This window comes from Adiantum capillus-veneris, chromosome 26, assembly GCF_014529385.1.
Source record: "Adiantum capillus-veneris isolate H3 chromosome 26, ASM1452938v2, whole genome shotgun sequence".
NCBI classification, from domain to species: domain Eukaryota; kingdom Viridiplantae; phylum Streptophyta; class Polypodiopsida; order Polypodiales; family Pteridaceae; genus Adiantum; species Adiantum capillus-veneris.
The window spans coordinates 32,039,830-32,184,008 of NC_140956.1; the positions used below are offsets into that span (position 1 = coordinate 32,039,830).

Here is a 144,179-nt window from a genome sequence, read left to right on the forward strand (position 1 = left end):
TTGCCTGGTGGGTTTGCGGATAGACCCCTTAGACTATTCCCGATGCTTGGCTTTGTAGTAGTAACCTCTCTTGTTTTGTTTTTTCGAATCCATTTTTTATTTGGTGTACGGAGGTTTTTTCCCCTTAACTTTTAAGTCCATTACCACTGGTATGTGGTTTGGCTCTACCACAAATAAACCACTTGATTTTCTTACACATGTTGAATTTTGACTCTATCAGATCTCCAATCAATATATACCTTGTACTTTTGGTTCCATTGTTGACCAAGTAATAATGGATGCTACATTTACTTATCTTCTAGCACATAAAACTTATGCAGATAGAGGTATTGATTAATATGCACATGTATCATCATCCAACCCAATGCCTTGATCGAGTTTTCTATATAACTTTGAATCTCCTATTGTGTTGATTGAAGTTGTTTCTCAAGTTTTAGTTGCTTGTATAGGCTCTGGGAAATAAGATTTCCTTGAGCTCCAAAATCTAGGATTTCCCTGGCCTCCAATTGATTACCTCCAAGATGGACTTTTATGGTTGGATCCATCGTATGCTGCTCTTCAAAATCTATCAATTTGATCACATTGATCTGTAGTGGTGGGCCTTGTTGCTGCTTTTGTCGTAGAAGCTTCTGGTTTGCCATGCCTCCCTGGCTTCTTCTTAAGCTTCTTTGATTACTCACTTCTTTTCTTGAGATGACACTTTTTAAGCCGACAGCCACTAATCCAGATGACACTTTTTAAGCCGACAGCCACTAATCCAGTTATGCATTTCTTCACCATGCAATGTAGCAAGCTTGACAGTTCCACTTGGTGATATATTGGTGATCATCAAGGGTCCCATTCCTCACTTTTTAAGTTTTTTAGCATGTTGTTTCAATGTATAAACCAGAACATAGTCTCCTGTTTCAAACTCTTTTGAGTATATATGCTTATCAAGAATTCCTTTTGTTGACTTTTTTGAGCATAGATAGAGGCTATGGCCTTCAGGAAAAGCTCATCTAGTTTTTCAAGGTCATCGACTCTAGAAGACAATTCATGGCTTGTCCATCTGAGTTGTATAGCCACTCTTAGTGGTGCGATCATGAACTCCAGCGGCAAGATCGCATGAAGTCCAAACACCATGTTGTATGGTGTTGTTCCAATACAAGTTTTGTAGGCTACCCTATAAGCACACAGTATGGTGTGTAATTGTTGTTCCCAATCTTCTCTTGAATCAACCAATATTTTGGTCAAGACAGTGCATAGACTCCTATTTGAAGCTTCAGCATGTCCATTAGCCTATGGATGGTATGGAGCATACATCTTATGAACTACCATGAATTCGTCCAAAAGATTTTCAATAACTTCATTAAGGAAATGTGTCCATGATTGCTAGTAATTTTTATGGATAGGCCTTATCTAACAAAGAATTTTTGTATAGAAATAATATAGTGGTCGTTGCATTTTCTTTCTATGTGGTCTTAGCTTTATCTCACTTTGTGAGATAATTCGTAGCCACAATGATATATTGGGCATGAGTTCTGTAAGCGAGGGGTGAAATTGGTTCCACAAAATCTATACCCCACTTAGAAAAAGTTCTGGCTTCCATCATTGGCCTTCTTTGGTACGCTGACATGCATCACATCTCTTAAAATATTTGTCAGATCCATATGTAGTGGAGGCCACCATATTCCAACAATTAAGATAATTCTTGTCGTCTTATCCCTTGAAAAATGGCCTCCAATGGGTCCATCATGTGTGTGCTCTAGGATTGGAAAATACATGCTTTTGGTCACACATATCTTGAGCTGATTGTCCTTTCCTCTCTTATACAATTGGTATTCAATTAGTAAAAAATATCAAACCTCTATTTCTATCGCCCTTTGTCGTGCCCTAGAGGTATTTTCAAGAAACGTCATCGTTGTCAGATAGTCAATTATGTATTGGCTCCATTTTGGTGCAGTTGCCACCTCAAACAGTGTAGCATGTTCTATCGATGGTTTAGACCTACAAGTTGCATAGTTAGTAATGTACTCATGAACATCAATGCACATATTCGGCCAATAAACTTCTCATTGTTGCAAGTGCTGATATGGTTTCTTTTGCAAGCAATGAAATGCTAAGTCCTAAACATGTGCTTCCAAAGTATAGCGATCGTACTCCTCCGGACTTATGCATAACCACTGTCGTGCCGTGGCACATTCATAATGGGAAATTTGAATATCTACCTCACTCTCAATGCTTTGGTTATGTGAGATTAAATGCTATGATGTACATAGTGTGATATATGCAAAAATGGATGCCATGGTTGCAGGCATGTACATACCTTGCCAGGTAGGCGAGGCCAGGGACATGGCACCGTTGCATGTTTTACCACATTAAAGAATTTATAATTTTCTTTAAGAATGTACAAATGTCAAGTGTTTCAAAGTGGCAAGCTCGTTTTGCCTAGAAAGTTCAATGCGGACAATCTCGGCCAAAAATAGCAAGTTTTATACGCGGGCATAAAAGACGGGTCCAAAGTGCTTACCAAGTGGAAAAATGAGGTTCAACATGAAATTTGAGCCCTATGGGATTTTTCCACAAATTTAGGGGTTTTTCCCAACTCGTTCGGGCTTTTTATGGACAAAAAGGTGTATTTTTGGGCTAAAAATGGCTAAAAATAGTCAAAAATAGCCTAAAAATAGCTCAAAATGCCACATCAATGATGGTTCCGTAGTTGTTCGAGTTGTGTAGGAAGTTTTAGATCCAATAATGAGCTCATTTGGGCATATGATCAAGGTGATACAACCATTCCTTCACTGGCTGCTAGTGCAGTCCCGTGTTGCTTCAACTACATGGTTGAGGCTGTGAGGCCTCCAATTACGGTTTCCCCTCCTCAAATAACTACTTGGGCTTCTCCAATGAAGTACTCAAGGTTTCATGAAATGGTCACAATGAAGAATCGAAGCGAAAATTAGGGGTTTTAACAGGTCGAATGAGCACTACATCTGTGCAATTGGGAGCGAGGCTATAGCTAATCATCAGACACACAAGAGTTTTGAGTTAATCTTGGTTCTTTTTCAAAGTGGATCTTTCATGGCTGGAGTTTTGTTCTTTTTTAGTGTGTTTTTATCTTCAAATCATCTATGCCTTGCTTGATTTTGCTATGAATCCTCACAGTCAGAGGCCCGACGCTTTCCTAGTCGCACTGCGCACTTCTTGACACATTTTTGGTGAACCCGATGCGAAGTAGGCTAGGATGAGGGTCCAAAAGCTTCATTTAAGGTCTCAAAACAAAGGTTTAAATCTAGGAGCAGCAAGAGCAACAGGGGGTTCAGTTTGATCCAATCACAATGCAAATGTTTCAAGCCTTTGCAGTGTTTATGCAGCAGCAGCAAGCTGCGGAAAGGAGGGAGCTTTCCTCAACCAAAGTGCTTCAATCTGTGGTGAAGAAAATGGACCAATTTAAAGTTAAAGATGTCACAAAGTATTTTTGTGGATATGTAAAGGAGATGGAGCTTCATCGAGTGCCTGAAGCAGAGATGGTGCCAAGTTTTGAACTAGCTGTGGTTCCCGAGATCAGAGAGCATGTAAGGGGCATTAGAAATGAGCATGGGGCAACTTGGGAAGCATTCAAATTATTCTTGAAGAAAGAGTATTTCATAGAGGACTCCGAAAGGGTAACAAAGAGGACTTTTTTTGAGTGGGTAGTTCGGCCAAAAGAGGGGCTTTCGCCTACCGAATTGCTAAGGGAATTTGAACGCCGATATGATCAATTGTCAAGGACTGAAAAGGCTACCTTAAACTCAAAGAAAACAGAGCTCTTTTTGCAAGCCACAGGTAAAGATATTCAAGAGAATTTAGAGCTACTACTTGAGGATAAGGATGCGGAACAAGGCTTCAAGACTAAATGGAATGAATTTGAAGACGCCATTTTGCTGCTAACTAAGCGACAACGATGAAGAGACAAGATAATAGTCAACCTTACTCAAGTCCCAAGTGTTCCCGAGAGTCCTATAAAGCCTGTTATTGTGGTTCCAAAGAGTGACGAGTCCATTCTAGATTATATTGTCAAGGGAATGCAAGAGCTCAAGTTAAAGCTTACAAGGCTAGAAGAAAAGGGGCAACCATCATGACAATCTAAATGGCAAAGACCTCAAAACAAAGAAGGCTTTGTAAATAGATGCATATGGTGTGATAGTACTGACCATGGAAGGAGGGATTGTGAAAGATATAAATATGCTTTGACAAAGGAGCTTGTTTTCTTTAAAGATGGAAAAATTCACTTAAGTGAAACAGGTAAGCTAGTTGGGGACGAACTTTGGAAAAGGCGGGATGAAGAAGCCAGTTGAGGACATGGCTACTAGCCATGCCATCTCAATGGTTGAGCCAGCCGCCTATGGGTTGAAGGTGGATCCTATTAAGAACAAAGGATTAGTCAAAGTTGGAGAAGAGGAATCTAGTGGTATTGGAGAGCTATGGCCATGTGCTATAGAGTCTGCTATGAAGGGTAAAATGACTACAAAGGTTTTACATGAAACTGGAGATTGCATTCGGCTTGAAACAGGTTGGAATGACCCTGTGGACTCTTTGTCAATGCATTCATACATTGCCAAATGTCAAGAAAATGAGTCCATTGTTGAAGAGAAATGTAGGCGCGATAATGGGGATGAAGGGCCTTCAAAGCGGGCCACGAGGAGTGGAGGTAGAAATGACACAGTGCCTCCTACATCACCTTCCCCGCAATAGATGCTTGTTCCCAAAGTGCCTATGCAAGAAGCCTCTAAAGAAAAGAAGAAGGATGCAACAAAATCCAAAGCAACGGGTCCGGCCTACAAACTCCAATCCAATATAGAGACATCAACGGATCTCAAAAAGGTTTGGAAGAGAGGATTCTAAACAGTAAGGTGGAATTTACCTTGGGTGAGGTCCTTGGTATAGCAAAGCGGGAATTCCACGAAGAAATAATTGATATCATAAAGAGGAAGCGGCAGTCTCTTACTGAATCTATCCATGTACAAGGTGAAGAAGAGACTTTAAATGCACAGGGTGTACAGGTCTATGGTGAGCGAGGTGAAGAAACTGTTGTTGGATGCTACAAATCTAGGGGAGGAGTAAAACACGTTCGCTTCTTGGATGATGAAGATGAAAAGGAGACCACTCATAAGAGGTACTACTTGAAGAGTCACTGGGCAAGAGAAACTACTGAGACCCTAGTAAAAGGGGGAGACTTAGAAGAGCCATACATTGCGTTGATAGATCATGGGTTGGAAATTAACCTCATGTCAAAGAGTCCTTATCAAAAAGGAAAATGGCCAATTGATATAAATCATGGATGGATGATTCGTGCAGCAAACAACTCATCAGTGGAGCTATATGGAGCTTGTCCAAATGTAAAGGTGACTATAGGGGATGTGAAAGATGACCAGAGTTTCTTTCTGCAGGAGATGTCTACATACCCTCTTATACTTGGGTAGCCATACATCACTGCTACTCGCATGGAAACCAAGGTGATGGATGATGGTTCAGCTTATGCAAGGATTAGGAGTAGGGATGGGAAGCGTGTAGTAAAATTCCTTACTGTTTGTGTGGACCATGAAAGGAACCATGAAAGTCTTAGAGAGCAACCATTGCCAAATACAGACAAAGAATTCAAGGACTACAGGGATATGAGGGGTTTTGACCATGTACCATTGTAGAGCGGGATTGCAGTGGTACAAGAAGAGAAAGGTTCTCACATGATGTATATGCAAAGGAGACAATTTCTACAGGTTTTGTAGGATTATGAGACTATGGATCTATTGCTTTTACAGAGTGTGAGGACTTAAAGCGGGGTGAACGACAACATGTAAATAGTGTACAAAGAGGTTTGAAGATGAATGTTTGCTAGAAGATGATGAATGCATTGCATGTGTGTTTGATGAGTGTTTGTTTGTGGATATTATGCAACATTTGGACTCTTTAGTGGATTGCAATTTTCATATGGGAAGTGAAGTCATGAAAGTATGCTCAATAGAAATGTGCAAGGTCATTGAGGATTTTAAAAATGCTCAAGGTGTTGATGTACGAGTGGAGACTAAGTATAAGTCCGTGGCAAAGAAGGTGAAACCAGTGGCATCACCTCTACCAAAAGATTGCACAAATAAGATGGAACAAGCTGCTTTGCAACCTAGCCTTCGTGACCCAAGCAAGATTGGACACAAGTTCACATAGGATTCTTTGAAGGAGTTAAAGGTTGGTTGCGAGGATAGCTTGACAAAAGCTGAAAAGATATGCTTGAAGACATGTTTTCCAAACACGAAAAAGCTTTTACATTTGATCCTTATGATATAGTGTCATAATAATCAATATCTAATTCTCCTAAATGCAGAGCTCCTTTTGATAAGACCATTGGAAAATTCTTGGAGAAGTTTTGGGTAAAAGATCCAATATCACAGATTCAAGAAGGGATTTGAGAACTAGAAAAACCTCAAATGAACACAAGACTTGTACCACTAAACAAGATAGGTGAGTATTGCAAGGGTGAAGATGGGAATACTACGCTTCCAGTGGAACTCCAAGGTGTAACAACCATGGCAATTCTTGATAGTGGAGCTGGCGTTTCTATCGCCACCAAGAAAATTTGGAAAAAATAGGGAAAACCTGTCCTGAGAATAATATTGCAACTAGCAGAGCAGATGGGTACATGGAGAAACCCCTGGGACTTCTAGAGAAAATGATTGCTACTTCTTGCGGCATTGAGTATGAGCATACCTTTGCTATAGTTGACTTTGACAAGAAGAAAAACTATGAAATCATACTTGGACGGCTATTTATGTGACAACTTAAGATGGTTCAAGACTGGGGATATGATAATATATACCTCAGATCCACATGGAAATCACGACGTGCATAAACCTTAAAGACCATAGCTACAAAGACATGAACCAAACCCGAGTGGAGGAGATTGATTCAGGTACAATAGCAGGATCATAGCTTCTAGCTTGGTTAGGCAAGCCCAAAGAGGTATAAATGTGTGGTGCATCACAGTGTGGGAGTTTGAAATGAGAAGAATGTATTCTGGAAAGGGTGCTTGAAGATAAGGAATATGTTCTTGACCTTTTTTTGAAGAGGCTCTTGAGCCATTAGAATGGACTAATATTATACCAAATGTGTGCTATTTCTTATGGCTCCACAACAAAATTTTGTGACAAGGAAGGTTATGACGTGGTTCCATACTATATGGTCAATATAGTAAATGCGAATGATGAGAAATTATCCCTAGAAGAACTCACAGATGATTGATTGGAAAATCCCAAAGGAGAGGAAGAAGAGTTTCATCATTGCCTAGAGCAATTTCGACGATAGGATGACGCGGATAATGAATGCTCTAACAACCTGAGTGAGTAGGAAGAAACGATAGCAGATGTCAGGTTTTATGAATTTTCAAATCAAAATCCTAGATTTCAAGAACGCTACAAGAAAAAGAGAGATGAAAACAAACCAAGAGAGAACCCTATGCCTAGAATAAGGGGAAAAGCACAATTTTTGATGCTTGTAAAGCTGAAGATTGTATTAAGTACAAGATATCTAGAAGGTTCTCTAAAGCTCAAGATTCAAAAACAAAAGAGAGCATAAAGGACTTGTGAAAACAAACCAAAAAGTTGGAATCTGAAACAAAACCCAAACAAACAAAAGAACCAGCAGTAAAAAAGTTTGGAGAAACTAAATGGACCAAGGTGGAGAGAAAGAAGAAGTACCACAAGCTTAAGAAGACCCTTAGGGAGGTATGGACAACGGAAGTAGAAAGTGGGGAGGGAAAAGACGATAAAGATGAGGAAAAAATGAGTGTGCCATCTCACTACAAAAAGTTCACTATCCACGATCGAAAGGTAGTGCTGACACAACCTCTACGAGAGCAAAAGGACAAGGAGTCCTACGATGGTCCTCAGGATGCAAAGAATATAAGACTTGGTAGGACCCGAAGAAGATCTAAATCCAGAAGAGGAGCACTACAAGACGTTGTGTGCACTTGTGATGCTTTTAGCGACGAAAATACATTGGGTTTTTATACTCCCCGACGTCGCTAAGACTGTCGCTAACAGCGTCAATACGGGAACGTCGCTATGGGCGTCTCTATAACGGTCGCTAAAAACATCACTGTAGCCGTCCCTATATAGCGATGCCTATAGTGACGATCATAGCGACGTTTACAGGCCACCTATAGCGATGTTTATAGCGACACTGCAGAGTCTTAAATAGCGACGGTAATAGTGACGCCTGAGAGAAAAAAGTTTGGTGGCAGGGCATTGAGTGCCCTGCCACCCATCAACCATTTTGAATGTTTCAATAATTGAGTAAACCTAAATGAATTCAAGATAAGCCCAGATTCACCTTTGAAAGAAAGTGCAAGCATAGAAATAGACCCAAAGTAGTCACCCACAAGACAATATAACCATTAACTCCATCATCCATAGTATTGTTTGCAGAATAAAGATAGAAAACTGACAAAAGTAAATTGATGAAAGTAAATCAATGACAATTGTACACATCATAGGCAAACTCACTTGATTGTTAAACTTTGCAAATGTAATAGTTACAACACCATTGTCATTATTGAAAAAATATACATGGTTTTCAAAAAGATGTATAAACGTCATCTCATGATACATATGCTCTGACAAAAGGAAACTAATGCTATCTAGCTATGACTAGACTAACATAGTCTAATCAGACGTCTCATCGCGTCCAAGCAGTGTATCTATCGAATTCTGCAAAAAAAACAATAAGACAGCTTTCTGTAAGCATAAATATATAATTTATAAAACAATACAACAAATAGAAAAGAGTAAACCCTAATACTAACCATGCCGCCGCAAGAACTCAGAATGTCCATCATGGCGTTTAATCCCTTCCTGCCTGCATACTTGAGCTCGTATGGTGTGGGGTCACATCCTGTCATCGACCACTGTCAAAACATACAAAGAATCCATTATGTTAGAATTTAAAAACCCCTAAACCCTAAACTATCAAACCTAAAGAGCAATGCGAAAACACTTACAAAATTGGCCTCAAATGATGTCCACCCGCCGCTCCCCAAGTGGTGCGAGCTCCCTATCTCTACTCGCACTCTGGCTGCCTCCTTTTGTTGCTTCCACTTGTCGGGATTCTCGCGTGGTGCTTTTTTCGCATTCTTCCAATCTTCTTTGGCCAGCCAATCTGGTCTGTTCCACCCATGCTTGATTTCTTTTTGAACTTCGGAACGCTTGTGCTTGCAGTATTCGCGCATTCGAACCTCATCAGGTCTTCATTGAAGCGGTCATCCTGTGTTGGAACGAGAAACTTGTCATGCAGCATGCTGATGACTCTGTCTTTTAAATCACTTGGTACTTCACTCCAGGTGTTTAGTATGTAGTGTCTAAACACCTGAGAGCAAACACCGCACATGCGCGAGATCACCTTCTTGTCTTCATCATCCAAGATGATGCCGTCGCTAAAGTCGATGGAGTAAGGCAAGCCCTCTCTCCGGTGACGCGTGAACCTGGGTGTCCTGGCAGGGGTCTCTAGCAGTGTGTCAATGGGGGTACGGACGTTAGGTGTCTCCACTGGATTCTAAGGCCCGAAGTGAGAAGTGTCGACTAGAGTGAGTCCTAGAGGAGTAGCTAGTGGTCTGTAGACACTAGGAACGGCCGTCAACCGCACAAAACCTGGTGTAGATGGTGATGACATGGATGGTGTGGGGGCAGGCAAAGAAGGGGAGGGTAAAGAGCCTCGTCGAACATGAGGCGGTGTCGAGGCATCGGTGGCAGCATTCCCACAACAACTGTCGCCGCCACCACAAGAGCACCGGTGCCTAGACGAGTGTGAAGATCATCTCGTCAACACTGAAGCTTCGGAGCGTGCTAAATGCTTCGAAACAGAGGGAGACGCTAAAGGATTAGGAATGTGTGATGGTGCGCTAGAGCGATGGTGATTAGGAATGTGTGATGGTGCGCTAGTGCGATGACGCTCCATGTACCACTATCTCTGCTCGGTTGACAAAGAAGAAAGAAACTGCTCATCATCTATACCTGCATTAAACACACAAACATTTAAACTTAATATTGAACGAATGGAGAAAAAAACATGGACAAGTAGAGAGAAAGAGAGAAAGAGAGAGAGGGGACTCATAAAGAGGGAGGGATTCCTATGTAGAGAGATTTTGTTGAATTTCTGTGAATTTGTAAAAGCACTATGCCCCGGGTGCGATGGAGACTGAAGTTGCATCGTGAAGGTCTACTCATAGAAGTCGTTTGCCCCACCACTAAATCTAATTGATCGGGTGAGAGAGACGCTGAGAAGCAGTAGTAGTGCTTCTTAGTGTTTCTTTCACCAGATCAACTAGATCTAGCGGTGGGACGAGCATCATCTATATTGAGCAGACCAACTTCGTGATTACACCTTCAGTCTCCATCCCACTCGGAGCGCAGTGCTCGTCATCCCTGCTTGTGAGAACATACCTAGAGCATATGTACCTGGAGTGGATGCAAAGACCATTAAATACAATGACACAATGACGCATATAGACAGAAATGGACAAAAAGCCACGTGAATACAATATACATTATAAAAGAGAGCTAAATTGTTCAAATACAATATTTATGGATTTAAGAGGTCTCTCTCTCATCCTCGCAAAGCTCATCATAACTTCCTATATCTATATAAAGCTCTCTGTTTAAACAGATGTACTCCGTTTCATTTTGTAGATCCTTTGCATGCACCCCATAGAGAGTAGCAGCTTGATGCTCGTCTGGCACCACCTTAGCGGCTTCTGACTGAGCATCTTCTCCGATCTCCTCCATTGATGCCGCTGTGATTGGCACATGGTAGCCTTCATACATCCGTGCACTACGAGGGGCTACCTCTATGACGTACCACCAGTTTGATGTAGAATTTGTAGGATGAAATATCACCTGCTAGAGCTACATAACTTACATGAGAGCTTCCAAGCACATAACTTCTAAAATTGAATGTTAACTATTTACATACTTACTTGTTCACAATGCTCGGGTAGTACGAAAGTGTCTCTTAGGTCAGTCCATTTCTTAGTTGAATCCACCATAAGAAAACCAGACTCTCCTCTACTTACAGTAGCATTGCGTCCCTCCATGATTATCTTGAACCATTGCACGTCAAACAAGTCGACAAAAAATCCTCTATAATCGAACCTCAAAATCTCTTGTAGCGTGCCGAAGTAAGTGAGTTCTGCCACCACAGGATTTGCATCAGAGGACCGTCGTCGACTAAACTGTTCTAATTTTTCCATGATTCCACAATCTTGAGTAAAACGATTTTTGTCGATTCGTTCCACCCTAAAATGTCGACCTTTACACCATGCTGCTGTGTATGACTTATACTACAACCAACAAAGATTATGAATGGCCGTTCAAACATCTAGAAAGTCACTAGTCGTACATTGCAAACTTACCTTGGTCATGCAACACCGAGAGTACTCCCACTCCTCCTCAGTCACTTCTTCACCGCACTGTTGTGCGCTTTTCAATTGGTTATGCAACCATCTTAATCTCATGAATGTTGGTAGGCTCTCCAGACCTGTCAGATAGTGCATTGGTGGTCATTTTCCCCGTCTCCACTCGATTCGTGCCCTTTGTCGCTCTTGCTTTTCATCCTCATATTGTGAAATCCACTTTTGCATTACTGGATTGTGAAGCATGCAAAATCGGTTGATTTTAGCCTCTATATCTTCCATCATCTTCTTCTCAACACCGAGATTGCACCTGACAATCCCACATATGCGCTCATCATCTATGGTTTTCCATAGCGTGTCCCAGGCTTTATCAAATCCTTCTAGCCACTCTTCAATGTACACTAGGGACTCTGATACCAGCCAACCTTCTGCCATGCTACCCTCCGGACGTGCCTTCTGACGCACATATCCCTTGAGCGTTTTCGTGAAACGTTCTAAAAAGAACATCCATCTGGAACGTCTTGTGCCAGCTATTTCCACCTCATCAACTATGTGAACAAGAAGATGCACCTGAATGGTTAGCATGGTAGTAGGAAAGTGTTTCTCAAACATGCACACAAAGCGCATGCGAACACGTCTATTGGGTTGTAAGATTGCTGCATGTTGGCCAGCGTCAAAGTCCAACGAGTTATAATTGGCAACAACTCGATCTATAATAGATGGATCGAACTCGCCAAATTCAAGAACATGATGCATGCTTGCATTGATTACAAGGACATAAGATCCTCGTTGAGAGATAGGTGTTTCGGTTGGCCGGCCCCACATCCTCGTCACTACTCATAATGAGGGTAAAAACCTTATACCCTGGACAAAAAATTTAATCTTCTATTGGCATTCTCCGTCTTTTATCTCTCTCTCTCTCTCTCTCTCTCTCTCTCTCTCTCTCTCTCTCTCTCTCTCTCTCTCTCTCTCTCTCTCTTTGTTCACACTGTAAACTACCTCACATTCTCTAGTCATGTCCAATCCCCGCACACCTCGGTCTAGAGGTGCACGGAGATCAGAACCACTCGGTTATAATCAAGTCTTTATTGGTCAATGCCTATATTTGTGGGTACAAAAAATCTACACATCCACATCTACATGATAGTGCATGTAGTGGACAAAACCCCTTTGCCTCTTCTCTAGCTGTAGCATTTCACAACATCTTAACATCTTTTCACAGTAGATCTTTGTTCAAGGGATTACTTAACACATTACATGTTGGCCTCCAATCTGAGTATCATGCCGTTGAAAGCTTTCCAGCTTAAGGTCGCATCTGTAGAGAGGAAGAGAGGGGTCACTGTTCATCTAACTCTAATTTTTTTAGCGTAATCTTGAAGGTAGACTCTAATATAAAGACTCAATCCAAAATCTAATCTTAAATCTAACCTAATTGAACATGTGGTGATTCGCTCCTTTGAAGGGTAAAAGACATACCAATGGGACTACTAGCTGCGTAGATGTGAATGGGCCTCACTTCATAACACGATTTTAAATTTCAAATTCGTCGTTTGCTCTCGCGTGCGCTCTCTCTCTCTCTCTCTCTCTCTCTCTCTCTCTCTCTCTCTCTCTCTCTCTCTCTCTCTCTCTCTCTCTCTCTCTCTCTACAGCAGCAGTCAAACATGCAGGCGGAATTGCTGGTCCGCATGGTCCATCGAACATAAATCTAGATCTAATTTAATCTTAAACTCAAAATAAACCTAAATTTAATATAATCTAACATAAATCTAAATTTAACGTGAATAAACCTAAATCTAATCTAACGTAAATCTAACTCAAAATAAACCTAAATCTAATCTAATCTAACCTAAATAAACCTAAATCTAATCTAACGTAAATCTAAATCTAACTTAATCTTACACTGAACATAAACATAAATTTAAATGTAATCTAACCTAAATGTAGATCTTTAAGGTCTCTTGGGATAGTTTTCTACGATGTTAAAACTTTCTTCTTCTCGGGTGTGTGTGTGTGTGGGTGTGTGTGTGCCAATAAAAAGAGGAAAATGGTACCTTTCTATCACCCAAGTGTGGTAGATTGGTTATGCCATTTCCCTCTTGAATAACAGGTCTTGAGTTCAACTCCTCGTCGGCTAGATCTTTAAGGTCTCTTGAGATAGTTTCCTATGACATTAAAACTCTCTTCTTCTCGGGTGTGTGTGTGTGTGTGGGTGTGTGTGTGTGCCAATAAAAAGAGGAAAATGGTATAACCTTTCTATCACCCAAGTGTGGTAGATTGGTTATGCCACTTTCCTCTTGAATAACAGGTCTTGAGTTCAACTCCTCGTCAGCTAGATCTTTAAGGTCTCTTGAGATAGTTTCCTAAGACGTTAAAACTCTCTTCTTCTCGGGTGTGTGTGTGTGAGGGTGTGTGTGTGCCAATAAAAAGAGGAAAATGGTATAACCTTTCTATCACCCAAGTGTGGTAGATTGGTTATTCCATTTCCCTCTTGAATAACAGGTCTTGAGTTCAACTCCTCGTCGGCTGGATCTTTAAGGCCTCTTGGGATAGTTTCCTACGACATTAAAACTCTCTTCTTCTTCTTCTTCTTCTCTCTCTCTCTCTCTCTCTCTCTCTCTCTCTCTCTCTCTCTCTCTCTTTTCCTCTCTCAATGTGTGTGTATGCATTCTTTGTTTATGCATGTGTGTGTGTGTGTGTGTGTGTGTGTGTGTGTTTTTGTTTATGCATATGCTCTCTCTCTCTCTCTCTCTCTCTCTCTCTCTCTCTCTCTCTCTCTCTCTCTCTCTCTCTCTCTCAAAAACACAATGTGTGTGTGTGTGAGAGAGTGAGAGAGAGAGAGAGGGAGAGAGAGAGAAAGAGGGGACGGGAACATGAGAGAGGAGAGGGAAGGAGTATACCTGGCTCTCCTTCCTCTCCTTGTGTGTGTGTGTGTGGAGAAGAAAGGAGAGGGAAGGAACATACCTGGCTCTCCTTGTGTGTGTGTGTGGAGAAGAAAGAGAGAGAGAGAGGGAGAGCGCGGGTTACCTTTGCTTGCTTGAGCGCCAAAAACTCAGATCTGAGATCTGAGTTTTTGGGCGCTCTCGGTTTATTTTTTACCCCTGTTGGCGTCGCTATGGGTGTCGCTATGTTACAAATAAACTAGCGACACCCATAGCGACGACCATAGCGATGCCTTGGATTTTCACTTTTGAGCGTCACACTGCGAGCGTCGCTAATGTGAAGTACCTCTTTTAGTGGAGGAGAAAGTCATAAGTTTTCTCAAGGAGTACAAGGATGTGCACTTGGTCATATAAAGACCTGAAGGGAGTACATCCTACGATATATCAGCACACAATCCCATTCAAACCCAATGCAAAGCCTAGCTGATAGAGACCTTACACATACAATGGTACATTTGCTAAGCGCATCAAGGAGGAGATTGATATATTAGAGGAGATTGATATACCAAAGGAGGTTGAGTTTATCTATGAGATTGAACACATAGAATGGGTATGTCCCATCATGGTAGTGCCTAAGAAGAATGGAAAACTACGAGTGTGTGTGATATGCCACCACAATAAGGGATAATTATCCCTTACCTATTACTGACCATGTCCTGGAATGAGTGGCAGGTAAGCAGGCATACTCCTTTTTAGATGGATTCTCGGGATATAACCAACTTGTCACCATTTCTCTTGAAGATCATACAAGACATCATTTGCCATAGAATGGGGTATATATGCATATAGAGTGATTCCTTTTGACTTGACCAATGCCACAACTACCTTCCAGAGATTGATGGCACATGCCTTTAAGGAATACTTGAGTATATTCTTGGAAATATACATGGATGACTTATGTGTGCACTCTCTCTTGAGAGATGAACATACAGAGTACCATAAGAAAGTATTTGCAAGAAGTGCAGGACTTATAAGATCTATTTTATCCCACAAAAGTGTATTTTTATGGTTAGACAAGGTAGAATCTTGGGACACATTGTCTCAAAGAACGACATATCTACCATTTTGGACAAGATAAAAGTAATTGTAGAGATTCCTAGACCAAACAACCCAAAGCAGGTACAATGTTTTATGGGACACTATGGTTACTACATGAGGTTTGTACACATGTATGTAGTCATTGTGCAACCCCTGTACAAACTTATAGTAGCCTTTGTGTGGACGAATGAGTGTGAAGAATCCTTTAAAAAATTGAAGAAAGCACTCATATCTGCTCCAGTATTGAAAGCACTGAATTGGAAAAATACCTTTCATGTTCATATCGATGCTTCGGTATTCGCTATTAGATGCATCTTGGCCCAACCAAGAGAAGGAAATATGGATTTTCCAAACTGCTATGCAAACATGCAACTTAATAGTGCTGAAAAGAACTACACAACCACAAAGATATATATATATATATAATGGGGATTATATATGCTGTCAAAAAATTCCGGCATTATCTCCTTGCAAACAAATTCGTTTTTTTCACCAACCATCAAGCCCTCTTATACCTCATAAACAAACCGTACAATATCAGAAGAATTGTATGATGGTTCATCATATTGCTAGAGTTTGATTTTATTGTTGTGGTCAAAAAAGAAAAGACGCATCTATGAGTAGATCACCTTTCTAGACTGCCAAACAAAGAAGCTCTCGAAGGGGCAGATGATGACATCCCTAATGCATATCTTTTCAACGTAGAAATGATATCAAAATGGTCTCAAGAGATAGTCAATTTCCTATCCTATGGAGGTGAGTTTGATAGAATGGGGCAAGAAAGTAAAAGATGAACGGTTCAAAAATCACGGTATTTCCAATTACTTGGCGGACGTTTGTACCATTTAAGCTCGCACAACATTTTGCGGTGTCAAGAAGTGCGCAGTGCGACTAGGAAAGCGCCGAAAATCTGACTGTGAGGATTCGTAGCAAAATCAAGCAAGGCGTAGATGATTTGAAGATAAACACACACTAAAAAAGAACAAAACTCCAGCCATGAAAGCTCCACTTTGAAAAAGAACCAAGATTAACTCAAAACTCTTGGGTGTGTGATGATTAAGTGTAGCCTCGCTCCCAATTGCACAGATGCAGTGCTCATTCGACCTGTTAAAACCCCTAAATATATGCTTCGATTCTTCGTCATGACCATTTCATGAAAGCTTCAGTACTTCATTGGAGAAGACCAAGTAGTTATTTGAGGAGGGGAAACCCTAATTGGAGGCCTCATAGCCTCAACCATGTAGTTGAAGCAGCACGGAACTACATTAGCACGTTGTAAAGAAATGGTTGTATCTCCTTGCTCATATGCCCAAATGAGCTCATTTCTTGGCTCTAAAACTTCCCACGCAACTTGAGCAACGACGGAACCGTCGTTGATGTGGAATTTTGAGCTATTTTGAGCTATTTTTGGCCATTTTTAGCCCAAAAATGCCCCCTTTTGTCCGTAAAAAACCCAAACGAGCTGGGAAAAACCCCTAATTTCTCTTTGGCTATCCATGTAACATTGGCCTCTTTCAGAGACTCTTCTTCTAGCTGGTATGGGGGAAGCTCTACCAGTTTTTCTTTCAAGGTCTTCTTCTTTGGAGCTCCCAATGTGGATGAGAGAGAACCTAACAGAAATTCATTAAACTTGGTAGTCAGACCAATTCTAGCAATTCCCAACAAGTAGCAAAGCTAACACAGATAAAAAGCATTAAAATCACAATTTCTGGCAAAGTCTATCTTAGGTGCACCTAAGATGTAGGGGTGTGTGTGTGTGTGTGTGTGTGTGTGTGTATGCGTGAAAATTGGTACCAGCGTGGATGCACAGGGTGTGTATATGTTGTAGGTGATATGCATGAAGTGTGATGGCTTTCTGCCATTTTTTATGAGAGCTATGGGCAACTTTGTGTCCGCTTTTTCCGCTTTCAGAGCTTGTGATGATTGTTGGAGTTGTGCTTTGCCAAACTTGATGAAAATTGTCACGGCACTTGAGATGAGCCATATAAACATTTCTATGTTGAAACTTGATGATCAGACCCCTCTGGTCATAGTTCTATCTTAGGTGCACCTAAGATAGAATTAGTTGATTTTTTATCACTTTGGGCTCTTGTTAGCTTGATTGGCTTCATAGAGTGGAGACTTAGTGTTTGGTGAACTTTGGACTCATTTGAAAAGCTAAACGTCAGTTATGTCCACTTTTAGTATCTTTTGGGTGGTAAAGTGATCATGGGCTTATGTATGCACAGGAAAAGTGCATCAGGGTGATGTATGCCATGTGACAGGTATGGGGATCATGCTCATGTGAAAAATGTGCAAAAAGTGTTTGAATCATGGCAGATCATCTTCGGCACACCTAAGATAAAAATTACATTCTAATTCTATTTATGTCCCTAACTTTCTCTATCTAGCTTCTGCTATGTTAGTTATGGTGGGTGATGGCCTTGATTGTGTTTTTGTACCTGGTGTTGCCCCCGATGAAGTTGATGGTCCTCTTTTGAGCCGAGCTGGACTTGGAGTCACTACTCAGTAGTCGTGTGCCCAGTGAAGGTTAGTAAGGGTCAAGTGTAGTGTTTAGAGTGCCCCCCTTGTGTTTAAGGTCAAATGGATCAATATTTTGCACTGAGGTGCAAAATATCTCTTTGTGGTGAAGATATGGTCATTTTGCTCTATCTTGATGATTTGGACTCTAATGCACCCCCACTTCTCCACAGTTCCCCAACATGATGGCATCAACACATGTGTCATATTGGTCCAGAATTGATATCTTTATCTTTGGCGCTCCGAAGATGTCGAAGATGCTAGGTCAACTTTTCTAGAATTTTTACATTTTTGAGCTTATCAATGTGTTTTCCCGCTTGAGATGAGCCTATGGTTCAAGTTTGTTGTGATTTGGAAATGGTGTGGCCGATGTATTTGTCTTTGTTCTCGAAAGTTCCCAGATTGCTATGTGTTGACGTGCTCCCTACAGCCCTTGTGGTCGACAAAGTGTTAATCAAAATGCTTCTTGGTATAGTTAGGAGCTTACCCCTTATGGTTAAAGCGACTAACAGCCGATAGACGGTGTGTATGAGCGCATGCAAGGTCACCAAAATCCACTAGCTAGAGCTCTCTTTCAAAGGACTAGAATGGAAATGAGAGGAAAAATGGCTTAAACGACTATACATACCTAGATTTTTTTGATACCCACTGTCCTATACCTGCCCATTGAGCCTATTGGGCTTCACAATGTACTCTTGGATCGCAAATTTCTGACAACCGACGTCCAAGGACCTTTTTGTTGCAATTTGTCCCAGATGGTTAGTAGGTCGGAGTGGCGGTCAAACTTCTTTATTGGAATTGCCTCAAATTTTATTTGGCTTTTTCATTGAGCTTCAAGATTTGGCGTTTAAAATCAAAATCCAATTTTGACATTCTTGCTTATTTATTTATTTATTTATTTATTTATTTATTTATTTATTTGGACTTGATGTAGCTTTTATTAGCAAAAACTGAAGGACATTAGCCAAACTACTCAGAAAAACTTTATTCCTCACTCACAAATACTAAAACACTTCTAATGTTATTATGTGATCATATTTTTGTGGATTGCTCCATTTTAATCATGATTTTGGTCTAAAAACACACAACTTGAGTAAAAATTGCATTATTTTTTACCTTTTGACATTTATGTACAACACATGCATTTTATGTCGATCTTTGGGATCAACATACAATTCAAAGCTTGAAGTTCCATAAATAACCGACAATAAGAAATTATACTATTCTTCCTTTTCAGGTAAAGAGTGTAGTCCCTGATAACCCCATTGTAACAAGCCAAATAGACCCATGGAAAACAAATTATCATTAAGAGACGCTCAAGCTTCATATTGAGCTCCAACTTTTTAGCCAATGTACTATGAACCATTTCATATAAGAGAATTTGATTAGCAAAGCCTCTAGATTGACACAAAAGAATTAATTATACCAAGGAAATAAAATCAAAGCCTAACAAAATTGAACAGGAACAAGTCAAGTTCTTTAGATAATATTAAGCTGTGTGAGAGAAAATAGGTAGGTTATAGTTAGAGAAACACCATCAGGTGTACATCTACATCCATCTCTCTCTCTCTCTCTCTCTCTCTCTCTCTCTCTCTCTCTCTCTCTCTCTCTCTCTCTCTCTCTCTCTCTCTCTCTCTCTCTCTATGTGTGTGTGTGTGTGTGTGTGTGTGTGTGTGTGTGCGCGCGCGCGCACGCTTGTTCAATATAACCTAAAAATACTCACAATTGAATAGAAAAAATGTTACAAATGAAAATCAACAATAGATGATGAAGGGGTTTATACTAAAATCTAGATAGTTTCCAAATTTTATACAAGACTGACAAAATGAACCTCACTAAAAGGAAAATATTTTTTATCTACAGTTGAAGATATTCGATCTTATTTTGAACAGCAAATGTTCAAAAAGAGAGAGAGAGAGAGAGAGAGAGAGAGAGAGAGAGAGAGAGAGAGAGAGAGAGAGAGAGAGAGATATCCTCACCTGCATCCATCAAGAGACAATTATTCCTTAGTCCTCAAAAGACTCCCTACTTGGTATTGATATCACCCACGTTCTTAAATTTAGATTGTTCAAAAAATTGAATGTGCTATTTGTAAAAACATGCAAAATACATTTAGTTATTTACCATTTTCTTTTAAAATTCAATGTAGAGTTCCAAAAGAAAAAACAAGAAGATTTCAAGAGTAATTTTCTCTAATTAGCATTGTTTTTACCTTCTTCCTTTAAAACAACACATTCTCTCTGTATGGTCATATGACTTTTTGGACCAAAGAGACATCAAGGTCTAATACTTCGTACAAGACAAGTGGTTAGTACTAACTTTTAATCGAGCCAAGTTCCAATACAACAGTCTCATCGCTCCTCCTTCTAAGTAAAGATTAGAATAATGTCCCATATGGTACACCCACAAAGTATTCTTAATTTAGAGGACATTTTTTGGGTTTGGGGCACTTCCAGTAAGTTCCCATTAATGTTAACAGACTAACAGTCACCAAGCATAGGGTAAGGATCAATCCAAAGCAATTATCCATTGCTATGTAGGGCTCATATAGCTCAACAACATAAAAATAATCATAACTTCTATGAATTTCTATCAAACAAATCTTACTTCAAAAGCAGGAGCAGAACAATAGGTGTGCCAAGAGATCAAGTATAAAGTATCTTGCTTCTGAGAGCAATTGTAACCTCATCAGTGTTTGTAATACAGGCGAGCCTTATATGGCATAAATAGCCCTAGTTTGTCCATAATATTTTAATTTGTAGAGATACAAACAAGGAGGGCATTGTAAAATTGATTTTCTGTATAAATGTATCAAAACGGATCACTATGCCACCCAAAAATGCCTTGCTTACTCTGCAAGTTCTAAAATTTATAGAACTACTATATGTGCAGGCTCTATGCAAATCCCTTACATGGGCCAGTTTCTAGCAATATCAGAGATTATGACACCCTATTGGGGCATCTAGAAACCCATAACATGGGTAACCACAAAATATTCGAGACAGTGTATAAACACAATCCCTCAAACAAAGATAATTAAAACCCGATACTCAATCAAAGGTACAAACACAACTTGGGTATATGCCTAGATCCCTAGCCAAGGTTCCTTCATTAGTATTCAAGAAAATATGTGCATCAATGGAAACCCCCAAAAAGAGAATCAAACCCAAGTTCATGGGTACATAATGATTACAAATATTTTCTTGAAAAAAAGCATTTGAGAGGACCTATGAAGTAGTCGTCTCCTCTTCCACCTTTTTCTTAGAGGCTTTAGCCGTGGCAAATAGCACATAAAGACAAGCATTGACAAAGCACATAGATTTGCAACAATATTACCTAAGAAAGATGAATACAACATTGCGAGCGAGAGAGAGAGAGAGAGAGAGAGAGAGAGAGAGAGAGAGAGAGAGAGGGGAAAATGCTAAAGAGAACTGAGAAAAAAACATTAAACGAAAAATGAAAGAGCAAAGAAACACCTATTTATATGGACACAAAAGGTCTTTTGATTTTCCATCTTCATTTGTCTTTTGACTTTCCACCTTCATTCGTCTTTTTACTTTCCACCTTCATCTGTCTTTTCATTTCCTAAACCCGCCCTTCACTTATACACTTAATATGTTTTGAAAAAAAAAAATGAAATTGGGGAGACCTAATCAAAGGCATGAAAATTTCCTTGGGTGCCCAAGTCCTTTCCCATGCTAAAAACAACATGCATTTTTTATTGCCAAGAGCTCCCAGTAAGGTCCCAAATTTGGGTTTAAAAAATTCTAGTGCATACAATGACACACACGTACACGTGTGTGTGTGTGTGTGTGTGTGTGTGTGTGTGTGTGTGTGTGTGTGTGTGTGTGTGTGTGTGTGTGTGTGTGTGCACGCGCGCGCGTGCAGGCATGCGTGTGTATCCATGCATCATACTCAATATTTGGCAGAAGGCCTATACTCATTGGGTCTATTGCCTCATTAGTTTGATAAGAGAATTATAATTGGGCATGATACCATGCCATTTGTTATTCAATGGTAGAAATGATAGCCTAACAAAAGTCATGTCGTTTAGAGCTTGTATAAGGACTTATTTCTAAGCTTCTCCAAAAATATTGGGCATGATACCATGCCATTTGTTATTCAATGGTAGAAATGATAGCCTGACAAAGGTCATGTCTTTTAGAGCTTGTATAAGAACTTGTTTCTTAATTTCTTAGATTGTATAAGAACCACATCTAGGTTCTTTCTTAATCTATGTCAACCTTTGCAAGAATTAATGATAGAGTGTTTGTTCAAAAAACAGAAAAGTATACTCTAGACCCTGTCCTAACCCACCCAATTGCTTAGGAGGACCTTGTGTTTGGGTTGTGTTTGTTGCCACTTTAAATAGATTACTTAGACACAAAAGAACAGCATGTTCAAAAGAAAATTGGTTGTAAACAATAGGAGAATGTTTCTACAAAGACATTTCTAGAATAGGACTACTTTTGTACGTTTTAGTCAGAATGAAGAAGCATTCCAATTATCCTATACATCAAGATTAGAAGTTTCTGTAGATGAGCTAGGTTTTCATCTTCAAGGTCAGACTACAATAACCTAAACATTTTTAAGAAAGGATAGAACTTTCACCTACATCCATGTAAACAACGCAATAGATTTTTTTTGCCTTGGATATGGTTTACATGTATTAAAGAGCCTATTAGTTGTTCTCTATTTCAAAGTTTTATTCAAAACAATGTTTCTGAACCGAAAATAAAATCAAAGAGGGAGTAGCATCCTCAAAGATTCTAGACATTGTCTTTTCTCATAATCTAAGCTCTTTATATTCCTTATTTTTAAAATTTAGTATTAGTTCCATCAGAATGCCATTACCCCTTTTGATGGGCATGGCTATGAGTGGTAGGGTTCAAAAGAAAGTTTATTTTTAAATTAGTTGGTTTTGAAAACTATTTGTAATATTCAAAATCTATGTGAATACTGTTACCATATACATGTGGTAGTGATGTGAACACACTAGGACCGTCGGGGCATTTTTTCCCTCTTTAGGAGGTTTTTTCCGCCGTGCATTGTATATATGCCCATCACTCTAGGGCTATCTATCTTTCCATTGCACACTAAGTAAAACACTCTCTATTGTGTGCCTTGAGCTTCCTTCGTCTTCTCCAAGCTGTGTGTGTTTCTCTACAACCCTAATTCCACAATCGGTATCAGAGCAGGTTGCGTCCTCCCGGGCTTAGTCGCCAACTGCTCCAACACACATCTGCTCACTTTCTCCGATTTCAGTGAGCTTTGGCAAGCGTGCTCAGATTTTTGATTCGGGCTCATTTCGGCCTTCGTTTCCACTACAGGCAGTACTGCACAGGCTATTTCATCATTTTGTGCAGAATTTCTATCAGTGCCATTTTCTACATAACAGGTGCCTCATAGTCTTCTACGGTTTGTGCTATATAGCACGTGTTGTTCTCGATCCGTTTCTCCTTTTTTCGAGCAGTTTTCACATCAGGTGCAGCATTTACCATGGCTGACAACAACACAGATGTGTTCCCTGAGGACATGTTGGATGGGGACAACTACCCTATGTGGGCTTATATGATGCAACATGTTCTTGTGTCAAAGGGCGTCTGGAACATTGTGCAGGGCATTGATGTACGTCCTGGTTTTGAGGATGTAGGTGATGTTGAGGATGTTGCAGGTCTTGCTGCAAGGATTGCTGCTATTATAGTTGTTTTGCCTACGGCAGAACAATCTCATTGGGATGTAAAGGATGCACAGGCTCATGCATTGATTGCGTTGTCTGTGAAGCGCACCATTGTTCCTCACATTCGTTTAGCAAAATCTGGAAAACAGGCTTGGGATATATTGGCTGATCTTTATGCAAGTCGCAATGAGGCTAAAATTCCTTTGCTGCGTAAAGAGCTGGAGTCGAAGATTATGCATGAGGAAGATGATATGAACACTTTCCTTGCTAGTGTCAAGGATATCAATGAGCAACTTATTTCTGTAGGTGAAGTCATTTCAGATAGTTCCCTTGTGCAGACTGTTCTTGATGCCTTACCAGATTCTTACCAGACTTTTGCTAGTACTTGGAGACTCATGACCTAAGGAAATCCAGAAGTTGTCAAGTTTGATGCATTATACACATTGCTCTTGCAAGAGTCACTTTCCAGAAAAAACAGAATAGACAGCGTGCAATTGAACAGGATTTTATTGCTTCTCAAAGAAAGGGTGGTAACAGCAATGCAGCCACTTCTTATGGTTCTGCTACGCATGGCAAAACTTTTGTTCCCAATGCTTCTACTGACAGCACTTCATCTGGCAATTCTGGTGATAAGGACAAAAGAAAGAGGGTGGTTCCACTGCAAATGCTAATTCCACTACAAATGCAGCCATTGTTGAGTCTTCTGTGAAAGGAGATTGTGATGTTGATGTCAATGCAAAATGGGCTTTTAGCGCAGAGTGCACTTACAATCCTGTTGTCCATGATGCATGCTTGTGAGTTGTTGCTGCAGATTCACATGTGTGGTATTTTGACAGTGGTGCTACAAAGCACATTACCTCACATCGTGAATTGTTTACCTCTCTCAAATCTGTCCCTCATGGGAATTCAGTCACTTGTGCCAACAATGCCTCTTATCCGATTCAGGGATATGGAAAGATTGTGCTTACTGCTACAAATGACAGTTCCTTCACACTTGTTGATGCACTTTATGTACCTGGGATCAAGAAGAATCTCTTGTCTATATCTGAACTTGCTAGACTTGGACTTGTAGTCAAATTTGTGGATGACAGATGTACAGTTCATGATCTCAGTTTTGGTGATGAAATTGTTGCATCTGGCCTTTTGTTCCATGGGCTGTAAAAGCTCACTTTGTATGACAAGTGTGGACAAAATTCTGCAAATGGTCATCTGAATTTTTCCAGTTTGTTGCATTTGCAAAAATCTGATATGGTTCCTTCTTTGCCACCTCTTGAAGCACCTCTCAAACATGTTTGTGAAGGCTATATTTTGGGTAAGATGCAGCGTTCTAAGTTTCCAAAGGATGGTTCAGTTCGAGCCACATGCAGGTTGCAGCTTGTGCATAGTGATGTTTGTGGGCCCATGCAAACTCCTTCCTTGGGCAATTACCTGTACTTCGTGACTTTATTGATGATTACTCCAGGCATGCATGGGTATTTCCACTTAAAGCAAATTCAGAAGTTTTTATGTGCTTCAAACAATTTATGGCTATGGTTGAAAATGTCTCAAAATGTACTATGGGCACCCTCCATTCCGATCGAGGGGGGGAGTATATGTCTCATGAATTTAATGCATTTCTGGCTAGTAATGGGATAAAACACCAATGTACAGTGCCTTATACACCTCAACAAAATGGTGTTGCTGAGAGGAAAAATAGGTCACTAACGGAAATGGCACGATGTATGGTCAAAAGTCAAGCTTTGCCACATTCTTTTCGGCTTGAGTCCATCATGTGTGCCACTTATGTACTTAACACATGTCCTACAAAAGCTTTTCAGTCTATTACTCCATATAAAGCATGGCATGATAGAAAGCCTTCTATTGAGCACATGCGTGTTTTTGTTGTTTGGCATATGCTTTGGTGCCACAAACACAGCGCAGAAAATTGGATGATAAGGTTGTCAAATGTATTTTTGTTGGTTATAGTGCTCAAAGAAAAGGTTACAGGTTATATCATCCGCAAACAAAGCGTATTCTGGTTTCACGGGATGTAGTGTTTGTGGAAGATCCTGTTTAGCCCTTGCTGCATGTACTAGAGATAGTAATGTAAGCTCAGAGGACATTTATGACACTTTGTTGCCTCGTTTCCGTGGTGGAAATACGAATGTAAGTTCCAATGAGGCAAATGTACAGCCTATTGGGGTTTCTGAAAATGTTACAAATCAGCCTATTACTGATGCAGATGTACATGATGTACTTAATAAGGAAAGGGCTGAGAATGAGCAGGCTAGAGGAATGCCAAAATGGCTGGTTCGCACTTTGCGTGACAGTAAATTGGATGCACTTTTGTCTAGTCGTACTCGTTCAGGCTCTCGCCATGCATCTTATGCATCAGATTGTTATGCTTTGGCTGTGTCTAGCTTACATGGTGTTGAGGAGCCTCTGTCTTTTGATGAAGCACAGAATTCAAAAAATTGGATGGCTACCATGCAATCAGAATATTATGCACTTATAGAAAATGACACATGGACTTTATGTGATTTGCCTCCTGGCAAAAAGGCCATTGGTACGAAGTGCGTTTACAAGTTGAAATGCAAGCCGGATGGTGAGATCGATCGCCATAAGGCTCGACTTGTTGCAAAGGGTTATGCACAACAAAAAGGCATAGATTATGAAGAGACCTTTTCTCCCACTTGTCGTATGACTACTGTGTGTTTTCTATGTGCATTGGCAGCTCATTTTGGTTGGGATGTACATCAATCAGACATTGTTACTGCTTTCTTGAATGGTGACATATTGGAGGAAGTTTATGTAACGCAGCCTCGCGGTTTTGTCATAAAAGGACAAGAAGACAAAGTGTGCAGATGTAAGAAGGCTTTGTATAGGTTGAAGCAATCTCCTCGTGCTTGGTATGAGAAAGCTGACACTCATTTGGTTAAACGAGGCTTTCGTGATAGTCTAACAGAAATCACATTGTATGTAAATCATGAGGGTGATGTACTTCTCATTGTGGTTCTTTATGTCGATGATTTGCTCATCACTGGACCAAATGAAAGACATATTGCTGAATTTATGGCTGATTTGAATGCCACTTTCAAGATGAAAGATTTGGGGCTGTTGCATCATTACTTGGTAATACAGTTTAAGCAGTGTGATGGTGGTATTGCCTTGTGTTAGAAAAGTTACATAGAGACATTGCTATGTAAGTTTGGACTTGAGGATTGTAAACCTATTGCCACTCCCATGGAAACACGTTTGAAGTTGAGTCTACATGATGCTGGCGATCCTGCTGATGTCATTCTTTACCAAACTGTTGTTGGCTGCCTCATTTATGTATGCAACACGAGGCCAGATATTCAGTTTCCAGTCTCACAAGTCAGCAGATTTATGCATAGCCCAGGGTCTAAGCATTGGCAGGCTGTCAAGAGGATTTTTCGCTACCTTAGTGGCACTTTACATCTTGGCTTGTTTTATCCCAAGGGGGGATCATTGCCGCTAGACTTACATGCTTTTTCGGACTCAGATTGGGCTGGTTGTTTTGACACATGAGTGTCCACAAGCGGTTTTTGTTTCATGCTTGGCAGTTCATGTATATCATGGTTGAGCAAGAAGCAACCTACTGTGGCCACTTCGAGTTGTGAGGCTGAGTAAAGGGCAGTCTTCACAGCTACGGTTGAGTGTGTATGGCTCAGACATGGATGATTTGGGTGTTGGACGGGACACTGCCAACACTATCTAGACTGACAGTCAAAGCGCATTGGCAGTTGCGAGGAACCCAATTTTTCATGCTCGCACAAAGCACATTGAGGTGCATTACCACTATGTCAGGGAGAGGCTCTCAGCAGGAGAGATCATCTTGGCTTATGTGCCAACACAGGAAAACCTTGCAGATCTTTTCACAAAGGCATTGTCTCGTGAGAAGCTTGAAGCTTTCCGCAAAGCTTTGGGCTTACTCCCCTTTGTGGACTGATCATGTCCTTAGGGCATGGCACTTCCCTTTACTCGTGTGCCAGCTCTCGTTCACCGCATCACTCCAGGGGGGATTTGTTACCATATACATGTGGTAGTGATGTGTGTGAACACACTAGGACCGCCGGGGCATTTTTTCCCTCTTTAGGAGGTTTTTTCCCCCGTGCATTGTATATACGCCCATCACTCTAGGGCTATCTATCTTTCCATTGCACACTAAGTAAAACACTCTCTATCGTGTGCCTTGAGCTTCCTTCGTCTTCTCCAAGCTGTGTGCGTTTCTCTGCAACCCTAATTCCAACAAATAGAATTTGAGAAGCTTTAGTACGAGGATATAGACACAGAATAGAGTCCCAAATACTTTTTCAAATTTAGAAGACATTTTTTGAAATCAACCAATGAAAGGAAGCATGAGGAAAACATTTCATTATTTCTTTTTCTCACAAAGACCATAGGTTCTGGTGCAAAGATTTCAAAGGTCAAATAATGAAATGTGCCTTGTGAACTCAAGATTTTAAATCTCAGCTTTTAGTTTAAGACAACCATAAAAAATAATCAATTCCTTCAATCTCTAACATTTTGAACCATAACACACTGAATTTCTGTAAATGCTCAAGCAAATGAGCCAGAACTCTTATCATCGTTTTTAGGAGTTTCCATCATCAAGTTTTACATGCTCAACTCATAGCTAGGTAAGAGTCAAAGAATCTGAAAGCCAATAATTCCCAAGTTAAAAACACATTGTATGCCAAAGTCATTGCCTATTAAAGGCTACAGATAGACATGGTATTCAGGCACAGATCCCAGCTCATCACATAAGGTCTTTGGTTTAAGGAAGTAGAAATAGTATCCAAAAATACTTTGAGCAATCCCGTGCAACATTAAAAACATATCTTCAAGGTATTTTAACATTTTTAATGTCCTAAACACATAGCAAAAACTCTAGGTTAAAGCTTTTAGCATAAAAGCATAAGTCCATTTATAAACAACACATAGTGCAGTTGTAGGTCCAACATTTCTTCAAAGGGTCAAAAAACATACGCACTTAGTATGCTCCAACATGCTATAAATATTATCAAAACAATAGGCAATAGTCATGATCTAAGGCCACCTAATCTAAACAGTCTCGATTTAGGAGGAGCCTTAAATGCTCTAGAAGATCATTGATAAAAGTGCTTCATGTATCCTACATTGGACAAAGGGATTCTAGGCTAGCCCACTCAGATTTATATTGCAATAGTAGCCTCAAGTAACTATATCCATACAAATAGACACTTCTAAAAGTAACCAATTGTCTTTGACTTGTCGTGAGGAGAAAGCTACTAAAGTTTTTCAAAAGGAATTGTAGAAGCCATCACAAGACCAGTTCAAATACCAAAAGATCTTAGGCTTTTCTCTCTAAGTTTCAACCATGATGAACCAGCTAGTGTTAAGAACTTTAGATAATGCTTTATAGGATCAAAGATTATGAAAGCCGAGCCACCTGTTCCTAGGAAGTATTACTCAAATTAAAATTAGATAAAAGATGGTATATACCCTACATAGAGTTCAAATAAACAACCAGTAGTAACCCCAAGATCCCAAAAAGTGCTGGTCAAAATCAATTTTCAGTCCGCAATGCTTGTTCAACCTTTTAGATTCTAATGATCTTTCAAAAAGGACTCCGTACATACCAAATTTTAGAGCTGAATCGGGTCATGACCAATTTATATCACTACATCCTAAGGGTCTCCAAACATCCCCAAGCAACCAACAGCAAAAAATTTCTACATAAAGTGAAAAAAAAAGCATCAATATATCAAGAGTTCATGGTAAGTTCCATGGTAGAGCCAAAGTTCAATCCACAAGGTGCAAAAGTTTCTAGTTTATGTGATGTCGAGAAACCTCTGTCTTTTGATGAAGCATAGAACTCTTCAAATTGGATGGTTGCCATGCAATTAGAATATGATGCATAGAGAAAATGACACATAGACTTTATGTGATTTTTTTCCTGGTAAAAAAGGTCATTGGTACAAAGTGGATTTACAAGTTGAAACGCAAGCCGGATGGTGAGATTGGTCGCTATAAGGATCAACTTGTTGCAAAGGGTTATGCACAGCAAAAAGGCATAGATTATGAAGACTCTAGAGACTTTTGCTTCCACTTATTGTATGACTATTGTGTCTTTTCTATATGCATTGGAAGCTCATTTTGGATGGGATACACATCAATCAGATATTGTTACTACTTTCTTGAATGGTGACATATTTGAGGAAGTTTATGTAATGAAGCCTTTCAGTTTTGTCATTAAAGGGCAAGAAGATGAAGTGTGCAAATGTTAGATAGCTTTATATGGGTTGAAACATTCTCCTCGTGCTTAGTATAAGAAATTTGATACTCATTTGGTTAAAGGAGGCTTCCATTAGATCCCAACCAAAAGCACTTTGTATGTGAAGTGTGAGGGCAATGTACTACTCATTGTTGCTCTATATGTGGATCATTTTCTAATCATTGGTCCGAATGAGGCACATATTGTTGAATTAAGGTTGATTTGAATGCTACTTTCAAGATGAAAGATTTGGGGTTGTTGCATCATTGCTTAGGCAACAATTTAAGCAATGCGATGGTGGTATTGCCTTGTGTCAGACAAATAACATAGAAACATTGCTATGTAAGTTTGGACTTGAGGATTGCAAACCTATTGCCACTCCCATGGAAATAGGTTTGACATTGAATTTTCATGATGTTGGTGGTGATCCTGCCAATGTCCCTCTTTACCAAACTGATGTTGGATGCCTTATTTATGTATGTAACACAAGGCCAGATATTCAGTTTATAGTCTCAAAAGTTAGCAGATTTATGCATAGCCGAGGGTCTAAGCATTGGCAGGCTATTAAGCAAACCTTTTGCTACTTAAGTGGCAATTACATCTTGGGTTGTTTTATCTCAAGGAGGGATCAATGTCGCTCTTCACAGTACGGTTGAGTGTGTATGGCTTAGAGACCTTATGGCTGATTTGGGTGTTGGTGGATAGCACACTACCAACATCATCTACATTGACAATCAGAGCGCATTGGTAGTTGCAAGAAACCCAATTTTCCATACTCGCACAAAGCACATTGATGTGCATTACCACTATGTCACCGAGAGACTCTTAATAATAGAGATTAGCTTGGCTTATGTGCCAACACAAGGCAACCTCATAGATCTTTTCAGAAAGGCATTGTTCGAAGCTTTCCGCAAAGATTTGGGCTTACTCCCCTTTGTGGACTAATCATGTCCTCAAGGTATGGCACTTCCCTATACTCTAGATGTGTCAGCTCTTGCTCACTGCATCACTCCCAGAGGGGATTTGTTACCATATACATGTGGTAGTGATGTGCGTGAACACACTTAGGATTGTCGGGGCATTTTTTCCCTCACTAGAAGGATTTTTCCTTGTGCATTGTATATAAGCCCATCTCTCTAGGGCTATCTTATCTTTCCGTTGCACACTAAGTAATATTGTTCTTTCTTGTGTACTTTGAGCTTCTTTCGTCTTCTCCAAACTGTGTGCATGACCTTGCAACCCTATTTCCAACATTTTAACGAAAGGCACACATCACCATTCTCCAAGTCTATTTGCCAAGCACAAGAGGTATCAAGTCATTTATGGTAAAGAACAAAAATTTGCTTGAGAAAGAAACATTTTCTTTTTTTGAAAAAATAGATAATTATACCAACAACCCACTAGTACAAAACTTAAAAGTAAAACTTTAAACTCATATTCAAAGCACTAACCATTATACAAATTTTTTGAAATAAAAAAGGGTATTGTCAAAGTACAAAAGAACCAAAGAAGGGAATAACGTGGGATGAAGTAGTAACGTTTTTCAAGTCCATCTTTGCAAGGAAATAAAGCTCCTCCTTTACACCAAAACACAAGTGCTCAATGTATCAAGTGTGAGTGCTGATTTTGAGAGAGAGTATCCATGCCAAATTGAAATTAGTAAAGCAAAATAGTCTCACGCTTCCTCAAGTGCCAATTCTTTCTCTCTCTTACTTGGAAGTGTATGTGCAACAAAACTCTCAAGACTAAGTGAGGGAAAGGATCCCTCATCTTAAATAGTGTATTGGCATCTACTTCTTCTTCATGCTATGCTAAAAGCATGGCCAACAACTGACACTCCTTCCAGCACCCAATATCAACTAGTAAGATTGGAGAGATAAGAAAGAAACCATAGCACATAAGGGAAATAAAAGCCATCTATAAAGTAAACCATATTAGGGGAAAGAGCATACCTAAACCAGAAGGTATCATAGTCAAGGCAGACATGTAGTTATCATGCTTGTGCTAGGTTCAAGCGAATGAAGAAGTCATAGCCATTGTATGCAAATTGTAGTACCCCGCATCAAACCTGCAGACTTAGTGAGGTCACTCCATGCAAAGGAAGAAGAGAGGAGGATCCAACCGTGAAGGATGACACCGCAATGCAAAAAGGGAGAAATAGGACGATGAGTTCTGACCAAGGGAGTTAATGCCATGCACCAAAGTCAATTGGTACCAACTACCAAAAGTAGGGAGTAGTATCAAAAGCCCAAGTGGAAGTGATTTCAACAGGAGGGGAAGGTTTCCATAGGTGAAACAGCACCCCACTTTTTTTACTCAAGGCAACCCAAAAAGGGGACAAGTATAATGTATTTTTACCAAGGTATTAAAAACAAAGTCAAGTTTGTGGGTTAAATTCAGGGGCAAGCTTATTACTTCCAAGTGATGGGAAGAGGAAGAATTCTTAAAGAAACCACTTGCAAATAAGCTTGAGCTAGCCATTTATGGCTTCATACCTCACAAGGTAAAGGGGATAAGTTCCACAAGGAGCTATAACAGCCAAAGAAACAATCTCACAAAATTACACAAGCAAAGAAACAATCTCACAAAATCAGCCAAAGTACCCTCATTTAATTGGGAAAAATATTTAATTGGCAACAAGAAGTAATCAAATAGCATATTCTTTTTTTTCTTTTTAACCATTTAACAAGTCAACAATCAGTGCAAAGGTTCAAAGGTTGAATTTCCATAAAGAGAGTCACAATAAGAAATTATACTTTGTCCTTGGGAGAAATCCCCAGTAAGAAGAATAATACCTTTGTATGAGACCAAACAGATCCATGGAAAACAAATTATGATTTAGCAAGGTTTAAGCTTCATATTGAGGTCCAAAATTTAAGCCAGTGTACTATAAAGCATTGTATAAACGGGAATTTGATTAGAAGCGTCTAGATTGACAGAAGAATCAGTTATGCCAAGGCAATGAAGTCAAATCCTAACAATATTATACTAGAACAAGTCGAGTCCTTTCAATTTTCCTAATCTTTGTGAGAGAAAATCGGTAAGGTCAATGAAAGACCATCAATTGTACAATTAAATTGTGTGTGTGTGTGTGTGTGTGTGTGTGGCAGCATAGGACAATTGATTTGTAGCAAATGCACACTTCCAAACCACTTGCAATGCCCTACACTTCAACTTTGGCATGGCCATAGAATCATCTAATAAACCTAACCCACATAGCACACTCCATAAGGGAGAACGAAGCCATGCAGCTATCTCTTGCTTGATTAATGATACATAATAAGAAAGTAGTGGATGAGAGGCAATTGTATGCAACAAAGCCCTAAGCAAGTAAAAGCATCATACATCTTCCAAATTTTACTAAGAATCGGTAAGCTCTTGACCTATAATGTTTGAAAAAAGGACTTAAAAAACTAAAACCATAAAACTGACAATCACTACAGCTGGACTACAATCACACAACCAACCAAAAAAAAATTATATGCTTTTATGAGGTACAATTGAAAATAGAAAGATGCCACTGGGTATCAAACTGCGGTCTTTACAGACACCCACCAAGCCACCTAAGGTCATATTAGAGCAATGGAATGAAACTCCACGTATACTATAGTACAAGCTTTTCTAAATCCTTTTGAAGGAGCAAGACATTGTTGTGCTTTAAATCCTTTTGAAGGAGCAACATACCCTTGAATAATTGCCTGATAGCAAACCCATTTTGCAAAGGTTGCAAAAATGCATCAAGGAAGTTTTTACATGCACTGCATCTTAGTGAGAGATCTAAATGGCACACATAATTAGTTTCCAATAAACTAGCCTCAAAAACTGGTTAATATTGAACTACACCTTTTGTACCTGAGGACTAAATTTTCTTTAATTTAGCTATAAGGGTATTAAGCATATTTTGTAACTGTGAGGGTTAGATTCAAAGGTGGATGCTAAGCATAACCCTGATGTGGATGCTAACCATGAATCTCCATTTGGGAGGCTCACGGAGACCACCTGATATATGTGCCTGTCAAGTGGGTTAAGATGAAAGATATTATTAATTTCAAAGAAAATATTTCATTTACAACGGAATATCACTGAAGTAACTTCACCAAAAATAAATGAAATCATAGATTGAATGGAAATAAGTGTCATTATCATTGAAAAATTTGCAGGATTATAATACTACCCCTTGAATGCTCGCATTTTGACATAAAGTGAACACCCCCAGTCAGGAGACCCCAAGTTCAACCCTGAGAACTGAATATTAATGACAGCAATGGTGTGCACAATGTGCCAGGTCTAAGCTGGCATGAGAAAATAGAGCAACAAATAGTGCCAGCCCCACTTCCATTAGGAAGTGCATCATTCTCTGATGATCGAGCTCTTTAAGAAGGTAAATATAACTCTAATTTTTCACCCACTCAGTTACTTGTGTAAGATGCTTAACAAAAAATACATTGAGCAGCATCTATAAATGACCATTGTAGTCTGCAAATGTATACATCTCAAGTGATAGCATGCTGAGGTTTGCAAGCCTTATAATTTGAAGCTCCCATGTGCTTGGCAAGAGCTCTTGACAACTCGTTGACGAATGGTAAAAGCATGCTCTCATCCACACGTTTTGTCTAAAGAATTATGGACATCGGGCAAAACTAGAACACTCCCGCATTATGTTCACTTGCCTTGCTTGATTCAATCCCTCTAGAGAGCAAAAATTGCCCTGCACAATATGCTTCCACACAAATTGAATTTTTTGAATGATAGATGAACAGAAAAAGAGTAGTGAGATAAGATTGACAGAGTAGATTGGCATAACAACCCTTCTGATTATGACTACATATAAATTACAAGCAACCCATGTTTTATTATCATACACAGCATAGAATTTCTGCTCTGCAATATCTTGGGAATGGCCTGGCAACCATGTTTCACCAATGCCTACACTTGTTGCCTTGCTTTGCATTACAGAAGCGGCAGTTCTCACTATTCGTTTCTTCTAAATCACTAGGTTCTCAACGAACGTCACCGGAGCCCATAATTACACGTCTTCATATAAAAGGTTTCTGCTCAGATGCTTCGCTTTAAGCATAGCACACCAGAGAGTTGCATTTGAATACCCAAGTCCAGGCACACTGCCCAGCCAATGAACATCAAGGCTCTTACCAACTTGATTGATTATATGATAACGGACTCCACACACAGGCATGAGATTTGAGTGCTCAATTTGCAACCTTGCCACCGGATTTTCCACAGCTCGTATCTAACACATTATACAAAGCTACGAATTGATCCAGTGTTAGTTCATCTGGCCTTGCCTGCAACCAGAGAGAATGTTCAGACTTTCTGCTACCTCCTTGGCGATTACAACTTCCTAGTCAAGCAAAATATGATTTTGAATGTGGTGTTAAACAAACATGTAACACAAGATTTCCAACTCAATCGATAAACCCTCAGTTGCGTAAGATCCCAAGTTCCACTTACATCCTTCTGAACAGAGCTTTCCCATTCAAAGCATTGTACAACACCCTCTTACGATTTCTGTCTCTTTTTCTTGTAATGCTTGTTTTTACTTTCACAGAGGTCAAAGCATTCAGCTTCTAATGCTTTGCCACTAACAAAAAACAAAAGGAAAAGAGGGAGGGAGGGTGGTGGTGATGTAACAGACTTGGACACACCAAGTCGGGAATCTGACACGACACAAGAGAAATCAGTAGAAAACACTTCACAAACTTAATCACAACTTAAGAGATTTTGACACGGCCCGGCGTAGTTCCGTGCCCAGAGGTATTGGCCAAGGTGGAACCAAACATAAAATACTGTACGTATTCGGTACGTAAGGTACGCAGTCCTGTATGGATTGAGGTTTAAGGTACGTAAAAATACGCACTATTGGTAAAAAACCATTAAAAATTAGAAAAAACATTTGAAATTTCACAAAAGAAGCCTACAAATATATAAACTATCAATCTATATGGCTAAATGAAAAGGCCTACCTTCATTAAACATCAATCAAGTGACCTACCATGGTCCATGATACGAACATGGGACACAATACCAGATTTTAGTAATAGTATGATACACTCAATACCATAAACTTAAAAGCAACATAGCATTGTAAGGTAAGAGACAATGTACATCAATGATCATACAATAGTGAAGATCCAAAGATTGACTAATGATGATCAAAATACTGCAAATACAAAACTCAACAATATAATCATCCGGGCATGAAAATGACATATCAACCATGACCAATGAGAATGACATATCAATCATGACCAATGTCTGATGCCAACTACAAAAGCTCATAAACCAGCAAGGTGCAAATGCCAAAAGTTAAAACTAATACATAGCATGAATAATACTCGAAAAAACCCAACGGAGTCCTCAGTCAAGAAACTCAAGTCTCTCTCTCTCCCAAGACAACTAGCCTAGAACACATCATCGGATGAAGATGAGCTCTCTGCAGATGAGAGAATGTCTCCATGTGTCTAAGACATTGCCCTCATCGTCGTACTCTGGCTCCACAACCATAGACACCTATGGCTGCTTTGCAACATCCTCAAGATCCTCCTCCTCTGTAGTGTGAATGAGACGAACAACCTCATTTGCACGGCCTCGTGCTTTGCGGACAGGAAGCTTTCCTTTGCGAATGCTCTCACGTCGTGCAATATCTGGATCTAGAACTCGATCTAGGAGTGGAATGCTGTATGCCCGTGCTCGCAATCTGGTCACACGCCGATCCACACTCTCCAACTCTCTATGAAGGAGTCGAAGAATCTCCTCCTGCTCATCTCTCGTTTGCTACTCAATGTTCTCTATAGTGGGATCACGCACCATCTTAACCTGTGTGGGATCTACCTGCTCATAGAAAAAACCGAACGTACGTTACAAAGAGTTCGATCATATCATCATAGAGTAAAATCGACGAGTTAACAAAACCACATATTTAATATTACCTGCTTTGGTGTCCCCAAAGCATGATAGGCTCGCACAAACTTCATGTTGGCTCTACAGTAAACCAACCTCTCTAGTTGTGCAGTGCTTAGTCTATTGCGTATTTTGGTGCGGATCAATGAGTAGGCACTCCAGTTGCGCTCACAAGCACCCGCAGAGCAATCCTTCAATTGGGAAATTACAATGATTTAGGCAGCAAAAGTGGCAATGGTTTAGGTTTAGTATTTACCTGCGAAAGTAGGCATAATGCAAGATCTGTAAGCTTTGGAAGACCCTGTCTCCCATAGATCTGTCACCAAGTCAAAGGAAACTTGGTGGCCTCCTGTCTCAGTGCCACTGGCCGCACAAAGGAAGGGCCTAAGCTGTTGATGAAGCTCGTCATCTCAGCATCAATCTCCAGTTGTGTGTCCTCGTCATACCTCAACGAGATGTATGAATCGCGCAGTGCAAGCAAATCTCTATCATGGAATAGTTCTAGCTTTTTGTAGAGAGGATAGAGACATGCAGCCATTCCATGTATAGGACGGCTCATGAACGTCCACTGACTCTCCACAATAGCCAGTATGTCGTCTCGTCTGCACACAGACATAAAAAAAGAAACATCTCAGTGTAGCAGCTCCGAGCTACCTTAAAAAAACAATTGCCAACAATTGTCAATGATGCAATCAAGGAAACATACTGCTGCTGAGACAAAGGACACTCTGCAATGTGGCTCTTCATCTGCAAGAACAAATGGTAAACCAGCCCCAATGTGGACCCCTCCATATCCGTGACACGCAACAACACATGAACAGGCTGCAAAGCCACTGTGAGAGACTGCACCTCTGTCCAAAAGCTCTCATCAAGAACATGCCTCTGGATGTACTTAGTGTTCTCCTGTTGGGAATTGTGCATGTCTCTCCATTTGGGATCCACCACTGTTTGCATCAGGGAATCCCTCAGCTTGAAGAGCCTATGAAGCACCAAATACATATAGGCAAACTTGGTTTTTGAAGGCCGTACCATATCCAACTGGCTCTGGCTCCTGAAGATGGCAAGTGCTTGTGCTTCTTGCGAAAGAAAGTGGTGATCTTTGTTGCATCAGACACAATAGGCAGCACCCAAGGGAGTTTCCCTATCCCCTCCATGAGTAAATCAAGGCAATGTGCAGCACAAGGGGTCCAAACTATGGATGGAAACTCTGTTGAAATCAAGTCACCAATTGCTTTGCAATTTGATGCATTATCAGTGACAACATGTACCACATTCTCTGCGCCAACGTCTTTAATGGCCTGCCAAATGTGCGTGTAAATGAACTGACCTGTGATATGTTCCCCTGCCTTCCCTGCATCCACGGCTCGCAAAAAATAAGTGCCAAGGCAAGATGACACAAGAATGTTGATGATGTGTCGTCGACGTATGTCACTCCAACCATCTGAAATGATTGTGCACCCAAATTGTTTCCATCCTGCCTTCACTGGAACCAAAGCCCTATCAATCAAAGCCTTATGCTCATCAAGCATTGTCGTGCGCATTTTCTTGTACTCTAAGCCAGTCCATGTATCTGTGGGACCAACCTAAGCAATAGCCTTCACCATCCTTTTCCATTGGTCAGTCCTCAATACATTGAAGGAGATGTTGCACTCAATAAGAGTGCGAGCAATCTCCATCTCCGCCACCTTTTGTCGCTCCTTGATCCAAGATTGAGTATGCACATGCAAGGGCAAGGTGGTCTGCGACATCCTCAACATCTTGCATGACACGAGCCCTCTTCCTGCTAGACTGAGCCTGTGCACTAGGTTCACTACTTCCCACCGTTTGATCTTGAGTGTCCGTGTCCCCAAGGTCTCCGAGAAGGGCATCATGAAGAGCGTCTTGAGTAGATTGTTTTCCCCTACCTTTGTTTCCTCCTGCCATTGCTGGGAATTTTTCTGCAATCAGCTGATCTTTTACAGCAGGAGGCACCTTCTTGCATGCTCCACAATTGGCTGTACATCCTATTCCCGTCAAGTGCCTCACGACACGAGTGACCGTGCTCGTCTTCTGCACCCCACAGTACTTGCATTGCCAACGTCGTGTACCTGATCCGGATTGCCATGGAGTCTTCACAATCTCGATGACATTGGTGTGAACGTTCAAAAGGGGGTTAGCTTCGCGAGGAATGGTGTTTTCTTCGCAAGGAAGGCGCTCACAGACCTGCTCTGTACCTGCTCTGCAACTTTTACAGAAACGCACAACTCTGTGTAGTGAATACAGAGAGTTTTGCCCAAAAACTAAAGTGCTACCCTATCGTACCATCGGACGCCTTACGCGCTGCCAAAAAAAAAAAAAGCACCGTACGGATGCAATCTGTACGGAACGGATCCATATTGTACGGACGTACCGTACGGATAGCATCCATACATACGTACGGTACAACCTTGATATTGGCCCCAAATTCTGGCGCCCCTTTCGGTATTTATTTTTATATTAATGCTTGAACAAAGTTACAGAGTCGGAGGGTCCTCTCTACTCGGGTGATCGTCCGTAATTTGAGACAAGAGGCCCTCTTTGTACAATTTCAAAGGCCCCATGGACTCTCAAAAACAGTACATGAAAAGCTTCAAACTCAAAATCTCTAGGCCCAAGAGCTACCAACACAAAACGCGGAAGTCCTACGCTGCCACGTCAGCACTGTCAATGAATTTTGGGGATTTCCATACCCTTGTCCACGTCAGCATGTCGACGCAATTCTCGGACGTCCGTACAGTTGTCCACGTCATCAATTATTTTTAATTTCTTGTGTCCCTTGGGCCATGTCACTATAGGTTGGAACAACTTTTAAAAGTTGGTTTTCTCCATCTACTAGGATAGTGCCACGTCATCACTTTGTGACATATCCCCCTCTTGAAAGAATTGTAATCGCCCTCGATTATGCCTGCAAAAACAGACATAAGCCATATATCAGTTCAGTAGACACCGACTCTAAGTACAGACGCATTAGAGGACACAAATCTAGCACTTGCACAAAGACGACAGTCACTAAAAATTCACATCACATTCAAATCATATCACATAAAAATTCATCCAATTCTAGGACCATGATTCCTAGCAACGTGTTTAGCAATCGCATCTAGATCCACACCAGACCCGAATTAACTGATTCTTATTGCCATCATGTCCATAGAATCTCAAGACTGAAATGTTGCAGTCATTTCTTCTTTCAAATCTGCACTCAAACATAATCGAATGAGAGAGCACACATAATTCAGATCCATTTTCGAGAATCTCTATTTCTAAGTTCTTCATTCATAAAGTCATACAACAAAATACTGTCAGCACATCAGTATTCCTAAAATCCAAAGGAAAATCCGTGACTTTATTCCATCTGGGTAATCTGTGACAAAGGAGCGGAGTAACTCCCCTCTTGTGCAATCCCGTCTACACCAGATTCAACCATGTTGATCTGTGGGATCTCTCGGAATAGACGCGGCTAGACCGAAAGCCTCAAGGTAAAATTCTTCGTTCATAAAGTCATACAGCAGAATACTGTCAGCATATCAGTATCACTGAAATCCGAAGGAAAATCAGTGACTTTATTCCATCTGGGTAATCTGTGACAAAGGAGCGGAGTAACTCTCCTCTTGTGCAGTCCCGTCTGCACCAGATTCAACCTTGTTGATCTGTGAGATTTCTCGAAATAGACGCAGCTAGACCGAAAGCCTCAAGGTAAAGTTCCAATATCTGAGGAGTATCTGCTAGGTCCTCCTCCTCCATCCACTTCGCATCTACTACCGGATAGTTCTTGAATTTCACTAAGAACTTTACCTTTCACTTTCTTTTCCTTGTGAGCCAGTATCTATTCTGGAACGAGTATCTCCTCGCTCTCTTCTACTTCAGGTTGCTCCTCAGGCTCCCTATCGACTAGAATTTCACCCTTGAAGGGTTTCAATAGACTCACATGAAAAGCATTGTGAATCTTCCAAGTATCTGGCAACTTCAGTCTGAAGGATACATCATTTATCTTCTCTTGAATCTCGAAAGGGCCATAATATCTCATACTAAGATTTGGAAAAAGACTCTCAATTCCCTTGCGTTTCCTCAGGCGTGCCTTCTTGAATCGTAAGAGCACCAAATCATCCTCCTTCAACAGCAAGTCGCGTCTATGTTTATCCGCTGCCTTCTTATGCCGTACTTGAGACTTCTCAAGAACCTAGCGAACCTTGACAAAAGCAGTGTCCAAATCCCTCGTGTATTGATGTGCTTCAAATATCTTACCTTTGGTGCTTAGAAATGGAGGAGCCTTCTTAGCACCTTCGATTACTTCAAATGGCGCCTTCCCTGTCAATGAGTGAACCATGTTGTTGTAGGAAAATTCCACCAAGGGCAAGTACTTTTCCCATTGAGTCTTTTGATCCGAAATGTAAGACTTCAATAAATCCAAAACCACTAAATTTGCTATTTCAGACTGCCCATCTGTCTGTGGGTGGAATGAGGACAAGAATTGCAACCGCATGCCAATGTTCTCCCATATTGCCATGTAACCGAAAAATCTGTGAGAGAAATAGTCGCCACATGATCAAGCTTAACTGTATTCTTTACCGGAATGAAGTGAGCCTGCTTGCTAAATCTGTCAATGATTGTCCAAATGCCATTGTGTCCACTTTGGGTCTTGGGAAGATTAAAAATGAAATCCATAGCAATGCTTTCTAGGGCCAGTAGGGAATAGGTAAAGGCTGCAGAAGTCCTGGCGACTTATGTCTGTCGAACTTGACCTTTTGTGTCATGTGTGCACTTCACTTGCGCTACGTGGACATGCTTTTGCTACAGTCTAGCATGAGTCTTAACTTAGGACCTAGCCTAGAACCTTTGTGAGCCTCTAGCAAGAAGTTTCATGCCCAGGTCGGTCATAGTTGCATACCCTCTCTTGCACAAGACAGCATTTCAGCATGTAGGCAATTTACCGCGTGTGAACCGCCTCTTGTGAAATTATTATTAAGTGAATTTTCAGCCTATTTTCAGCATGGTCGTGGGGCTGGTTTCTAGCCTGCTCGACCTAGATTTCAGCACCTATATAGGCAGCCCATTGGGCGCTCAGAACCTCAGAGGAGACAGCAGAAGGCAGACAGCGTTTTCAGCCTCATCTCACCTAGCGTTTCTAGCCCAGATCAGCCAGCGTTCCTTAGACTCTCCATCAGCGTTTTCAGCCCTTGATGGTCAGCATTTTTCAGCCAAGACAGCCAGCGTTTCCAGCTTCAAGCACTAGTAGAACTTCAGCCTAGCCTCGTCGTGGTTGCAGATCCCTAGCCATCAACATCGCTAGCCGATTCCGACATTCTGCCATAGCGTCGTTGTCGACATCGTCGTCGTCAACACAGTAGTACCCCTCATGCCTTGGTTCGGCATAAGGATCCACAGAACCCATCAAGAACCTCGTCGTCAACATCATCGTCGTCGAGATAGATCCACAGAACCTCGTCATCGACATCATCATCGTCGACATAGACCCATCAGTACCTCGTTGTCGACATAGACCACCTCGTCGTCGGCATAGATCCACAGAACCTCGTCGTCGACATTGACCCATCAGTACCTCGTCGTCAACATAGAACCCATCAGTACCTCGTCCTTGACATCATTGTCGTCGACATAGACTCCAGCAGTACATCGTCGTCGTCGTCGCCGTCATCGTCATCAAAATAGAACCCATCAATATCTCGTCATCGACATCATTGTCGTCAACATAGAACCTCTCGGTACCTCAGTATCACTACCTCAGTACCCAACAGTATCTTCAGTACCCCAGTACCAGTGCCCAGCATCAATAGCATCAGTCCATTATCATCATTATCTCAGCATTTAGCATCATTGTATGATGCATTGTGCAAGAATAAAGAAAGTACTTGCTCTATCAACAGAGCAAGGGGACCCTTGAGGGTTTGGGACCCGACAATTGGTATCGTCTCTTTTCTCTCTCTCTTGTGTCTCTCTCTTTCATTCAATTCGATTCAGTTCTTTCAAGTGAAGTAAAGTGCCCCTAGTGTTTGTGCGGAGTACTAGATCCGAGCTAAATCCTTGAACACTTCCGCTGCACCTGACATTAGTATAAGAGCTCTGTGTATGCTTTGGCTTCACGAACTCAAGGGAAGTACCAAAGAACGTAAAGAACCCAAGAAGAACCAAGAACCCAAGCAGAGCAAAGAACCATCAAGAACCCAAGCAAAGCCAAGAACCATCAAGAAACCTCTCCTAGTTTTTTTTCCCCGAAAGAATCTTCGAGTCCCGATCATGGACTTATTAGCTCCCATCTTCATTGCCATGTCTTTGAAGGAAGATCGACATTGGATACACGATAACCCAGATCTTGAATACCAAGATCTAATTGCCTCTTATGCGGATATGGAAGGAGTTGGAGACAAGATCCCTCACCCTCTTCTACATTTGCATCCACTTCCGTCGACAAGAAACACTTGGAAATACCTCCGAGCACCCTTACCTTTCAGCTTCACCAGCAACGTTTTCACGACACGACTATTCAAGTGGTAGTACTTGCTCGCAAGGCAGTGTCAGCATCAAGGCTAGTATTGTGTAACAGTAGTAAGGCTACCTAGTAACACGTGTGGTCGGTTTTTACATCGCCGCCCATCTATATCCGCAATATCCACCCGTTTGGAGGAATCTTCATTGATTATGCATCCACAAGCATCAAAAGTACATAAAGAATCCCAAGATAGAAGTTCAACAGTTGTGCCTCACCTTTGCGCACTTCACTTGCGCTACGTGGACATGCTTCTGCTATAGTCTAGCATGAGTCTTAGCTTAGGACCTAGCTTGGCACCTTTGTGAGCCTCTAGAAGGACGTGCTTGCCCAAGCCAGTCATAGTTGCATACCCTCTCTTGCACAGGACAGCATTTCAATATGTAGGCAATTTAGCGCGTGTGAACCGTGTCACAAGGCTGTGGTAACCACTAACCTTAGTTGTTGGTTTCTTTCCCTTGATTTTTATTTAATTTTTGGGACCCTCTTTTTGAAGTCACAAATGGCCGAACATAGTGTGGCAAGTGTGAAACAGCTAACGGCCGAGAGTTTCAGCCGCAATCGAGAAGGGCAAGTCGCCATGCGATGGGCGGGCCAGTCAGCACTAGAATCCGAGCAGTAAAAGGGTGTCTAGGCTCAGTTCAGAGTCATTTAGGCCCCTTGCTACACTTTCTAAATCGGTGGGTACTAGGAAATTAACTCAAAAGAGGCAAAGTGAACACTTGGTGGCTCCAGAGAAATTTGCCAATCCAGCATGAAGAGGGGGCGCCCAATTTGAGAGGAGAGGCTGATTTTGCTTCATAAGTGACTACAAGTGTGTGTGAGTAGTGGGTGCAGGTGATCACAGCTTTAATGGAAAGCTTGCCTTCTCCCTTGTCTTATGTGGCACGATGATTCGACTCTCGTGCACCTCTCTCTCCTTTTGAATACAGAATCGTAATGCCCCACTAGAGGCTTTCCACCTATATGTACAACTGTGTGGGTTCATGTGCATATGCCGAGGCAAGAGCCTCTTGTCCAAGTACTCGATTAGCTAATTGCTAATCCCCCGCAAGTACAAGTGAATTCGGAGAGATTTCACATGAGAAATCTTGTCCGATTCAAAGGGCAAGTAGCCCTACAGGTGCGGGAATACAAGGGCTTGCTACGGATGCGACCGGCACGCAAAACAAAGCCCGAAACAATGAATTACAGCCTGCTGTGTATTTTTGCACGTCTAGGGTTTTGACCCTAATTGATCTCTAATACCCCCAGGAGCTTCGGGGAAGTGATGGGATCATTGTCAAGTGATCTGGTGCATTTTCAAGGCAGAAAACAGAGAGTTCAGCGTGCTGCAGATTTTTGCCAGGTTTGGGAAAGTGTCTGTATGCGCCAGGAAAGTCACCTTTGGCATGGGGATTTTGTCTGTGAAGCCTCCTACTACGGTTATGCTACCAAAATCGGGCTAGAATAAGCCGTTTTCAGCCCGGCAAAAGCGGGACAGCTCGTAGGAACTTGTAGGTTTTCTCCCAAATTTTATAAGAATAAAGAAATACCAAAAGCAGCGCCACTCTTTGGGGCCTACACGGTGTCATTGTCTGCTAGTTGCAAGGCCGTGGTTGGTTTGAAGTGTTAATTCTAGTCACAGGTTTATTCGTGAAGTTCCTCTGTGTCGTAAAGTTCAAGTAAAGTTTTTCAAGTAAAGAATCGGGTGAAAGCTAAAGTCTACCGCTCTACAAGCCCGTTTCAAACCGCTTCTTGTGGCATTATTATTAAGTGAATTTTCAGCCTATTTTCAGCATGGTCTTGTGGCTGATTTATAGCCGGCTCGGTCCAAATTTCAGCACCTATATAGGCAGACCATTGGACGCTAGGAACGGCAGAGGAGGCAGGAAGGCAGCCAGCGTTTTCAGCCTCATCTCACCTGGCGTTTCCAGCCCAGATCAGCCAACGTTCCTCGGACTCTCCATCAGCGTTTTTAGCTCTTGATGGTCAGCGTTTTTCAGCCAAGACAGCCAGCGTTTCCAACTTGAAGCGCCAGCAGAACTTCAGCCTAGCCTCGTTGTGGTTGCAGATCCCTAGCCATCGACATCGCTAGCCGATTCCGGCATTCAGCCGTAGCGTCGTCGTCGACACAGTACCCCAGCACCTAGTACCCCTTGTGCCTTGGCTCGGCATAAGGATCCACAGAACCCATCAAGAACCTCGTCGTCGACATCATTGTCGTCGACATAGACTCCATCAGTACCTCGTCGTCGACATAGATCCACAGAACCTCGTCTCGACATAGACCCATCAGTACCTCGTCATCGACATAGACCCCATCAGTACCTCGTCGTCAACATCATCGTTGTCGACATAGACTCCACCAGTACCTCGTCGTCAACATAGATCCACAGAACCTCCTCATCAACATAGACCCATCAATACCTCGTCGTCGACATAGACCCCATCAGTACCTCTTCCTCGACATCCTTGTCGTCGACATAGACTCCAACAATACCTCGTCGTCATCGACATAGAACCCATCAATACCTCGTCGTCGACATAGAACCTCTCAATACCTCCGTACCCAACAGTATCTTTAGTACCCCAATACCCAATATCAATACCAATACCCAGCATCAGTAGCATTAGTACCCATTAGCATCAGCATGTAGCATCATTGTATGAGCATTGTGCAAGAATAAATAAAGTACCTTCTCTGGCAGCAGAGCAAGGGGGCCCTTGAGTGTTTGGGACCCGACATTCGGTGTCGTCTCTTTTTTCTCTCTCTTTCATTCGGTTCAGTTCAGTTCTTTCAAGTGAAGTAAAGTGTCTAGAGTGTTTGTGCGGAGTACTAGATCCGAGCTAAATCCTTAAACACTTCCATTGCACCTGACATTTTGGCATACTAAGCAACTGCGAACAAACTCGTCCTCATCCTTTTTGAGCCTTGGCTAGTAAAAGTAACCCTCTACACCATTCAAGGTGGTATCTATGCCGCAATGGCCTGAAAAAGGTGGACAGTGGCACTCGGTCAAAACCTTTTCCCTCAAAGGCTGTGTAACACACAAGATTGTTTTGCGCATCAAATAGCCGACCCATATGGAATAGACTGCACTTGTCTCCCCACTCTCTCTCCGGTGAAAAATGTTTGCAAAGTCAAGATTTGTGGCGGACTGGTCTACCATATCCTCGAAGCTTCGATGATGTATTGCGGAAATAGCCACAACCAAGGGCTTCCCAGACAATGCATCTACCACTAAGTTCTTCTATCCCTGAACATGGACTATCTAGAAGTGAAATTGTGACAAGATGCTAGCCCACCGCATCTGGTTTTCCGAAAGCTGCTTTTCCGACAAGTAGCGTAAATTCTGATGGTCTATGAATACAGTGAAGTCAGCTCCGAGTAGATAGTGTCGCCATTGCGTTAGAGCATGGATAACTGCCAACATCTCTTTCTCGTAAATCTGTGCAACCAATTCAAGACGTGAGAACGTCTTGCTCTTGTAAGCAATGACATGGCCTTCTTGCATCAGAACTGCTCCCAGACTGCAACCACAAGCATCACAATAAACTTTGAATGGCTTTTGCAAGTCCGGCAAGGCCAACATTGGTCCCGTTGTTAGCTTTTCCTTGAAAGTTTGAAAGGTTGTAATCTCTTTTGGTCCCCAAGTAAAAGGAGCTCCTTTTCGAGTCAAAATATATAAGGGAGAAGCAATCTCTGCAAATTTCCGAATGAACCACCGATAATGAGAGGTTAGAGCACAAGCCCAGAAAACTTCGAACTTCATGAACCTTTTTCAAATCAAGACAATCACGAATGGTCTCTACCTTGGCCGAGTCCATCTTTACTCCTACTGAGACGATGTGTCCCAAAAAGTGTATCTCTAGCAAGAAAAACTAGCTCTTTTTCGCATTGATAACCAGGAGACTTCGACACGGCCCAGCATAGTTCCGTGCCCAAAGATATTGGCTCCAAAGGCTGGCGCCCCTTTCGGTATTTATTATTATATTAATGCTTGAGCAAAGTTACAGAGCCACTGAAGAACGAAGCTGACTTGCAGATCTTGGCCGAGGGGCCTAAACCCTAAGTGAAGAAGCAGAAGTAGAAGATGTACGGATTTTCGTAATTAATGCTTGCGTGTTGACGTCGCAAATTGTACGGATTTCCGGATTTCGCGTTGGATTGTTGACGTGGCAAACTGCACGGATTTCCACGTTTCACGTTGAGAGTGATGATGTAGCAGCCTATACGGATTTCCGTGATTTACGCTAGACAGTTTTTCAACGCCAGCTTTTAGGACAGTTGCTTTGGAGTTAAAATACTTTTCATGTAAATTGCTTTTGGGCCTGGGGCCTTTAAATATGAGGCTAGGGCTCATTCTTTGGCATGCTTTTGGACGAAGGTGCAGAGGATGGAATACCGGCTTTTACTCTGTTGTTGAAATATAAAGAAATCCCGAAAGGGGCGCCAAGGTTAGGGCCAATACTCTCTAGGGTGGCATTCCGCCACTCCGTGTCGCGTGTGCTCTCTTTCAATTTCAGTTGTTATTGAAGTGCTAAAAGTCTGTTCAGTGTGTTCTTTTCTATTGGCACGTGGTGACCTGTACGGATTTCCGTGATTTACGTTGGGCAGTTTTTCAGCGCCAGCTTTTGGGCCAGTTGCTTTTGAGTTTGAATACTTTTCATGTAAACTGCTTTTGGGCCTGGGGCCTTTAAATATGAGGCTAGGGCTCATTCTCTGGCATGCTTCTGGACAAAGGTGCAGAGGATGGAGTACCGGCCTATACTCAGTTGTTGAAATATAAAGAAATACCGAAATGTTGGAATTAGGGTTGCAGGAAAACACACACAGCTTGGAGAAGACAAAGGAGGCTCAAGGCACACAACAGAGAGTGTATTACTTAGTGTGCAATGTAAAGATATAGCCCTAGAGTGATGGGTGTATATACAATGCACGGGGGGAAAACCTCCTAAAGAAGGAAAAAATGCCCCGGCGGTCCTAGTGTGTTCACACACATCACTACCACATGTATATGGTAACAAATCCCCCCTGGGAGTGATGCGGTGAACGAGGGCTGACACGAAGAGTAAAAGGAAGTGCCGTGCCCTGAGGACACGATCAGTCCACAAAGGGGAGCAAACCCAAAGCTTTGCGAAAAGCTTCGAACTTCTCACGAGACAATGCCTTTGTGAAAAGATCTGCAATCGGGCCAATGTCGAATCAATTGTGAACTGTGAACTGTTTTGAAGTGGTTATTTGTGATGTCGCGGTAGATTCTTGACTTGGAATGTCCAAGTCTGTTACAGTGGTATCAAAGCACAGCCGATTTCTCTTCTACGGGAAATCCGATCCCTAAATTTTTTCCGCGGCACCTATGGCTTCAGGCAAAGATCAGTCACCTCCCTCTGCATCCGAAGATGCGGGAAGGGATCACAACAAAGATTCAGGCAAGGAGTGCGGCCCGCCTCGGCCTACTCGGACGGAGCGTCGAGAGATGGAGCGTCAACGATTGATCGGCGACGCAACAAAGATGATGCTCAATTTTGCGCAAGATCCAAAAATGGCAAAATATATGAGCAAGACCTCTTTGGAGGAGGTGCACACGCAGTGGCAAAAGACCACAGAACCACCCTGAAAACCCGCTCTCAAGAAACTTCCTACTCCCAAGAAGTATACAGAGAAAGAATTAGAAGAGGTGGTTGATGCACGAATTGCTCAGCTTTTTGACGCGCACAACAAAGCTACAAAGCACGACAAAAAGCAGAAGAAAGGCGCTGACTTCCTGGGTTATTTGGGTCGTCGGTCTACTTTTGAAAAGGCCAGAAAGCAAAAGAAGCGTGTTCGATTTGAAGGAGTACCCAGTTCTTCTTCTTCTTCTTCTTCTTCTTCTTCTTCTTCTTCTTCTTCTAGCTCATCTGACTCGAGCGAAGAAGACACAAAAGGCAAAAACGAAGCAAAAACCAAAGCTTCGAAAAGGGTAAGAAGAAGGCAAAGAACTCTAAATCTCGCCCCGTGATTGACAATTCTAATGAGGACTCGTCGAAAGACAGTTCGGACTCTGATGACAGCAACTTTTATGCAAAGAAGAAGAATTTTTACAAGGCCAACCAGTATGACTTTCTGGAAGACAAAAGCAAAAAAGTCCGAGAGTTTAAGGAAGGTGGACAGTCAATTAAATTTGACACGTTTTCTGGTTTTAGAGATGCTTCGAAGGCTTTGTCTTTTGTACAGCAGTTTGACATTGCTTTCGCGGGAGGGCGTTACTCAGAGCACTCTAAGATTCGGAGAGCTGCCTCTTACTTGAAGGGGAATGCTCGAACTTGGTGGTCCACACTTCTATTAAGCAAGACAGCACGAGTTAAATGGCTAAAATTCAAGAGGCTTTTTATTTCTTCTTTGCTGACTCGAGAGTATGAACGCGATATACGAACTGCTTGGAACCATCTTCAGATGACCGAGAAGGACACAGTGGACGCTTATTGCGAGAGATTCTGGAGCTCTTGTTCAACACCCAAATCAACCATAAGGCGTCTGAGCCATACACACTCAACCATAGCTATGAAGACTGCCCTGTACTCAGCCTCACAACTAGAAGTGGCCACAGTAGGTTGCTTCTTGCTAAACCATGAAATACATGAACTGCCAAGCATGAAACAAAAACAACTTGTGGACACTCACGTGTCATAACAACCAGCCCAATCTGAGCATGTAAATCTGGCGGGAATATAAAGTCCATGTGTCATTTTCTATAAGTGCATCATATTCTGATTGCATGGCAACCATCCAATTTTTTGAATTTTGTGCTTCATCAAAAGATAGAGGTTCCTCTATATCACATAAGCTAGACACAACCAAAGCATAACAATATGATGCATAAGAGGCATGGTGAGAACCTGAATGAGTAGGACTAGACAAAGGTGCATCCAATTTACTGTCACGCAAAGTGTGCACCGGCCATTTTGGCATACCTCTAGCCTGCTCATTTTCAACCCTTTCGTCATGAAGTACATCATGTACATCTGCATCAGTAATAGGCTGATCTGTAACATTTTTCAAAAACCCCATAGGCTGTACATTTGCCTCATTTGAATTTACATTCGAACTTCCACCACTGAAAAGAGGCAATAAACTGTCATAAATGTCTTGTGAGCTTACATTACTATCTCTAGTACATGACAGCAAAGGCTGAACAGAATCTTCCACAAACACTATCTCATGAGACCAAAATACTCTTTGTTTGTGGATGGTACAACCTATAACCTTTGCTTTCAGCACTATAACCAACAAAAATACATTTGGCAACCTTATCATCCAATTTTCTGCACTGCGCTTGTGGCACTAAACCATAAACCAAACAACTAAAAACACACATGTTCTCAATAGATGGCTTTCTATCATGCCATGCTTCATATGAGTCATAGACTACAACGCTTTTGTAGGATACCTGTTGAGTACATAGTGGCACACATGACAGCCAAAACGAATGTGGTAAAGCTGGACTCTTGACCATACATCGTGCCATTTCCGTAAGAGACCTGTTTTTCCTCTCAGCAACACCATTTTGCTGAGGCTATACACTTGGTGTTTTATCCCACAACTAGCCAGAAATGCATTAAATTCATGAGACATATACTCCCCCGCTCGATCGGAACGGAGGGTGCCCATAGTACATTTTGAGACATTTTCAATCATAGCAAGAAATTGCTTGGACTTAGCTTTCAACGGATATACCCATGCATGCCTGGAGTAGTCATCAATGAAAGTCACGAAGTACAAGTAATTTCCCAAGGACGGAGTTTGCATATGCCCACAAATATCACTATGCACAAGCTGCAATCTGCATGTAGCACGAACTGACCCATCCTTTGGAAACTTAGCACGTTGCATTTTACCCAAAATACAGCCTTCACAAACATGTTTGACAGGTGCTTCAAGAGGCGGCAAAGAAGCAACCATATTAGATTTTTGCAAACACAGCAAACTGGAAAAATTCAGCTCCCCAAAACGTGCATGCCACAGTTTTGCATCTGAAACAGCCCTTGAATCTGCAACTGCATTTGCAAAATTTTGTCCACACTTGTCATACAAAGTGAGCTTATACAACCCACGACACAAAAGGCCAGATGCAACAATTTCATCATCAAAACTAAGATCATGAACTATATATATGTCATCCACAAATTTGACTATGAGACCAAGTCTAGCAAGTGCAGATACAGACAAAAGGTTCTTTTTTATCCCACGTACATACAATGCATCAACAAGTGTGAAAGAACTGCCATTTGCAACAATAAGCACAATCTTTCAAACTCCTTGAACAGGATAAGAGGCATTGTTGGCACAAATCACCATATTCCCATGAGGGACAGACTCAATAGAGGTAAACAAATCACGATGTGAGGTAATATGCTTTGTAGCACCACTGTCAAAATACCACATGTGAATCTGCAACAACTGACATACGTGCATCATGGACAATAGGATCATAAGTGCACTCTGCACTAAATGTCCATTCTGCATCAACATCAGCATCACAATCTCCTTTCACAGAAGACTCTACAATCGCTGCACTTGTATTGGACCCTGTAGTGGATCCAACCTCTTTCTTCTTAGCCTCTTTTGCCTTCAATTTCGGACACTGCTTGGTCAAGTGATCATTAGCTTTACAATAATGGCAACGCATCTTCTTTTTGCCCTTATCACCAGAATTGCCATACAAAGTGCTGCCAACAGAAGCATTCGGAACAAAAAAATTGCCACTCGCAACAGAACCATAAGAAGTGGTTACATTGTTGTTCCCACCTTTTCTTTGGGCTGCAATAAAAGCCTGTTCAACTGCACGCTACCTAGTCCTGTTTTTTCTGGAAAGTGACTCTTGCAACAGCAATGTGCATAGATACCAATTGTTGGAATTAGGGTTGCAAGAAAACACACACAGCTTGGAGAAGACAAAGGAAGCTCAAGGCACACAACAGAGAGTGTATTACTTAGTGTGCAATGGAAAGATAGATAGCCCTAGAGTGATGGGCGTATATACAATGCACACGGGGAAAAAACCTCCTAAACGGGAAAAAAATGCCTCGGCAGTCCTAGTGTGTTCACACACATCACTACCACATGTATATGGTAACACGAAAGGGGCGCCAAGGTTTCGGACCCATAATCTCTGGGGTGGAATTCCGTCACTCCGTGTCGATTGTGCTCTCTCTCTTTCAGTTTCAGTTGTTATTGACGTGCTAAAAGTCTATTCAATGTGTTCTTTTCTATTGGCATGTGGTGTCCATCTTGTGACATAAATGGTTTAAAACAAGCAAGTATTCTTTCACAAGGATCATTGACTTAAGATTCATTCTAATGTTGTCTTATTCAGTGCTTGTGCAGCTTGCCAGCGTTTTGGGGATCTATAGTGTTTTCTTTCACCTAGCATTTTCTTTCTCTAAAGTTTTTTGGCAGCATTTCTCTCTGTAACCAATGATCTCTGTCCACTCTCTCTATAGCCTCATGTGTAGGTGTTGGCTGCCCCATGCCCATGTGGTGGGCTGCCATAGTTCGGAGGCTGGTTCGGTGGAGTTTCGTCACAGTAGATCCAAGTTCCGGTGGCTACCTGAGACCTAGAGGAGGTTTGGTAGCAGTTGCAGAGTTGATTGCTATCTGATTCACCTTTTCCTCTAAAACGGTATCAAAGACAAGGCGTGCTCTCAAGTCAAATCAGTGGTCTGTGCAAGTTTGTCGTGCTGATTTTTCAGCAACAAAGAGGAGAGTATTGCTGGTTTCTGCTCTTTTTCACCCTCTTGGGGCTGATTTGGTGCAATTGTGGCTGATTTGATGCACCTTCTTCACCCCAACCTGTCCTAGCCTTTTCACATGCCCAAGTTTTCCTCAACCATGGAGTGGGGTGAAGAATTCGATCCAAAATGAAGAAGTACAAGAAGAGATTGCCAATGATGGAGCATCTCATGATGAGGAGTGGAGTGAATGGCAAGTACTATGCCATTTGGACAACAACTATGATGGTGGTCTTCGACTCATACGAGCTTAGAGGCTTTATATAGCAACTTGCAAAAGCCTAAGGATTCAGCGCAAGCGAAGGTTTGGGAGCTGGAAGCATGTCAATGGTCGAATTTGATCATTTATTATCCTCTACAATACACCATCTATCATCATTGATGAAGGACGCGAAGATGATGTGGAATCAACTTGCCTCTTTATATGATCTAGTGTCTCCAATGAAGCGGATTGCTTTGGAGGTGCAATTGCAAACCCTAGATGCCAAGCAAACTTCCATGAGGGACCATATCAACAATAAGAGCTCCAATAAGAGATACTTCATATGGGCAAGAGGATCAGTCCAAAGGACGGCCATTCAGCTTTTGGCTCAATTGCCTCCTTGTTATACCAACTTTTACTCTTTGCAGATTACGAGCGGCAGATTCAACACCATAACTTGGGAGGAAATCGTCCCAATGGTATTGGACCAAAAGGAGCAGTTCGATGCGCAGAAGAAGCCAAGCTCCGAAGCTTTGACCGATTCTTCCAACAACAACAACAACAACAACAACAAGGAGAAGAGTAAGAAGAAAAGTAACAACAACCACAAGAAGACGGATGCTAGAAAAGAGATTTTGATAGCTGTGCAGCATTGCAACAACTATAGAGATAAGGCCATCATTGAAATTTGGCGGAAGTGTCCAAAGCGAGCTAGGGAGGCTTCTACTTCTTCAGCTATAGTAAAGGGCCCATCCTTAGTTCATTTGGAGATGCTCCCTTCTCCAAGGACATCGGAGGTTGAGACAGCTCTTGTGGTTTGAGATCCTCAGAGTTGGATCCTAGATACTGGTGCTTCACGGCACATGACGCCATCGAAGGATTTCTTATCCAATATGCAACGACATTGTGGTTCCATTTTCATCGGCAACAAATCGGACATTGTTGCTCATAGAGAGGAGTTGATTCCAAGTGACACATGAGGTATGCACACCTCCAAGGTACTTTATTCTCCATCTTGGGTTTCAATCTCATTTCGGTGCATGAGTACGCGAGTGAGGCCCGAAGGTGGTCTTCACGAAGGATGCAGTGTCCATACGAGATCTAGACTCCAGCAAGGAGGTCAGAGGGGGCACGATGGAACAAGGTCTGTAAGTTATAGGTTCTCCTACAAGAGATCTTTAGCATTATCAGTTTGGCCATTTGAATGTTGATGCTCTTCGCCATGCTTTTCATGATCAAATTATAGAAGGCTTACCAGATGTTGGGAGCAAGCAAGGACAATGCACTTCGTGCATTCGTGGGAAGCAACATAGAGAGGCTATACCAAAGCACTCTACATGCTAAGCTACTACGGTTTTAGATTTGGTTCACACCAACCTTTGTAGACCTATAACCACCTACAATTTCTACTCTATATTGCGGCCCAAAAAAACTGCTAGAGATTGCCAGAAACAAAGGCGTAAGAAGGAAAAATTCTACTGACTTTGCTGCGGTCCCAGTGCTCACACTAGAGATGTGAGGGAAAATAGGGGCGGTTAATTAAAACCAAGCAATATGCCAAGAAAGGCCTCAATGAACCAATAGTATGGAGACGCTTGCACACTTTTATTGCATGTAGAGTAATGACACTATAACATGTCTACTGGTCTACTGCATACATGCACTACATGAAGAGGTTAAGGTGACTGTCCTGACAAGAAATGGCACAACCTTGGAAATACATTACCTTAAAATTTGAGGTTTCTATATTCTGCCAATACATAAGATTCCAGACTTGAGGTGGTTCAAGAGATTGAGGTTACAGGGAATAAACCCACCATTATAGAGTGTAACTAAGGCTATTAGGCGCTCGCTACTGCTGCTGCCCCCCTCCCTCGCTGCGCCATCGCTGACCCCCCCCCCCCCCCTGCTGCCCCTGCGCTGCCTCCACTCCCGCCTACCCCAGCGCGCTGCCCCCCCATTCCCGCCGCTCCTGTGCGCTGCCCCACAGCCACCCGCTGCCCCCCTCTTGGTATCGCGCTGCCCCGCGGGCCGCCTGCTGCCTGCCTGCGCCTTGCCATACTCCCCCCCCCCCCCCCATCCCGCTTGCGCTCCCACACAGTATCCAGCTGCTCCACACCCCCCCCCCCCCCCCCCCCCCCCCCCCTCTTTTTTTCCTGCATATTGGCTCGTCTGCACACCTTCTCCACCGCTCGTTCGTTTCGCCACAGCAGTAGACACGGATGGAGGCTCCAGCTCCACCCCAGAGGGACTCGCCCGAAGCCCCCTCGCCCGACCCCGCTGAGCCCACCATCCGACTTGCTCTTTCGCTGACAGAGCAAGCGAGCCTTGCCGCAGAGGTAGAGCGATTGTAGGCGACTTCTGTCATCTGCAAGATTCTCGGCACCCGACCTAGCAGAGGAGAGCTGCGTGACCTTCTCCAAGCCCGCCTTCTCGCAGAGGTGGGCAAGATCCTAGACGTGCAAATACTCGGACGAGGCTACTACCAGATCGATTTTGAGACCTCCGAGATGGCGTCCAAGGTCATCGCCATGAGTCCACTGACCATCCGAGCAGCACGTGCCCACTTTCGACAGTGGAGACATGGTTTCGACCATGCTTCGGATGTTCTAATAGAGGAGGCAAACATCCCCATCTCGGTCTGCTTTCCGGGTTTGCGGAGGGAGTACTTAACACTTCTATCCAAGATCGGTTCAGCCATTGGGACGGTCCTGGAGACACCTCGTACAGCAGCATCAGTAGCTGCCAAGGCAGCTGGCATTCCCTCAGTTCGAGTTTCGGTTAGAGACACTCACACGCTCCCGAAGGTTATTCTTTTGCCTCGGGTGAGTGGGGGTTGGTTTAGACAGAGTGTGGAGTATTCGGGCCTCCCGAACCAGTGCTTCATTTGTCGACAGACGGGCCATCTAGCGAAGGCCTGTCCACGGAGGAGGCCTCGACCTACACCACAGCCTCAGCCCTGGCAGGCCCCGCAGCCACAGACAGAGACACAGTGCACACATGCAGAGCCACCCTCCGAGCCGGGGGCTCCAAGGGAGGAGGGATGGCAGCAGGCCCGTGGTAGACGACGACAGGGGCCACAGCGTCAGCTTGGCACTCAAAGTGGCCCTCAGGCGCCTACTCAGCAGTAGTGGGTTCCCACGGGGAACCGCTTTGGTCCTCTTGAGTAGGAGGAGGTCCCTACTCCAGCCCCCACCCCAGCTTCACCCTCGACAGCCTCTCCCCCCCAGAGTTCCCCCCTTCTTCCTCATCCTCCCCCCGCCTTCTGCTCCCGCCGCCTCTTCACCTCGCCCCTCTACCTTTGTCGCCCCCTCCCGCCCCTCTTCTCCACCGCTTCCCCCAGCTCCTTCTCCCCCCCCTCATACTCCAGTTCCACAGTCGACCCAGGGGGCAGGGCCTTCTCCGGCGGCTAGGAGATCTCTTGGTAGCGCCTTTGCCACGAGTCGCCTAGCGAGAGAGGGTCAGCCTTTCTTACGGCCCCCTCTACAGGTACAGACATCTTCCATTGCAGCTATCCCTCATGGTCTGACGAGCATTGACATCCGGCACCGCTGGTACTTCTTCGACTACCGCTTCACTCGTTTTCTCGGCGATCCCTCAGCAGACCATGAGGCAGCCTGCTTCACGGTCCATGCTCTGTTCCTTGCCGCTAGGGGGACAGAGGCCTTGGACTCAGCAGTCGGTTTCTCCTTCCCCCTTTGCGGCAGGGCCCAGACAGAGTGGACTCTTGACTCAGTGTTGGGATGGTTGCATACACAGGTCCTAGAGTTCTCTCACCACATGGGAGAACTAGGAGTTACAGACATGCTACACACTTTGTGGCCGTTGGCCAAGTTTGCGGTGACACCCCCAGACTCAGCAGGATATAGGCACATTGTGGTTTACTTCTTTGCTGATACACAGTGTTTGCCATGCTATGTATGCATTCATGAGGACTCCTGGACAGAGGAGGTTGCTTTACGCACGGCTTGCTCTGCTTCGGCTTGGGCTAGGCACTCATTGCAGTCACGCCTATCTAGAGGACGCTCAGATGCGGATTACTCCCCATCCAAGCCGGCCTCGAAGATAGCCCGTCTAGCTGCTGCGGCAACATCTGTACTCTCGCTCCCCATGAGGATCGTCTCATGGAACGTGCAGCGACTAGGTGGGCCCCAATTTCAACGTCAGCGGGGCCGATTGCGTCAGGAGCTTCAGCGTTGCCTTGTGGGAGGAGAGATTGATCTCCTTATGCTTCAGGAGCACCATCTGTGTGAGAGCCGCATTCGGCGATGTGGTCAGCTTTTGCGTGGACGATATGATACTTTTTGGTCAGCTGCTTTTGGACCTGGAGGCATCCAGGGTGGGGTATGTATGACTATTGCGGACTCATTGCACCAGGCCATTGTGGACAGAGGGATTATTGTGCTAGGCAGGGCTCAGTGGATTACTATGCAGGTTCAAGGTGGCCTAGAGGGTTTCCTGAACATCTATGCGCCCAATGTGGCGAGTGCTCGTGCAGGGTTTTGGTCACAGATTGTTGAGTTTCTGCCGCAGGCAGATCATTGGTGCATACGGGGGACTTCAACATGTTGGAGGACCCTTCTGACAGGATTGGTGGCAGCCATGCTACTGTGCATGGAATCGAGTTGGCAGCTTGGGAGAGGTTTTGTATGACTCTGAGGGTCTCGGATACATGGCAGCACTCTGGTTTTGTGAGGCCCCCAGACAGTCTTGCCTTCTCTCGATCGGACCACAGAGTGGGAGGAGTGAATCTATTGCGGATAGATCGCTTCTACACTAGTGACCACTTCAGTAAATTGGGAGGGTCAGTGGGCATCCTGGCAGGGACCTCCTTCTCGAACCATGCACCAGTGATCCTCACAGTGGCAGACAGGCAGAGGACTGGGAGCACGATGCTTCACATCCCAGAGAGGGTCTTGATGGACTCGGCACTCAGAGAGAGGGTAGAGGCTCTCTGGACAGAGGGCATGGACAGGCAGGATTCTCTTGCTGACAGAGTGGCCTCAGGCCTAGCTCAGATTAGCCATTTTTTTCTTCACGAGTCTCTGGCTTGCCGGGCTGCAGCTAGAGAGGCGGAGCAGCGTCTCAAACGGGGCATTGCTTCATTACAGAGGATGCAGGAGTAGCATCCAGACAGTCCTTGGTTGGAGGAGCAGTTACAGCATGCTCGACAGGAGCTTGCTAGCACAGAGAAGAGGCGACATGAGTTTGCTTTCCACCGACAGGCATCTTAGTGGACTCAGGTGGGCGACAGAGTGACTGGTGCTTTCTTTGAGACAGTGGGACCTCGGCACTCGCATGCCAAGGTCAGTCAGTTGAGGAGGCCCGATGGGTCAGTTGCTTGTGAGCCCGAGGATATGCGTGCAGTTGCTACTGACTTCTACCATGAGTTACTGTCTGCAGAGCCCTAGTCAGAGCGGCAAGATGCATACAGGGAGCAAGTTTGGGCACAGATGCCTTGTCTTGTGACTGAGGAGATGCGTCAGAGGCTAGAGATGCCACTTCAGCTTGAGGAGCTGCACACGGCTCTTAGGGCCCTCCCCCGTGGTAGTTGTCCAGGTGAGGATGGGTTGACTCCTAGCTTTTTCTTGGAGTACTGGGACCTGCTTGGCCCAAATCTCTGTAGTGCTTTTCAGTACATTTTGTACACAGGAGTGATACCTGACAGCATGAGTGAGAGCCTGATCTACCTCATTCCCAAGGAGGGTGGCTCCTTGGATGAGATTCGACAATGGCGCCCCATCACCATTCTCAACTCAGCCTACAAAATTCTTGCCAAGGCTCTGAGTTTGAGGATTCAGCCACTTCTAGAGAGCCTTATACACGGGACCCAGACAGGTTTTGTCAAGGAACGCAGTATCCTTGACAACATCTTTACTTTTTGGGAGGCTTCTGCCCTGGCACGGCTCCGTGGTGAGGACCTCGTGATTCTTCTTCTCGATTTTGAGAAGGCATACGACAGAGTTGACTGGGACTTTCTAGAGGGCACTCTACGCAGGATGGGCTTCTCAGATGCTTGGATCAAAGGGGTGTCAGCCTTGTACAGACAGGCTCACAGTCAGGTACTTTTGGTAGGAGATAGAGGTGATCGCTTCATGCTTACATGCTCGGTCAGACAGGGCTGTCCTCTTGTCCCCTTCCTCTTTTTGTTCTATGCGGAGACGATGAGCAGGTTTTTGGTGTCACAGCAGGTTGGTCTACGGGGCTTAGTACTCCCTATTCGGGGAGATGAGCTACTGGACGCTGAGTTTGCCGACGACTCAGCCTTGTACTTAGATGGCCAGGAGGCCAACCTTCACAAATGTGAGCAGGCTTTGGAGACCTTCTGTTGTGCATTGGGCACACTGATCAACTAGAGAAATACAATGGCTTTCTCGGTTGGTAGTGCTCCTGTGCCAGATTGGATACAAGGAGAGGGTTTCAGGTGGATTCCCCCAGGGACTGCAGTTCGGTACTTGGGTTGTCAGGTTGGTTTGGACTTGTCTCCCGAGCAGCAGATTGCTCCCCTTCTCCTGTCTATCAAGAGAAAGTTGTTACATTGGAGCTCAGCACGACTTTCTCTGGCTGGCAGAGTAGTAGTTGCCAACCAGGTGTTGTTGGTGACTATGTGGTACATCACTTCTTGCTAGATCTTCTCGAGTTCTTGTATCAGCCAGTTAGAGAGGCTGATCAGGAACTTCCTTTGGTCAGGACGTGACACTAAGATAGCCCGAGCCAAGGTGGCTTGGCAGGTCATCACGCTTCCTTGTTCTCAGGGAGGGCTTGGGATCATTGATCCAGCACAGCAGAGCAAAGCCCTTCTAGGGAAGTTCATCGTCAGAGGACTTCTTCCAGGTGAGGAGCCCTGAAAGGAGTTCTTGCTACAGCGGCTTCGTGCCAGGGTGCCTCAGTCAAGAGGCCCTTGGCAACCTTCGACCAGATGGATCTTTACAGAGATGCGCAGAGTTGGTTTGAGCAGGAGACTGGAGGACCGCTTCGCTGTGAGTTTGCTTCGATCTTGGGAGTTCTTACGGCGTGGCCTGGAGCAGAGACAGCCGACGTGCACGGAGGAGCGCCTACGGCAGCCCCTCGTCTGGAACCCCATGGTTAGCACTCAGAGAGGCCACTTGGTTGGTAGTCGGCCTCATGTTTCCTAGGGTCCCATGGCAGCAGGTCCAGCGCGCTCTCTAGGTGACTGGCTAGAATTCACAGGTTTGTCAGAGGAGGTGCAGGGGCTCCAGCTACTACAGGGCATGAGAGAGGTGCAGAGCATGTGTCAGGACATCTCAGAGTCAGTTGTAACTGAGTGGCTCACGCCTCTCGAGCCAGTAGCACCCCGGTGGATGGGAGCCTTCACACGACTAGAGGTTCTCATCTCAATCAGGGCCTGCTCAAAGACTGTCCCAACCCTATTCTTCGAGCTTCAGGGTGGGGGACAACTACAGCGAGTTGCAGTAGAGGCCCCGCAGGTAGCGGAGTGTTGTTTTCAGAGGATCCGAGTAGTGGGCCTCTGTGGGAGGACTTGCATCATAGACCCTGACCCAACAGCTCTTGAGACTGGACACTGGAGGCTGTGGGCTTGGGAGTGTTGTCCACTTGCACGAGTACAGTGGGATCCTGGTGAGTGGCTATGGAGGGACCCCTTCTCTTCTGCAGACCACCCAGGAGTCCCGTTCTTTCAGTACACTGTTCGACTGGGACGTCATATACTAGCAGCACACAGAGAGGCCCGCCCCGTTGCAGCACGTCATTGGCAGGAGGAGGGTCTCACAGTCGAGTTCTTGGCAGCCTTTTGGGAGAGGTTGTGGGACTCCAGACAGCCAAGGCGAGTCACCTTGTTTCAGTGGCTGGTCGCACACAGAGCTACAGCAGTAGGGAGCTGGCTAGTGCATAGTGGTCTCTCGGCCGCATGTGCAGCTTGTGACCATTTGGTGGAGAGTCAGCGTCACTGTCTTTGGGACTATCCCTCGGCCCAGCAGGTATGGCTACGAGTTCTTCGGCTGATGCCTACTCTCTCCACGGCTCGACAGTACACTTGGGGGGCAATGGCTTGGTCCACCCTCACGGCCCCGGCACTTCAATTTGACCTATCTTCCACCAGCAGGATGATAGTGATGCAGAAGGGGCGACCTACACTCCAGCCTGCTAGCTACAGAGCTTACTCCACAGGAGTGGTGCAGTGAGAGAGAGGAGTGTTGGGAGCTCATCAGTGGCCTGACACTTTGGTTCATCTGGCGGGCCCGCTGTTTCCGCGTCTTTGAGGCTCGCCTTGTGCCACCAGCAGAGACTGTTCGTGAATTTTGGCTAGAGCTGATCCATACTCTCAGAGGACAGCTTGAGGGACTATAGGGCAGCTCCAACCGCATGCAGGAGTGCCGCGAGGCTTTCCTTCGACTTTGGCGCCCTGGGCCTTTCTACACCATTGTCCAGGGTGTGCTCAGATGGCACTACCGTCCACCTGTGTGGCTCTTCCCTCCTCCCATCTCTTGATTTAGCCTCATTGTATATATGCTGTTTTTTCATTGGGAGAGTCTCCCCATCATGTTTGTTGTAGCCCTCTCTTGCAGAGGTGGTTGTAGCCCTATGGGCAGTTTTCATTAACTAATAGAAGGATCTTATTCTCGGAAAAAAAAAAAACTAAGGCTATTAACACATTGTAGAGACCTGAAAGACAACTACTTGTAAACTCTTGGTTCAATTCATCCACCACATACTTTGATTGGAACATGCCCTATAGCATGCATACAAACATTCCCTAGGGTGTTCATACAAACATTGCCGCACAAATGCAACGAATGACAAGGTTCATAGGGTTGTGAAAAAAAATTGCAGCCATAGTTAACACATGTGCTTTGCACAAAAGATTTAGGAGAAACTCACCGTTTCAAGAAGATGTATGGACTTTAGTGCTTTTTGAACCTGGTCAGAAGGATACGCATGCTGAAGTGAATTCCGCAACATTTTTCTCTTTCCGCCAAACGCCATGTTCACCTGCAAGGTCAAGAACACACGAAGCCATTACCAATATAGCTGTCGATTTACCTAGTATCTACAATAAGTATGTATGTACTAGAGAGAGCATGTCTGAATTCTTAAGCTCTTGAGTGGACAGGAGACTCGGGGAGACATGTGCTTTGTATGTCCCTCATCAGAACTCAGAACATATCCCTCCATGGTCACGTTTGTATCTTGTGCAGTGATTTCTTTATAGGTGTTTTGACTACGTCTTTCTTGAAAAGAGGACTGTTGGGCTCAACAAGTATGAGGTCACATGCTTTAGTCAAGGCTCCAGAAAAGTCACAAATACGGAGGAAAAATTTGGAGCAATGCATCATATACAAAAGGGAGCAACGTATTCTAACTTTAAGCTCCCAGTAAATAAATAGGTCACAAGATAGATCTCATTTGGAAAACAGTAAATAAAATTCACTGAACGAGTGAAGGTACCTCCAAGAAGCATGCGATATATAAAAGCACATACAATTGCCTTCTTGCAGTGACGACGTGTGCACAACTAGAGGCTCAATCATACCCTACTTCTAGTAGGACTGCATTGTTAGTAATTCAAGCTGTCTCATGTAGCTCAAAATATATGTTTTCCATCTATAGTTTTGTAAACTTCTCAACATTTGCCTAGCAAAAGATCTATTTCGATCTACAAAAGTCTTAAGTTGCATTGCCTTTCCTCGCCAGCTTGTGCGCTTACTTTGGCATTGTATTCAAATTTCAATGGCCTTTACTGTCTGTCTTACCTTTTGTACTTGATTAATAAATGCAGCAAGGATTCTCCAGAACTCTCCCTACTGCATATACAATCAATTCGGCTTTGACAGACTACAAAGGAGCTATTTCTGGAGAGAGATGTGTAATCTAAATAAGAAACAACCACCTGTTTTATCCATCCATGAAAGAAATCAAAGAAACCGCAGTAGCTCAAAACCTCAAGAATTCCTACAGATATTAACTTACTAAAGTGAAAAAGGATTTTGCCGAAGAAACTTGGGGATAGTCCAGTGCTTCCTTGATCTCAAACGAAACAATGGCTCCATCAACCTGATAAATTGTTTCGGACAATGTGGAAAAGAAAAACAAATTAGCGCACAGCAAATGAAGCTTTTATTATTTACCAAATTGATAGCAGATAAGAATACCACATAGCCAGTGTTACTTGTCTACAAGGTTACATTGGGGCAAGGAAAGAAGTTATTGCGGCTGACTTTCATGTTGTATTGGGCATCTGCAGTAGCCATGTGCATTGGATTAACATACATAATATGAGCAAACAAAAGACAAAAGAACGGTAGAGGAACTTCTTCAATGAGCAATGAAAGGGAACACAGGAAATGGATAAAGCAATTTACAAGGAAATTATCCACCCCCTACCGTTACGACAAAAATTCCGTAAAACATGAGCAAGGTGGTTTCAAATCATATTACACCGTTCTCTTTACCTGCAAAAAAGTGAACAAATAGGCTAACAGATCGGTAGTTGTTTCCCTGCGGAGAGATATCAATCAACCGAGATGCTGCTTCATCCTAGAGTATGAAAACAAAAAAGCATTAGTAAGTTATGCCACCCCTCAACTATAAAGATAGAGAAAATGAATTCTAGAACAATGGATTCATTTCTTTGAAAAACGCACCTGTAACAAAAGAACCATAGAAGAGAAGATATCTCCCATAGGAAGAATGCGCTTGACCACAGGTGTAGTTATATTAAATGGCAAATTGGAGACCACCTACAATTTTCAGAACAGATCAGCACATAGGCAGAAAAGAAAACCAGCAAGGCCCTTTTAGTTACAAATTTAAAACTAAAACCTGATTAAAGTATCCTCGGTGCTAGAGACAACGAGGTAGTTGTAGGAAAGTTCACTACAGCATTGGTCATTTGGAACCAAAACTTGCCTTTGCAAACTTGAGAGGTATGCCCCTTGCCGACAAAGAGCCTTTAAGGTTTTCAATGGAGCTCCTTACAGGCCACTTCACAAAATCTTCTTGCACCACCTAGTCACAAAGATCAGGCATGAGAATATATTATGCCTCTTCATATGACATAACAATCACTCTAGAGATTCTCTGATGACGGCAGAATATTATGCTTTTCTGTAAGTTGTACATGAAAACTCTGAATATTCTTTCGCATGATTGTACTTATAGAAACTCAACAGCAGTGACTGATGTGTGGATAAGACCACCCTGAAGCCTCAGAGAGCTCTTTACATCACCATAACTAAATAAAGCTCGCAAGTTCTTTCATGACTGCAAAATCCTCCATTGTGGAGTCCTCTAAACCAGTCAAAGGTGTTAGGAGAATGAGATGGGGACCTTGAAGAGATTGTGATATTAAGGGTAAAAGATGGGGAGAATGAAGGGCAAGAGACGTGATTGACAAGTGGGAGATTGGTAAGGTACTTCAGGTGGAATAAATATATCCAAAACACCTTTAAAAAGAACTTGTAATGGAAAATCAAGCACTTTTTTCGTGCATATATGGTGGTGTTTCCACACACACGAACAAGCACTCATTCTCCTTGCATACTCCCATATGAGCCTTGTGAACATTGATCTCCCATAGCTCTACTACAGGCAGCAACATCGTATCAAAGCCTCAGCCACTCCTCCTTGGTTGCAAGCTCAATGTTCTCGCTTTATTCCCACACCTTAACTGTCTGACGTTCTTCTATTCCTTTTGTGATAATTCATGCTGTTATAATGTACTTCCTCGGCACTATCATCAACAGTTACATACTTTAAAAACACGGAGTCAGGCAGTAGAGTGATTGGCTCCCCAGGCCGAGAATGCTCCTCGCTACTCTACAAGCGAGGCAGTCTATATCAACAGCTGCATCTCACAGACAACATACTGAGGCAGCACAAATTTCTGCAAAGCATTCAGCTCCCGCTACAAAAGTGGTACCTTGCAGCCAACATAAGAGGTCCACACAACAGCGGTTTTTGATAGACCAATGGCAGCCAACATCTTGCATTAAAAAGGAGGGAAACTATGACAAAACCAGCTTGCTTTACATGTCATCTAGAACCAATGGAACCTCACCTCAACATGGCCACTCTCTTGAAACCTATCCCTTATTAACTCCGCCATTGCTGGATCCTGCAAGGAAGGGGCAATAAGCTTAGATTATAAATTATAGAAACTAGAACATATAGAATTAAAAAACATACTTTTTCCACCGCTACGACATGAGCCCCTGCCTCCACCAAACAGTTTGTGAGAGCACCTGTGCCTGGTCCAATCTCTAATACCAAGTCACCTTCTTCAACCTTTGCAAATTCCACAAGCTTCTCATTAATCTCCTGGTTCACCATGTAATGCTGCGAGAAAACCCAAAAAGTATCACAAAATGACAACTAGAAATGTATTGCAGGCGTGGATATATGCAAAAAGATCAGAACAAACTACTAGCTTAGCAAATTCAGTTTTTAAGCAGAGAATATTAGTGTGGGGTAAAGAACATGGGTAGAAGAGTAACATTTCTCTCGGCACATTCACGCACAAAGAATAAAGTCAATCCCCATAGCGAGGGATGACCAAGGCCATTATGACTCACTCAAGGCCAGCTTGATAAGCATGTTGTCCTGTATCCCTCAAAACAAGTACGTAAGGTCACGATAATATTGAGTATTCTCTTCTATATATTTAATTAAGCACTTAGCATATTGTCAAATTTGAGAACATTTGTAACTACTTAGCACAATCTAGCAATTTGGGAGCCAATTGATGCCAATGTTGATGCTTTTATTTGTGCATGTCCTAACATGAATCAAAGAGTAGAAAACCAACAAAATAACCTGCTTTTAAAGCTTTCTTATGCAAAAACAAGCTTCATCAGCCACGAAACTGATTTGTAGATGATTCTCCATGTCTGCATACATATTCCCGTACAAAATGGGAGCGGTCAACCACCAGTCAATGCACCATTGTCCACGTCCAACAAACCGACCCCGTCTCCAACCCCCTCCAGTCCTATACATAGTCCAGATGTCCAAACTAATACATTAGGTGTCCAGTCAGTTTGGCCGTTCAATGCCTGGCTGTTGTTTGGGGCAAAATTGGATCCTTTAGGCATTACGTCCCCAAACATCAGGATGGGCGTCCGAGCTATGTCCAGCCAAGTGTGAACTTGACACTATGGTTAGGGCGGTTAAGGAATTCTATAAATAGGACCCTAGGGTCATTTGTGAGCCATCAGGTGTGATCAACACACTTGGACTCTAGGCCTTTGGCAACTATACCTGCACAGACGTATCAATGTGGGCTTGGTGGTATGGGACACCAATCCTTGTGGTAGAGGCTAGCCCATTCGCTAGGAGGTGAGCATGAAGTCCACTCTCTACGCTCGTTTATGCGTGAGTATGGCTTCTATCATGTTATGTGTGCAAGATATATCCGTCATGGGACTAAACTTTAACTTTCACCTGATACTATGTCACCTAATTTCCCTACACTTTATGACACATTAACTTCGTGTCACGGGGACGGAAGCGGGGAGTGGCGGAGTTCCACCCCAAGAGAGCACTCTCTCCAAACGGTGGCATCCCTTTCGGTATTTCTTTATATTGCTTGAACTAAGTACAACTCCTATGGCTCTACTCTGCAACCCCCACGGCATAGTCACATGGGGACGGGGACGGGTCTTGGGGACGTGACAGGTCCCGGGGACGGGGACGTGGCAAAACAAGGGACGGGGGACGAGCCAGGGGACGGGAAAGAGAGAGGGGAAGGAGAGACTCGAGAGGGGAGGGCGATGCTCAAGGCTCAAGAGTCAAGCTTGAAGCCCTTGAGGCTTGGGTATGACTATTTAATATGTAGTATGAGGCCTTAGGCTCTTAGCAAGTTACCTTGAAAGTGGCTCCTCCTTGGGCCTCTTATATAGAAAGCCCCCCCCCAAGTGAAACGGCCACAAAATGGCCCCAATTTTGAAATTTGAAATTTGAAAAATCCCGCCTAGGTGCCCCCTACTCGCGTCCCATCCGCACCCGTCACCGGGGACGCATCTCACCTGCGCACCTGTGTGAGGGACGTCTGCACATCCCGTCCCCGCGTCTCGTCCCGACCGTAAAGGCCCCCGTCCCCGAGTCCCCTGTTTCTATGCCCCGTGGGTAGACTGCCAGAGTGAGAGCCCATGGGTCATATTTAAAGGCCCTTGGCCTCTAAAAACAGTATCCATGAAAAGCAGTCAAACTCAAAAGCATCTAGCCCCAAAAGCTGGTGAAAAAAGTTGCCAGCGCAGATTGCGGAAATCCGTACAGCCTACCACATCATCACCCACCAGCATGAAACGTTGAATTCCATACAATCTACCACGTCAGCATGTCAAAGCAAATTGTGGGGGTTCCGTACAGCTACCACGTCATCAACTTCTATGCAAGAGATTCTGTGAACGTGTGATCGTGCTTTATTTTAGTGCCTTTAGGTCACTTGGGCCCCATAGGACGAGGTCCCATAAGTTAGCGAGAACTCCTCTTACCATGAAGAGCTGAGCTCTGATACCATGTGAGAGTGCACCTGTGCGGAAGCGAGAGAGAGAGAGCGAGAGAGAGAGAGAGAGAGAGAGAGAGAGAGATGAAATGAAATGAAATGTTATATTAACGTCTTCAAAAGGACAAATTGACCTATGAGACCAAAAAGTTACAATTGGTGAATCTGATACCATGTCTAAGTACGGAAATTACAAAGTTACAAAGAACTAACACTAACACTAAGACACTGAGGAGAAAGCAAATAGGGGGGGGGGGGGGGGTTGTTTGTGGGTTCAGATGAAATCTCTCATCGGTCGCTGTCGGATCTCATCGACCTCCTCCATGGTCAGTACTCTGGTTGGGCGTCTTGCATGTCGAGCTAGAGTGATCTGTATCTTCTGTTGCAGCCTTCGTCCGTAGTGGAAGACCCCCCGAGGTCGTGGACGTCTGGATCTGCCAAGCTCCGTGGCTCGATCAAGCAGTGTACCTCTAGTATGAGTAGGCTCTGAGATCTGCTGAAATGACTGCTCCGTTGCCTCTCCTCTGGCTGGTATAAAGAAACCTGTGACTCGTCTCTGAGACTGCCTTTCCTTTGATGTCCTCAGCAAGCTCTCCCTAAGTCTGCGCAGCTCTAGCAGGAACAATCCGAGACACCTCTGATCCTTGTATCTCATGACTCTAGAAAAAGGTCCGAACCCTTCTCTGAACAGGCAGTGGAAGCAGCTACGTATCTCATAGTATGCCGCGCAGTGACATGTGTAGTGCAGCTATTCTCTGGCTCTAAGTTACATAGGTGACATATCCTAGCTCCTACCGACACCCCTCGAAATCAGCCAGTCTCGATTTGAAGCTGATGTGAGGATGTGTGTATCTGTCCAATAGCGCATCTTATCCCATTAGATAAGTGTGTGTCCATGTATGCAAGCCTAGTCACAAAGCCGTCCTCCGTGAGTTGGAGTAGATGCTCTCTGTAGAAGGCCATCTTCGTGCCTAACTCCTGTGTCGGCGTATCCATGTGCTCCTGGTATTTAGCTGTATCAGATCTTGACGTATGAGTCTGGTGATCTCTGTCTGTGTGAGAGACAGGGAGGGTGCATCCAGGGAGTATTGAAGCGGAGGTAATCTATCCATGTTGAGACCATGCGACTGAAACCATGCTGTCATCTGTCCATACCAACATGCTGTATCGCCTTGTAGAGCTAGTTGTCGAGATGACTCCAAGGCAAGCCGAGCGTATCTATCCCTGGGGAGATCCCATAGACCGTGCATAAAGGAAACTGATCTCATCAATGCCTCCACCACGAGGGAGGGGCGGCTAGCTCGGCTCAGATAATCTCATGTGGTACTGTCACGTGACACATCCAACCCTATGTGTCCGTGGACAAGCTACAGCATAGCAAGGGTTCAGTCAGTCCAATCAGTCTAGATTAGTAGTGATCTGGCACTTTTGTGAGTCTATTCGCAGACCGTGCATGCCCAGCCACTTAGTGTAGATGCATATCCTCTGGCTGCACACAGCATGATCATAAGCATTCCCATCAGAATCCATCAGAATCAGTTAGGGGAATTTTCCAGTGATTTTAGCCTATTTTCCCTATATTTGACATTTTTCACTTATTTATAAAGTAACTTTTGTTAGAAACTAGGTAGGGCAAATTGAGTAAGTTTGTATATAAGCAAACCCAAGTTAGCACTAAATGGCAAAAGAGGCAACAGGAGCCAAGCTCAACAGGCAACTTCTCAACAAGATCTTGGTGGATTTCCTTCAAGCAAGAAGAACCTCCCCTCGCGTTTTTGCATCAACAGTCCTCGCCGCAGTCATCATCGCCACAGGAACCCCATCAGATAGCGTTTTTGCAAGAGCTTCCCTAGCGTTTTTGCAGAGCTCTCCTTAGCTTTTTTGGATTGTCACAGCGTTTGCAGATTGCAGCATTTTCAACCACAGCATGCAGCGATTTCAGCAGTAGGAAAACCATCAAGATCAGCCCTAGAGTAGACGGAGTTTTTCAGCCTTAAAGACAGTAAGAACCAGCGTTTTCCCAAGCATTTTTAAGCAGGCCAGATTTCAGCCCATAGCGTTTTTGGACAGCAGATAAAAGATTGCAGATTTCAGCCCTTAGGTCGTCATCGTCGTCCCCATCGTCATCGCCGACATAGCCTAGACTTGCATCAGTCTCATGCATACCATTTGTACCAGATTGTGCAATCATAAGTAGACCACTCTCGCCGACGAGAGTGGGGCCTTCGGAGGAGGGTTTTACGTCTCTGGTGTTGTATCTCTCTTCTCTCTCTATCTCTCAATTTCATTCATTTGCACGCACAGTGTCCATTCACTTGTTTGTGATCAAAGCATTTCTCATTAAGAACAAAAAGGAACCTTGAGCACACTATGGAGCACTCATCTTGAGCAAAGCGCAAACATTCATTCCGCTGCACCTAGCATTGGTATCAGAGCTTTGGCAGTGTTCTGTGTAACTCAAGGAAGAACCACAAGAATCACAAGAATTTTTTTTGCTTGTTGCGATCACACGAACCCAAGTTCGCTTGGGCGTGTCGATTCCTAATCGTGTTTTTGAAGAGTGACACGAAACCTAAGAAAGAAGGGCTTGTCCAGCCTCCCCTTGTGCCTCTTTTCACTCATTGAGAGCGGACCGTGCACTTAGCGGTCGGCCAATGGACGTGAGGTGGAAAAAAGCAACCTTGGTGTGAGCGCAAGTCCGCCAAGGGGTGCGCCCGCGGAAAAGAGCAGAACTCGGGTGAAGAGAAGATCCTTCTCGAACACGGTTTGCAAGCGAAAGAAAACCCTCAAGACCCGCAAGAACCTCAAGAACTCAAGAACCCCAAGAACCCAAGTTCCTCGTGAACTTAAGAACCCAAGACCACAAGAACCCATGACTTCAGTGGATGGTCATCACTCGAAGCGGAATGGATACTTCGCTTGGATGTGATGAGCATGAGAGAGGCGAAGAAGAACTTTCCCCACCAGGAGGTTTTTCCGAGCCTCCCCCTTCCCCATCTACGTCAAGGATTGCGCTAACTCCTATGGAGGAGTTGGACAAAGAAAGAGAAGCAGCAAGAAAGGCCTACGAAGAAGAAATGGCAGCCATAGATCGTGACTACAAAGAAGAAATGGCAGCCATAGAGCGTCCGTACGACTTGGAGGAAAAAAAAAGTCAAGCGAGATTTGATCGCAGAACAAAGCAAGATGCAAAAGATGTTGAGACTCTTTTCTCAAGTTCAGGCACAGATGCAAGAGATTCGGGAAAAGAAGACTCTCAGTCTCTTCTTCTCCAAAGCATGACACACATGATTTGCATGATGATTTGAATGACACTGACAAGCATGATGATTTGCATAATCAAGGTGTGATTTCTCACAGACATGATGACTTGCATGAAGATGACGTGATTGTTCACAAGGATGATGTGTTAGTTGATGCTTTTTTTAACGAAACTAACCTCGTTGTAGATTCGATCAATCACGCAGAATCGATCTTGACTCTCGAGTCGAGGTCCAAAGAACCTACACAGGAAGATTCGACCATTCAGGAAGAACCGATCTTGGCTCTCAAGCCTAGATCTCAAGAACACTTACAGGAAGTATTATGTGTTCGAATGCAGTGATCGAGTGTTTCATTCGTGATCGTTTCTTGTATTTTAGTCAGCATTTTTATGTGATCCCTTTTCCTAGGCATGACATATTGTACGTTCAGCACGTTTCCATCATGAATGAGCATGAATGTATGCGGATTGTTCATGAAAAGCTGAAAGATAAGCATTCAAGGAAGTCACATTCCATGTCTCTTCCTTGGCATGACACAGTTGTAGAGAGAGCACATGAAAGTATGAGCACCAAGCATGGGCATTTCCGTTGTGAATTGCAACAGTTGATTGCTTTAGATCAAAAGAGAAAGATTCGATCTAAGTGTTTGCGTGTATGTGATGAACCGTTTGGCACTCCGTCTCTTTGTTCATCCACAATACATGCACAGTCTTTAAGGAAGACAAGATTTTTTCCAATCACTTTACATGGAATAGGTATGTTCATGTTTTTGTGTTGGAAGTGGTTTCAGGAATTTTCAGCCATGGAGATTCTTGAAGAAGAAAGAAGCATGACTCTACACGAAATTGAAGTATCGAAGGAGCCACAACATACTTTGTGTCGCTTTCGGTGCGGCCCAAAGAAGAAGGCATTGCAGACCTTTATGAAGTTCAAGTACCGCACGACCCACACATCAGAGTAGGCCGGCGAAGAGTCCCTTCCAAGATTCCGGATGCTATTGGCGATCTCCCTCGACGCCATACAGTTCGGTACCAGTACCTCACTTTGAAAAGGAGGGGATGGCACGTGACACATCCAACCCTATGTGTCCGTGGACAAGCTACAGCATAGCAAGGGTTCAGTCAGTCCAGTCAGTCTAGATTAGAAGTGATCTGGCACTTTTGTGAGTCTATTCGTAGACCGTGCATGCCCAGTCACTTAGTGTAGATGCATATCCTCTGGTTGCACACAGCATGATCATAAGCATTCCCATCAGAATCCATCACAATCAATTAGGAGAATTTTCCAGTGATTTTAGCCTATTTTCCTTATTTTTGACATTTTTCACTTATTTATAAAGTGACTTTTGTTGGAAAGTAGGTAGGGCAAATTGAGTAAGTTTGTATATAAGAAAACCCAAGTTCGCACTAAATGGTAGAAGAAGCAACAGGAGCCAAGCTCAGCAGGCAACTTCTCAACAAGAGCTTGGTGGATTTCCTCCAAGCAAGAAGAACCTCCCCTGGCGTCTTTGCATCAGCAGTCCTCGCCGAAGTCATCATCGCCACAGGAACCCCATCAGATAGCGTTTTTGCAGAGCTCCCCTTAGCGTTTTTGGATTGTCACAGCGTTTGCAGATTTCAGTGTTTTCAGCCACAGCATGCAGCGATTTCAGCAATAGGAAAACCATCAATATCAGCCCTAAAGTAGACACAGTTTTTCAGCCTTAAAGACAGCAAGAACCAGCGTTTTCAAGCAGGCCAGATTTCAGCCCATAGCGTTTTTGGACAGCAGATAAAAGATTGCAGATTTCAGCCCTTAGGTCGTCGTCGTCGTCCCCGTCGTCGTCCCCGTCGTCATCACCGACATAGCCTAGACTTGCATCAGTCTCATGCATACCATTTGTACCAGATTGTGCAATCATAAGTAGACCACTCTCGCCGACGAGAGTGGGGCCTTCGGAGGAGGGTTTTACGTCTCTGGTGTAGTATCTCTCTTCTCTCTCTATCTCTCAGTTTCATTCATTTGCACGCGCAGTGTCCATTCACTTGTTTGTGATCATAGCATTTTCTCATTAAGAACAAAAAGGAACCTTGAGCACACTATGGAGCACTCAACTTGAGCAAAGCGCAAACATTCATTTCGCTGCACCTAGCAGGTACTGAGGCCTTAGCCCGAATCATCAGAGCAATCATAGAGACCAGAGGCCTCTCCATACATCTCCATCCATCTGTGTTGCCAGATCTCCCACAGTGGTCTACTTAGGGTCCCCATACCTGAACTCCATAGAGCATAGCTGGAGTCACTAGAGTGTCAAAAAGCCAAAGCTTTGTTCGCGCGGGTCCTGAAACTGAACCTGCGAACACATCCTCTCCAGTCCTCCCAAAGCTGCATATGCTCTCGTCAGTCTGGTCTCCGATGCTCTCCTTAGTGAAAACATTGGTCCACCGAAGACTACCCCAAGATAAGTATATGCATCTGTGTACTCCATAGTCTCCTGGCCATACATAAATGTGGGTGCCGATCTCTTGACCCACTCTGGTGTGGTGTTGAACACCATAACCGTGGTTTTCCCCAGATTGATAGACAATCCACTGTCACAAGCAAATGTATGCAGAGCATCCAAATGACGCTGCATCCCCTCTGGAGAGTCAGAAATCAGCACAATATCATCAACATATAGTAACAACGGAATCCATGTCCCTGCTAGCTGAGCCCCCCTATCCCCCTGACGCTCTACATAGTCCAAAAACTCATCCACATACATCCCAAAAAGAGTCGGGGATAAGGGGTATCCCTGCTTTACTCCAATAGTGGAGAGGACCATGTCCGACATTCCCTCACAATGATGGTGCGTACCCGCCCCATCATTGTCCTGTATAGAGCTAGAATCGCACCAAATCAGCTCTGTAGGCACACCCATGTCCTGTAATCTGCGTATAAGTCTAGCTCTTGGCACTGTGTCGAAAGCTTTGCGGAAATCCACAAAGCTACAATAGATCCTCTTGCCATGGTGTATACCCTCCTCAATAATAGCTCTGAGTGTCAGAATCTGGTCAAGAGTGGAGAAACCTCTCTTGAAACCTGCTTGCCCTGGTGCTCTTATGCCCTCTCGCTCTGCCCATCTACTCAACTCCTGTTCAAGAATGGATGCATACAGCCTAGCTAATGTGTGACCAACCATGATGGTGCGATAATTCCCGAGAATCATGGGATCTCCTGACTTGTAAATAGGCACAATCGTGGAAATACTCCAAGTCTCGGGGAAGCCTTCATACATGGCTCGATTAAACATCATAGCCAGGAGCTCTGCGAGCATATCTCTTTTTTTACTTTTTTGGCATGGATGAAGTGCTCTACTACTAGACCATCATGATCATGTGCTCTCCTTGTCTTCATCCTGTCAATAGCTTTCCTTACCCTCTCGACAGTAAAGAAAGAACATGTCTCCGGGCCTGTCTCTAGTGGGTCCGGCAGAGGTGGTTGTCCTGATGCTGTGTAGAGAGATGTGGCATATTCCCCCCATGTCTCAGTGGAGGTGACCGCTGGTGGTGGTGAATGTTCATGGAATAGCCTCCATGCTTCGACTGAGTCCTGACTTGTAAATAACTGATACAAATCTTGCTCTAGCTGGGATAAATAAGCCCTTTTCTTTCGTCGCACTAGGCGGTGAAAGATAATCTGTGACTGTCTATGTGTGGTAATACCCATGAGCACTTCCCTCTGTAACTTGATCCTCATCTCTACACTCCTCATCATACCAACTGTTCTAGGGCATTTTTCCAGATCGTCTCCGTGTAGGTTGGCTGTGGGGGTATGCTTCTGATGCTGCATCATGGAGCGTCTCTGTCAGTATCTGAGTGAGTTCATCTAGTGGCCGTCCTGGCTCCTAGGTGCATAGCTTCCTGTATATCTCATCCATATACAAAGAGTCCGTCTCCCTCATGAAGGTATATCGGATGTGTGTAGGGACCTCTCCTAATGGAGCTGTGCTCAACTGAAACGTCAGGGTGAAGGACAAGATAGCATGATCAACTGCTACTCCAATTGGCCTAGTGCCCACCATGAAATCTTGAAAGAATGGAATGAGACCTGGCTGGGCCATAACATAATCCACTATGCTGGCACCATGTCGGTGTGGAAAGCAAGTAAAGCCTCCAGCTGTCGAAAATCTTTGTAGGCCATTCAAAATGGCCAATCTATGTGCGGTTCCCATATCTATCAAGTATCTGCCATATTCCGTGTATTCCTCATCTTGTGATAATCTGGATAGACCCATCTCTGTAACTTCCAGCTCCCTAAGCAGTTCCTCGGAAGTATCATAAAATATTGTTTGGTGGTGGGCAGTCCTAGCATTGAAATCCCCTAGTATGACATCCTGAGAAAACTCCCATATGTCATTATCCAAAATAGCAAAGGGGGATTGTCCCCTAGGTGATGCATATACTGACGTACTAGGAGGAAAGTAACAGATAGCAATGTAGAGGTATCTGCCCTGAGCCTCACCCACATGTACCTAGCATGCTCATCCTTGCGCGCTATATATATCAATGGCTGCAACTCCTCCCTGAATAGAACGGCCACTCCCCCTGAGCCTCGTCCTCGATGCTCCGATCTGGTCTCTTGTCTGCAGGCTGTCTCCCATCTATATCCGCTCACCTGTGGCATGGATTGCCCGGGGGCTTGATGCGTCTCAGAGTAGAAGATGATGTCTCTCCCTATGAAGCTATCCTCAAAGGCCCCTACATCAAGACGGAGTGACCCGTTACAATTCCAGGTTTCCATCTTTAGTGTGGTCCCATAGGTCTCGCACCGTCATGCGGGATGTCGCTCCAATATCACCACCTTTCCATCTCTATAAAAAGCAATCTTTCCCTTTTCCCTTGTTGCTCTAATTTCCGGCATTACTTCTTGCAGAGAGAGAATAGAACACAAACGATGCAGATGGGGAAGAGGGGGCGATCAGCCCCCCTGACTACCAGAGCATGAGACCCGTACAATGTCAATCTTTATGTAGTGGGTACCTCCCTTGGCCTCATATATATAAAAAGAGGAGGTCGAGCATGCATGGATGATGCCCCACGACCCAGTAAAATAAGGATATATAAGGGAGTGTCCCATGGTGGGCACCCAGCTCAAGTGGGCGGCTGGCCGGTGTCTGGACAAGGTACAACCTAGACTATGGGTGGCCAGCCCGGAGACACTAGCCGTACAAGGAAGTGCCCTAGACCTGTGTGAAGCAACAAAGTGGTGTAAATCTAACATCTTATCCCCAAGGAGGGAGGTTCCTTGGACAACATTCGACAAGGTACAACCTAGACTATGGGTGGCCAGCCCGGAGACACTAGCCGTACAAGGAAGTGCCCTAGACCCTGTGTGAAGCAGCAAAGTGGTGTAAATCTAACATCTTATCCCCAAGGAGGGAGGTTCCTTGGACAAGATTCGACAGTGGCGACCCATCATCATTCTCAACTCAGCCTACAAAATTCTAGCAAAGGCTCTAAGTTTGAGAACTCAGCCGCTTCTGGAGAGCCTTATACATGAGACACATACTAGTTTTGTCAGGGAGCGCAGCATCCTTGACAACATCTTCACCTTCTAGGAGGCGTCAGTACTAGCTCATCTCAGAGGCGAGGATCTTGTGATACTCCTTGACTTTGAGAAGGCGTATGACAGAGCTGACTGGGACGTCCTCGAGGGCACTTTACGACGGATAGGGTTTTCAGATGCATGCATCAGGGGTGTGTCAGCTCTCTACAAGCGGACACACAGTCAAGTGCTCTTGGCAGGGGGGAGAGGGGAGCGTTTCTTGCTCTCATGCTCGGTTCGCTAGGGCTATTGTAACAAACTTGGACACCCCAAGTCTAGATTCTACCGCGATACAGCAAAGATTCACTTCAAAACAGTTCAAAAAAGACGACACGGCCCGGCGTAGTTTCGTGCCAAGAGGTATTGGCCCCATAGACTGGCGCCCCTTTCGTTTATTTCTTTTTATATTAATCTGTGTGCAAAGTACAAGGGAGTCCGTGTGAACTCACACTAAGACTCTGCGTCCAGATGCTCTGAGTAATGCGTTCACAAAAGACTAACTTATTCTTACAAGGGATGCCCACAAAGCAAAGCCCCAAAATCTTAAACTCAAAAGCTTCTCAACTCAAAAGCTGGCCAACGTGATTTGCAGAAATCGTACGAACTGCCACGTCATCAGCCCAATGCATTTTACAAAAATCTTATCAACGCAATTTGCGGAGGTCCGTACAGTTTGCCATGTCAGCCTGTCGGCGCGTTTTCCGGGCTGCTACCACATCAACAGGGTGTGTGTGTGTGTCCGGGAGACTGCCACGTCACCAGTTTGTGACAACCCCAATCACCCTCGATTACGCTTGCAGAACAGACAGAGGCCATAAACTGTCTTGGTAGACACTGACGGTTAGTATCGACGCCCTAGACACAACAAATCTAGCACTTGTACAAAACGACAGTCACATCACCGGACATCACTTGACATCACAGGACATCACAAGACAAATCACATACAAATTCATTCCAAATCTCAGACCATGATTAATCGGCAATGTATTTAGTAATCGCATTAGATCCAGTCAGGACATCACGGATGCCCGATTAACTAATCCTTATTGCAATCATGTCTATAGAGATTTATGAGACCGAAATGCTGCAGTCATTTCGCCTTTCAGTTCCTGCACTCAAACTAGTCAAGTACAAATCAATCATTTTCATTTTCGGCAATTCCAGTTATAAACTCATGTAACAGAATACTACTCAGCCCTTTAGTATCCTTGAAACCCAAAGGGGACATCAATCTATTCAAAATCGAGGTAGTCCGTTGACAAAGAAGCGGAATGACTCCCCTCTTGTGCAAACCCACTGCACTAGATTCACCCTCGCTGAAGTGGGGATTCTATCCGAGTAGACTATGCTAAACCGAATGTTTCAAGGTAAAGTTCCAAAATCTGAGTATCTGCTAGGTCCTCCTCCTCCATCCACTTCGCATCCGATGCAGGATAGTTCTTGAACTTAACCAAGAACCACCTAATCACTTTACCTTTTATCTTTCTGTCCTTGTGTGCCAAAATCTGTTCTGGAACGAGCTTTCCTCCACTTCGGGTTGCTCATCAGGCTTCCCATCATCGCGCACATCGCCTTTAAAAGGCTTCAATAGACTCACATAAAATGCATTGTGAATCTTCCAAGTATCGGGCAGCTTCAATCTAAAGGAGACATCATTTATCTTTTCTTTTATCTGGAAAGAGCCATAATATCTCATGCTAAGCTTTGGAAAAAACCGCTCTTTTCTCTTTTACTTTCATAGGCGTGCCTTCTCAAAACGTAAGGGCACCCAGTCGTCTTCCTTTACTTTCAAATCACGACGGTGTCGATCTGCTGCCTTCTTGTGTCGTTCCCGAGGTTCGCTAAAGCCTCCTAGACCTTGGCAAAAGCAGTGTCCAAGTTCCTCGTATACTGGTCGGCTTCAAAAATCTTATCTTTAGTGCTTAGGAAGGGTGGAACCTTCGGAGCACCTTCAATGATCTCAAATGGCGCCTTCCCTGTCGAAGAGTGAACCATGTTATTGTAGGCAAATGCCACCAAGGACAATGATCAGAGATGTAAGACTTTAATATATCCAGAACCACTGAATTAGCAATCTCAGATTGCCGATCTGTCTGCGGGTGGAATGATGACGAGAATTGCAACCGTGTGCCAATGTTCTCCCAAATAGCCTTCCAAAACAAACTCGTGAATCGGGGATCTCTATCGGAGACCAAGGTGGTACCAAACGTACTGTACATGGCGTATATGTACGTACTGTACGTTGTTCCGTACAGGAAAATTTTTTACGTACGTAAAAATACGTACTCTTGTAAAAAAACCGCAAAGTACTAAATTTTCTAGGACATTTCCAATAAAAAACAAGAGAGAAGCCAACAACTTATAGAGACATTCAAAGACATGTTTTACAAGACAACCATATACTATATAACTATTGCAAGAGATTTGGATTTTTATTTTAAATTAGCATTGTACGGGCTTCCCACACACCCCAAACCCACCCAAAAAAAAAAAAACGGCGTACGGATCGTTCCGTACGGTACGGATCTGTACAAAACGTCCGTACGGTACAGAACGGATCAGTACGTACGTTTTGATCCAACCTTGTCGGAGACTATTGTCTCAGGCATAACATGTAGTCTGAATATCTGTGTAGCGAACAGTCTCGCTAAATGATACGGCTTGACTGTTTTCTTCACTGGAATGAAGTGAGCTTGCTTGCTAAATCTGTCAATGACAGTCCAAATGCCATCATGCCCACTGTGTGTCTTTGGGAGATCAAAAATAAAATCCATTGTAATACTTTCCTAGGGGCGGGTGGAAATGGGTAAAGGCTATAACAATCCCTTTGCCTTATGCCTATCAAACTTGACCTTCTTGCATAACAAACAACTGCGTACAAAGTCGTCCACATCCTGAGTCTCGGCCAAAAGAAGTAACGCTCCACACCTTTCAAGGTGGTGTCGATGCCGCAGTGACCCGTAAAAGGTGGACAATGGCACTCAGTCAAAACCTTTTCCCTCAATGGTTGTGTAACGCACAACGTCGTTTTCTTCATCAAGTAGCCATCCCGTATGGAGATCCCACTACTACCTCCCCATTCTATATTCGAGTGAATACATCCAAAAAATCTGGATTTGTGGCGTACTCATCAACCATGTCCTCGAAGCTTCTATGATGAATCGCAGAAATAGCCAAGACTAACGGCTTCCGAGACAAAGCATCTGCCACCAAGTTCTTTTGTCCTTGAACATGGACAATCTGGAAGTGAAACTATGACAAGATGTTGGCTCACCGCATCTGCTTTTCCGAAAGCTGCTTAACTGTGACAAGATGTTGGCCCACTGCATCTGCTTTTCCGAAAGCTGCTTAACTATGACAAGATGTTAGCCCACCGCATCTGCTTTTCCGAAAGCCGCTTCTGTGACAAGAAGTAGCGTAAACTCTGATGATCAGTGAAGACCGTAAAATCGGCTCCGAGTAGGTGATGTTACCACTGAGTAAGAGCATGGATCACTGCCAAAGGCTCTTTCTCATAAATCTGTGTTGTTAATTCTGGCCTTGAAAACAATCGGCTTTCATAGGCAATCACATGGCCTTCTGGCATTAAGACCCAGACTACGACCACAAGCATCACAATATACTTCAAATGACTTTTGCAAATCCGGCAAAGTTAATACGTCTAGTAGTCAATTTCTCTTTCAGTGTCTGAAAGGCAGTCACCTCTATGGGTCCCCACGAGAAAGGGACTCCTTTCTGTGCCAGAATGTGCAAAGGGGAAGCTATCTCTGCAAACTTTCGAATGAACCGCCGGTAGTAAGAACACAAGCCCAAGAAGCTTCTAACTTCATGAACATTCTACAAATCGGGCCAATTGCAGATAGTGTCAATCTTGGCCAAGTCCATCTGTACTTCTGATTCTGAGACAATGTGTCCCAGAAAGTGTATCTTCAGCAAGAAAAACTCGCTCTTTTTTTCACATTTAAAAGCAATGTATGCTTCCTCAATGTCTAGAAAACCCACAAATGGTAGGTACTCTCTGAAAAATCCAAAAAGTCGTCCTTAAAGCTATCGTGTAGACGTCTCCAGGAGCAATACAAATCTGATGATAATCACTCTTTGTATCAATTTGGCAAGTAGAATTCTGAAGTCTGTCGAGTATATCATCGATCCTCGAAAGGTGGAAATCCTCAGCCCGATAGTCAACCACGGCGTTGTTCTTGTGGTACCAAGGGATTCCTCGGAGGACATCACATCCTTCAAAAGGCATGATATAATTGTCCTCGTGCCCTCAACACCCATGACATTGCAAACGAAGTTTACCAATGATCGGTGTAATGGCAACATCCCATCCGGATGCCGCTAGAACTGCCTCCGCATGTGGCCTCAGCCTATCGGGCGTCATTCCAAGTCAAGCCGCCAATTCAAGTGAAAAGAAGTTGGCCTTGGCTCCTCCATCAAAGAAAATGAGTGCTTCCTGATCTTTCACTTTGCCCTAAGTACCGCAAAGTTTTGTACTTTCGCTCATCTGATTCGGTTCGAGCCCCACGCAATGTGGTACCAGTTCTGCTTTCATCTACCTTTTCTGCCACATTCCTCTGCTGCTCTAAAACTCTCTGGCGTGTCTTCAGTTTGTTCTTTCTTTGCCTTTTTGGGGCACTTTACGGAGATGTGTCCAAGTTCCTCTCAACCAAAACACTTCCCCTCTTTGAGATAGATAGCCCTTTCTCTAAGAGTCAGTCGGGGTCGTGTATCTTTCTTTCTTTGTCCTGGGAACTCTTTTTCTTTCTACTTTCATTATTAGAGGTCTGCTGGTCCTCTGAGTCAAGATCTCATCAGTGGGGTTAAGTCAAATTCCCCAAATGTATGGAAAAACCCCATTTCGCATGACCCATTAATTCTTGGATAAATTCAACTTTTGTTGAAGGCAGTAGTCTCAGATCTCTGCAGGGAGTCCGTAGCAAAACCGCTCAATCTGTTCCTGAAAGGTGACCTTCTTAAATGAAGAGGTTGGTAGAAAAGAGTCTCAAAATCTCTCGCAACAATAAGCATCTAAAGAATCTCCCTTGGTCATCCGAAGATGGTTCCAAGCGGTTCTTGCATCCCGTTCGTACTTCTGGGTCAGCCAAGAAGAAATAAAGAGCCTTTTGAATTTCAACCACTCGACTGGACCTTCCTTCCTAAGAAGAAGAGTGGACCACCATGTTCGAGCATTTCCCTTGGGAAAAGATGCAGCCCTCCTGATCTTGGAGTGCTCTGAGTAGTGCCCTCTAGAGAAGGCTATGTCAAACTGCTGGATGAAGGCCAAAGCCCTCAGAGCATCTCGAAATCCAGAAAAGGATTCAAATTTATCGCATGTCCACCTTTAAATTCTTTTGTTTTCTTGCTCTTGTCTTCAAGGAAGTTATATCGGTTGGCTCTGTAGAAGTGCTTCTTTTCAAGAGTTCTTGTCCATCTCTTTCTGCGAGTGCAGGTTCCGCTTTTCTGAACTCGTGTATCTTTTCGGCTTTCCTCCCTACCTGAGAGGAGAAGCAATGGCCACACGCCATCTTGAGTAAATCTTATCAATCAGGTAATTCTTCAGGTGTTTCGCCAATCTCGGGTCCCTAGAGTACTTAATCAATTTGTTCATACATATGCCAATCTGCAGTTGATGTTTGTACTCCGTTCTGGCAAACTTGTTCATCGAAAGAAAAAATTTGTCCAAATCTTCATTCTTTTCTTTAGTTCCCGCACCGGATTATTAACTTTTCTTTGTCTTCCCACTGAGAGGTGTCATCTCTGTCAGATTCTCCACGAGAACCCATGTGTAATCTCGCATTCTTTATGGATTTATGCCCTATAAGACAAAGTGATGAAGACGGGAGCATGCCCGATGCGCGATGTATGAAGATTGAGAGTGGCTAGTATGTCCGGGGTCGGGACACGAATATTCTTTCACAAAATTCTACGTGTGCTGCAGTAAGGATCGGATCCTCCGTAGAAGAAGAATCTTTCTGTGCTTTGATACCATTGTAACAAACTTGGACACCCCAAGTCTAGATTCTACAGCGACACAGCAGAGATTCACTTCAAAACAGTTAACAAAAGACGACACGGCCCAACGTAGTTCCGTGCCAAGACGTATTGGCACCAAAGACTGGCGTCCCTTTCGGTATTTCTTTTTATATTAATTTGTGTGCAAAGTACAAGGGAGTCCGCGAGAACTCACACTCAGACTCTGCGTCCAGATGCTCTGAGTAATGAGTTCACAAAAGACTAATTTATTCTTACAAGGGATGCCCCAAAAGCGGAGCCCCAAAATCTTAAGCTCAAAAGCTTCTCAACTCAAAAGCATTATGCCCAAAAGCTGGCCAACGTAATTTGCGGAAATCGTACGGACTGCCACGTCATCAACCTAGCACGATTTACAGAAATCTGTCAGCGCAATTTGCGAGGGTCTGTATAGTTTTCCACGTCAGCCTATCAACGCGTTTTCTGGGCTACTACCACATCAGCAGTGTGTGTGTGTGTGTGTGTATCCGAGGACCTGCCACGTCACCAGTTTGTGATAGTTGCCTTATTACCCCCTTCCTGTTTGTTTTCTATGCGGAGACGATGAGCCGGTTTTTGATGATTCAGGTTTGTTTCTGCAGGGCCGAACGGCCAACCTACACAGGTGCGAGTAGGCTCTTGAGGTGTTTTGTTGTGCATCCGGGGCTTTAATCAACTAGAGAAAGACAGTAGCTTTCTAGGTAGCTACTGCTCCCACGCCTGAGTGGTCACATGGTGAGAGCTTTAGGTAGATCCCTCCAGGGACACCAGTACGTTACTTGGGCTGCTAGGTCGGGTTGGATCTGTCACCAAAGTAGCAAATAGCTCCTCTCCTCTTGTCCATCAAGAGGAAACTACTTCATTGGAGCTCAGCACGGCTTTCTCTTGTAGGCAGGGTTGTGGTGGTCAACCAGGTGTACTAAGTGGTACATCACGTCTTGCTGGATTTTCTTGAGTTCTTGCATCAACCAGCTCGAGAGCTTGATTAGGAACTTCTTGTGGACAAGACAGGATACACAGTCGGCTCGGGCCAAGGTCCCTTGGCAGGTCATCACTCTACCATACTCTCAGGGAGGGTTGGGGATCACAAACCCAACACGACAGAGTAGGCCCTCCTTGGGAAGCTTGAGGTCGGAAGTCTTCTTCCAGAGGCTGACATTGTGGTTCATTTGGAGAGCCCGATGCTTTCGCATCTTCGAGGCTCGGCCTGTCCCACCAGTGGAGACTGTTCGCGACATCTGGTTGGAGCTGGTCCACACTCTCAAGGGCCAGTTCGAGCGCCTTAAGGGTAGCTGTTAGGTGTAGCGGAATGATTGTTTGCGCTTTGCTCAAGATGAGTGCTCCGAAATGTGCTCAAGGTTCCTTTTGTTCTTATGGAAGGGAGAGCCTTCCGTTCTTAATAAGAGAGTGCTATGATCACAAACAAAGTGAATGGACACTGTGCCTGAGAGATAGAGAGAGAAGAGAGATACGACACCAGAGACGTTGTAAAACCCTCCTCCAAAGGGCCCACTCTCGTCGGCGAGAGTGGTCTACTTATGATTGCACAATCTGGTACAATGGTGATGCATGAGACTAATGCAAGTCTAGGCTATGTCGACAATGACGACGGTGATGACGAAGTCGACCTAAGGGCTGAAATATGCAATCTTTCTATTGCTGTCCAAAAACGCTATGGGCTGAAATCTGCGACTGAGCCAAAAACGCTGATTTTGGGGCTGTTTTTTGTGGGTCTTTGACGCTGAAAATCTGCAGGTTTAGGGCTGAAAACTGAGGTTCCTAAATGCTGAAAACTGATGTCTTTACCGGCTGAATCTCCTACTTCTTGTGGGTTGAATCTGCAAGTCTTCTATTGCTGAAAATGCTGCTGAAATTGCAGGCTTCTGATGGTAATGGAAACCCTGCAAAGCTGGGGCTGAAATCCAAAAACGCTAGCAAGCTGAGGTTGACCAAAAACGCTAGGTTGATGTTCTGCTGATGGGGAGATCTGATGCACAAACGCTGTCTTGCTGGTTCTGTGGCGATGATGCTGGATCTTGAAAACGCTAGGCAAAGCTGATGCAAAGACGCCAGCTTATACAATTTCCAAAAACGCTAGGTGAGGGGTCTTGCTTGGAGGGGGAAACCGCCAAGGTTCTGCTGAGAAGTTGCCTGTTGAGCGTGGAGCTCCTGCTGCCTCTTCTGCCATTTTGTGCTAACTTTGGTTTGATTATATATTTTCTTAGCAAAATTACCCTACCTACTTTTGTTGGGAAGTCACTTAAATTAATAAGTGAAAAATGTCAAAAATAGGAAAAATAGGCTAAATGCACTAGAAAAATCCCCTAACTGATTCTGATAGATTCTGATGGGAATACTGATGATCATGCTGTGTGCAACCAGAGGATATGCATCTACACTAAGTGACTAGGCATGCACGGTCTACGAATAGACTCAAAAAGTGCCAAATCACTTCTAATCTAGACTGACTGGACTGACTGAACCCTGGTCATGCTGTAGCTTGTCCACGGACACATAGGGTTGGATGTGTCACGTGACATCCCCTCCTTTTCAAAGTGAGGTACTGGTACCGAACTGTATGGCGTCGAGGGAGATCGCCAATAGCATCCGGAATCCTGGAAGTGACTCTTCGCCGGCCCACTCTGATGTGTGGGTCGTGCGGTACTTAAACTTCATAAAGGTTTGCATTCCTTGCTTCTTTGGGCCGCGCTGAAAGCGACACAAAGTCTTTTGAGGCTCCTTCAATGCTTCAACTTCGTCTAGAGTCATGCTTATTTCTTCTTCAAGAATCTCCATGGCTGAAAATTCCTGAAATCATTTCCAACACAAAACCATGAACATACCTATTCCATGTAAAGTGAGGGGAAAAAATCTTGTCTTCCTCAAAGACTGTGCATGCAGTGTAGATGAACAAAGAGACGGAGTGCTAAACCGTTCACCACATACACGCAAACAATGAGATCGAATCTTTCTCTTATGATCAAAAGCAATCAACTGTGGCAATTCACAACGGAAATGCCCATGCTTGGTGCTCATACTTTCATGTGCTCGTTCTACAAATGTGTCATGCCAAGGAACAGACATGGAATATGACTTCCTTACATACATACTTTTCAGCTTTTCATGAGAAATCCGCATACATTCGTGCTCATCCATGAGAGAAACATGTGCAACGTACAATATGCCATGCCTAATAAAAGGGATCACATAAATACGCTGACTAAAATACAGGAAACGATCACGAATGAAACACTCGAACAATGCGTGCGTATCAATCATGCGAACACATAATACTTCCGGTGAGGGTTCTTTGAACCTAGGCTCGAGAGCCAAGATCGGTTCTTCCTGGATGAACGAATCGTCCTATGGGGGTTCTTTGGACCTTGACTCGAAAGCCAAGATCGGTTCTTCGTGATTAATCGAATCTACGACGAGGTTAGCTTCGCTAGAAAAAGCATCACCTAACTCATCATCCTTGTGAACAATCACGTCATCTTTATGCAACTCATCATGCTTGTGAGAAATCACATCTTGATCATGCAAATCATCATGCTTGTCATTGGCATCCAAATCATCATGCTTATCTTTGTCATCCAAATCATCATGCTTGTCATTGTTATTCAAATCATCATCATGCTTTACACAATCATGCAAATCTTGTGTATCATGCTTTGGAGAAGAAGAGACTGAGAGAGTCTCCTTTTCTCGAATCTCTTGCATCGGCGCCTGCACTTGAGAAAAAAGTCGCAAGAACTCTTGAATGCGTCACTCGCTCTATTCTTGTCTTTCCTTTCTTTCTGCTTCTCGTTCTGCTTTGTCTTCTGCGTGTCTGCGTTTCATTTCTACCATTCTTGCTGCATTTCTTGCTTCGCGTTCTAAATTCTGTTCCAGAAACATCAGCTCCAACTCCTCCATAGGAGTTAGTGCAATCGTTGTCGTAGATGGAGAAGGGTCAAAAACCTCCTGGTGGGGAAAATTCTTCTTCGCCTCTCTCATGCTCATCACCTCCAAGCGAAGTATCCATTCCGCTTCGAGTGATGACCATTCTGAAGTCGTGGGTTCTTGTGGTCTTGGGTTCTTAAGTTCACGAGGAACTTGGGTTCTTGGGAGTCTTGGTTCTTGGGGTTCTTGAGTTCTTGAGGTTCTTGCGGGTCTTGAGGTTCTTGAGATTCTTGAGGTTTTCTTTCGCTTGCAAACCGCGTTTGAGAAGGATCTTCTCTTCACCCGAGTTCTACTCCTTTCCGCAGGCGCACCCCTTGGTGGCCTTGCGCTCACACCAAGGTTGCTTTTTCCCACCTCACGTCGATTGGACGGCCGCTAAGTGCACGGTCCGCTCTCAATGAGTGAAAAGAGACACGAGGGGAGGCTGGACAAGCCCTTCTTTCCTGGGATTCCTGTCACTCTTCAAAAACACGATTAGGAATCGACACGCCCAAGCGAACTTGGGTTCGTGCGACCTTAACAAGCAAAAAAAAATCAGTGGTTCTTGTGATTCTTTTCTTGAGTGATACAGAACACTGCCAAAGCTCTGATACCAATGTTAGGTGCAGCGGAATGATTGTTTGCGCTTTGCTTAAGATGAGTGCTCCGAACTGTACTCAAGGTTCCTTTTCTTCTTATGGAAGGGAGAGCCTTCCGTTCTTAATGAGAGAGTGCTATGATCACAATCGACACTGTGCGTGCAAGTGTATGAGACTGAGAGATAGAGAGAGACGAGAGATACGACACCAGAGACGACGTAAAACCCTCCTCCGAAGGCCCCACTCTTGTCAGCGAGAGTAGTCTACTTATGATTGCACAATCTGGTACAATGGTGATGCATGAGACTGATGCAAGTCTAGGCTATGTTGACGATGACGACGGTGATGACGAAGTCGACCTAAGGGCTGAAATCTACAATCTTTCTACTGCTGTCCAAAAACGCTATGGGCTGAAATCTGCGACTGAGCCAAAAACGCTGATTTTGGGGCTGTTTTCTGTGGGTCTTTTACGCTAAAATCTGTAGGTTTAGGGCTGAAAATTGAGGTTCCTAAATGCTGAAAACTGATGTCTTTACCGACTAAATCTGCTACTTCTTGTGGGTTGAATCTGCAAGTCTTCTATTGCTGAAAACGCTGCTGAAATTGCAGCCTTTGTAACAGACTTGGACACTCCAAGTCAAGAATCAATCGCGACAGCACCAAATAACCACTTCAAAACAATTCACAGATCACAAAAGATTTGCACTGGCCCGGCGGAGTTCCGTGCCTAGAGATATTGGCCCCAAAGACTGGCACCCCTTTCGGTATTTCTTTTTGTATTAATCAATTCAAAGTACAAGAGAGTGGCTCGGGTTTCACTCTCAGACTCTGCGTCCAGATGCTTTGAGAAGTGAGGCCCTCACCACTAATTTAAAGGTTACAAGGGATGCCCAAAAGCTTGAAAGCAAAAGCAAATTCTCTCTCTCTCAATGAGAGTTCAAATAAAGCAATTCAACTCTCTTTTTCTGATCCAAAATCCTTGCGTAGCAAAAAGCTAGGATTTGTGTCGCTCATTTTTTTTTATTTTTATTTTAAATTCTTTTCACCTCCGCGATTTCCGAAAATTAGGGTTTTTGGCAGAAATTAGGGTTTGCAGGAATTTTAGGGTTTCTGGCAGAACTTAGGGTTTCTGCTGTTCGCCACGTCATCACTTTGTGACATACCCCCCTCTTGAAAGCATTGTAATCGACCGCGATTACGCTTGCAAAACCGACAAAAGCCATAAACCGTCTTAGCAGACACTAACTTTTAGTACCTACGTACTAGGAACACACATCTAGCACATGTACCAAATCGACAGTCACATCACAGGACATCACATGACATTCAACATTCATTCAGATCTTAGAGCATGATTTATCGGCAATGTAGCTAGCAATCACATCTAGGTCCAATCGGGACCTCATCGATGTCCGATTGACTAACCCCTATTGCAACCATGTCTATTCGAGATCAAGTAGACCAAAATGCTACAGTCATTTCGTCTATCAGTCCCTGCACTCAAAAGAAGTGAAGAAACAAATCAGTATCATTATCAAGAATTCCATTTCATAAAGTCATCCAGCAGAATACTGTTAGCTCTCAGTATCCCTGAAGCTCAAAGAGACATCAGTGACTTTAGTATCAAAATCAAGGCATATGTTGACAAAGGAGCGGAGTAACTCCCCTCTTGTGCATCCCACTGCACCAGATCTTCGGCCAAGCTGAATTTCTGGGTTCCATTTGGAGTAGACTATGCTAAACCAAAACATCGAGGTAAAGTTTCACAATCCGAGGAGTATCTGCTAGGTCCTCCTCCTCCATCAACTTCGCATCAAATGCAAGAAAGTTCTTGAACTTAACCAAGAACCGCCTTCGGACTTTACCTTTCTTCGTATCCCTATGTGCCAAAATCTGTTCAGGAACAAGGATCTCCTCGTTTTCTTCCACTTTGGCTTGCTCATCAAGCTCCCCATCATCAGGCACATCACCCTTAAAAGGTTTCAAGAGACCCACATGGAATGCATTGTGAATCCTCCAAGTATCTGGCAGTTTCAATCGGAAGGAGACATCATTTATCTTTTCAGTAATCTAGAAAGGTCCGTAGTATCGCATCCTAAGCTTTGGAAAAAGCCTCTCCTTTCCCTTTTTCTTTCTTAGGCGTGCCTTCTCAAAACATAAGAGCAGGCCAATCATCCTCCTATTTCAAGTCGCGACGTTGGCGATCCGCTGCCTTTTTCTGTCGTTCTTGAGACTTCTGCAAAGTCTCGCGAACCTTGGCAAAAGCCGTATTCAAATCTCGCGAATATTCATCCGCTTCAAATATCTAATCTTTCGTGCTCAGGAAGGATGGAACCTTCGCAGCACTTTCAACAATCTCAAATGGCAATTTCCCCGTCGAAGAGTGTATCTTGTTATTGTAGGCAAATTCCACCAAAGGTAAGTTCTTTTCCCATTGAGTCTTCTAATCCAAGATACAAGACTTCAATAAATCTAAAACCATTGAATTGACAATCTCAGATTGCCCGTCAGTCTGCAAGTGGAACGATGACGAGAACTACAACCGCATGCCAATGTTCTCCCAAATTGCCTTCCAAAACAAACTTATAAATCTGGAGACAATCGTCTCAGACGTGCCATGTAATCGGAAAATCATCGTGATCATTCTGTGTTCTCGGGAGATCAAAAATGAAATCCATTTTAATATTTTCCCGGGGGTGGGGGGGTATGGGTAAAGGCTGTAACAATTCCTGTGCCTTATGCCTGTCAAACTTGACCTTCTGGCATACTGCGCATAAACTCTTCCACATCCTTTTTGAGTCTCGGCCAAAAGAAGTATCTCTCTACCCCTTCATGGTGGTAGCAATGCCGCGGTGACCCGTAAAAGGTGGACAGTGGCATTCACTCATAACCTTTTCCCGCAACGGCTGTGTAACGCACAACATAGTCTTTCTCATCAAGTAGCCTTCCCGAAGGGAGTATCCAGCTACTGTCTCCCAATCCCGCATCCGTGTGAAAATATCTGCAAAATCTATATCTGTGGCATACTGATCGACCATATCCTCGAAGCTCCTATGATGTATCGCGGAAATAGCCAAAACCAACGGCTTCCGAGACAAAGCATCTGCCACCACATTCTTCTGTCCCTGCACATGGACAATCTGGAAGTGAAACTGTGACAAGATGTTCGCCCACTGCATCTGCTTTTCCAAAAGCTGCTTCTGTGACAAGAAGTAGCGCAAACTCTGATGGTCTGTGAAGACACTAAAATCCGCTCCGAGTAGGTAATGCCGCCACTGAGTAAGAGCGTGGATACCGCCAAAAGCTTTTTCTCATAAATCTGTGTTGTCATCTTTGGCCTAGAGAACAATCGTCTCTCGTAAGCAATGACATCAACTTCTTGCATCAAGACCGCACCCAAACTACAACCATAAGCATCACAAAATACTTCAAATGACTTGTGCAAGTCCGGCAAAGTCAAATCTGGTCCTGTAGTCAATTTCTCTTTCAATGTCTGAAAGGCAGTCACCTCTGTGGATCCCCACGAGAAAGGGACTCCTTTCTGTATCAAGATATGCAAAGGGGAAGCAACCTCTGCAAACTTTCGAATGAATCGCCTGTAGTACGAACACATTCTTCAAATCAGGCCAATCACGTATAGTCTCTATCTTGGCCGAATCCACTTGCACTCCTGCTCTACTGAGACAAAATGTCCCAAAAAGTCTCTGAAGCAGATGATCTCTGTGTTCTACCTCATTCTTGGAGAAACAATGATATCATCAAAGAAAGTGCATCACCAAAAACTCAAATAATCCATAAAGTAGTCCGGAAAGCTGTCTTGTAGACGTCTCCCGTCGCGATTCGAATCTGATGATATCCACTCTTCAGGTCAATCCTGCTAAAACACGAGAATCCCTGTAACCTGTCGAGTATATCATCGATCCTAGGAATCGGAAATCTGTTCTTGATGGTGATATTGTTGAGAGCTCTATAATCGATGCACATTCTCCAAGATCCGTCTTTCTTCAAATCCAACAACAGTGGAGAGCAATACGGTGAAGTACTATGCTGGACAAGACCCTTTTCCAAGAGGTCTTTCACTGGGTTCATAATCTTTTCATTCTGTACTAGGCTCACACGGTAAGGTGGCCGGTTCGGTGGCGTGCTTCCAGGTATCAAATCAATGGTTTGATATTCAGGCCCTCTGAAAAGCAATCGGCATGAGTGTGGAGAAAAATCTTGGCGTTCTTTTGATCAGGTCAAAACATATTCAACCTTTATCCATCGTTCAGTTCTCTCCCAAATGAATGAGTAAGAAACTGAAGTTCATCAAGTACAATCTCTAAGCCCTTCATTTATCAAAGTCGCTTTCTCGGCCCGGTAGTCAACCACGGCGTAGTTCTTGTGGTACCAAGGGATCCTGAGTAGAACGTCACTCGCGTTCCCTAAACACCCCTGTCATTGCAAACGAAGTTTGCCAATGCTCGGTGTCATGGCAACATCCCATCCGGGTGCCAGTCGAACTACCTCCGCCTGTGGCGTCAGTCTGTCGAGAGTCATTCCAAATCGAGCCGCCAATTCCAAGTGAAAAGAAGTTGGCCTTGGCTCCTTCAAAAGAGCTTCCTGATCCTTCACTTTGCCCCAAAAGCAGCAAAGTTTGTACTTTCATTGATTAGATTCGGTGCAGGTCCCACGCCATGTGGTACCAGTTCTGCTTTTCTATCTGCCTTTTCTGCCACGTTCCTCAGCTGCTCTCGAACTCTCAGGCCTGTCGTCGTCTTTATCATTCTGTTCTTTCTGTGCCTTTTTAGGGCACTTCGCGGCTGAGTATTCTGAAAAAGTATCAAACTTGATCAAGTGGCCACCTTCCTTAAACTCTCGGACTTTCTTGCTTTTATCTTCGAGAAAGTCATACTGGTTGGCTTTGTAAAAGTTCTTCTTGTTCGCATAGAAGTTTCCATCATCAGAATCTGAGCTGTCTGTAGACGAGTCCTCAGTAGAACTGTCAGGCTCTGGGCGAGATTTAGCCTTCTTTGCCTTTTTCTTGCCCTTTCCGAAGTTTTGTTTCTTGCTTCGCTTTTTTACCTTTTGTGTCTTCTTCACTCGAATCTGAAGAGCTAGAAGAACTGTTAGAAGAAGAAGAAGAAGAAGAACTGGGTACTCCTTCAAATCGAACACGCTTCTTCTATTTCTTTGCCTTATCAAAAGTTGACTGATGACCCAAATATCCCGGGAAGTCAGTGCTTTTCTTCTGCTTTTTGCCATGCTTTTTGGCTTTCTTTTGCGCGTCAAAAAGCTGAGCGATCCATGCATCAACCACCTCTTCTAATTCCTTCTCTGAATATTTCTTGTGAGCAGAAGGTTTCTTGAGAGTTGGTGTAGTGGTTTTCTGCCACTACTCATGCACTTCCTGAAAAGAAGTCTCGCTCATATATTTTGCAAATTTTGGGTCCTTCGCAAAATTGAGCATCATCTTGGTTGCATCGCCGATCAACTGGCGACGCTCCATCTCTCGCCGCTCCGCCTAAGTAGGCCGAGGCGGGCCATACTCTGCCGGAATCTTCGTTGTGATCCCTGCCCGCATCTCCAAATGCAAAGGGAGTCGACTCATCCTTGCGTGAAGCCATAGGTGCCGCGGAAAAAAAATTGGGGATCGGATTTCCCGTAGAAGAGAAATCGGCTGTGCTCTGATTCCACTGTTACAGACTTGGACACTCCAAGTCAAGAATCAATCGCGATAGCACCAAATAACCACTTCAAAACAATTCACAGATCACAATAGATTTGCACTGGCCCGGCGGAGTTCCGTGCCTAGAGATATTGGCCCCAAAGACTGGTGCCCCTTTCGGTATTTCTTTTTGTATTAATCAATTCAAAGTACAAGAGAGTAGCTCGGGTTTCACTCTCAGACTCTGCGTCCAGATGCTCTGAGAAGTGAGGCACTCACCACTAATTTAAGGGTTACAAGGGATGCCCAAAAGCAGAGCCCCAAAAGCTTGAAAGCAAAAGCAAATTCTCTCTCTCTCAATGAGAGTTAAAATAAAGCAATTCAACTCTCTTTTTCTCATCCAAAATCCTTGCGTGGCAAAAAGCTAGGATTTGCGTTGCTCATTTTTTAAATTTTTTTTTTTTTAAAAAAAACTTTTCACCTCCGTGATTTCCGGAAATTAGGGTTTTTGGCAGAAATTAGGGTTTGCAGGAATTTTAGGGTTTCTGGCAGAAATTAGGGTTTCTGCTGTCCGCCACGTCATCACTTTGTGACAGCCTTCTGATGGTAATGGAAACCCTACAAAGCTGGGGCTGAAATCCAAAAACGCTAGCAAGCTGAGATTGACCAACAATGCTAGGTTGATGTTCTGCTGTTGGGGAGATCTGATACACAAACGCTGTCTTGCTGGTTCTGTGGCGATGATGTTGGATCTTGAGAACGCTAGGCAAAGCTGATGCAAAAACGCCAGCTTATGCAATTTCCAAAAACGCTAGGTGAGGGGTCTTGCTTGGAGGGGGAAACCGCCAAGGTTCTGATGAGAAGTTGCCTGTTGAGCGTGGAGCTCCTGCTGCCTCTTCTACCATTTTGTGCTAACTTTGGTTTGCTTATATATTTTCTTAGCAAAATTGCCCTACCTACTTTTGTTGGGAAGTCACTTAAATTAATAAGTGAAAAATGTCAAAAATAGGGAAAATAGGCTAAATACACTGGAAAAATCCCCTAACTGATTCTAATGGATTCTAATGGGAATACTGATGATCATGCTGTGTGCAACCAGAGGATATGCATCTACACTAAGTGACTGGGCATGCACGGTCTACGAATAGACTCAAATAGACTCACAAAAAGTGCCAGATCACTTCTAATCTAGACTGATTGGACTGACTGAACCCTGGTCATGCTATAGCTTGTCCACGGACACATAGGGTTGGATGTGTCACGTGACAGTAGCTCTAATCGCATGCGGGTGCGGTGAGGCTTTCTTGAGACTGTGGCGGCCTGGACCCTTCTTCACCATGGTTCATGGACGGCCCCAATGGCAGTACAAACCACCAGTGTGGTTATTCCCCCCCACCTATCTCCTGATTTAGCCATCTGTATATATCTTGTTTTTTCATTGGGAGAGTCTCCCCCCATTCTCGTGTAGCCCTCTCTTGTAGGGGCAGTTTGTAGCCCATTGCGCACTTTTATTGACTAATGGATCTTTTTTCTGCAACAATAAAATTTACAACGGTGAGAGCATATGTGCTCTTCCGAATTTGTATGCAGTTTGGCACATTGCCTACAGGTTTTATCTTGGCACATGCAGAGAAGTGGGAGACATTTGGTTTGATCTCAGGGAGTTTGCTTGAGTAGCTAGGCTCTTGTTGGACCCCGACAGCTTCTATCACAAACTGTTGACGTGTCAACGCATTGAAGAATAGAGCCAACCTGTTGATCAAGACTAAGGAGCCTAAACCCTAAGAAGAAGTAGCAGAAGAAGCAGAAGAAGCCTTATCGACTTATGAGACCCTGTCTAATGGGGCCCAAGTGACACAAAGATATTAAATAAAGCAGAAACGCACTCAGAAGACTTTGAGCAACCAGCTGATGACATGGCAGGCTTGTACGGACACCTCCAGATTTTTTGATGGCATGCTGACGTGACATTGTACGAACGCCGGTGTTTTGCGCAGCCAGCTGCTAACGTGGTAAAGCTATACGAGTTTCATGCTTTTGCACTGGCAACTTTTTGGCCATCTGCTTTTGGGCCAAATGCTATTAGAACGTGAAGCTTTTTATGTAACTGCTTTTGAGGGGCCAAGGGCCTTTAAATATGAGTCAAGGGCTCATTCTCTCGCACGCTTCAATGTGAAGGTGCAGAGGATGGAGTGCCGACATTGTATTGAGTTCAAGCAATATAAAGAAACACTGAAAGGGGCGCTAAGGTTTGGGGCCACTGCTCTCTTGGGGTGGAGCTCCGTCTCGTGTCGTGCATCTCTTTTTGTTCAGTTGTTATTTGAAATGCTTAAAGTTGTTCGGTCTGTTCTTTTCTGTTGGCACGTGGTGGTGCCCGTCCCCGTGACAGCTTCTTTAACAAACAAGATCCTCAGGTGACAACATTTCAAATCTTCCTATTCTTAGCACTCCGAGTTTACCGATGGTGTGATTCTCTTTGAGTCTCGAGTTCCATGAGATTCAAGCTTTGCTATTCAGTTACAGAGCAAGCAGTTTACTCCAAGTTGTCTCGGATTTCTTTCTAGTTGTACTCATTCTCTTCTCCCAAGATTGAGCAGGAGGAGGGCTTCCTATCATGGGAGGAGTTCTCATTTTCATCTCTCAAGCTTTCAGTGACAGTGTTTACTCTGTTCCGACGTGGATTTGAGTCATTTATTACCTCAGAGTGTACTTTTGAGGATACTTCTCCTGCAAAGGGAGCTTCCAGGTTATTATCTTTAGTCGACTACCGGTGCTCCATTTAGCGGCGTACCATGCACGGTGTCTTCTAGTCCTTGGTTTCCCTTGCCCATTTCTTGCGGCTTTGGATGGAGTGTAACAACCCACATTGCAGTTAGTATCTTGGCAAATGTTTCTCTCGAAGGTTGCCTCGTCTTTTGGATTCGTGGAGTGACGATTGCTCTTCTTATACATCCGAGCAGTATTTCCTATGCCTTGTCTTCCAAATTGATCCCTAGAGACTGTACCATTCAGTACACACCTACTTCGACTGGCACGTTATCTCATACACGTGGATAGTGGTCCTTCTCGAACTAGGAACCAATTATAGTTAGATTGAGCATTCTTCAAAGAGGGGAGACAGTCTTCTTGGTTCTCCCAGATTTGGTTCCAAGTTCCACATGCATATTTCCTTTTGGATTCACCTCCCTTTGGTGATCCGGTTACACAGATAGAGACTGTTGGAGAGTTATGATAGTTTTCCATGGTTTGGATGTTCTCCTTTCAGAGGGGGATATGCAGCCATCTTAGGAGTCAGTTTGCGTAGACTACTTCCTTTCAGTTCTTGTGGTTCCATGTGCAACGGATAGGATTGAGAGTCTATTTGGAGAGTTATGATAGTTTACCATGGTTTGGATGTTCTCCTTTCAGAGGGGGATATGGAGCCATCTTAGGAGTCAGTTTGCGTAGACTACTTCCTTTCAGTTCTTGTGGTTCCATGTGCAACGGATAGGATTGAGAGTCTATTTGGTGGCTTTCTATAGCACCTTGTTCTTCTATTGCACAGCTTGGGTGCAGTCTCTTGATCTTGCCGTTTTAGTTGCAGTCTCAATATTGATGTGTGTTCCTTTCTGCTGGATGTTTATTCTCGATTCACTCTGGGAGTGGGGTGATATTCTCTCCAGTGGTTTTCCAGACGATTGAAGATCAATGCGGTTTTCACTCTCAGTTACTGTTCATTCCTCATTAGCCTTGGTTGTCCCATTCTTTGGACTTCCCGTAGAATCTTGGAGATTCTAGCATGCGGTATATGACCGGAGGTACAGATCCGAATCTTTCTTCAAGAATGGAGTACTTAAGAGTTTGGAAATGATCTAGACACCAGAAGTTTCTTCCTTTACTTTGAGTTTTGATGAATTCTCTTGGAGCGGTCAACCATCGTTTCGGGGGTAGCCATTGGATGGTATACTGGCCAGGTACTATTCGACCATCCTGGCCAGGTACTATTCGACATAGCAGATATCCTCATCCATGAAACCCTCTCTTTTTAATTGCAAATTGCTCACTCTAGCTCCACGGTCCTACCTCTAAGCACTGAGAGGGGGTGTTATTTGTCCACTCGGTCCCAGTTTCTCCCAAGGACAGGTGTTAGGGAATGAGGGTTGTTTTGTGGTTGTGCCCAGCCAGTGAGTGTCACAAACTGCTGACGTGTCAAGCCACTCAAGAATGGAGCCAACCTGCGGATCCCGGCCGAGGGGCCTAAACCCTAAGAAGAAGAAGCAAAAGAAGTCTTACCAACTTGCAAAGTCTTGCCAAGTGGCCTATTTTTAAAAGAAGAGTTCCCACCAACTTACAGGACCCTGTCTAATGGGGCCCAAGTGACCTGAAGAGATTAAAGTAAAGCAAGACCCACCTAAACACACAGAAGATGTGTAAACTGTTAATGACATGGGAGTTGTACGGACGCCTGCAATTTGCATTGACATGTTACGCTAATGACGTGGCAGTTTGTTCTCACAAACTGCTGACGCGCCAAGCCACCGAAGATCGGAGCCAGCCTGCAGATTCCAGCGGAGGGGCCTAAACCCTAGAAGAAGCAGAAGCAGTAGAAGAAGCAGAAACAGCAGAAGCAGAAGCAACATTGGAAGTTTTACAAACTTCCAAAGACTTGTCGTGCGGCCTATTTTAAAGACGAGTTTCCACCAACTTACGAGACCCCGTCGATGGGGCCAAGGAGATCTAAAGCCATTAATATAAAGCGGAACCAACACACACTAAATCGCGTGAAGCATGCTGACATGGTGTAACAAACTGCTTACGTGTCAAAGCCTAAAGAATGGAGCCAACTTACAGATGTGGCCGAGGAGCCTAAACCCTAAGAAGAACAAGTAACAGAAGAAGTGTCACGAAGTGATGACGTGGTTGCCCGAGAGCAGAAAACCCTAACCCTAATTTTTGCCAAAAACCCTAACTACTGAAACCCTCATTCTGAAAACCCTAACCCTAAAACCTGCAAACCTTAATTCTGAAAACCCTAACCCTAAAACCTGCAAACCCTAATTCTGGGAACCCTAACCCTAAAACTGCAACAGCGTGGGAGATTTCCGAAAATTGCACTGGCATGATGACGTGGCAGGCTGTACGGATTTCCGTGATTTACGCCGGCAGCTTTTTGGCTTTGCTTTTGGACCAGAAGCTTTTAAGTTTGAAGGCTTTTTACTATAAACTGCTTTTTAGGCCAAGGGCCTTTAAATATGAGGTTAGTGTCACCAGCGTGTGACTACTATCTATCCTTTTTGTTGATTTCTTTCTTATTATCTATTTACTTTCACTTTTTGGAAACACACCTCGGGAAATCTAACTACCCTGCATTGCATAGCTAGTGTGGAACTGTCCAAAGGGAGTCCAGGCCTGAGGGCAAGAGAGCACTAAGGTTGGACAAGGACTATGGTTAGCCAAGTGGGGTCATTGACTAGCCAAAGTGGAATCCTTTGCTACAGAGGCTACATTTCAGTTCTGGATGTGGCCGCAGTGTACAAAGACGGTCGGATGACCTAGAAAGATACAATGGCAACATCTCCTAAAATTTAGGGAACTGCTATTTTGGGACCTGAAAATGTGTTGACGTCATTATCTCCGGAATGACAAGGGGAACATTTTCTTACTGTGCCGTGAAGTCAACTGGGCAACCGGTTGGGATATTTTTAGACGGCAACCCCGAAACGGGAAAATGCTTATAAATGTGCCAAGTGGCGCCTTCTAGTGCACTTGCCTCATGCAACAAGAAGTGGTGCTGAATTTAGGAGGGGGAGAGCCTCATTTTCAGATTTGTCACAGGTTAAGAGCTATGGAGTGCTTGCTTTCCCTCTTATGCACAGTGCGGTGCCAGGAGTGATGCCCTGCACGCTACGCACTGCCCTCTCTCTCCCCTTTGGCAGTATGTTATGCCCCACTAGTGGGCTCTTCATTTGACCAATGTACAGTTGTGTGGGTTCATGCGCGATTGCCGAGGCAAGAGCCTCTTGCACAGGTACTGGATTAGCTAGCGGCTAATCCCCCCGCAGGTACAGGTGAATTCGGAGAGGTTTCACACCAGAAATCTCGTCCGATTCAAAGGGCAAGTAGCCCTACAGGTGCGGGAGCTCGAGGACTTGCTACGGATGCGACCGGCACGCGAAACGGAGCCCGAAACAGTAAATTACAGCCTGCTGTGTATTTTTGCAGGTTTAGGGTTTTGGCCCTAAACGGACCTTAATACCCCCAGGAGGTTCGGGGACGCAAGGGGACCGCTGTACAGGTGATCTGGCGCATTTACAGGGCTGAAAACAGAGAATTCAGCGTGCTGCAGATTCTCGCCAGGTTTTGCAAAGTGCCCGTATGCGTCGGGAAAGTCAGCCAATGCGTGGGAATACTGACTGTGAAGGGTTCTAGTACAATTATGCTGCCGAAATCGGGCTGGAACAGTGGAAATTCAGCCGAGTTTGTGCAGGGCAGCTTGTAGGGAACCACAACGTTTATTCCCTCTTTTGAAAAATAAAGAAATACCGAAATGGGCGCCTAAGTTAGGGGCCAATCTGGTGTCCGTCTACTCATACAGGTGCAATCTAACAGCCTGTATCCCTCTCCCCTTTGTTGTGTCTTGAAAGTACAGGTAAAATAGACGACTAATAATGGATGAAAGCTAAATCAAGGTTTGAAGTAAAGTCTACCGCCCTTTTTGGATTGAACAGGCCGGTTCCATGGTTCCATCGACGGGATTAAATCACTTTTTCCCATAGAAGTGAGCCTTGGTCAGTTTTGGGCTTGAAGACACAGGGGATCATAGACCAGACACAGGGAATTGCAATTATGGCTGACAGACCAGATGATGTGACTGAAGAGGTTTCCTCTTCACAGGGTCAACAGACACATGAAGTGGGTGAGTCCTCAAGACCACCACAGACTGATGACGATATATTCAGGACCCAGTTGGCTACTGCTGTGGCTATGTTTACACAAGTAATGCAGAACCCAAGGTTTTTAGCCTTTCTGCTACCTCCTGTTCCGTCTCAGCAAGTTGGGTCACTGGATCATATTCAAAAGCCTATTCAGGCTCGAGCACAGGTGATTCATACCGCAAAGTCAATGGAAACACCTGTACACTTGACGGAGAACATGCAGTCTCCACAACCTATGCCTAAGGTGCAAGAACAGGTGGCTGAGATGCCAGTCTTTCAAGCTGTACCAGTTCAGCCCGCCACCTTTCAGCAGCCTATAGCTGGTTCTAATGGGCAAGGAAGCAACTTACAGGCTATGCAACAGGTCTTACCACCACCTTCAGTACACCCTGGCTATTTTGGAGGTGGATCCGTATTCCAGAGCATGGCTGGTCATGCACCTGGAAATCAGTTTTATACGCCAGGAACAGTGTTCGGGGGTGCTCAAACGATGATGCCTAACCCCATGTATGGTGTCACAGGCATGCTACCAGGGTTTCAAAGCACTCAGGGCCAATTTGGGATGCCACAAGCAAATTTTGGTATGGCTGGAATTACAAATCAGCAGCCAAATATGGCATTTCCAGGTCAAGTTAATAGCGGCCAAGGAACACAGATGAACCCTAATAGTGTTTCCATGTTTCAGTCACTTCCATATGACAATTTAACGCCGTTGGAGAGGCCAACTCCATACAAAGAAGGTGGCAAAGTTGTGTCATTCACGACCTTTACAGGGTTTAATGATAGGAAGAAGGCTCTTTCATTCCTCCAGCAGTTTGACAAGGCCTATGCAAGGGGAAACTTTACAGAGGCTTCAAAGGTCCGCAAGGCAGCCACTTTCTTGACAGGGAATGCGGGACAATGGTGGACAACTTTATTGCTTCAAGGGCAAGCTCCGTCCACATGGATTTACTTCAAGCAGATTTTTGCAGCAGCATGGTTATCTGATGACTTTGAAGCAGATGTCATGACAGAATGGCACCAACTAAATGCTGCCACTTGCAGAAATCTGAATGATTACAATCGGAAGTTTTGGAAAGCTCTACTTCCAGTAACTTCCTATAGGTTTGTGCCATTGACAGAACAGATTGAAAAATACTGTTGTGGCCTGCCTAAAGGATTGAGAAAGTACTGTACGAAGACAAAAGTCACTACTTTGACGCAGCTCATCGAGGTAGCAAACACTGGCAATGGTTTGCTCAAGGGAGAAGATTGTGAATTTAACACTGGCGTCAAGGCAGGATCAGGCAAGAAAAATTCAGCCAAGAAGCACGTTCCCAATGAGGCTCCTAAAGGGACTTAGGAGTCAGCCAACGCAGGGAAAGATAAAGCTACGGCTGAATCAGAAAAAGGACCAGCAAAGAAATGGAAAAGACGTTTTCCTCGCAAGTCAGAAGAGCAAAAGAAGGTCCTGAGGACAGAGAACAAATGCTTTATATGTGAGCAGCCTGGCCACATTGCTTACAACTGTCCTACAAAGAAAAGGCCAGCTGATTCTGAAGACAAGGAGGACAGGAAAGGAAAGAAGCCCATGGCTGGTCTAGTGCCAGATATGGTGGGCGACAAGCCAAATTCAGATGCAAGTGAGCTTTGCAGAGCATGGGGAAAGGTCAGGGATCAAACAGTGCTTATCTTCTTTGATCCAGGTGCCAAAGCCAACTTCATTTCCCCAGAATTGGCTTCAAAGTTGGGAATCAGACCTGAAGAGATGGGGTATACAACAGAGGCAGGTTTGGCATGTCCTGGCCATACAGAGGCTGTGACACCCATCATTGGAAAGTTGCGTCTACATATCCAGTCCTATGTAGATGCTGAAGAATTTTACATCATGCCACTAGACGGATGTGATGTGTTGTTAGGTATTCCTTGGTTGTTTCGTGTACAGGGAATCATGGATGCCTACAACAAAAAGATCACTGTACAGAGCAGGGGAAAGACTCACATTCTGGATGTAAAGCTTAAAGGGGAGTCTATTCCTACTGTATCAGCTTCTGCTATTACTTCTATAATGAAAAAGCATCTTTCTGCGTACTTGGTTTTTGCACGTGAAGTATCAGATTGTGATGAATCAAATTTATCTATGCTAGATAAAGAAAGGTCAATGTTTTTACAACAGTATAGTGACTGTTTTTCCGATTCATTACCGTCTCAATTACCGCTAGAGAGACCCGAGGACCATGCGATAGATTTGGTGCCAGGCAGTAGCCCACCAAATAAGCCTCCGTACAGGGTTAGTGCGGCTCAGCAGAAAGAGATAATGGGCCAAGTACAGGAGTTGTTAGAAAAGGGGCTGATTCAGCCCAGTTCATCTCCATTCTGTTCTCCAGTGTTGTTGGTGCAGAAAAAGGATGGTTCATGGCGTATGTGCATCGACTACCGTGCACTGAACAAAAACACCATCAAGAATAGGTTTCCTATACCTAGTATTGATGATATTATGGACAAATTAGAAGGAGCAGCTATGTTTAGCAGGATAGATCTAAAGAGTGGGTACCATCAAATCCGCATTAGATCAGAGGATGTGCACAAGACTGCTTTTAGAACAACGTTTGGCCTTTACGAATTTTTAGTGATGCCCTTTGGTCTCACAAATGCTCCTGCTACGTTCAATAGGATGATGGACAGAATTTTCCGTCCACACCAGCAGTTTGTTGGTACATTCTTTGATGACATGATAGTCTACTCAAAGAATGAAGAGGAGCATAGGCATCACTTGGCCATTGTGTTCAAACAGCTACGCAGTCATAGGTTGCTCATCAATGCAAAGAAAAGTGAGTTTTTTCTGGAAGAGATTCACTTTTTGGGACACATTGTCTCAAAGGATGGTGTCAGAATGGATCCTGCAAAAGTTGAAGCGATCAAGTCATGGCCAAATTTGAAGACGGTGCATGATGTCCGAAGCTTTTTGGGACTATGCTCCTATTACAGAAGGTTTATCCGAAATTTCGCTGAGATTGCTTCACCTTTACATGCTCTTCAAAAGAAGGCAGTCACCTTTAGATGGACACAAAAAGAGATTTCAGCTTTTAATCTCTTAAAGGAAAAGATGACTTCGGATCCAGTCATTGTGTTGCCAGATCTTAGGAAGTCATTTGTGGTCCAATGTGACGCCTGTGGTAGTAGCATTGGTGCAGTGCTAATGCAAGATGGCAGGGTAGTAGCCTATGAGAGCAGAATTTTGCAAGGGCCAGAGATGACCATGCAGGTCTATGAGAAAGAGTTACTGGCTGTGATTCATGCGCTCTTAAGTTGGAAACACTACCTGCTAGGTGCAGATTTCGTTGTCCAAACGGATCATCAGACCTTGCGATACTTCTTGACACAAACAAAGTTATCTGAGAAGCATATGCGATGGGCAAATATCTTGTCCATGTTCCATTTTCAGATTGTGCATGTGGAAGGCAAGAAGAACGTTGTGGCTGATGCCTTGTCAAGGAAGCCACAAATTTCAGCTGTGTCAATTCCTTATCATCATGAACTTGATGATATGAGAGAACAGTATGCAAATGATGAAGATTTTGCAAGAGTCTTCGAGCAACTAATGGATGGACAACGTCATGAACACTATCTTCTTAGAGACGGGTTCATGATGATGCATGGCAGATTGTGTGTCACAAAGCCATTGCGACGCAAAGTTATGGAAGAGAGTCATGTCCCACCGTATGCAGGGCATCGTGGTATCGATGCTACAGTTAAAGCGGTTGAGACATTCTTCTATTGGCCTACATTGAGAAGAGATGTGGATGCCTTTGTGCGAGAATGCCTAATATGCCAAAAGGTCAAGTTTGACAGGCAAAAGGCACCAGGGTTATTGCAACCACTACCTATTCCAGATAAACCATGGGAAAGTATTGCTATGGATTTTATCTTTGATCTTCCGAGAACGCAGACAAGAAACGATGGTATTTGGACCATTATTTGCAGATTCAGCAAACAGGCTCATTTTATTCCTGTCAGGAAGAAGATAAAGCCAGATCAGATGGCACGCTTGTTTATGAGCAATATTTTCAAGTATCATGGCATGCCACAGTCGATTGTTAGCGACCGTGATCCACGCATGACAAGTTTGTTCTGGAGAGACTTGTTTGAGAATATGGGCACCACGCTCAAATTCTCTTCGTCATTTCATCCTCAAACAGATGGGCAGTCAGAAGAGGCAAATTCTACTGTCCTACATCTGCTGAAGTGCTATGTGTCAAAGCATAAAGGAAAGTGGGAGCAGTATTTGCCATTGGTGGAGTATGCATACAATAATACAGTGCATTCATCAACTGGCAAGGCACCCTTTGAGATAGTCGAAGGTGGCAAGAAAGTTCCTCCCATACTGCATACAAAGGACAAGATATTTGAAGCAGATAAGTATGTTCAGGACATGGATGAAATATACAAGAAGGTCAAAGTGGCCTTAGAAAGGACTCAAGCAAAGCAAAAGAAAGCAGCTGATCGTCATCGTCGTGAAGTGGTATATTCACTTGGTGATTGGGTGCTTTTACGCTTTGAAAAGGCAAGGTTAAAGAAGATGAAGGGCAAGGAAAGACTGTTTCCAAAGCTCAGCATGCGTTACTATGGGCCTTTTCAAGTGTGCGACATAATCAGTGATGTTGCATATAGGCTGAAATTGCCTGACAGTTGGAAGATTCACAATGCGTTTCATGTGAGTCTTCTCAAACCCTATGTGGGTGATGTGCCAGAAGATATGCCAGCTGAAGATCAGCCGGAAGTCGAGGAACTTGACGAGATCTTGGTCCCTGAACAGATTTTGGCACACAAAGAAAGAAAAGTGAAAGGCAAGGTTGCTAGGCGTTACTTGGTAAAGTTCAGAAACTATCCACCAATGGATGCTAAGTGGATGGAAGAAGGTGAACTTGCAGAGTCACCAACTGTGTTATCACTTTACTTGGAAGCCTTCGATTTGCAACCTACCTTGACCCCTTGAGTTTCAAAGCTAAGTGGATTGTCAATGTGGCAATGGCTTCTGAAACAAATGATGTACATGGTATTTAAAGTGAGCTCAAATGAAATACGTGCTACATGAATGTTAGAGCTGTACAGATTGTCAGTTTGGCAATTGCTCTTATGGAATGTCCAAAAGTTTGGTTAGTGCTAAAGAAGTGAGTATTTCTTGTCAGTTTGTCAAGGATACAGTGATTGCTTCTATTGAAGAGTACATGTGTAACTGCATTCTTAAACTGTCGGTTTGGGTATGCTCGAAAGTGATACAGGATCCAACGTGTACTATAAGACAGTGGCAAAATGTGCAGCTACCATTTTGTCATTGGAAAGTTAGTGACTCAAAGCAATGGCAGAGTGCGAAGCTACCACTATGTCATTGGGACAGGGTTCACACGCAGGCAATACATGAGTCGACGAGGTGTTGAATACACCAGGGTTGACAATGAGCATGTATGTGTCGTATATGTGTCGACAGGTGTTGAATACATCAGTATTGACAGTAAGCATGTACGACATAGATGCAAACGAGGACGTTTGAGATTTCAAGAGGGAGTATGTCACCAGCGTGTGACTACTATCTATCCTTTTTGTTGATTTCTTTCTTATTATCTATTTACTTTCACTTTTTGGAAACACCCCTCGGGAAATCTAACTGCCCTGCATTGCATAGCTAGTGTGGAACTGTCCAAAGGGAGTCCAGGCCTGAGGGCAAGAGAGCACTAAGGTTGGACAAGGACTATGGTTAGCCAAGTGGGGTCATTGACTAGCCAAAGTGGAATCCTTTGCTACAGAGGCTACATTTCAGTTCTGGATGTGGCCGCAGTGTACAAAGACGGTCGGATGACCTAGAAAGATACAATGGCAACATCTCCTAAAATTTAGGGAACTGCTATTTTGGGACCTGAAAATGTGTTGACGTCATTATCTCCGGAATGACAAGGGGAACATTTTCTTACTGTGCCGTGAAGTCAACTGGGCAACCGGTTGGGATATTTTTAGACGGCAACCCCGAAACGGGAAAATGCTTATAAATGTGCCAAGTGGCGCCTTCTGGTGCACTTGCCTCATGCAACAAGAAGTGGCGCTGAATTTAGGAGGGGGAGAGCCTCATTTTCAGATTTGTCACAGGTTAAGAGCTATGGAGTGCTTGCTTTCCCTCTTATGCACAGTGCGGTGCCAGGAGTGATGCCCTGCACACTACGCACTGCCCTCTCTCTCCCCTTTGGCAGTATGTTATGCCCCACTAGTGGGCTCTTCATTTGACCAATGTACAGTTGTGTGGGTTCATGCGCGATTGCCGAGGCAAGAGCCTCTTGCACAGGTACTGGATTAGCTAGCGGCTAATCCCCCCGCAGGTACAGGTGAATTCGGAGAGGTTTCACACCAGAAATCTCGTCCGATTCAAAGGGCAAGTAGCCCTACAGGTGCGGGAGCTCGAGGACTTGCTACGGATGCGACCGGCACGCGAAACGGAGCCCGAAACAGTAAATTACAGCCTGCTGTGTATTTTTGCAGGTTTAGGGTTTTGGCCCTAAACGGACCTTAATACCCCCAGGAGGTTCGGGGACGCAAGGGGACCGCTGTACAGGTGATCTGGCGCATTTACAGGGCTGAAAACAGAGAATTCAGCGTGCTGCAGATTCTCGCCAGGTTTTGCAAAGTGCCCGTATGCGTCGGGAAAGTCAGCCAATGCGTGGGAATACTGACTGTGAAGGGTTCTAGTACAGTTATGCTGCCGAAATCGGGCTGGAACAGTGGAAATTCAGCCGAGTTTGTGCAGGGCAGCTTGTAGGGAACCACAACGTTTATTCCCTCTTTTGAAAAATAAAGAAATACCGAAAGGGGCGCCTAAGTTAGGGGCCAATCTGGTGTCCGTCTACTCATACAGGTGCAATCTAACAGCCTGTATCCCTCTCCCCTTTGTTGTGTCTTGAAAGTACAGGTAAAATAGACGACTAATAATGGGTGAAAGCTAAATCAAGGTTTGAAGTAAAGTCTACCGCCCTTTTTGGATTGAACAAGCCGGTTCCAGTTAGGGCTCATTCTCTGGCATCCTTCAGTACGAAGGTGCAGAGTCTCGAGTACCGGCTTGTACTGTGTTGATGCAATATAAAGAAATACCGAAAGGGGCGCCAAGGTTTGGGGCCAATACTCTCTGAGGTGGAATTCCGCCACTCCGTGTCGCGTGTCGTCTCTCCCTCTCTCTCAGTTCTGTTGTTATTGAAGTGCTAAAAGTCTGCTCAGTCTGTTCTTTTCTATTGGCACGTGGTACCCGTCTTGTGACACGTGGCAACAATACAGAGTGCTCCAGATTTTGCATTGACATGCTGACATGGCACTATGCGAACGTCCGTGAAATGCGTTGATTGTTGACGTGGCACATTGTACGGATTTCCACAATTTACTCTGGCAGCTTTTGAGGCCAAATGCTTTTAGAACTTGAAGATTTTCATGTAGCTACTTTTGAGAGACCAAGGGCCTTTTAAATATGAGTCAAGGGCCAAGGGCTCATTCTCTAGTATGCTTCTGCGTGAAGGTGCAGAGGATGGAGTATCGGCGATGTATTAAGTTGAAGCAATATAAAGTGTAACAGACTTGGACACTCCAAGTCAAGAATCTACTGCGATAGCACAAATAACCACTTCAAAACAGTTTACAGTTCACAATTGATTCGACACTTGCCCGGCAGAGTTCCGTGCCTAGAGATATTGGCCCCAAAGACTGGCGCCCCTTTCGGTATTTCTTTTTGTATTAATCTGAGTTCAAAGTACAAGAGTGCGGGCAGGCCCTCAAACTCAGACTCTGCGTCCAGATGCTCTGAGTTGTGAGTGGCCTACCCACTTATTTAAAGAGTACAAGGGATGGCAAAAGCAAAGCCCAAAAGCTTGAAGTTAAAAGCTTAAAATAAAGCAAGAGAGTTTCCTTTCTCTCTCTCACTAACTTGCATAAAATAAAGCAAATACTGCGTAGCCTAAATCTGCCAAAAGCTGACACTGATTTCCACGCAAAACTGCCCCCAGCTTTCCGTAAACCGCGGACGTCCGTACACAATGCCACGTGGCAGTCTTTTCCGCAATTCACGCTGCTGCCAGCCAGGTCAGCAGCCACATCACCATTTCAGCCCGCAGCAGGGGGTTCTTGCGAGGGGTGTGCATGTGTGTATTGGGCAGCCACATCATCAGTTTGTGACATACCCCCCTCTTGAAAGCATTGTAATCATCCTCCATTACGCCTGCAAAATAGACACAAGCCATAAACTGTCTTAGCAGACACTGACTGTTAGTACCTACGCACTAGGAACACACATCTAGCACATGTACCAATCGACAGTCACATCACACAACATCACATGACATTCAACATTCATTCGGATCTTAGACCATGATTTATCGGCAATGCAGTTAGCAATCGCATCCAAATCCACTCAGGACCTCATAGATGCCCGATTGACTAATCCCTATTGGAACCATGTCTATCGAGATCATTCAGACCAAAATGCTGCAGTCATTTCGTCTATCGGTTCCTGCACTTAAACAAGTCAAGAACAAATCAGTCATATTATCGGGAATTCGAGTTCATAAAGTCATTACAGTAGAATATTGACAGCTCTCAGTATCCCTGAAGCTCAAAGAGACATCAATGACTCTAGTATCAAAAATCAAGGCATCTGTTGACAAAGGAGCCTTTTCACTTTACCCTTAATCTTTCTGTCTTTAGGTGCCATTATCTGTTCGAGAACAAGGATCTCCTCGTTTTCCTCCACTTCGGGTTGCTCATCAGGCTCCCCATCTTCGGGCACATCACCTTTAAAAGGTTTCAAGAGACTCACATGAAATGCATTGTGAATCCTCCAAGTGTTAAGCAGTTTTAGTCGGAAGGAGACATCATTGATCTTTTCGGAGATCTGGAAAGGTCTGTAGTATCTCATACTAAGCTTTGGAAAAAGCCTCTCCTTTCCCTTTTTCTTTCTCAGGCGTGCCTTCTCAAAACATAGGAGAACCCAATCATCCTCCTTCAATTTCAAATCGCGGCGATGGCGATCCGCTGCCTTTTTCTGTCGTTCTTGAGATTTCTGCAAAGCCTCGCGAACCTTGGCAAAAACCGTGTCTAAGTAGCCCGTGTACTCATCAGCTTCAAAAATCTTATCTTTCGTGCTTAGGAAGAGTGGAACCTTCACAGCATCTTCAATAATCTCAAATGGCGCCTTCCTTGTCGAAGAGTGTATCGTGTTATTGTAGGCAAATTCCACCAAAGGTAGATACTTTTCCCATAGAGTCTTCTGATCCAAGATATAAGACTTCAATAAATCTAAAACCACTGAATTGGCAATCTCAGATTGCCCGTCAGTCTGCGGGTGGAAAGATGACAAGAATTGCAACCACGTGCCAATGTTCTCCCAAATTGCCTTCCAAAACAAACTCGTAAATCTGGGATCCCTGTCGAAGACAATCGTCTCAGGCATGCCATGTAATTTGAAAATCTGGGCCACAAACAATCTCGCTAAGTGATCCGGCTTGACTGTTTTCTTCACTGGAATGAAATGAGTCTGCTTGCTAAATCTGTCAATAACAGTCCAGATACCATCGAAACCACTCTGTGCTCTCGGGAGATCGAAAATGAAATCCATTGCAATACTTTCCCAGGGGCGGGTGGGTATGGGCAAAGGCTGTAACAATCCCTGTGCTTTATGCCTGTCAACCTTGACTTTCTGGCATACCAAGCAACTGCGCACAAACTCGTCCACATCCTTCTTGAGTCTCGGCCAAAAGAAGTATCTCTCTACCCCTCTCATGGTGTAGCAATGCCACGGTGAACCGTAAAAGGCGGACAGTGGCATTTAGTCATAACCTTTTCCCTCAACGGTTGTGTAACGCACAACATGGTTTTTCTCATCAAGTAGCCATCCCGAATGGAATATCCTGCTAATGTCTCCCCATCCCGTATCCGTGTAAAGATATCTGCAAAATCCGTATCGATGGCGTACTGGTCGGCCATATCCTCGAAGCTCGTATGATGTATCGCGAAAATAGCCAGAACCAACGGTTTCCGAGACAAAGCGTCTACCACCAAATTCTTCTGTCCCTGAACATGGACAATCTGGAAGTGAAACTGTGACAAGGTGTTTGCCCACCGCATCTGCTTTTCCAATAGTTGCTTCTGTGACAAGAAGTAGCATAAACTCTGATGGTCTGTAAAGACAGTAAAATTCGCTCCGAGTAGGTAATGCCGCCACTGAGTAAGAGCATGGATAACCACCAAAATCTCTCTCATAAATCAGTGCTGTCAATTCCGGCCTTGAGAACAATCGGCTCTCGTAAGCAATGACATGGCCCTGCCCCAAATACCCTTGACAATGCAACCGAAGTTTGCCAATGATAGGTGTAATGGCTACGTCCCTGCCGGGTGCCGCTAGAACTGCCTCCGCAAGTAGTCCGATCCGATCGGGAGTGATCTCGAGCCTCGCCGCCAATTCCGGTGAAATGAAGTTGGCCTTGGCTCCTCCATCGAAAAAGATCAAGGCTTCTTGGTCTTTCACTTTGCCCCAAGCTCGGCAAAGTTCTGTACTCTCATCCATCGTGCTGGGATTGGTACCCACGCAATCTCGAACCAATCCTGTTTTCATCTTACCTTTTCTTCCACGTTCCTCAGCTGCTCTCGAACTCTCAGGCCTCTCGTCATCCTTGTCGTTCAGATCTTTCTGTGCCTTTTTAGGGCACCTCGCGGAGATATGTCCAGTTTCCTCGCATCCAAAGCACTTCCCTTCCCTAATGCAGCGAGCCAACTCCTGAGGAGTAAGCTTGGGTCGGGCATCCTTCTTTTCTAGGTTTCTCTTTCTCTTTCTCTTTCTCTTTCTACTTTCATTTGTCGAAGTCTGTTCGGCTCTTTGTATCATAATCTCATAGGTGGGGTAGGTCAGACTGCCAGAGTGAATGGCAAAACCCCATTTCGCATGACTCATCAACTCCTAGCTTTTGTCTTTTCCTCTTCTTATTAGCGCACACACACACACACACACACGAGAAAAAGAGAGTTTTAACGTCGTAGGAAACCATCCCAAGAGACCTTGAAAGTCTATCCGACAAGGAGAGTTGATCTCAAGACCTGTTATTCAAGAGGGAAATGGCATAACCAATATACCACACTTGGGTGATAGAAAGGTTATACCATTTCCCTCTTCTTATTAGCGCGCGCACACACACACACACATCTTAAAGATCTATCCGACGAGGAGAGTTGAACTCAAGACCTGCTATTCAAGAGGGAATGTCCTGAAATGCTTGCCACGGACACACTAGCAGACTACGATTTGAAATTCTCGACATCTCTCAACAAGTGTCTCTTCTCGAGCTGATACCCTTGGATGTCAACTGTGATTGCTATGCCTTGGGACTACCATCACCACTATAGAAGCATTGTCTGTCCAAGAGCTTATGGACCATGTTGCATTTTGCTACAACCTTATGGAAGAAATCTAACCCTAATTTTGGTGCAAGTTTCTAGACAGAAGTCTTGTCGACTTTCGAGCTAGACTAATGTTAAGAAAGCTTTTTCAATTTGATTTAGCAATTTTCTGAATCTTTTTGAGAAATTATTTGGTGATCCTGTTTTGAATTTGTTTGAAGTGAATGGTTTCTGTTTTAAACCTATCTTGGTGCCGATTTGAATTGTTTGACTCTAGTTTTAATACTGGTTTAAATTATTGGTGATTTACTCCTGGGTGGCGTAGTAAGAAATGATATTTGAGAATGCTTGCAAATACTCATGGCCCGGACCCTTGTGGTTTTTTGCAGGGGGATTGTGTTAGGGAATAATGTTTATAAGATACAACAAGGGGACCAAACCAGTGACCACAATACCAAAAGACTAAAGGTGACAAATACCATAAAGATGCTACAAAGAGAGCAAGCTACAAGCAGCCGTACAAAAAGATAAGGATAATGGAAGTCCTAAAGTCGCAACTCTCGAGTCTCAAGACTCAAGACTCAAGAGCCACTAGCTTGAGAGGCCTCCCAATTCGTAGTAGCCAGTTGTACATCATGGACATCCTCCCATTCCTCATCATCGAGCTCTAGGCCCAGCTAGATCTCAACCATGGATGAAGTACCTGATGTCGGTGGCTCTGCACCTGCGATCAATCTGAGCGTCTGGATTGCCAAATGACCCCAACATCTCTTTGTATTGTCTCATCGGATCTCTGACAATGCGTCGCCCATCTCTATCTAGAACCATCTTGTTTAAGATCTCTATAAATTGGTTCATGACTTCTCTATTTGTCTCTTGCCCTGCACCTTGGAACTCTGGATCCACCATGTACGCTACCCGTGTAAAGGAGAGACATATGAATTCCACATCGAGCTGCAAAGCGCATGGATCTCCTCATATCGCTCTGCTTTCGGCTCAAGCTGTGCAAGTTGCTCGATCATGCGGTCCATTGCCTCATATGCCTTACCAATGCAAAGGGTCAAACCAGTGACCACAATACCAAAAGACTAAAGGTGACAAATACCATAAAGATGGATGAGTGTTGATGAAAGTAACAATCTTCACTGCATCAGCAATGACTAGAGCGATCCAATCTAGCTTGCCGATGATTTTAGAAGGTTGTTCAAGCAATGTGCCATGCAAAAGCAGACTGTCACATGCGGATAGTGGCCCTCTACAATATTTGTTGCTGCCCTGTTTGATGCCTCCCCATCTGTGACAAAGGCCACCACGTGTTGCTCACCAATCGTTTCTATGGCCGCTGTCCACTCTGCAAAGAGGACATCAGCGGACTTGGCACTCTCGGTGGCATCATGAGAGTGCACAAAGTACATCTCTCCACTCGAGTATGCGACGAGGCCATGGATAGATCTCTTCCTTGTATCGCTCCACCCGTCGGCAATGAGGGAAACGCCATGTTTTGCCCAAAGCCGTTGAATATTGAGTGTTGCTTGCTCCACAATCGCCTTCTCTCGATTGAGCAAAGTGGTTCGGAGAGCCTCTGAAGATGGCAGCACATAGCCGGTGCGGTACTCTCCTATCCGCTGCACCATAACTTTCCAATACTCCTACCTATTTCGATCACACATAGAAGAGGTTAGTATGATAATTGATTATTCACAGTTTAAACTTTAAAGATCATAATGGCAGAAATAACGATAATGGAAGAAATGAGAGAGAAGATCGATAAAGCATACCTCGCAAATGGGATACGATCGTCATAGAATAATCAGGCCACAGCGGCATCCACCTCTTCCTTCTTCTTTGGGTCCCAAGAGGTGGCAAGGGTCCTTTGGCGACGAATCGGACCCGATGAAGATCCACCGCCACCGCCACCGGGTAGAGAAGAAGCGAAAATGAGGGTCTTTGGGTCGATACCTTTGCGCGCGGGCTTGGCTTTATGGTTGAATTGTGGATCCTTTTCCTCGAGCTCCTTCCTCTTCTCGATGGTTATGTTAGTGCAAAATATCACCTCATGTCCCAACACTCGAAGAAATTGTGCCCTCACTTTGTCATGCTTCCCACAACAACCATTCCTTCGCCTTTTGAGTGTTGCCCGCATGAACGGAGGGGGTTGTTCGAGAAGAAGAGGCCATGGATTATCCGAGAAAGAGAGAGAGCTTGATCCTTGAGGGTTTGAGAGAGAGAGAGCTTGAGAATGGCTTGAGAGAGGGCTTGAGAGAGAGAGAGGCTTGACTCCGTGAGAGCTTGAGATAGAAGCTTCACCTCTTAAAAGTTGAGACTAAGGGAGAGAGAGCTTGAGGGCAAGCCCAAGAGAGAGAGGTTAAGAGCTTGAGGCCCGAGCGGCGAGGGTAGAGCTTGAGAGCAAGGGAGAGAGAGAGCCTTGCATCTGTGAAGGAATGAGGGAAGAGGGAGCAATGTATAAGGCTGCCCATGCTTGTTTATGACCGTTGGGGACTAACTAGTCCGTTATTTTTCTAGCAGTTTCTATCTATTCCGGCCGTTCCTGCCCATTCCGCCCTATTTCAGACTGTCCGTTCCGGTTATGTCCGGCCTGTCGGAATGCTCGTCCGTTCCGGGACGTCCTTGGCAACTGCAACCGGCCGGAACGTCGTTCTAGTGTTCCACGGCCTCCATGGCCCGTTCCCTTTTATCTGTGGTTTTGCCTCTATGCTGCAAGGTGATCTTTTTTGTAAGACGTCCAGCACTCCATGTACATGTAACATCCATGGGATTCCCAACAAAGCATCACACCCTTCCAAAGGCATAATATAAAACTCGTGTATCCACATACGACTGAATATACAAACAGAGCTTTCCAATGATACTCTAAATATCCAGGACATGCCAAACCTAGCTCAACTGTGTAGCCGATCTCTTCAGCTTTAATGCCCAACTCGATAGCTAACTCTGGTCAGAAAATGTTTGCCTTTACACCTCGATCAAAGAAAATAAGCATTGTTTGATCCTGTTTCGCCGCTGGTTGCGGAGAATCGAATTTGTGATTTGCTTTACGCTAGTTCTTCGATCCGTTTGATCTCTGCAAAGAAAGTGTACTGTCATTTGCAACCATCTTCCTAGATCCAAGAACACTACAATAAGGTATGGAATATGAATAAGAGTGTCACATGGTGGAGGAGTAAAGTTATGAAAGTGTGGCATGCTAAGCTGCCTCTAAAAGAGCGACTGTTTATGTGGAGATGCCTCGTTGGGGTTCTTCCAATTGACAAATTTCTGCGATCCAAAAGATTAGCCTCTTTGTGATGTGTTCGCTGCGGTGCAATCATTGAGAATATTCCACATTTATTGTGGTCTTGTTCTCGTACGCAACAGTTTGTGGATTGCGTCTCTACAGCTCTTCGCATGCGTTTCCCTGGGATTCATTTCGGTAGATTTTTAAGGATCTTTAAAGTGCTTCCACACTGCTTCGGCCGTATGTATACTTTTTCAATTGGAGTAGATTCTGGGTGCTTTGGACAATGTGGAGAGCACGTAATTACCTCGTGTTCCCTTCTTCCAGACTTCTCTCCAACAGTCTCTTCAAGTTGTCTATGACTTGGACGAGCTCCCAATTAGTCATTATGAGCTCTACTTTGATTGTCCTCATCTTGAGGTTTCCCATTGGTAATTCAATCAGACATTACTATAAAAAAAATGTGTGTACCTGGCCGAGCCATTTCTTGGGCACTCGATTCTTGGATTGAAGGGCTTGCAAGGTACCATGGAAGTCGTCCTTCTTCTTGGCTTTCGTCTTACTTAAAACCGGAGTAGGTACGTGCTGGCTTGCTTCTGCGCAGGAGTGCAGGAGCTTGTGCAGTTTTTGCGGTGAACCCACACATCTCTGCAGAGTTTCTCTTGACAGTGGCAACGCGTCCCAAGCTCTTGGCAATGGCAACATACCCTCTCCCTCTCTCTCTCTCTCTCTTTCTCTCTCTGTGTCTCACTCTCTCTCTACTTCGATGCACGAGGATAAGGCTGTGTTCAGACGGGACGGCCGCAGAAAGTTTGGAAGGGCCTCCCCCTCCGGAAGAACATACTTTCTACCCCGCTTGTCAGCGCGGGAGTGCAAACTGAACCATGCCCCATTCTCAGCACTATCTCACACGGCCATGGGCAAGAGGGGATTAATGGCCCACGCTTATTTCTCGGAGCGTGGGCATCGTGGGCCGTCGATCTTAAGACACACCCCGAATTTATCAATTTGCTTGAATTTACTCAAGTGACCCGAATTTCCACAGCGACAAGTTCATCATAGAAGAAACCCTTCTCCCAATGCTTTAAAGAAGCATGCTACGCAGGTGAGGTGGTTATGGTGATAAGCTTGCAAAGGTGACATCTCGGGTTCGAATCCAGTGGGGGTGCCCAAATTTACAAGTTCTATTGCACCCGAGTTTACCTATTTTCCCGAATTTACACAAAGCGCGTCCGACAGCTCAGATCGCACACAATCGCCAGAATGGGCATGAGCAATTGATCCCCTCCTATCCATGCCCATGTGAGATAGTGAGGAGGATGCCCATGGACGTAGAGCAAAGAGTTTTTCCACTACGCCGTCGCTAATTTGTTGAACGAATTGTGATAGTTTCATATATCTTTGTCGTTGTCGTGTCATGTGAACCAAGGGGCGGAGGCACAAAAGTGCAGGGAGGGTTGACGTCGCCCGCGTTTGAACCCAACCTAATTCTTCCTGGAGCCATGTCAGCATTAAACAAACAATGTGGGCCTTTGAATCTTGATCAACTAGTACGTGAACCCGTGCTTTGTTATGGGCAAAAAAAAATCAAACATAGATGTGTGTCATTGTTTTTGGAAAATATATTTTCCAATGGAAATAAGGGAGATTCTAGTTGGGGTGGCTGTGATGCATAAGGACTATGGATATGAGGCAACAATTGAGTACACAAAGTGGCTAGGAGGGAAAGTTGTGTAGGGAGTGGTTTTGGCTAAAAATTTGATCATTCCGTGGGGTATGAGGCTCAAACTCTCAAACTTGCAAGGGTCATAATGGGCATATGCAAAGGGGCTCTCCCCAAGGGCCCCAACACCTGACTTCGAATCAAAGGGAGCGCGATCCAAACTTGACTGCAATTGTGATATGGATTGTGGATACGGGGATAGACTCAAGCAGTATAGGTGAGTCTCCCTTAGAGAAGACAATATGCTTTTGTAATTGGAGACAATGCGGGTGATGTAATGCATAAAGTGTGAGCTTCTGAGATTGTTTTGTTGGAAAGCCTCATTAACCATAGGGTCTATTGATGCATCACTAAGCAAGTGTGTTACATGACATCCTTAGACATGTCTTACATCCATCCTGAGAGAGAGAGAGAGAGAGAGAGAGAGAGAGAGAGAGTGAACCTTGGAGACTGAATAATGTACTTTAGTTCCCATTCTCCAAATACAATTGGCACCAACGATTGATCTTATCTTGTTACAGATCCTTGTCTGATATGAAGGTTGACTGGAGGTGCCCCAACCTGTGTTGAGAGTGCAAACCCCACCAAGATTTAGACATAGAGGATAATATGGTGGTGATGAAACACACACGCACACACACATAGTTTTTAATGTGAGACCTCAAGCGAGAGAAAGAGAGAGAATTCCCTTACATTTTTGAGATGGATGCAATATTGAGAAACTTTTAGGCAAGACACTTGTGATTATCAAAGGAGCCTTCGGGCCACATAAGAGTCAATCCCAAGTAGGCAATGTAGTGGATTGATTGATATTAGGCATCACCAACGTTCAAACTTAATGCAACTCAAAAGGCAAGTGGTTTGCCATGTCTTATCTTCCATGCTACTGCGACAAAGGCCTCAAGACCCAATCAAATTTAGGCCCAACTCCACTCAGTACCCACTCTCCCAGTGCGCATTGGCAACAATTTAAAGTGTGTTGTTGTTGTAACATCCACAAAAAATAAAAGCATACATTTCATATCTACTTGCAACTTTTTTTGTGATGATGCAAGAGGCATGTAACTAAAGGTTGCATGCCTGAAGATGCTGAAGATGGTGGAAATTATCCCTAGGCTAGAATTCTGACTGAGGATTGAGCTAGTAATTACCAAGCCAATTACTGCAGGAACTGCATAGTGGACATTTAGTCAAAGACCTAGTCCGACACCTATAAATAGGGGCCATTACATCATTTTACGGCCGAGGAAGGTTTTGGGCTATGATTTGGGAGCCACCCTCTCTTGTAGTGTCTTGGAGCTCATTGTGATCTTGTATTCTCTTCCCGATTGTTTAGAGCAGTCTTTTGGCTCACACTGTACTTATTCCTATTGTACTGATCTGATCTGAATATAATCCAATTCCAATTCTAGTTTACCTATCATTTCCATTTCAATTACCATTCCAATTTTCATTTCACTATCAGTGTCTTTGTCTGATATGTTATCTGAAGTCCAATTGTCTGAACTAATAACTAACTCTTCACCCAACACTGGGATAATTGTCTAAAGAGACCAGCTCATTCCATTTTGTGCGATCATGGTGGCCTCAGTTGAAGATCTCTTCACAGGGGATCACTCTCCCAATTGGTTACAGTTAGTTTCTTGCAGTCATGCCGCCAGAAGAGTTGTTCATATATGGTAGAAGGCCATCAACCAAATTCACAGAGAATCCAGAACGTGTCATCCCAATACAGGAGGGGTTAGAGCGCGTCTTTACATTGACAGGGAGGCTGGTAATGAGACCGATTTGAACTTTGATCAGCAGGAGGTTGGAAAGTAGGAGGACTTCCAATGCTTGACGGGGTCCAGGCATCGAAGATTGGAGAAGGCAAAGAGGTGCGCTCGATCCACTGAATCTCAGAAGAAGGGTAAGGGCAAAACCAGAAAGCACTATGATGAGAGTGAAGACAGCAAAGGTAGTCACAGGTCACGACATTGGAAGATTGAGAGGAAACCAAACCCAGATACAATAACTGAAACAAATGATATTGACCAGCGGAAAGTAGATACTGATCACTACGGCAAGAACAAGTCCAAGGAGCATAACTTGAACTCAAAAGACAAGACCAAACACCATAGTAGATCCACTGATTTGAAAATCACCTTTCCAATGTCATAAAATCTAATATCTAACCTACCCAAATGATTTTCTCATATTAAACTGATCATTTAATGTGGGAGAATAAACGGGAACAAGGGTTAGAATATAGACAACGGAGCCAATGGTAAAGGGGTCTAAATGAGAGATGGTATGTCAAAGACCAAGGCTAGCTATTGAAGTTTAAAGAACTTAGGGTTAGCTTCATTAAAGACCTCCAAAGGTTAGTGTTAAAAATCCTTTGATCTTAGGCAAGCTAGGGTTGAGCTTGAGGTGGGAACCCGGCCCAAGCTTGAGGTGCTTGTCATGCTTGTTGACTAAGGTGCTTGAGGTGCTTGCCATGCTTGTTGACTAAGGTGCTTGAGGTGCTTAATTACTAAGGTGCTAAGGTGCTCCATGACTAAGGTGCTTGAGGAGTTAAGGTGTTCAAAAGTCAAAGCACATCCCTACTCATGAGGGGGCGAGCCCTCTTTGTAGGAGCTAGAGAGAGAACACACACATCCTCACACGAGGCAAGTTTGGTACAAAGAAAGCAACTAGGGACACTTGTCAAGCTCCTCTTCATGTTTCCCTCATAGTGTGCCTAAAGCCTATTGGTTGACCTCCCAAGGGATCCAATGATAATTTAGTTAATTTAATTGATTGTTTATACATTTATCAAGTCCTCTCTCTCAAAGGGGAAAGGGGGACACTTGTCCCAAGGCTACCCTTGTTGCTTGATATGCATTAAGCATGTGATTGGCTAGGCTTGAGGAGGTCCAATCAGGTGCAGGTTAGTGCTAGAAGAGGGGGACCAAAGCAAGGAGGGGGCTAGCTTGGGGGTATACTCCCCCCCCCCCCCCCACACACACACACTCACTCATTGTGTGAGTTGCAAAGTACAAGAGCTCCATCTCCTTCTCCAAGCTTGTAGAGAAGTTGAGAGTCTACACCACTCTTGGCTATGGAATGCAAATCCAACCAAGAGCCATGCTACAATGCTTAATCTTGCCATCTTCTCCATCTCCATTACTATGCTATTATGTATGCTAAGCAAGAAGAGTGATGATAAGTGAGGAACTATTTCTTTCTCCTATGAATGTTTCTTCTTCCTCTTCCCTACCTGCATTCCCCGCTAGCTCTCTCCACCTTTGAAGGTGTTTGAGGCCTTGGGACTGAGGCCGGGGATGGTTAATGCTTTTTATAAAGTCTATTGTATGCTCGTGATGCCTGAAGCTTTCCAAATTCATTGCATCACGTAGGTCAGAAGGAACACAAAGATTGTATTGCACCAAGTCTCTCTTTATGGGAGAATCTATAATACAAAAGCCTTTTGGAGGGGGGACCAGCTCCACATAAATCCGGTCCTCAACTGTTGTCAAGTTCTCTAAACTCTCTCTCTTGCAAAAGTATTATGCATGCCAAGTTAATTAAGTAGTATGGTTATGTTGCTACCGTTAATTAAGTTCACACCCTATGTTCTAAAAGTAATCTCACAAAAATGCTCATTCTAATTCTCCTAATTTCACTATTCTCAAAGTTCATAGACCATTTTCATTACATTGGTATCAGAGCTATTGGTTTCTCTTTCCTTGCTTAAGAAGAGAGGTCCTTAAGTTGTCCATGAAAGGTTGGGCATGTTTATTACAATAGGGTAAGTGGGACAGGGATCTATTATGTTGGTTGAGAACTTTGTTCCAGGTACACCGTTGGGAACTATAGTCTTAATAATGGAGCCTCTCGGGGTTTGCCTTTGGTTTAACCATTATTGAGCTATGAGCAATCTCAGCAGGAACCATAATCAACCAAGCAATGTTAGACCCTCTCCACTAGTCTTTGCAATCAACAGTGTCTAAACCAAGGGTGTGGCTGCTTGAGAACTAATTTTCAAAGGTAAAGAAGAGTAGCGACTAAGGTTTTTGAGGGTACCAAAGCAATGTTAGACCCTCTCCACTAGTCTTTGCAATCAACAGTGTCTAAACCAAGGGTGCAGCTGCTTGAGAACTGATTTTCAAAGGTAAAGAAGAGTAGAGACTAAGGTTTTTGAGGGTACCAAAGCACAAAGTAATTCTATACATAAGTTTAATTAGCATGGCTGACAATAATCGAGAGAGTAGAATGAACATTGATAACTTTGATTTTGCACATGACGGTGCTAATGATGATGTCCCCTGCTTTGCGAGCCGAAGTTAACAACTTTGTGCTTATGTAATTTCCCTTTCTCTCCAAGAGAGAAGAGAGCTTAGGAGGCCTCTTGATGAGACCCTCAAAAGAAGACTCTCTCCCATAAGAGAGGAGGAATCCAAAGAACGAGAAAGAAGCGAATCCCTAAGTTTCTCTGAAGATGTGGTTCCACAAAGATGGCGGCCTAGACGGTCGCCAACTCCTCCCAAGAGGAAACAGTCAACCCACAGTCCTTCTCCTCGTCACTTCGAAAGGGAAGAGAGGAAACAAAGGAAGAAAAGGGTAAGAAAGAGGCCACCCTCTTCACCTTCCTCCTCTTCCAATGAAATTCTCCTAGAGAATACAAAAGGGGAGGACATCACAAATCTTACCTTGCATGGCGAAGGTCCCAAAAGCTCAAGAAGTTCAAAGAGGGAGGAAAGAGTATCTCTTTTCTCACCTATGATGGCACCTTTGGTGCCACTAACAAAGTATTAGCCTTCATCCAGCAGTTTGATGCGGCCTTTGGAGACAAGGACTTCACGGAGTCCTCCAAGCTGCACCATGTAGCTATGCACTTCCTAAAGTCTGCTCGTCAATGGTGGGCTAGCCTTCATGGCAACGGTGAAGCCCCAAACACATGGAAAACTCTACGAGTTTCAATTAAGAAGCAATTCCTTGCAATCAATGCAAAGGACAAAGTACTTACCGAATGGCGGAGTTTGAAGCTTCTATCCCACGAGTCTATCCACAGATCCGTGGACAAGTTTTGGGATATACATCTCAAAGCTATTGTCTTTCAAAAGATAGACTTCGCCAAGCAAAAGCAACAATTATGTGCGAGATTACCTGAAGAGATGGCAAGGTACGTCAACTCCCAATGGCCTGGTGCTATCACCGAAGTAATCCACCACACTATGGTTGCTTCGCGCATCAATTTCCAACAAGGGGCTAGAAGGAATGTCAAGCCCATGGAAAGCAAAGACAAAAGTGATTCAAAGGGGAAAACCAATGCCCAAAATTCTTCCCAAGGCAATTCCAACAACAACAATCGGTCCAAGGAGAAAGGAGTTATACAAAGGTAAAAAATAAACTCTCTCCTGAAGAGCTTGAAGCTTTTCGCAAAGACCACAAATGTTTTAAGTGTGGGGAGCAAGGACATGGCTATCGTTCTTTCCCCAAGAGAAATGCCCGCAATAAGACTCCTAGAGCTTCCACTATCGAAGCTCCAAAAGAGGATGCTCATTGCAAAGGATCACCTCTCTCCTATGCTTGGGGAAAATTTAGGAGCATGATGCCTTCATCTTGTTTGACCCTGGCTCTACTCACAACTTCATATCAATGGAGTTGGCCACCAAGTTGGTCATTCAAGCTTTTGAGATGGGAGATATTGTAACTGCCTATACAGCTTTCAAGGGACAACACGCCTCCGTTACTCCCTTGATTGGGAAGTTGAGGCTTCATGTCCAAAGCTACATCGACAAAGAAGACTTTTTCATCTCTCCTCTCCAACATGAGGATGCTATCCTAGGGCCACCATGGTGCAATAGCATGGCTGCCAACATGAAGTTCCCTGAAAGGATAATTTACTTCACCTCCAGGGAAAAGAGCATGTATATAGATGCTACTGAGTATGGTCGTGTTATACCACTTGTAAGTCCTCGTGCTTTTGATAAATCGATGAAAAGCTCAGTTTCTACAGACATGATTTTTGTCAAAGAGTCCCTAAAAGGTCCTAATGTTTTACTAAATGTAAATGGTAGGAATCAAGAAAAGTTAGACTTGTCTAATTTTCTAAAAGGATTCCAAGATGTGTTCATCGATGATATCCCTATGGACTTACTTCCAAAACGAGGGGATGATGACCATCAAATTGAGCTCCTACTAAGAAGCTCACCGCCTAACAACCCTCCTTATCAAGTTTCCCAAGCTCAACAAGAGGAGATCATGAGACAAGTACAAGAATTGGTACACAAAGGGATGGTGAGGCCTAGCTCCTCTCCCTTTTGTTCTCCATTCCTTTTAGTGCAAAAGAAAGATGGTACAAGCCGCATGTGTGTGGACTATCAAGCACTAAACCATATCACTATAATAAAAAAAATTCACGTACCTCAGGTAGAAGATCTGTTTGATAAACTACAAGGCCTACTTCAGTAGGATTGACCTTAAAAGTGGCTATCATCAAATAAGGATAGAGAATGAAGATATCCTAAAGACCGCGTTTCGTACAACGTTTGGTCTTTATGAACATCTAGTCATGCCTTTTGGCGTGACTAATGCACCAGCCACGTTCAATCGTTTAATGGAGAAAATATTTAGACCCTATTGCAAATTCACTAGAGTGTTCTTTGATGATATCATCATCTACTCCAAGACCTTGGAGGAACACAAGCAACATCTCCATGTGATTTTTCAAGCTTTGAGAGAGAACAAGCTTTGGAGGAACACAAGCAACATCTCCATGTGATTTTTCAAGCTTTAAGGGAGAACAAGCTTTTTATCAATCAAAAGAAGAGCAAATTTTTCCTTCAAGAGATTCAATAATTAGGTCATATTATCTCTCAAGATGGTATCCGTATGGATGCATCAAAGTTGAAGGTAATAAAAGCATGGCCTAATCCAAGGAATCTACATGAGCTAAGAAGCTTTATTGGTATGTGTGCATACTATAGACGCTTCATAGAAAAATTCTCTCAAATAGCATGACGACTTAACCAAGAAGAACGTTAAGTATTCTTGGATTGCTAAGGAGCAAAATATTTTTGACAAGCCCAAAGAGAAGCTTACCTCCCAACCAGTCCTTATGCTTCCGGATCTCTCAAAGCCATTTGAGGTCCAATGTGATGCTTGTGGTGATTGCCTTGGAGGAGTCTTGCTTCAAGAAGGGCATGCCATAGTATATGAGAGGTGAAAGCTCAATGACGATGAACGGGTCTTGGACATTTATGAGAAAGAGCTTTTAGATGTTCTACATGCCCTAGACACATGGAAGCACTATTGATTGGGGACTCCATTTATTTTGCGAACGGACCACCAAAGTCTTAAGTACTTCATGACAAAAACCAAGCTTTTCGACAAAAAAATGAGGTGGACAAATTTTCTTTCGCAATTTTATTTTCATATTGCTCACGTTGTCGGTAAGCACAATCAAGTGACTGATGCACTTTCACAACGACCAAATGTTAATGCGGTGTCTATAGCAACTCACAATGATCTACCTTCTATGCTAAATGAGTATGCTACTTACCCTGATTTTAAAGACATAATGTCAGCCCTTGCTTTGGGGAACAAAGAAGAACCATTCACCTTGCAGGATGGTTATCTTCTCCATGGCAATAGGCTATGTGTTACCCACTCCCTTCGAGAGAAAGTCATGTATGAATCCCATGCTCCTCCTTATGCGGGACATAGAGGCCTTCAACCTACTTTTCGAGGAGTAGAGACGTACTTCTATTGGCCCACCATGAAAGTGGACTTACAAGAGTATGTTTTAAAACGTGTGGTATGCCAAAAGACTAAGTATAATAGAGGGAAACAACCTGGATTACTCTAGCCATTGCCAATCCCTAATTCACCATGGGAGAGTATATCCATGGATTTTATCTTTGGATTATCCAAGTCTATCCATGGGAATATGAGAATATGGACAATAGTTGACAGGTTTAGCAAGCAAGCACACTTTATTCCTGTCAAAAAGACTATTAAGGCACACCAAATGGCAACTCTCTTCATATCTCAGATTTTCAAACACCATGGATTGCCAACATCCATCGTGTCAGATAGAGATCCTAGAATGACCAGTAATTTTTGGTGGAAAGGTCTCTTTGAAAATCTAGGTACAAGATTGAATTTTTCCTTAGCCTATCACCCACAAACGGATGGCCAAAGTGAGATCACCAATATTACGATACTCGATCTACTAAAGACTTATGTTACAGAAGGAGATCAATGCTCACAATGGGAAAAGTACGTACCCCTTGTAGAGTATGCGTACTATAATATTGTCCATATTTCTAAGAGAGAAGCACCTTTTGAAATCATATAGGGAAGACCTAAAAGTCCCTTGCTACTTAAAATACATGGGAAGATCTTCGTTGTCAATGAGTATAGCCGTGACCTAGAAGAATATTTTAGAAAGATTAAGGAGGCTATATCGATCTCTCAACAAAGGCAAAAAGTTGTTGTTGACAAGCACAGAAGGGCCTTAACGTTTAAAGAAAATAATTGGGTCTTACTTAAGTTTCCCAAGGCTCAATTGAGGCAAACGATGGGCAAAAATCCTATGGGCCATCAAAAGTATTATGCTTAACTAGCAAAAAGATACTATGGTCCTTTTCAAATTTTGAAGCCAATAAATGAGACGGCTTATTAACTCAAGTTGCCCAACCATTGGCTCATACACAATGTTTTTCATGTGAGCCTACTTAAGCCCTACAAAGGAGAGCTACCAAGTGAACCAATTATTGAAGACCGTCTAGAAATCAAAGACCAAGAAGAGGTGCTACAACTCGAAGCTATCCTTCCGCATGAAGACAAGGTACTACGACATGGTAAGATTATCGATCGGTATCTTATTAAGTTCAAAAATTATCCTTTTGAAGATGTTAGATGGATGCAAGGAATACAGCTTAATGATAGTATGAACCTTGTCAATGCTTACAATGCTACATTAGAGTAAGCAAATGTACAAATTTCTTTTAAATGACCAATGTTTTTGTCTTATAAGACCAATTCACTTTTTATTGTGCACAAACTTAAGTAGTATGCATGCTTTGAATCATGTTTGTGATGATGACATCTCTCAAACACCAAGTAGAATTTGTCACTCTACTTGGGAGAATAAAATGGACTAAAGAGCAGACATGCTTGCTGCAACTACGTCTCCCAAGCACCAAATGGATTAGTCATCCATCTTGGAATGATGTCATAGGGTAAAAAGGGATCGTCTATCTGCTAAGAAACATTGACTGATGACTAAGGCTTTCTCTCTTCTACCTCATAGTTGAGGACGCTATGATTTCAAGAGAGAGGTAATGTCATAAAATCTAATATCTAACCTACCCAAATGGTTTTCTCATATTAAACTGATCATTTAATGTGGGAGAATAAACGGGAACAAGGGTTAGAAAATAGACATGTGCTTTACAGATCTATCTCAACACGGGGCCAATGGTAAAGGGGTCCAAATGAGAGATGGTTTGTCAAAGAGAAAGGCTAGCTAATGGAGCTTAAAGTCCGTAGGGTTAGCTCCATTAAAGACCTCCAAAGGTTAGTATTAAAAGTCCTTTGATCTTAGGCAAGCTAGGGCTAAGCTTGAGGTGGGAACTTGGCCCAAGCTTGAGGTGCTTGTCGTGCTTGTTGCTGACTAAGGTGCTTGTCATGCTTAATGACTAAGGTGCTAAGGTGCTCCATGACTAAGGTGCTTGAGGGGTTAAGGTGTCCAAAGTCAAAGCATGTCCCTACTCATGAGGGGGCGAGCCCTCTTTGTAGGAGCTAGAGAGAGAACACACACACCCTCACACAAGGCAAGCTTGGTACAAAGAAAACAACTAGGACACTTCTCAAGATCCTCTTCATGTTGCCCTCATAGTGTGCCTAAAGCCTATTGGTTGGCCTCCCAAGGGGTCCAATATAATTTAGTTAATTTGATTAATTTTTCATGCATTTATCAAGTCCTCTCTTTCAAAGGGGAAAGGGGGACACTTGTCCCAAGGCTACCCTTGTTGCTTGATATGCACTAAGCATGTGATTTGCCAGGCTTGAGGAGGTCTAATCACGTGGAGGCTAGTGCTAGAAGAGGGGGTTGACCGAGTTGGACGACATCAGACACACATTACCAGAAGTCACAAAGTTTATTAGAAAAAGAGGAAGGCAGAAGGGGAGGCAAGAGCAATGGATTTGGCAGCCATAAGGGATTATGAGGTCCTAGTTATTCACGTTGATTACAAGCTCAAGAAGCATTGGGAACCCTTGTCTGGAGTAATACTGGATGGGGGAGTTGAAGTTAATATCCTCGGAGAACATCTACAACAAATGCTGGGGATTCATGATTTTAAGCCATCACCATTCAAAGTACGAAAGGATCACCATAAAATAGTCCAAGCCATAAGTCTAGTTGAGAATATGTAAATCAAAGTGGAGAAAGAGAAATTTAAAATGAGCTTCTTATTTTTGGATGTACATGGAGCTTATCATATGCTTCTAGGTAGACCATGGCTCAAAACTGTTGGTACAATACATGATTATGCTAACCAAACACTGACAATCCAAGAAGCTAGCAAGAGAATTCAAAGCAAGGTAGATAACACAAGGAGTTGGAAGAAGGCTCTTTGATCTGAAGAGCTGTGTAAGAAATTTAGAACAAAGAAAATTGAGAAGATGTTAACCTCAATAAATTTCTTTTCACTCACAGAAATAGACCTAATTATTGTCCTCATGGACAAAGAGCAGGATGATCAACATAGAAAGCGGTACCCAAATTAGTTCATTGAGTCAAACACTAGGAAAAGAACAAAGCAGCTAGATGGGCGTATGCTAGATTAGTCGGGACATGACAAGTTTGATTTCAGACCAACAACAAAACCTTGTCAAATGAATAGAGGAAGCTCAGATCAAGCTACTGGGAGGACAGAGATGGAGCTTGAATTGGTAGAGCTAGGCAATCCATTTAATGAATATGTCGCAGGTATCCGTATTGAAAAGGAAGCAAAATCATTGGATAAGCAAAAAGGAGGGGGTCCACGTTGGTTATTTTTAAGTGACCAAGAGGTAGAAGAATGGAATCTCTACACAAATGAGAACTCGAAGATGGTCAAGATCAACAAGCATCTAAAGCCAGAGATTAAGGAAAAAGCTAAAGCTTTATTTGAAGGATACAAGGATGTATTTGCACTAGAAAACATTGATCTGAAAGGCGTTGATCCTGATGTGTGCTAGCATAGGATAGATACCACTAAAGCCCAATGCCAAACCAATGTGATTGCAAAGATACACAATGAACTCTAACTATGCTAAGAATTTCAAGGAAGAGATCGACAATCTCATGAAGGCAGGGTTCATCACTGAGGTTGCAAGTAGTGATTGGCTATTCCCAATAGTAGTGGTTCCAAAGAAAAATGGTAAGTTAAGGGTCTTTGTGGATTACATAAATCTCAATGCTCAGACTATCAAAGATCCTTTTCCACTCCCATTTATAGATATGCTACTCGATGAGATTGTACAGCTTCATGGATGGCTATTGTGGCTATAATCAACTGAAAATCGCACCTGAAGACAAATCCAAGACAATGTTCATCACTGAATAAGGAGAATTCATGTACCTGGTCATGCCATTCGGAGTTTGTAATGCTCCAGTCACATTTCAAAGATGTATGATGGAAATATTCAGTGAACTTTTGCACAAGTTCTTGGCTATCTTTTGGATGATTTTACTATCTTCAGTGAGGAAATGCATCTTCTCTTTTTCGAAACGGTTTTTTAGAGATCTCACGAGAAGAGGATTTTCTTGAACCCATTCAAATTAGTATTCATGGTATGGAAGGGCATGTTCCTAGGACATGTGCTCTCTTGTGATGGTATTAAGATGGCCAATGATAAGATTAAATGTGTTCAACAAGCCAAAGCTCTAGCAAATGTATCTGAACTGAGTTCTTTTATGGGATATGTGAATTTCTATCGAAGGGTTATCCATATGTTTGTAGCTAAAGCACTTGCCTTATATGAACTGACCAAGAAGGGGAATAAGTTCATTTGGACCTAGGATGTGAACAAAGCTTCCAGTATTCAACGGAGGCGATCAATAGGAAGCTAGTCCTTTGCCAACCAGACTGGGATGTAATTTTTCATGTACATATGGATGCGTTTGAAATGGCGATGGGGGACTATACTAGCCTAGCCTGATGGGAAGACAAATTAACTATCTAGTCTATTTTGCCAGTCGCTCACCGATTCAATTCAATTGAACAACGATACTGCACTACAGAGAGAGAAGCACTAGGAATGGTTTTCAATGCCATAAAGTTCAAAAATTACTTGTTGGGCAAACTATTCCACTTCTACGTCAATCATCAGGCACTCCTCTTTCTGATAAACAAAGTGGGCAGGCCGATCACATGGATTACATTTCTGATGGAGTTTCAGTTTAAAATATTCCATAAGACAGGAAAGACACATTGTGGTGTAGATTTTCTATCATGAAGCACAAAAGGCATCCCCTATACATCAGTGAGAGATGAACTAGTAGATGCCGAAAAAAATGTAGCAATAGAAGAAGCAGATCCGGAATGGCAAGATGTATATGACTTCCTTCAGTTTGGAAGTTTTCCAGAGGTTGGTCCAGGCAAACAAAAAGGCACTGATAATAAGTAGTCTAGAGTTTACCATCATTGGAGGAGCTCTATACAGATTGGGTATTGATGGGGTACTTCACAGATGTGTACCGATGCAAGGAAGGAACAAGTTATCATAGATGATGATAATGGGGATGCATGTGGGAACTTCTCCACTGATATTACCTAAAAGAAAATCTTGCATGCAGGCCTCTGGTGGCAAAGCATGATGGGAGGTGCTAGAGAATTTTGTAAGACGTGTTATTTGTCAGCAGATGGGAAGACCAACAACAATTGACATGACACCTCTGACTACAATACAACCACTTTCAATGTTCATGAAGTGGAGAAAGGACTTCATGGGTCCATTCAAGAAGATCACTCCTTGGAAGAATAGATACATCATAATGGCTACTTGTTATGTGAACAAGTGGGTTGAAACCAAAGCATTACCAAATAATACTACTAGATCAACATCAGTTTTCTTGTATGAGAACATCATTTGCACATATGGCTCCCCCATCAAAATTGTATCAGATGAGGGTACACACTTCATGAATGAAACTATTCAGATCCTAACTGAGATGTTTTCAGTTAAGCGCCAGAAATGTACGCATACTATCTAGGTGCAATGGACAAGCAGAGAGTAGCAACAAAATGATCAAAAAAATCCTCACTAAGATAGTTCAGAAGGAGACACATCAATGGGATGCAAAGATTTATATGACATTATGGGCTTACCAAATTGCCTACAAAGTCATCATTGGCACAACACCCTTCAGAATGGTTTATGGCACATAAATAATAGTCATGATGGAGTTTGCAATCCCAAGTCTCAGACTACCAGTAAAGCATGGTATGGACTTTAACACAAATCTCACACAACGCTTATATGGATTATTGAGTCTGGAAGAGATAAGGCAGTGCACCAAGTTGGAACAAGAGGTAGTTCAACATTGCAGGAAGCATTGGCATGACAATAAGATCAAGGTCAAAGAGTTCAAACAAGGGGACTTGGTGCTCTTGTACCAGTCTAAGTTGGACCCAAAGAAACCCAATCTCAAAACTAATGGTTATGTTTACATGTAGATTATTTTTGGTTCACTTGGAATTCACTTGAGAAACAACGGATCACCTGGGTGTTTGGTTCACTTAAAGTTTTTTTTGTAATCACACTTGCTTCACTTGGAGTTCACTCTAAATTGGATCACATGGTGTTCACTTGTAGTTTAAAATGACATCTAAGGACAGAGAGTTGATCGCATAGCCTTGCCTAATTTGAACCATGGATCCCATGTGACAGAGGAGGTGTCGATTAGTCATGAAGCATGTCAAGTTCAATAGAAACAAGAGAGCGGGGCTTTCCAAAAAAAAAACATGCCCAAAGGGCAAAGGCCTTGGTGTTAGGTTCCCTTTTCTTAACAATAGAAGAAATATTTTTTGCTATTAATTCTTCTTCAAAAAATGGCTCTTGGTTGGAGAATTGAGCTACAAATCAGAACTTGTTCCTCTAACGAGAGTCCTTTGCAGAGCTTGTAATGTTGTGGTCATCCAAAGCATAGTTGCACAACTATGCCAAAATTGGCATAGTTAGAAAAGGCCTTGCATAGTTGCATATAAGAGAAATAATTGGTGCACAAATGACCATGCATGAGACAATTTTTTCAAAAAGTAGTTGATAACTATGCATCATGTGCTACTCCATAAATCTAATAAGTGCCTTTGTAAAAGAAATTTTGGCAAAGGGTAATAATGCATCATATGCAGGCTTGGAGCAAGGATTCAATAAACTTCTTAACAAGACCATTGCTTATGCCTTGTCTCTCTCTCTCTCTCTCTCTCTCTCTCTCTCTCTCTCTCTCTCTCTCTCTCTCTCTCTCTCTCTCTCTCTCTCTCTCTCTCTCTCTCTCTCCCCCATGTTGGGGTTAAAGAGCCATTGGGCTTGATGGTCATGCTAGGCTACCCACTAACCCATTATACTAACATTGTATCTCTTTTTTACACCTGTGAGAAAATAAGGGAGCAGTAGATTGTTGTTATATTGTAGGAGCTCCACCCAAAAACTCTATGTACTCTCTTACTCTCGGTCTTTGTGCATGCACACACTCCTTCAAGTGTGGTATCAGAATCGATGGCTGGATATTCGGTGCATGGAGACAACGACTTTAAAGTGGGAATCGGAATTTATCTAGCACACTCTGAGAGACTTTACTCAAATATGTATGCCAATGTTGTTTTGAGGAGCTTGAGAGCTCAATAAGACAAAGATACTGTGTGGACCTTTGGAGCTCAACATCTCAAGATAAGCTAATTAAAGCAGGCAATGTTACAAAGTGGAAGGCTATGAAAAAGACAACACTAGAAAATAAAGAAAATGGTGGCTTTTATTCCAACTTTAGCAAAATGAATATTAACGTAAGTAGGGATAATAAGGTAGTGTTGAATGTAGAGCAAAGCACATTGAAAAAAAAACTATGGAGAGATTGTAGCACAGTAGGAAAATAGCCATACAATATTACATTTCCATCATTGCAAGCATAGAGTAGTCGCTATGAGTTGAGCACACTCTCATGTATGTTTTTTGTGGATGCCATCAGGGTCATTTTGTCTCTTCTATCGTAGGTTCTCGGTGCAGAGATAGAAGAGTCGTTTGCACTTAGTGGGTTCTTGCATTATAGAGAGCCTCTTATGTTTGAGTTGTGTGGCAGTCAGAGAAGTTTGTGCTATTATAGGTCGGGTTGAGGATCATCTCTAAGAGTGGTTTATGCATCCTTGACACGATTTCAACATAAAGAATTTGTGCTTCTCTTGATTAGATTATAGGTTTTATCCTTACACTTGCATAGTTTATGTGTGCTCTATGGTCATTTGTATGGGTGGTTCATGGTTAATTTGTGCATCTTGAGTGTTGCCTCTTATGCACATCTCACGGAGATGATGTATGTTGATTGAAGCCATTTTGGGCTTAATGGAGAGTTGTGGATCTTGCACATTGCAATCTATGCCATGTTATTGAACACTTGTTCTCATTTATGGTTTACGGATGCAAATTGTGTATCGCTTTTCATTGCGATTGTGCTTGTTTATGGTAGTTGATGCTCTTTGGTTCTCTATTAATGATTTATGCCTGCAAGATTGATGCCAGCTTGAGGCTCTCACATATGTGATGCAAGATTTAATGCTCTTGCTATCTTGAGCCAATTTTGGGTTATGATACATTTATTACAACTTTTATGCATTAATATGGTAGTCTTGATGTGTATTTATTGGCACTTATGCCCTTTTAAGTCGTTTATTATCCATATTGATGTGTTACGAGATTGGGCACCCTCCTGTTGTATGTGGTTAATATTACAATTGGGATAGCTGGCATGTAATGGTTAATTACGGTGATGTCTTTTATTTTTCATAATAGTGAGATTGATGCTATGTAGATTGGAACTTTGGGAGCCAAGGAGAAGGCGCCAACTAATATCTCTTGTGTAATGAAAATGGCCTATGAACTTTGAGAATAGCGGAATTAAGAGAATTAGAGTGAGCATTTTTGTGAGACTACTTTGAGAACATAGAGGGTGAACTTAATTAGCGGTAGCAACATAACCATAATACTTAATTAACTTGTCATGAACAATAATTTTGCGAGAGAGTGTGTTTAGAGAACTTGACAAGAGTTGAGGACCGGATTTATGTGGAGCCGGTCCCCCCTCCAATAGGCTTTTGTATCATAGTTTCTCCCATCAAGAGAGACTTGGTATAATACAATCTTTGTCTTCTTTGTGACCTAGGTGATGCAATGAAGATGGAAAGCTTCATGCATCACGAGAATAACATAATCTTTGTAAAAGCATTAACCATCCCCGGCCTCACTCCCAAGGCCTCAAACACCTTCAAAGGTGGAGAGAGCTAGCGGGGAATGAGGATAGGGAAGAGGAACAAGAAACATTCATAGGAGAAATAAATAGTTCCTCACTTATCATCACTCTTCTTGCTTAGCATAGATAATAACATAGTAACAAAGATGGAGAAGATGGCAAGCTTAAGCATTGAAGCATGGCTCTTGGTTGGATTTGCATTCCATAGCCAAAAGTGTTGGTGTAGGCTCTCCACTTCTCAACAAGCTTGAAGAAGGATATGGAGCTTTGCACTTTGCACTTCACACAATGAGTGTGTGTGTGTGTGTGTGTGTGTGTGTGTGTGTGAGAGAGAGAGAGAGAGAGAGAGAGAGAGAGAGTATACCCTGCAAGCAAGCCCCTAGCTTCCTGGTCGACCCCCTCTTCTAGCTCATGATGGAAACTCATTGGACCCCTTCAAGCGTGACCAATCACATGCAAAGTGCATATCAAGCAAGCATGCTAGTCTTGGGACAAGTGTCCCCCTTTCCCATTTGAGAGAGAGGACGATATAAATGCACAATGAATTAAATTAGCTAAATTATCATTGGACCCCTTGAGAGGCCAACCAAGAGGCTTTAGGTCCCTTATGAGGGCAACATGGAGAGAAACTTGACATGTGTCCCTCTTGCTGCATTAGGCAAGGCTTTGACTTGTGTGAGGGTGTGTGTGTTATCTCTCTAGCTCCTACAATGAGGGCTTGTTCCCCCCTTGTGTAGGGATGTGCTTTGGCTTTATGGAACACCTCAAGCCCCTCAAGCACCTTAGTCATGGAGCACCTTAGCACCCGTCATTAAGCACCTCAAGCACCTTAGTCAGCAAGCACGACAAGCACCTCAAGCTTGGGCCGAGTTCCCACCTCAAGCACAACCCTAGCTTGCCTAAGGTCAAAGGACTTTTAACACTAACCTTTGGAGGTCTTTAATGAAGCTAACCCTAAGTTCTTTCAGCTCCATTAGCTAGCCTTGATTTTTGACAGATCATCTCTCATTTGGACCCCTTTAACATTGGCCCCATGTTGAGATAGATCCGTAAGCACATGTCTATATCCTAACCCTTGTTCCCATTTATTCTCCCACATTAAATGATCAATTCAATATGAGAAAATCATTTGGGGTGGTTAGATATTAGATTTTATGACATGACCTCTCTCTTGAAATCATAGTCGTCCTCGACTATGAGGTAGAAGAGATAAAGCCTTAGTCATTAGTGAATGTTTCTTAGCAAGTAGAGGATCCTATTTTACCCTACGATGTCATTCCAAGATGGATGACTAATCCATTTGGTGCATGAGAGACGTAGCTGCCGCAAGCATGTCTGCTCTTTAGTTCATTTTATTCTCCCAAAGTAGAGTGACAAATTCTACTTGGTGTTTGAGAGACTTCGTCATCACAAACATGATTCTAAGCATGCATACTATTTAAATTTGTGCACAATAAAAAGAGAATTAGTCTTATAAGACAACAACATTGGTCATTTATAAGAAACATGTATGTTTGCTTACTTTAATGTAGCATTGTAAGCATTGACAACGTTTTACTATCCTTAAGTTGTATTCCTTGCATCCATCTAGCATCTTCAAAAGGATAATTTTTGAACTTAATAAGATACCGTTCGATAATCTTACCATGTCGTAGTACCTTGTCTTCATGCCGAAGGATAGCTTTGGTTTGTAGAACCTCTTCTTAGTCTTCGATTTCTGGAGGGTCTTCAATAATTGGCTCACTTAGGGGCTCTCCTTTGTAGGGCTTAAGTAGGTCACATGAAAAGAATTGTGTATGAGCCAATGGTTGGGCAGCTTGAGTGGATAGGCCATCTCATTGATTGGCTTCAAAATTTGAAAAGGACCATAGTATCTTTTTGTTAGATTAGCATAATCCTTTTGATGGACTGTAAGATTTTTGCCGGTCGTTTGCCTCAATCGAGCCTTGGGAAACTTAAGTAAGATCCAATCATTTCTTTGAACATTAAGGCCCTTTCCTGCTTGTCAACGGCAACTTGTTGCCTTTGTTGAGAGATGGATATAGCCTTCTTAAGCTTTTGGAAAGATTCTTGTAGGCCACGGCTATACTCATCGACAACGAAGATCTTCCCATTTAGCAAGGGACTTTTAGGTCTTCCCTCTATGTTTTCAAACGGTGCTTTTCTCGTATAAGTACGGATAGTATTATTGTACGCATACTCTATAACAAGGGGTAAGTACTTCTCCCATTGTGAGCATTGATCTACTTCTGTAACATAAGTCTTAAGTAAATCGAGAATTGTAAGATTGGCTATCTCACTTTGGCCATCATATTGTGGGTGATAGGCCGAAGAGAAATTCAATCTTGTACCTAGATTTTCAAAGAGACCTTTCCAAAGATTAATGGTCATTCTAGGATCTCTATCTGACACGATGGATGTTGGCAATCCATGGTGTTTGAAACTCTGAGATATGAAGAGAGTTGCCATTTGGTGTGCCTTAATAGTCTTTTTGACATGAATAAAACGTGCTTGCTTGCTAAACCTGTCGACTATTGTCCATATTCTTGGATAGACTTGGGTAATCCAAAGATAAAATCCATGTATATACTCTCCTATGGTGAATTAGGGATTGGCAATGGCTGGAGTAATCCAGGTTGTTTCCCTTTATTATACTTAGTTTGTTGGCATACCACACATTTTGAAACATACTCTTGTATGACCACTTTCATGGAGGGCCAATAGAAGTACGTCTCTACTCCTCAAAGATTAGATTGAATGCCTCTATGTACCGCATAGGGAGGAGCATGGGATTCATACATGACTTTCTCTCGAAGGGAGTGGGTAACACATAGCCTATTGCCATGGAGAAGATAACCATCCTGTAAGGTGAATGGTTCTTCATTGTTCCCCAAAGCAAGGGCTGACATTATGTCTTTAAAGTTAGGGTCACTAGGATACTCATTTAGCATAGAAGGTAGATCATTGTGAGTTGCTATAGACACCGCATTGACTTCTAGTCATCATGAAAGTGCATCGGCCACTTGATTATGCTTACCAGCATTGTGAGCAATATGAAAATAAACTTGCAATAGAAAATTTGCCCACCTCATTTGTTAGTCAAAATTTTTGGTTTGCGTCATGAAATACTTGAGACTTTGGTGGTCCGTTTGCAAAATAAATGGAGTCCCTAATCAATAGTGCTTCCATGTGTCTAGGGTATGTAGAACAACTAAAATCTCTTTTTTGTATATGCCCAAGACGCGTTCATCGGCATTGAGCATTCTGTTAAGTGTGGAGCCTAATTTACGTCTTGTAATTTTTTGTATTAAAAAACGCACATTTGTAAGGCCCCCGTTATGAGGAGAAGCCATCGTGCGTGGAGAAAAATCACTCACCGGAAACCAAAATTTACATGATCAATCTCGAGCTAAAGGCAAGCGAGCACTTCAGAACAAATGGGTGTACAAGCTGAAGGAAGAAGAAGGTTGGAAGAAAAGGTACAAGTCTAGGCTTGTGGTAAAAGGGTTTTCTCAAAAGAAAGGTATTGACTTCAATGAAATATTTTCTCATGTCGTAAAAATGAACTCAATTAAGCTTGTCTTAAGCCTTGTGGTTGCTCATGATTTAAATCTCAAGCAAATGGATGTAAATATGGCATTCCCTCACGGTGACTTAGAGGAGGAAATTTACAGCTCCAACCAAAGGGGTATGAAGTAAGGGGTAAGGAGAAAATGGTTTGCAGATTAAAGAGGAGCCTGTGTGGTTTAAAGAAAGCATCAAGACAATGGTACTTGAAGTTCGATGGATGGATGCTAGATTATGGATTCAGAAGGTGTAACTTAGATCATTACGTCTACACAAAGAATTTGGGAGATGTGAAGTTCATCATCCTAATGTTGTATGTTGATGACATGCTGATTGCAAGTGCTAACATGCAGGACATCAATGACCTAAAAGAGGAGTTGTCTAAATCTTTTTCAATCAAAGATTTAGGTGCTTCAAAGAGGATACTTGGCATGAAGATATCAAGGGATGCGACAAAGAAGACAATAAAGCTATCTCAAAAGGAATACATCAAGAAGGTACTAGAAAGGTTTGCAATGCAAAATGCAAAAACAATTTCTACACCTTTGGCTGGTCACTTTAAACTAACCAAGGATATGAGTCCAAAGACACAAGAGGAGATAGCCTATATGTCTAAAGTTCCATATGCTGCAGCGATAGGTTCTCCTATGCATGCTGTGGTCTAGACAAGGCCAGACATTGCACATACAATGGGAGTTGTAAGTAGGTTCATGGAAAACCAAGGTAAAGAGCACTTGCAAGCTGTGAAGTAGATACTTTGGTATCTGAAAGGGACAACAACAAATGCTTTGTATTTTGGAGGAACTGATATTTTTCTTCAAGGGCATGTTGATGCAGATATGGCAGATGACAAAGATACTTGAAGGAGAACTACTGGCTATGTCTTCACGGTTGGAGGCACAATAGTAAGCTGGGCTTCAAAGGTGCAAAAAGTGGTCACACTTTCTACCACAGAAGCAGAGTACGTAGCAATGACAGAGGCAAGCAAAGAAATTTTGTGGCTCACAGATTCTTAGAAGAGCTTGGAATCAAACAAGACACTTGTGTCTTGTACAGTGATAGCCAAAGGGCTATCCATCTTGTAAAGAACTCAGCCTTTTGTTAAAGGACAAAGCACATTGAGGTGAGATATCACGTCATACACACACTTTTGGAAGAGGGACAACTAAATCTAGGAAAGGTGCATACAAGTGAAAATCCTATAGACATGTTTACAAAGGTGGTCAACAAGGACAAGTTGAACTTCTGCTCATCTTCAATCGGCATTCAAGGATAAGAAGATAGGATGGAAAGCAGTCACAGGTTTGGTTTGGAAATCAGTCTTCAAGTGGGAGGTTGTTAAGTATGGAGCTTGATTTACTCCTTGTAGTTTTCTATATTAAAAACACACATTTGTAAGGCCACCATTATGAGGAGAAGCCATCGCGCGTGAAAAAACTCACTCACTGAAAATCAAAATTTTCACAGAGCCAATCATGAATATTCCCTTTTCGTTGGAATATTATGACCGGACAGCGGCCGGAAAGTAGTCAAAAAACGACTGGCCGGTGGTCGGTAGTCAATGGCCAGTGGCCGATTTCAAAGGCGGACTTGTCTTCTCAAGGGTGGCCACACATGGGCCAATTGGAGAGTCCGATTTGGAGTTGTCTACACAAGGGCGACTACACACGGTTGCCTCTCATGAGAGAGGACAACCCTTTTGGCCTATAAAAGGAGGCCTCTTCTACAGACAAAAACTGATTCTGAAGCATTGTGGTGCATTGTGCAGTTGACGTGAGGTGGTGATAATGAAGCAAGGCGGGAGCTCCAAAAGGGTATAATCCCTTTGTAATCTACTTCTTGTTTTGAAGCACTAAAGCCATTGAGTGGTTTCTTTCCCATGGACGTAGCCCACATTGGGTGAACCGCGTATATCGTGTGTGCTCTCCCTCTCTCTCTCTCTACTCTATAATCTCTCTCCATTAAGTAAACTACTCAATTATCTACTTAGCTATGTCATATTTCCTAACACATTCCGCTCTCATATACAATGGCATACCCTTCTTTAAGCAAGAGTGATCCAAGGCAATCACCACAAGCATCACATTGGACCTCAAATGACTTTGAGAGACCCGAAAGCATAAGGATTGGTTGGGAGGTAAGCTTATCTTTGAGTTTGTCAAAAGCAATTTGATCCTTAGCAGTCCATAAGTATGTAATGTTCTTCTTTGTTAAGTCGTCATGCTATTTGAGAGAATTTTTCTATGAAGCATCTATAGTATGCACACATACCAATAAATCTTCTTAGCTCATGTAGATTCCTTGGATTAGGCCATGCTTTTATTACCTTGAACTTTGATGGATCCATACGGATACCATCTTGAGAGATAATATGACGTAAGTAATGAATCTCTTGAAGGAAAAATTCGCTCTTCTTTTGATGATAAAAAGCTTGTTCTCCCTCAAAGCTTGAAAAACTCCCTAGAGGTGTTGCTTGTGTTGCTCCAAAGACTTGGAGTAGATGATGATATCATCAAAGAGCACTCCAGTGAGTTTGCAGTAGGGTCTAAAGATTTTCTCCATTAAACGATTGAACGTGGCTGGTGCATTAGTCAAGCCAAAATGCATGATTAGATATTCATAAAGACCAAATGTTGTACGGAACGCGATCTTTAGGATATCTTCATTCACTATCCTTATTTGATGGTAGCCACTTTTAAGGTCAATCCTATTGAAGTAGGTCAAACCTTGTAGCTTATCAATTAGATCTTCTACCCACGGTACGTGAAATCTATTTTTAAGAGTGATATGGTTTAGTGCTCGATAGTCCACACACATGTGATATGTACCATCTTTCCTTTGCAAGGACTGGAGAACAAAAGGAGAGGAGCTAGGCCTCACCATCCCTTTGTCTACCAATTCTTGTACTTGCCTCATGATCTCCTCTTGTTGAACTTGGGAAACTCGTTAAGGAGGCTTGTTGGGCGGTGAGCTTCTTGGTAGGAGCTCAATTCGATGGTCATCATCTCCTCGTTTTGGAGGTAAGTCCATAGGGATATGATCAATGAACACATCTTGGAATCCATTTAGAAAATTTAGAAAAGTAGGAGAATTTACAAGTGGTATAGTACATCCGGACTCACTAGCATCTATATACATGCTCTTTTCCCTGTAGGTGAAGTAAGTTCTCCTTTCATGGAATTCCATGTTGGCAACCATGCGGTTGAACCATGGTGCCCCTAGGATAGCATCCTCGTGTTGGAGAGGAGAGATGAAACAGTCTTCTTTGTCGACGTAGCTTTGGACATGAAGCCTCAAATTCCCAATCAAGGGAGTAACGGAGGCTTGTTGTCCCTTGAAAGCTGTATAGGCAGTTACAATATCTCCCATCTCAAAAGCTTGAATGACCAACTTGGTGGCCAACTCCATTGATATGAAGTTGTGAGTAGAGCCAGTGTCAAACAAGATGAAGGCATCATGCTCCCTTACCTTTCCCCAAGCATAGGAGAGAGGTGACCTTTGCAATGAGCATCCTCTTTTGGTGCTTCAAATCATGGAAGCTCTAGGAGTCTTATTGCGGGCATTTCTCTTGGGGAAAGAACGATAGCCATGTCCTTGCTCCCCACACTTAAAACATTTGTGGTCTTTGCAAAAAGCTTCAAGCTCTTCAAGAGAGAGTTTATTTTTTCCTTTGTAAACTCCCTTCTCTTTGGACCGATTGTTGTTGTTGTTGGAATTGCCTTGGGAAGAATTTTGGACATTGTTTTTCCCCTTTGCATCACTTTTGTCTTTGCTTTCCATGGGCTTAGTATTCCTTTTAGCCCCTTGTTGGAAATCAATGTGTGAAGCAACCATAGTGTGGTGGATTACTTCGGTAATAGAACCAGGCCGTTGGGAGTTAACATACTTGGCCATCTCTTTAGGTAATCTCGCACATGATTTTTGCTTTTGCTCGGCGAAGTCTATCTTTGGAAAGATAGTAGTTCCTCACTTATCATCACTCTTCTTGCTTAGCATACATAATAGCATAGTAATGAACATTAAGAAGATGGAAATCTTGAGCATTGAAGCATGGCTTTTGGTTGGATTTCCATTCCATAGCCAAAAAAGTGTTGGTGTAGGCTCTTCACTTCTCATTAACTTGGAGAAGGAGATGGAACTCTTGCACTTTGCACTTCACACATTGAGTATGTGTGTGTGCGTGTGTGTGTGTGTATGTGTGTGTGTGTGTGTGTGTGTGTGTGTGTGTGTGTGAGAGAGAGAGAGAGAGAGAGAGTATATACCTTGCAAGCAAGACCCTAGCTTCCTTGGTTGACCTCCTCTTCTAGCTCATGATGGAAGCTCATTGGACCCCTTCAAGCCTGGCCAATCACATGCAGAGTGCATATTAAGCAAGCATGCTAGTCTTGGGACAAATACCCTCGTTTCCCCTTTGAGAGAGAGAACTTGATAAATGCATACACAATTAATTAAATTAGCTAAATTATCATTGGACCCCTTGAGAGGCCAACCAATAGGCTTTAGGCACCGTATGAGGGTAACATGGAGAGGAGCTTGACATGTGTCCTTGTTGCTTCATTAGGCAAGGCTTGACTTGTGTGAGGGTGTGTGTTCTCTCTCTAGCTCCTACAATGATGGTTCGCCTCCCCTTCTTAGGGATGTGCTTTGACTTTGTGGAACACCTCAAGCCCCTCAAGCACATTATTCATGGAGCACCTTAGTCATTAAGCACCTCAAGCACCTTAGTCAGCAAGCATGACAAACACCTCAAGCACCTTAGTTAGCAAGCACAACAAGCACCTCAAGCTAGGGCCGGGTTCCCATCTCAAGTACAGCCCTAGGTTGCCTAAGGTCAAAGGACTTTTAACACTAACCTTTGGAGGTCGTTAATAAAGCTAACCCTAAGGTCTTTAAGCTTCTTTAGCTAGCCTTGCTCTTTGACATACCATCTCTCATTTGGACACCTTTAACATTGGCCCCGTGTTGAGATAGATCCGTAAGCACATATCTATATCCTAACCCTTGTTCACATTTATTCTCCCAGATTAAATGATCAGTTTAATATGAGAAAATAATTTGGGTTGGTTAGAGATTAGATTTTATGACATCTTGGCTATTTACATTTGCATAGTGTTTTAGTTATTTTTGCTAACAAGCCAATATGGTTTCATTGTATATAATAGTGAGAACTCACCCTATAAAGGGTCATGCATCAAGTGATAGCCACCACTCATGGACTAAAGTGTAAAGAGGGGCCTCATATACTTGGCACTTAAAATAGGTTTTATAATAAAATTAAATAGTGCTAACCACTAAACACGAAAAAACCCCAATTTTGTATTATTTATTTTGATAAACTCACAGTAATTATTTTTCGAGACTCGATCAAGTTTCCAGATTGTAATATACTAATTATGCAGATTAGCGGAATCCATGGCAGGAAGTAGAAGGTAATTCTGATAAGCTAGAACCTCCAAGGTTGAGGTATAAAAGCCAATTTTTGTAACCCTAAGAGAACTTTTGAATTAATCATCTTTAGAGCTCAACTAAACGTGCCGTGAGTTTTGTGTGAGAGAGGGAGTGATCTTCTTCTACTCTCTACATGTGCTAAGAAAGCTACATTATGAAGGTGACTACACCATCACATTAGCAACGGCAAGAGCTACACGTCAATGCGAAGCTTGCACGATTTTGGTCTCTTTGCGAAGAGATCTCCCACGAGCTTCGAGGTGAGTTTTCTCTCTAACCATGCATCCACTTTGAGATTGCTATATGTCATTGTGTTCATGGCAAGTAGAACTACACATTATGCCTAAACACGTTGAGAATCGGTGACATGTATTTTTTGGCCTGTCTTCTTATGCGTTTTCTACACCAAGTGCTTACATGTAGCGAGTTGGGTTAGAGACTTTAGGGTAGTGTCCTCTAGGTGTGTAGAGCTCATCCTGTGAGTTTTCTGACAATTCGACAACGTTAGGTCTTATTTCGGAGAGCGTAGCCATCGTAGGTAAGATAGTGGTTGTGCATACATAGTGTGCTTTGAGTTTATTTTCCTTGTTAGTGATTGTCTATAGAAGGTCGAGTAGATGATTGAAAACCATCTCAATTTCCTAGGAACTGCAAGCACCGTATCTGCTCGACAACATTGGCGCTACTTTTCGGGACGAGAGCCCTAGGTAGGTGACATTAGACTAATCCTACGAGGTGAGAGTTCCTCTGGTTTGCCAAAGTCCTATTCTTTTACTCTAGGTAGGATTTGGGAGTAGGACTTTTGAGATCTTAGAGAGGTTATAGGGAGAATGTGTCTCACCTGGGTCTTTCGTGGTAGACAATTTTAGTTAGTTTGGTATAGTGTGATTGTTGGTGTTTGAGTGGTTGCGGTGGTGTAAAAGAGTTTACTAGTCCGTGTGTGGCAGTAAAGCATTTTTCTATCCTCACTCGCAAAACCCACATGATACGTAGGAGTAGTTGTAGATAGGACATGTGATTGTGATCTAAAGCTATCCATCATCGAGTTATTTGCTTGTATGCTTGCTTGCATTGATAATCTCAGAAAAGTTGATTTTTTGGGATAACATGTAATAAACAAGCTTCAATTGACATTTGTGCATGGATGAGTGATGCTGGGCATTAAAGAACACATATGCAAGAGATCTGGATGAGAAATCTGCAATTTTTCATCGCAGACATCATACCCGTATGATGTCTTAGGGCCTAGCACGAGACCAAATTTGACAAAACAGACTGCACCAGAGTGTTCTAAAAGGATGTTTTACTCTTAGTTTACCTTGGGACTAAGTTTTTGACCAGCATTTGGTCCCCAAAAGACAAAAGTAGAGTGTGAAAACAGAAAAAATAGGAAACTTGTCATTTAGTATCAATGTAGAGAAGAGGGAAAGAGAAAAGAATCCGATGGGAAACACGACGATGGTAGAGAGGGAGTTGGAGATGGAGATGGGTTGAGGATGAGAGGTCAAGGGAGAAAGGGTAACTCCGACGTTATGGCAAGAGAGCTTCTGCTTCCGAGATTTCTATGTGTGTGTCATGAAAGTGAGGGAAGAGGGCCCTTTATATAGGCTCTCAAGAGCCTAAAGCACAAACTAAAAATAGCAAAAAGCTGTAAGATAAGTTTGCGCATATTCGTAGCTCTCTCTCTCTCTCTCTCTCTCTCTCTCTCTCTCTCTCTCTCTATATATATATATATATATATATATATATATTGGCCATGAAACATTCCGATGCGCGATTTTGATTCTCTAATTTTAGAAGAAGCTTGGCACCCAAAACAAGAACGCTAAATTTGACTCCGTCCTCTTTCTTTCCTAAGAATACCCCTCCTTTCCTAAAAATACTCCTTCTACTCTTTCTCTTCTAAAAATACTCTTCCTTTCCTCTCTCTTTCCTTAAAATACTCCTTCTTTCTTGAGGGTCAACGCTTATCTTTAGAAATAGACTTGAGACTTAAGTTTTTCCATCAACCTATTGTTTCCAAGTGAATAAAAACCATAATTAATAGTTCAAGAGTTCGATTTTTTATCCGATCATAAAACTTAATAACTTTGCAAAATGGAAACCTTAAATATTTGCAAAGTAATGAAATACTTTTATTGAAACATGTTGGGTACATTACAATCTCCCCAACTTAGGGATTCGAGATGTCCTCATCTCGAGAAAAAGTGAGGATACTCCTACTCTAATAACTATCTCGACCATCATAATATCCAAAAGGGTGGTGTCCTTAGTCTGCTTCACTTGCTACTACTGCGCCATTAGTCAATCGTGGACAAGTGTTCCGATAATGTCCCAACTCTCCACATTCAAAGCATTGAACATTCAAGCGTGGAGGATCTTGCGCATTAGAAACATAAGCTCTCTGTGGTTGTCTATCTCTGAAGCTTTGATTTTGTTCAATTCTTCTTGTAATCCGTTGTTCTTTCATTAAGGGTTTAGCTCGTAGTAAAGCATCTTTTATGGTTGTAGGTTTCAGGGATTCCAATCACAAGCTAATTGGTTCTTTCAAACCTTGACAAAAGCGAGCTACCTGCTACTCTATGGTCATTGGCAGAGCGTAACATCTAAGCCTTACAAACTTTGAGTAGTACTCTTCCAAGGATAAGCTATATTGTTTCAAGCTAAAGAACTCATTCATCTTTATCGCT

At 43.4% G+C, this 144,179-nt stretch overlaps 1 protein-coding gene and 1 pseudogene across 2 annotated transcripts; both read right to left on the bottom strand.

Moving 5' to 3' along the window:
• Positions 1 to 33,959: 33,959 nt before the first annotated feature.
• PFC1 (Ribosomal RNA adenine dimethylase family protein) lies at positions 33,960 to 115,164 on the bottom strand. 2 transcript variants are annotated; one of them, XM_086500979.1, is made up of 10 exons: positions 114,743 to 115,164; positions 65,402 to 65,551; positions 65,274 to 65,330; positions 64,124 to 64,222; positions 63,859 to 63,954; positions 63,667 to 63,751; positions 63,400 to 63,452; positions 63,185 to 63,268; positions 62,096 to 62,206; positions 33,960 to 34,548 (listed from the first exon to the last, which is right to left on the bottom strand). In XM_086500979.1, exons 1-10 carry the CDS (start codon positions 114,974 to 114,976, stop codon positions 34,462 to 34,464), a joined length of 1,056 nt encoding a protein of 351 aa, XP_086357105.1. In that variant the 5' UTR covers positions 114,977 to 115,164; the 3' UTR covers positions 33,960 to 34,461. The 2 variants fall into 2 exon arrangements, with proteins under 2 accessions (XP_086357105.1, XP_086357104.1); XM_086500978.1 differs by lacking the exon at positions 33,960 to 34,548 and adding an exon at positions 34,635 to 35,143 and having other exon boundaries at positions 114,743 to 115,161.
• LOC147423215 (uncharacterized) lies at positions 35,153 to 46,480 on the bottom strand (annotated as a pseudogene).
• Positions 115,165 to 144,179: the final 29,015 nt, after the last annotated feature.

Bases quoted from the DNA above. Each gene is read 5' to 3' on its own strand.
- PFC1 (XM_086500978.1), bottom strand. From the start codon at position 114,976: ATGTTGCCATTGCCAAGAGCTTGGGACGCGTTGCCACTGTCAAGAGAA. The intron at 65,331-65,401 runs GTATGTTTTTTA...CCTTCCTTGCAG, and splicing joins ATGTCGTAGCGGTGGAAAAA to GATCCAGCAATGGCGGAGTT. The intron at 35,144-62,095 runs GTGAGTTTCTCC...CTCTGGTTGCAG, and splicing joins CCATACATCTTCTTGAAACG to GCAAGGCCAGATGAACTAAC.